This window comes from Indicator indicator, unplaced genomic scaffold (genome assembly GCF_027791375.1).
Source record: "Indicator indicator isolate 239-I01 unplaced genomic scaffold, UM_Iind_1.1 iindUn_scaffold_63, whole genome shotgun sequence".
Lineage (NCBI taxonomy): Eukaryota > Metazoa > Chordata > Aves > Piciformes > Indicatoridae > Indicator > Indicator indicator.
The window spans coordinates 79575-223010 of NW_026539194.1; the positions used below are offsets into that span (position 1 = coordinate 79575).

The following is a 143436-nucleotide window of genomic DNA, read 5'->3' on the forward strand; positions in this document are numbered from 1 at the left end:
CTGCGGAACAGCAACAGTGGGTGGCTCCTTTTCTCCCGCAAATGGTGGGGGTCACACAAGACACGTTGCTGCTTGTGGCTGGTTATGGCTGCAGCAGTTGTGGACTGTCAGGCTTGGGCTAGTCCCTCCCCTTCTGGGCTAAAGCTTACCCTCAGGGTGTCCAGTCCTCTTGAAGATGCGACTGGGCTTACAACACTGGGTTCAGTGAAACGATCTCCTATTTGCTGGTTCCTTGAGCAGCTCGGGGAGCTGGCTTCTTTCTGTATTGCAGAGGTGTGGCAGTTTAGGCTGGGTGCCCCCTGCCACTGCTGCATGAGATACACCTCTGGTGTCCTGGGTGCCCACCCACAGGGGTGGACACAGGAAACGACGCATTTCTACCCATAAATCCTGCACCCTATAAGGCCATCTGCAAAGTCATTCTCTTCCTCTTTCTTCCCTCTCTGCTCCCACGGGAGACGTCCTCTCTTATCGGGTAATGCCGGGGGAGTATCCTCAAGGCCTCTTAGGCCTGTCTAGGCCTAATGCCAGGAGGAGAATGGAGGGGGGGGCAGTCTCAGACCTGGCCAGCCTGAGACTTGCCTAGCAGCGGGAGGGGGAAGAAAGAGCCCTGGGGGGTTTGGGTTTACCCTCAGGTGGGAAGAAGGGAAGGATTGGGAAGCTTTGGGAATACTGTGAGGGGTTCTGTACGCTTTGGGATACTCTTTGTCACTATGCTTTGTAGCTTGTAGTTCTCTGTAGCTTCACCAATTGCTTTTTCCATTTAAACTTTCCATCACTCTCCAATCCATTTGTGTGAGTCTCATTCTTTTGTCCCTTTCGGGGCAAGAGAGGATCTGTGTCTGGCCCCAAACCAGCACAGATTTTTTGGTAGCAGAGGATGGTTCCTGTGCTGAACTCTGCAAATTGGATTGGAGAAGAGCAGGGGTGGAAAGGTTAAAATGGTATCTGGGCGTTGTTGGTTTTTTTGGTGGCTGGGCTCAAGGTTTTGTGCTGGGGCGACCGTGTGGGCGTTTTATGGGTTCCGAGGGGACACCCTGGTGCGTAGCCGTGGCGTGGAATCCCTCCTGCTGTTCCGAAGCGGCAGCGGCGATTCTATAGCTGCAGGCACTGGGGAAAAAAGCTTAAGAATGCGGTGCCTGTCCCTTTCCCTTTTGTTCCCCGCGGCGCCAGCGGCGAGCAGAGCGGCGCGGAGCCGAGGAAGGGGGAGGGACAGTCGGAAGCAGACCAGGGTCGGCTTGTCCCGCGGCGGTGGGGGCTAGCCGCAGCGGGGCGGTGAGCGGTGGCTCCCGCAACTCAAGAAGGCGGGCGGTGGCTCCAGTTCAAAAGCTGTTTCCGAGGACCCAGGGAGCGAGTATAGCTTTGGCTGGAAAAGCCGCTCTTGTGGCCCGAGGGGTGGCGGCGGTTTTGATCTGTACCGCGGCTGCAGAGGTGACGGCGGCTCTCGCTGTTATCTCTCCCCTGATTTTCGGACGCGCTCCGAAAATGGCGCCTAGCACCTGGCTCCGCCTCTCTTCTCGGTGGGTTGCAGTGCAGCCACTCCCTCTTCGGGGGAGGGCTGTGTAGCCGGATGCCTCCACGCCTCAGCATGCTTACGCTCAGGGGGAGCGGTGTGCCTGTGCGTGGTGTGCATCCGTATTAGCCTCGGGCCGCGGCTGGAAGCGGTCAGCACTGGGCTTGGGAAAGGTCCGTGCAGCTTTGGAAAGTCTCAGCGTGCTGTTGCCTGCAAGGGGTGGAAGGAGTCGAGTTGAGGAGCCTGATTGCTCAGACTCGATTGCCCCGGGGGGTGGAAACATGCCGCTTGAGTGGATGGAGAAATGTTTGATTGAGAAGTTATGAGGTTGTTTCCAGGTGGCCAGGATGCTCCATCGGATCCATGAAGAGTTCACCCTGCAGAAGAATGAACTCTGCGTCGCTGGGAGGTTCCATAGGATGAGGGAGAAGAGCTGGACTGAACTGTTACCTGAGCCCGAGGGAGAGACTCTTTGGAAGGACGCCCAGATGGAGACTTGGACTTTGCCAGACATGTCATCTGAAAGTTGTTTCTAGTTTGATGATATGTTTTGGGTGCAGGAATTATGGGTATGAAATAAGGGGTGGAATGTGGCAGTTTAGGCTGGGTGCCCCCTGCCACTGCTGCATGAGATACACCTCTGGTGTCCTGGGTGCCCACCCACAGGGGTGGACACAGGAAACGACGTATTTCTACCCATAAATCCTGCACCCTATAAGGCCATCTGCAAAGTCATTCTCTTCCTCTTTCTTCCCTCTCTGCTCCCACGGGAGACGTCCTCTCTTATCGGGTAATGCCGGGGGAGTATCCTCAAGGCCTCTTAGGCCTGTCTAGGCGTAATGCCAGGAGGAGAATGGAGGGGGGGGCAGTCTCAGACCTGGCCAGCCTGAGACTTGCCTAGCAGCGGGAGGGGGAAGAAAGAGCCCTGGGGGGTTTGGGTTTACCCTCAGGTGGGAAGAAGGGAAGGATTGGGAAGCTTTGGGAATACTGTGAGGGGTTCTGTACGCTTTGGGATACTCTTTGTCACTATGCTTTGTAGCTTGTAGTTCTCTGTAGCTTCACCAATTGCTTTTTCCATTTAAACTTTCCATCACTCTCCAATCCATTTGTGTGAGTCTCATTCTTTTGTCCCTTTCGGGGCAAGAGAGGATCTGTGTCTGGCCCCAAACCAGCACAAGAGGCCTCTAGTATGCATGCATGTCGGAGTGAGAAGACTTAGGGGTTGCGAGCTTGCGTAGATCAACCAAAGAAAAAGCAAAAGGAGAGAGCAAGTTGGTAAACAAGTGGGGAATACTTAGAGATTTCTCAAGGCTGGATCTGGCCAGTGGACACACTTGTCAACAACCTGCTTCAACCTATGGAAAGGGTGAAGCTAGAATTATGCCATTAGGTGGAAAGAGCATGAGCATGCCATGTGATGGGTACATGCAGTTGTTTACCCCTTAGGAGACAGATTGGTGCCTGGGCCTAGGTCCCCCTCTCCTGAAAGGAGGGTGGAAGGGGGGACTTACCAAAACATGTTGGGACAAGTTTGCTGATGTTTGGGGACATAATTCTGGGCATATGGTGCCTTCACCAGAAGTGTTTAAAATAAGATTGGATGAGGCACTTAGTGCGATGGTTTAGTTGATTTAGATGGTGTTGATTGATAGGTTGGACTTGATGATCTTGAAGGTCTTTTCCAACCTGGTTAATTCTGTGATTCTGTTAGAAGAGTTTCCAGTTTGTTCCTCTGTATTCCAAGTTTCTGATTTTTCTGGACTGTTATTCCATTGTTTATTAGCATTCTATTGTGTGTAATCAACTTATCATTGACCGGACAAATGAACCTGAATCAAATTAACTCAGAAAAATAATTTTTTATATCTAATAAGTCATATTCATATTTTATCAAATTTCCAGCCTATTAAATTTGATCATAAACTATATCAACATCTCTCAGGCACAACCTACACCAAGGGCCAGGACCAAGTCAGACTTCTCCATGCTCAGTTCTGGTCTCCTAAGTATGCTAAAGCTTTGTGAGTGTTTGCTCTGAGCTCCAGCAGAAGGAAACTGAACTCTAGGCAGCCTCTCTGCCAGCTACCTCACCACCTCTGTGTTTGCTGTCAGAGGATGGGGGTTTCTCTCTTGCACTGGTATGGTGGAAGGGTGCATATGCCCAAAATAAGCCCCAAACATGTCTCTACATGTTTTGCTCAATCCCCTTCTTTTCCTCCTTTCTGGAGTGGGTACTTCAGCCCACAGCTGAAAACAAAAGCCAGGCTCATCTAGCCTGTGTAAACACCAACATGCCTAGACTTGTTCACCTCTCTTCCTGGCTGGGAAAAGCAACAATCACGCATCCAGCTCTTGAGATGCTTATGTTTGTGCTTACACTTTCATGTATAGAAGAATTCTGGCCAAATGCTTTGCTACAGGTTAATGGTTGTGTTTACCAAGTTTTGTCATTGGTCAAATTCATGCCTTAAGCAATTGATAAATACTAGCAAAGTTGTAAACAACTTGCTCATGCTCTTGCTCTTTCCTGCTGTCCAGAAAGAAGCCTCATCAAGCTTGTTTTCTACCCAGGAAAAGCCTCGTGCCTGCCAGTAACCTGGAACCAAGCCATGCCTCAGTTTACCTGTGTAAGGAAAAATTAATCCCTTTTAGAAGTTCCTGTTCACAACAGAGACAGAGGAGTCTTGTAAAACTTTATTCCTTGTTGGGTCTCTCAAATTGCTGGAAGACGCAGCACCCCTTTCATCCTAAATTCCCAGATGTAAATTTCCCTCTCCCTTTCCCCACTGGCTAAGCTACTCAGGATTTACAGTCTTTCCTGAAATGCCTGCTAAATGTCCCCCTTCACATGCAACCTCCCTGCATCACACATCCTATGTTCATTTCAATTAGGTTCTTCACTTCTCTGGGTGGAGAAGTTAATATTCAGTAGTCTATTATGCCTGTGCTCTGTCCCAAAAGTTCAGAAGTTCAGGCTGTGTTCAGTGTCTGCTATCTTCAGACAGACCCCTACTGGTTTACAGCAAAGTTCCAGGTAAGCTACTCAGCAGAGGCCCTTTTGTGATTTACATACACATAGCTAAGGTAAACTGTATGGTTCTTCCCTTTCTATTCCATCTTAGACGATTCTTCCTTTGTAAAGGAACTGCCCTCTTTTAATCCCATCAAGCTTTTCACAGCAACGAGTTGTACCAGTCCCATGCAGAAAGGGACAGAGACCCAGGAGGCCAAGTCTCAGGGAAAACCAGGACTTTACCTGAGTTGCAAGAGACTTTACACCTGCCAGCCAGCGGAGAACCTGCCTGAACCCTTTTTGGCAGTTCTAAGTGTGACCACTGCAAACTGCAGTACGCCTGATCTAAGGGGACTGATCCTGCAACACTGAGTTCAGGAACTGTTTGAGAGCCACTCGCAGCTTCTGGACATGTGCAGTGCACATGATTCCTTAGCTGAAGAATTGCATGCTGCAGAAAGCAAAACAATAACATTCCACGCATGCCAAGATCATCCTTACATGGGCACCATTTGATTGGAACATGCTGCAGAAGCCACCTCCTTGACACACTGGCACCTCTAATTGGGAAAAGATTTTAGCTTATATATGTGGTTGGCTTTATTGGTTAAGTGAGAACAAAGAGTATATAAACAGCCACTCTGAGCAATAAAGCAGATTGGGGGGTTAGGGCTTCTCTAGGGAGTTTGGTTAAGGATTTGGTTAGGGTTTTGGCGTAGGGATGCTGCTAGGGGTATACTCAGGACTTCTACTTTAGTTAGCTGCTACTTCTGTTAAAGGCTTCCTGGACTTCCCCTATTGAGGACACGCTAAGACTCTCTAATGCTAGGGATTCTACCATGCAGCAATAACAGACTTCTGGGAGGATTTCTGAGATTCTCTGCTCTCTGCATTTCTGTAATCTTGTTGCTTTATGGCAATGGGGTTCGTGCCTTCATTTGTTACCCAACGGCCCCTGAATCATGAGAACAACAGCAGAGAGTCATCGCTGTCAGTGGCCAGCCCAGTCCAAGGAACTGCTAGAGATCTGAGCCGGGAAAAGGTCCCACTCATCTGGAACAGTGCTGGCTGCTGAGCTGGGAAAAACATCCTTTTGAACTGAGAGCTGACTACAGTCTGAGCTGGGGAATAGCTGCTTCACACCTCCCCCTACACTCTGCTAACCACTCTGGGAGGAATTTCTCCCTGCCACCACGTACCACTCTGCAAACTCCACAGTGATACCAGCCTGAGTGCCTGTTCCAAGTGAACCTGCCTCCAGCAGCCTTAACAGCCTAGCAGTGAACCATAGCTGCACCCCGCAAACTGTGGGAGAGAGCTGCCTCCACATGTGCTCTGGCAGGGACCGCCCCAGAGATGAGCCCTTGGCACTGTGGTGAATGATGCCTATGCCAAAGACTACATCCCAAATAGTGCCAGGACATGTCCCTACATGTTCAGCTTGAACCCCCTCTTCCCTCTCCCTTCTGGAGAGAGGGGGGGAAGTCTTGGTGCCACTGAGTCTAACAACCTCCCTGGGCCTGTTGTGGTAAACAAAGCTCAGGTATGCTCATACTACATTTTGTAAAGCATCATTTCATTGGTTGATTACTCTATTTACAAAGGATGCTCACTGGACCAGTGTTCATGTGGCAAATGTTAAATAGGGGTTATTTAACTTGTGTAAACAAGTGCTCTGTGCTTGTACCTCTGCCTGTTCCCGTGTGTGTACCCGTGATTGCCTCGTGCCCGCATTGCTGAAGGGTCTGCTTTCACCTGAGACTCAAACTGACGTGTCCGAGTGCATCGCTGCAGATCGCCACCATTGCCTGACCGATCACCGAGTGAGGGAACCGATCACCAAGCGAGGGATCTGTGGTAACCCATGTGCACCGCCCGTCCAGGGCCACTACAGCCCCTGGACATTGCTTCAGCAGGACCAGCAGCTCCCCAGCCAATCCCCGCAGATCATGGAAAAGGATGCCCCAAGCCTCGCAAAGAAGCTGCTTTTGCTGTGCCCTGCAACCTCAGTGACAAGGCTTTTCCCCTTGGGCGGAAAGCTCGTCTTACACAGTGCACTCCACGAACTGAGTTGCAAAAGCCTCCGAGGCTCACTGGAAAACTCCCAGGACCTCTTCGTTCTGGGAGAAGCAGCAACCACGCAGCACAGAGCCACACAGTTGGCATCATTTTTTAAAATTTCCTTATTATGGCATATCCGTGCTACAATTCTGGGAATACAAATGCAGTATCAAGGAAAGATCTCACAACGTTCTTTAGTTCATGAGTTTCTGTGGAGGTTTGTGCCAAACTGCCAGTTTGTGGGCTTGCTGGTCTCCAAAAAGCACCCCCCACCTCTTTCTGAATTAGTTTCGCTTTCTAAACTTCTAGATCCCCTCAAGCTGTTCAAAGCACCTCTATATATACATTCTGCGGAACCGATTCTTTCCAATACTAGGACCTGTATATATCGACTGCAAATGACTTGTAACATACATGTACATAAATATTTTAAAAATCTTTATAAATATCACTGCTGTTCATTTTCAGCAAGAATTTACATTTCACATCAGTTATGGTGCAGCGAGCAGGGTTATTCGATAGGTGAACATTTCTGCAGAATGGGATATGTACTGAAAAAATCCGATATAGAATGGGCCACAGAAAATTTGACAAATTCGGACCAAATAATTGAAAAACTGACTGAGTTCACGATCGACCTATGCATTGAACCAGCAGCAATAGCTGAGGAGAGGGTTGCTGCAATCGGGTCTTGCATAACATGAGCACAAGATGAATTTATAGCATTAGAGGAAAAGATTAAAAAACTTGAGGAAGAAAAACCAATCTGTTGGAAAGAGAGTTATAGAAGCCAGAGGCACAAACCCAGAATTTTCATGATTTATTAATGCTGCAAATTAAAGAAAGCAGCGCTGCTATTAAAGCATTGGCAGAATCAGATATAGACTCTGTTTCATATCTTCCTGGCACTTCCCGACCACGTAGTTCCGATGAGGTTCACAGAGATGGCACAGCATCCAGAGCCAGATCCCCTTTACCATCTTTTTACGAGCTACCCCCACCTCAACCATGTTGTGCTGGTTTGAGGCCATCCAGATTCTCTCTTGCCCCGAAAGGGACAAAAGAATGAGACTCACACAAACGGATTGGAGAGTGATGGAAAGTTTAAATGGAAAAGCAATTGGTGAAGCTACAGAAAACTACAAACTACACAGCATAGTGACAGAGAATATCCCAAAGCATACAGAGTCCCTTACACAATTCCCAGAGGCTTCCAATCCTTCCTTTCTCCCACCTGAGGGTATACCCAAACCCTCAGGGCTCTTTCTTCCCCCCTCCCACTGCTAGGCAAGTCTCAGGCTGGCCAGGTCTGAGACTGCCCCCCCCTCCATTCTCCTCCTGGCATTAGGCCTAGACAGGCCTAAGAGGCCTGAGATACTCCCCCACTGTTACCCGATAAGAGAGAGCATCTCCCACAGGGGCAGAGAGGGAAAAAAGAGGAAGAGAATGGCTTTGCAGATGGATTTATAGGGCGCAGGATTTATGGGTAGAAATACGCCGTTTCCTGTGTCCACCCCTATTGGGTGGGCACCCAGGACCCCAGAGGTGTATCTCATGTAGCAGTGGCAGGGGGCACCCAGCCAAAACTGCCACACATGTGAACAGGACTTAAAAGTAGCGAACTCTACTGCAGCATGAAACCTTGGACCGACAGTCTTCCTGGAGCAGCCGAGCCTCCAAATGCCACAAATGGCGAATTTGAATGCACCCGATCAGCCCAGCACATCAGCAGCACCACGTGAATTGAATCTGCCTGTCAGCAGTGCTCCAAAAGGCAAAGCCCGGAAAAAATCTGAAAGCTCCCAAGTGGAGAGAGATCCAATTGACCAGGAGTATACAGATTACAGCTCCAAGGAAGACCCAGTACAGGGCAAGCCTGTTTGGTTGCATCCCGTCCTTAAAGAACAATGCACGTATAGCCAACACGGCCAAGGGAGGACAACAACCACCTATACTCACCTGTACAGCGGAACAAAGCTTCATGAACTGCAGGAGACGTTTGCACATGCACCGGATGAGACGGTAACAGACTTTTTGTATCGTGTTATGGAACTGGGCTGAGATACAATTATTTTGAATTGCAGTGAAGCAAAATTCTGCTCATGGGGCCATGAAGTATTTTTGGGCATGGGTCCGGAAGGAAACCACTTGTCAACTTCATGAATTGTTGACTGGGCTGGAAGTTTAGACCCCACAGATAGAGGTGAACCAACAGAGACAATTGTGGTTATGGGTTCGGCTGAACTCACTGTTGCGATTAAAAGGTTAGCATGCGTTCAAGCAATGTGCGATTGCGGAGCTCATCTTTCCCCATTGGACACCTCGGTAGACCCCGTATGACTCAAACTTCTGATCCGTGGGCTACCAGCAGGTCTCAAAAATATATGTGATGCCAAAAAAGAGGAAATTGAACGAGCTATCAAGATTAACCGTACCCCTACCAGTCCCCAAGTACACCATCCAACTTGGGAGGAGCTTTTAACGACACTATATCTGAAAGGCTGAGATATGGGCTACTCCGATCATATGCTAACACCAAGGCCTTCCAGTGAGAAACGCCACACTGGATCCAAAGGCAACCATGCAGTGGCACCATGGAGGAAGAAGCAGGAAGTGCGCCATACCAAGGTCTCTCCTGCCATGGCTCCTGCGAGCCCACACAGCAGCCCAGAGTCAAATTGCACTCACTCTGGGAATCCCAGAGGGAGAAATTCATACTGACAGAGAGATAAACCGTGTATTTTTAAACACTCCATCTCACCAAGAGAGAAATGGTACCAAATGGCACTGTCTTTGAATATACCTGAACATGTCCTAGAGCCAATGCCAATGTGGCTAGTGAAGGAAATGGTGTTGCATGTACAGAATAAATCCAGCAGCTGGAAATGGGACAAGTACCGCAACAGCAGCCATGGCAAATGGGAAGATAAAGCTGCAGCAACAGTCCTAAAACAACTTCTCCCAGCAAGGAAGTTAACCCCTTCACACCTTGCCTTCAAAGTCCAAATAATTCAAAAAACTAGACACAGTGGTGGTTGTTCCAGGCCTCACTCATTGCTTCATTAACGCCTGCCAATGGTCTGATGATCCAGAACCTTCATTTTGATTCCCACTGGACCTACTCGAACTGCCGTAAGATTCCTTATTGACACAGGGGCACAAATCAGTGTTTTGAATGTGCAACTAGCCAAACACTTGAGGATCCTACCATCCCAGAAAAGGATAAGAATACAGGTTGTTACAGGAACACCTCACATTTGCCATCTAGCTAAAACATGACTGTGGCTTCCTGGCGATAAGCGGACTACCTTGGTAGAAATTGCCCTGAGTCCTTACCCAGAAAACATCCTAGGATTTGATGTTTGGGCTGGTAAGCGATAGTATTTCCCTAATGGTATATTGTGGTGTTTTGGCTCTTATGGAATGGGAGCAGGAGGAACCAAAACTGCTCGGATAGGCACCTTACAAGCTGCTCCACCCTTGCCCACATCGAGCATCACATGCGTTGCACAATACCCACTACCAGCAGCAGCCAGACAAGGCATCACCAAAGTGATCGCAGACCTGGAAAAAAGAGAAATCATCACCAGAACACACTCACCTTTCAACTCTCCTGTTTGGCCAGTGCGTAAACCTGACAGGTGCTGGAGACTCACCTTCGACTATAGGAAGCTCAACAGCAATACACTCCATCTCATAGCCGCAGTCCCGAGCCTGACAGCAACCATGACAGCGATCCAAGCTGCATCACACACCTGGATGGCCTCATTGGACATCAAGGACATGTATTTCATGATTCCTTTGCATGAGGAAGAAAAACCTCAATTCACTTTCACATGGCAAGGTTCCCAATTCACTTTTAATCATCTCCCACAGGGGTACAAACACTCAGGTACTATCACACACAATTCCTTAGCAGCATTGCTAAACATTATTGAGATCCCAAAGGATGTAAGTGTCTACCAGTACATAGATGACATCTTTGTGGGGGGAAATGACAAAGATAAGGTGGGCTCGGTAGCTGCAGCCATCTGGGAACTGTTAATCAGCAATGGGTTACAAGTTCCACAAGCCAAATGTCAAGGCCCAAGTCAAGAGATTAAATTTCTTGGTTCCTGGTGGGTAGCAGGGCCAATATCGGTACCAGATGATGCTCTGGAAAATATTGAGAAGGGCCAAATCCCTAACAACAAAAGGGAGCTTCAACGACTCTTGGGTACCTTGGGTTACTGGAGAAAGCACATTCCAGGTTTCTCAGTAATTGTTTGTCCCCTTTATGACTTGCTTAGAAAGCAGAGAGTCTGGGACTGGACCCCAAGGCACACTGAAAGCCTGAAAGTCTTGAGAGTTGAATTAAAGGTGTATCAGAAACTGGGCCCTCTACCTCCGTGAGATCCCTTAAGGGCAGAATGGGACTTTTCTGAACATGCCTCCTATTGCGGGATTTTCCAACAGGGACCCAAAGGCCCTGGCAGAGCCCATATATTCTCTTCAACAGCATTTAAAGATGCTGAAAGGAGATACTCTGAATGGGAAAAGGGACTCCTGTCCCTGACCTGAGCTGTCAAAGAGGCAGAGAAGCTTCGCACTATACACGGTATCGTAGTACAAGACCCCTTCTCTCTGCTCAAAGCAATCCTCAGAGGAACTCCTCCACCTGAGGGAATCGCCCAGAAGGTTACCATGAGAAAGTGGTGTGCCTATCTGGAAGGGATTGCACAGCTTATGGCTCTAAGAGAAGGACCCACAAAGGTATCCAAACTGCAGCAAACCATCAATCCAAATACTGTTCTGCTATGCCAACCTTACATGCCTTCTCCAATTCAGGTAACTCCTGAATTAACTTCCGACTCCAATACAGAAGGAGTATGGTTTATAGATGCATCGTCCCATAGGGTAGGATCGCAGTGGCACTATAAGGCTGTAGCTCTGGAGATCGGCACAGACAGAACTGTTATTGAAGAGGGCGAGGGCAGTGCTCAAGTTGGAGAAATGTGTGCTCTTATGCTGGCTGCAGAAAACAGCACAGAGATCATATACACTGATTCATACACTATGTTTAAAGGTGCCACTGAATGGATTTGTCAGTGGGAAGCAGATCAGTGGATAGTTGGTAACACCAAAGTTTGGAGGGCAACTGACTGGCTGTGTCGGTGTGAGCTGAAATTCCCCCCCCACCAACAATAACCAGGCTAGCTCAGTCTGGAAGCAAATGAAGGCTGTATTTACAAGCAGAGTCTAAAATCTACAGTGAAATGCAATGAATATGTACAAATATACAAAATTCACAACATTCACAAATATATACAATCAACAGAAAAAGCACAATCGATCTCCCTTTGCTTCCCCCCAAGGGGACCCTCCCAAAGGGGCCTCCCTCTCCCAGGAGCTTCCCCCCCAGACCCCCCTGGACAGAGAAGCAGAGTTTAGTTAAGCCGAAAGTTGTTAACTTAGCTGCCAAGGTCAGTGTGTTATCTTCAGCCAGAAGAGAAGAAGAAACAGCAGCCAGACAGCCCAGCAACTGCCCCCACTGCCGAACACAGAATGTGCAGAATGCCTACTTTGTTTTGGGTAATAGTTCTTAAACATTTCTATCTATCCAATGGAAGTGTTTAGAACAATCGTTATTTTGCTTTCTTACACCCAATAGTGACTTATTTACATTCTTTCACTTTCTCTGTTCTGAACTTTGCAAGGAAAAATTAAAAAGACAGTTTCAAACCATCACAGTCCACCCCTTCTAAACAATTCCATTGGCTACTGCTATCATTTATCTAATCTAAAATAATATCTACAACAATAGGTGAATAAAGACCATAGTCCATTCTGGCTATTTCAGATGTAGATGATTCAAAACAGTCAAATCACAGGAAAAACAGCAAACAGCTTGTTTCCTCGCAGATGGAGCGAAGGAAGGAACAGGGACTCTCAGGTGACTCAGGGCTCTCAGGGTTCGTGCACCGTAGATCTCATGGACTCTCCTCTTGGGCGCGATGCTGTATCTGCACAACACTCTGAATTTAACCTCTCTCAGCCAAAGTTAGATTTCTTTGTGGAATACACTGAATTTCACCATTTTCTTGCATCACCCAATAGGTGTGACCAGGACCTTCAGCAGAAACCACCCCTCGGACAGGTTTGGCCTCTCCTGAAGGAGAAAATACCCAAACAGTTTTGCCTAACAGATTCTTTTCTCTGATAACAGGAACTCTATCACCTTCTTCCTTTCGCAACAAATCTGATTGGGCAGGTCCAGCTCGATTCACTGAACCTCTACTATTCACCAACCAGGTTGCTTGTGCTAAATGTTTCTCCCAGTTTTTCAAGGATCCACCCCCCATGGCTTTGAGAGTGGTTTTCAGCAAACCGTTGTAGCGTTCGATCTTCCCTGCAGCTGGTGCATAGTAGGGAATGTGGAATATCCACTCGATGCCGTGCTCTTTGGCCCAGTTTTTTACAAGATTGTTCTTGAAATGAGTTCCGTTGTCCGACTCAATCCTCTCTGGAGTTCCGTGTCTCCACAGGATTTGTCTCTCCAGGCCAAGAATGGTGTTACGTGCAGTTGCATGAGGAAATGGGTAAGTTTCCAGCCATCCAATGCTTGCCTCTACCATAGTCAGCACATACTGCTTACCAGATCGAGAACGAGGTAGAGTGATGTAGTCAATCTGCCAGGCTTCACCATACTTGTACTTGGACCATCGGTCACCGTACCACAAGGGCTTGATCCGCTTTGCCTGCTTAATAGCAGCACAAATGTCACAGTCATGGATGTCTTGTGTGATAGCATCCATGGAAATGTCAATGGATCTGTCACGAGCCCATCGGTAGGTTGCATCTCTGCCTTGATTGCCTCTGCTGTCTGTTTTGGTTTGACCTATTCTGGAATGGCCTTCTTGGAGCACGTCTGTTTCTGACAGCTGAAACTTGTATCCATCTGGAGGAAGAGGAATTAGAATCATCCCCCTTCATCAAGTTGGATATGGAGGTTTTAAGTTCCTCCTTCAGCTCTTTCATGCAATTCTCCATCTTTCCAGACAGAGTTTCAATGGCTGAAACCAAAGAAGTACGTGCAAGACTATCCTCCAACTGCCTCATTTGGTCAGTGAAATGGCCAACAGTAGGAGGTGCTCCACCATAATTTCTTGCCACAATCCTGCTTGCCAGAATAGTAGCATAATTAGGAGGAGCAAGCTTAATGAGCTTTTTGGCAAGGCCTGTTCCAACAGGAATTTCATCAGGATTCAGAGTCTTATGATCTCCATACATTACTTCTCTCACAGCAAACTCTCTCAGAGGCTTGATTCCCTCAGCTATTGTGGTCCAAGGCTTAGGGTTCCATGGTAAATCATCTCTGCTGGGGTACCTCAGCGAGACTGCCAGTAGGAGGCGTGCCCACAGAGAAACTTTACCAATGCATACTGGTAGGGGTGGAAGTGGTCTCAGGCCTAGTTATGGCTACAGCCACTAATGCTGCCTCAGGAGCCCAAACCATTGAAACTCTAAAAGGTTGGTTCAGCATCCTGCCTATGCCTGAATGTATACAAAGTGACAACAGTTCACATTTGACCTCAGCCTTAGTGCAAGACTGGGCTAGAGGAGGAGTCAAATGGATATTCCATACTCCATACTACCCTCAGGCTAATGGCATGGTTGAAAGTGTAAACCGCCTCATTAAAAAGCACACAAATGTCTCAAAGGGTAATTGTCTTCTGCAGTCTTTACTGTGAACAACCGTTGGGGGAATTATGATAGCCCCAAAGTGAAGGCATTTTGCCCTGCTGAACCAGTGAGGGATGTTAACTGCATGCCAGGGTGTCCAAAGGACAACTCCCCACACTCACTAACACAGTTGCAGGTGGGTCAACCTGTATTAGTGAAGTTACCCTCAGTTGGGACTGTGCTCATGACACTGGCTAAACCCAGAGGTTTATATGCCTGGGAAGCAACAGACAGCAATGGGAAAACACATCGAATAAGTGCTCGATGGATTATTCCAAATTACTAGTTGCCAAGCCTGGCTTCTATATGCCATGGCCAGTTTTGTTTCCCCACAGAATGAAGCTGTTCCAGCAGACATCCTACACTGAAGATGAAAACCTCCCCTATAAGGACCAGAAGTCAATCACCGGTCAGGGGGTGGAAACTGAAATATTGAGAGTACCAATGCCAGGCTCAGAATAGGTATACTGCTTTTGCAGTATACTCTGGTTAGAGTATAATTATACAGTTTGCAGGGTTATATGTATAATGTTCTTGCAATGTCCATGAAAGTTAGGATAACCTATTTGAAACAGATTCACTCATGGAGCAACATTTGCCCACATACACTTGCCCATAAGCAGGGAGTGGAATGCGGTGAATGATGCCTATGCCCAAGACTACATCCCAAATAGTGCTAGAACACGTCCCTACATGTTCAGCTTGAACCCCCTCTTTCCTCTCCCTTCTGGAGACTGTGTTCATCCCTTCTGGAGAGGGAGGGGGAAGTCTTGGCGCCACTGAGTCTAACAACCTCCCTGGGCCCATTGTGGTAAACAAAGCTCAGGTATGCTCATACTACATTTGGTAAAGCATCATTTCATTGGTTGATTAATCTGTTTACACAGGATGCTCACTGGACCAGTGTTCTTGTGGCAAATGTTAAATAGGGGTTGTTTTGGTAAACAAGTGCTCTGTGCTTGTACCTGTGCCTGTTCCCATGTGCATGCCTGTGGTTGCCTCGCACCCACATTGCTGAAGGGTCCGCTTATACCTGGGACTCGAACAGGCGTGTCCGATTGCATCGCCATGGATCGCCACCGTTGCCCAACCAATTGCCGAGTGAGGGAACCGATCGCCGAGCAAGGGGACTGTGGTAACCCATGTGCATCGCCCATCCCGGGCTGCTACAGCCACTGGAGTGGGGACATTGCTTCAGCAGGACCAGCAGCTCCCCAGCTGATCCCCATGGATTGCGGAAAAGGTCACCCAAAGCCTCGCAGAGAAGCTGCTTTTGCTGTGCCTGGCGAACTCAGTGACAAGCCTTTTCCCCCTGGGCAGGAAGCTCATCTTACATAGCGCACTCTACAAACTGAGTTGCAAAAGCCTCCAACGCTCACTGGAAAACTCCCAGGACCTCTTCGTTCCAGGAGAAGCAGCAACCACATATCACAGCGCCATGCGATCGGCGTCATTTTTTCAATTTCTTTATTACGGCATATCTGTGCTACAATTCCGGGAATACAAATGCATATCAAGGAAAGATCTCGCAAAGTTCTTTAGTTCATGAGTAAGCCAAATATTTCTTCATAGAGTTTCTGTGGAGGTTTGTGCCAAACCGCCAGTTTGTGGGCTTGCTGGTCTCTAACAAGCACCCCCCCACACCTCTTCCCGAATTAGTTTCGCTTTTAAAATTTTAGATCCCCTCAAGCTGTTTGAAGCACCCGTATATACACGTTCTGCAGAACTGATTCTTTCCAACTGAATTCTAGGACCTGTAAATATTGACTGTAAATGACTTGTAATATAGCGTGTAAATAAATATTTACAAAGTCTCTATAAATATCACTGCTGTTCATTTTTGGCAAGAATTTACATTTCACATCAGGCACTGCTGAGCTCCCCAAGCCTCAGTAGCAACCACTTTCCAGCAACTACAAAGCTACGAAGCCTTCAGAAAGTGAAACTGTACTCTTTTAGCATTCATGTGTCTAATGCCATTTTGGTTTTGTTTCAAGCCCCACACTTGCTCACGTGGTACCTTATATTATGGTGGATTATAAATGCAGCAGCCCCAGTAAGATTCTGGAGTCATAACTCATATATTTTTGTAAAGTCTCTTTGTACAAGGTTCTTTAGCCTGACTCATTGCTGCTGTTTCAGCAGCAAGGTCTGTTGAGTCTGTCCCTAGTGGGCATGTGGCATATTGCACTGCAGGTTCTCTTTCTAATTGAATAATTGTTTTGCATTTTCTAATTTTGCTTAATTGTTTAAACAGTTGCCTGTACCCTTTTGTGGAGATTACCAACCACAACCATGCACTTGTACCTTTAAATATACTGTAAATAAGTTTTTTTGGCAATTTTTAATACTCATAAATAATAATTCATATTTTCATTAACATTTATGCCTTATTAATATTTCATATTCATATCAACTGGACCCAGCTCTGTCTGTCCCTGTGTTTGTGTGCTTTGTGATTGTATCCAGGCACAGTCATGGAAATAGATTTTAATTCAGGATCCTTTGCAGTCAGTCAGTGTCAGCCTTGTCATTATCAATCCTGTAATTAAATGGAAGCTTGATTAGAAGACATTCTACTGAATCACCTTGGTAATGGCAAATTGGTTAATGATGAAGAGCTGCTATGATCCAAACTTTTCATCTGCTTCTCACTATCAAGAAATCCTGACTGGCTGATAAATCATAACCAGGTCATAATTTGGTTTTTCCACATACTTGTAGAGAGGCAACCTGCTGAGAGACAGCTTGTGCTAAGCAGATGGTTGGATTGCTGAGGGAACTTTCTTAGCCTTTGCTTTGCTTCCAAACAGGAACAATTGTGCTGTGCCTGTGTGCAGCCAGTTCCTTAAGGAGAATAGAAGGGTGATGATGCCATGGAGCAGTGACCTCCAGCTGCAGAGAGCAGTGGAGAACTCTGACAGAAGAGTGATGTTAAGTCCCAGGTGAGTAATGACAAGCAAGGTGAGCTTAGGGAGGGTGAGGAACAAAGTTGTCCACAGAGTGTCAGACCTGAAGGGACAGATTTTCCTGCAAGTCCAGATGTCCTGGTGAGACAGCCTGGATCAGTATCCCTTGGTGAATTATCACCTCTCCTCTAAACTGAAAAGCAATATAATATTTTCTTTGGCATAACAAAATGAGTTTTATTAGGTGCACTTTGAAATCTTGAAGAGAATTACAGAGACACAAATAGCTCCTCAGGGCACTTGGGGCTCATTATCTGAATCTCAGGTCCTGAGAGGAGGCTGAAGAAACCTCTCAAGAAGTTAAAAAGAAACAAAACCCAAAGTACCCTGAAGGATTGATTTGCCCCACTGAGGGTCACTATGGAAAAAGCCTCTGATATAGTTTATGATCAAATTCATAAGCCAGAAATCTGATAAAATATGAATATGATTTATTAGATATCAAAAATTATTTTTCCGAGCTAATTTGATCCAGGTTCGTTTGCCCGGTCGATGATAGGTTGTTTACACACCATAGGACGGTAATGAATAATGGAATAACAGTCTAGAAAAATCAGAAACTTGGAATACAGAGGAAGAAACTGGAAACTCTTATAATGTGAAAACAAACAGCAATACTGCCTCAGGAGGTAGAACAGACCCCCTCGGCCTTGCTGCGGAGTTAAGCCACAGAGAAACAGTCTGTGAACTTTAGAAATAACCAAGTAAATTAGCTTCAGTTACGAAGTGCTGAGCTTCTAGTCATCAAAACTTTGCCAACTGGAAAGATACATGGAGCTGCAATTTGTAATCCAAAGGGCAGGGATAATCCAAAGGGCAGGGATAATCCAAAAACAAATCCCAAACTGGAAGAAGTGAGTGAGAGAAAGAGAGCATGCTGTTGCGGTGTGGCCTGGGACCCAACACACTGCTACTAGGACAATAGCAGGTAATCGCCCTGAAGACAGGCACGAAGTGGGTGCTTGTCGCTGCCTTGAATTCCGCTAGTGAACAGGGTGTGGGCTTTCAAATCATCCCCTATAAATTCCTCTTTTGAAAACTGAATGGCCCAGTGGCAGATTACCTTTTCAAATGCAGCCAATCAGTTCAAAATGCTGTATGGTGGGCAAACTGCACACGACTTCTTGACTAGCTTCTGACACATGCAGTTGTCTGTGTGAAACGTGAGGCACAGGGTCCAGCTTCCACCCCTCCCAGGCAGCCTCAACAGCATCTGCCTATTGGCTCCTCAACCTCAAACTTGGACCTTGCAACAGGAAGAGAGGAGAAAAGGGCAGTGGCCAAACAGCTTTAGCTGGTTCATTAATGCCTCTTCCAGGACAGCCTCCCAGGGACTCATTAGACCAGCTCATTAGCACCTTAGAACTTCTTCAACAAGGAAGAAAAGGAGGTTAATTGTAGTAAGTAACTCTTCTGAGGGGAACAGAGGGGCCCATTTGCAAGTCCAGACCTATCCCATGGGGAAGTCTGCTGCCTCCCTGGGTCTTGGGTTAGAGACTGCTCTGGTACAGTCCTCTGATTATTACTCTTGTTAGTTATCCAGATTGGTAACAATGAGATTGCAGAGAGAAGTCCAAAGGCAATTAAGAAGGACTTCAAGGCATTGGGGTGACTAGTTGAAGGCTTGGGTGCACAGGTGGTGTTTTCATCAATGCCTCAAGTAGTAAGGAAAAACACTGAAAGAGGGTGGAAAACACACCTGATTAATGTGTGGCTCAGAGGCTGGTGCTACTGTTGGAATTTGGGTTCTTTGACCATGGGAAAGTTTATAGGCACCTGGTCTGCTGGCAACAGATGGAGTATACCTTTCTCAACAGGGGAAAAGGATCCTTGCACAGGAGTTGGCTTTAAACTGGTGTGGTAGTTTTAAGGTTGTGCCTTTAATTTTTTTCTCACAGAGTTTGAGCAGAAAGGTAAAAGAATGTAAAAACAATCACAATTGGGTGTAAGAAAGCAAAATAATGATTATTCTAAACACTCCCATTGGAGAAATAGAAATGTTTAGGAGTCAGTACTCAAAACAAAGTACAGGCAGTCTCTCAGTCTGGTGTTTCTCTGCTGGGCAGTTCTGTGTTTCTTTTCTGCAGATAATATACTGGCATACTGACTCTGAAGAGCTGAGTTTCTAACAATCTCTCTGCTTCTTTTCTTTCTTCCTTCTGCCAGGTGGGTCTGGGGAAGGTGGGGGGGAAAGAAGCAAGGGCCCCTCTGGGGCCAGGGGGCTTTGTTGTGTTTTTCTGTTGATTGTACATATTTGTAAATCTTGTGAATAGTGTATATTTGTACATATTCATTGCATTTCATTATAGATTGTAGTTTTGCCTGTAAATAAAGCTTCATTTGCTTGTAAACTGAGCTAGTCTGGAGTTGTTAATGTGGGAGGGGAATTTCTGCTGACCACACCACAACAACTAGGTTGGAAGGGGGAAGGGTATAAAACCAGGCTCACTACAGAAGAGCCTAAAGAAGGCCTTCAATCTGCTGTCCCACTTGAGGTGGATATAATGGTAGTATATGCGACAATAAAAACAAAGGGCTCACTGATGGGCTAGTTACCACAGAAGTGACAGGGAATGGACAGATAGCAAGAGTGAAAACTTATGGCATGAATCTCTCTCTGAAATGCTTATATACCAATGCACAGAGTATGAGGAATAACCAAGAGGAGTGGGAGATCTGCGTTAGGTTGCATGGCTATGATATATTTGTAATCACTGAAAAATGGTGGGACAGGTCCCATGACTGGAACATTGTCATGGATGGCTATGTACTATTTACCATTGGTATATAAGAGTTAGGGATCCATTACAAAAATTGAATATTCGCAAGTCCATGGGCTCTGAGGAGATGCACCCAAGAGTGTTGAGAGTGCTGCCTGATGTTGTTGCTCTACCACTGTCCATCATTTTTGCAAAATCATGGCAGAAAAGGGAGGCACCTGAGGACTGGAGGAAAGCCAATGTCACTCCAGGCTTCAAAAAAGGAAAGAAAGAGGAAACAATAGAACAGTCAGCCTCACCTCCATCCCTAGGAAAATGATGGAGCAGCTCATTCTGGAGGTCATCTCTAGGTACATGGAAGAGCAGAAGATGATCAGGAGCAGTCAGCATGGATTTTACCAAAGGGAAATCCTGCTTGACTAATCTGATAGCCTTCTGTGATGTCATAAGTGAATGGGTAGATGCAGGCAGACCAGTAGGTATAATCTACCTTGACCTTAGTAAGGCTTTTGACACCGTCTCCTATAACATCCTTGTGAGTAAGCTCAGGAGGTGTGGATAGAAGAACAGACAGTAAGATGGATTAGGAACTGGTTACACAATAGAGTCCAAAGAGTGGTGATCAATGGTGCCAAGTCCAGCTGGAGACCTGTAACTAGTGGAGTCCCCCAGGAATCAGTGCTGGGTTTGGTCCTATTTAACATCTTAATCAATGACATTGGTGAGGGGACAGAGAGACAGAGTCTGCTCAGCAAGTTTGCTGATGATACCTGTCCTAATTTAGAGCAGGACAGATGCTCTATTGCCCCAGAAGGGGCAAAATGATGACACACAAATGGATTGGGTAGTCATGGAAAGTTTAAATGGAAAAGCAATTAACATATTACAAAATTACAAAACATAGTTGATAAGCATATCCAAAGCATACAGAGTTCCTTTATACCACACCAAAAAAAGCCCAGTTCTTCCCTTCCCTTCACCTGGGGTGCATCCAAAACCCCCAGGTCTCTTTCTTCCACCCCATTGCTAGGCTGGTCTCAGGCTGGCCTCAGGCTGGCCAGGTCTGAAACTTCTTCCCACTTCTTATCCTGGCATTAGGCCTAAACAGGCCAAAGAGGCCTGAGATACTCCCCCACCGTTACCTGATAAGAAAGCATCTCTCACAGGAGCAGAGAGGGAAGAAAGAGAAAGATTTTGCAACCAGATTTATAAAGGTGGAGGATTAATGGGTAGAAATACACTATTGCCTGTGTCCACCCACTAGGCTGGACACTCTGAACACTGGAGGTGTAATTCTGAGGCTTCAGTTTAGAAGGCACCCAGCCTAAACTGCCACAATACTATAATTGTATCTGTACTGTTCTTCTGATAGGCTGCATGTTATGGTGTTTCCAGGTGATGCCAAGACGAGAAGACTCTTACCGTGAAAGGCAAAAGCATTTATTGCCTATGTAACTAACCAAAGCATTAAGCACAAGCAAAAGCAAAGCAAGAGCTTAAACATAAGCCAAAGCCTGCTGCTCTGTTACATAGTCAACTTATATACTTTTCTAATACAGAGCTGTCACATCCCAGTTGGCTACCCTTTCACTGACATGGGTTCAAGCAAAGCATACAATAGGTTAATACTGACAAACAGGCTTCTCAATATATCCAGTCAACTTTTGCCTAGTTTTTCTCTTCAGTTACAAGGTGTTTACATTCTTTCCAACTCAAAGACAAAACATAGCCTTCTCAAAAGTTGGTCAAAGGTTTGCTATCGTCCTATACAATACCAAACTTGGAGGCTTGGCTGAGACACGTGAAGGCTCTGTGGCCATTCAGAGACTTGGAAAGACTGAGAGAGGGGCAGAGAGGAACCTAATGAGGTTCAACAAGGATAAGTGCAGAGTCATGCATCTGGGCAGGAAGAATAAACCACACCACTACAAGTTAGGAGGTGATCTTCTAGAGAGCAGCCCTGTGGTGAAGGACCTGAGAGTCCCGGTGGACAACAAGTTCTCCATGAGACAGCACTATGCCCTGGTTTTCATAGGTAACTTCAATCACTCTGATATTAGTTGGAAAGTTCACACAGCCAAGCAGTTCAGAAAGTTCCTGCAGTGCACTGATGACAACTTTCTGCTGCAGGTAGTTGAAGAACCAACAAGGAGAAGTGAGGTGTTTGACCTGGTATTAACAAACAACGAAAGACTGGTTGTAGTTTTCACCAGCAGCATGAGGTCTCTGTAGAGACCTGGCATGACCTGGCAACCACAGAACTATTTAGTCCTCACCTTGGAGCTGCATTCCCTCAGCTGTTTTAACTCCTCTCTTCTGTTGAAGGGCATAAACCACAGATTTCTTCACTATGTGAACAAGGAAGGGTGAGAGAGAGCAGCCAAGGAGTGACTCTGCAAGCACTGCTTCTGACATTGGGTTCATCTCATCCCAAGGCAGATATGGAATGCATCAGGTCAGTAAAACTCTACCTTTGGGTTAGATGGAGCAGTCTGGATACCTCATTTAGCTGCTGACATCTGATATGCCAGAAATATGAGGAGAGTTAGATCCCACTGCTGAGACTGCTTTAAAAATTAATGTTGATCTGGTTTGCTACTGGAGGGCATGAGCTTAGAGCACATCTCCATGGGATAATGTCCTTGTCCCACCATCAGCATGCTTGATGATGTGGCAGACCAAGAATGAGGTTTGAGATGATAAGGGAACAATATTTACACAGATGAAGGTTGGAAAAGGTTGTGAATGAGGGTGAGAAATAGTTTTGATTCAGTTACTCCAAGTGTCTGGAGATGACCTTCAGTTTTCATGATGCTTCTGCAGCTTCTGAATGCTCTGCAGGTCTCCTGCTGCATCCACGAATCCCAGATGCACCTCTCAAAGACCTTAATGCATTTAAACTGGTACCATCTGCCAGTCTTTAGGCAAATGACCCCTCTCTTCAGCTGTCAGTTGATGTCCTTTCTGTTTCTTTCCTTCAGCTTCTCTGATCAGCTGGAGACAGCGAAGATTCCTCACCTCATCTGGTGACTGGGCAACATCCTTTGTCTGAACCAGCTGACTATGGCCTCTTATGGCAAAGCAGACAAATGGTGTCCTGGGCTGCATTAGGAACAATGAATCCAGGCTGGGTGCAGAGTGGGCTGAGAGCAGCCCTGAAGAAAGAGACTTGGGGGTGTTGGTTGCTGAGAAGCTCCCCATGAGCCAGCAGTGCCCTCATGCAGTCCAGAAGGCAGCTGTATGATGGGCTGCAGCCAGAGGAGTGTGGACAGCAGGGCACATAAGGCACTTTCTGTCCCTTGACTGTGCTCTGTTGAGACCCCCCCCACCCCCCTCCAATCCTGCCTCCAGTTCTGGTGTCCCCAGCAGAAGAAGGACACAGAGCTGTTGGAGTGAGTCCAGAGGAGGGCCACATAGCAGCCTGGCCTCACAGCAGAGGGCTTCCAGCCCTTGGACATCACAGGTATTTACTTGTGTCTTGCAGTGTGTCACATAACAGGTGGAATTGTGTTGGTTGGAAAAGACCTTTAAGATTATTGAGCCCAACCATTCCCTTACTCTACCAAGGCTGGGGCTAACCCATGGCCCTAAGCACCACATCTCTGCATCTTTGAAACACCTCCAGTGATGGAGATTCAACCACCTCCCTGGGCAGCCTGTGCTACTGTTTGAAAATCCTTTCAGTAGAGACTTTTCTTCTGATATCCAACCCAAACCTCCCCAGATGAATCTTGAGGCCATTTCCTCTCTTCTTCTTGTTACTAGGGAGAAGAGACCAACCCCCGCCTCACTCCAATCTCCTTTCAGGGAGTTGTAGGGAGCCAGAAGGTCTCCCCTCAGCCTCCTATTCTCCAAATGAAACATCCCCAGCTCCTTCAGCTACTCCTCACCAGCCCTATTCTCCAGACCCTTCCCCAGCTTTGTTACCCTTCTCTGGACCTGCTCCAGCACCTGCGAGACTGATAAAGACTAAGAAAAAGCATTTAACTGGAACCTCTCTCCCAGCACACTTACAACAAGATTTGTGATGGTTTTAAGACTTTTTAATTTTTCTTCACAAAGTTTGAGCAGAGAAAGTGAAAGAATGTAAATAAATCACTATTGGGTGTAAGAAAGCAAAATAATTATTATTCTAAACACTTCCATTGGAGAGATACAAACATTTAAGAATCTCTACTCAAAACAAGGTTGGGGAGTTGTGGCAGTTTAGGCTGGGTGCCCCCTCCTACAGCCACATAAATTACACCTCCGGTGTCCCGGGTGCCCACCCAATAGGGGTGGACACAGGAAACGGCGTATTTCTACCCATAAATCCTGCGCCCTATAAATCCATCTGCAAAGTCATTATCTTTCTCTTTCTTCCCTCTCTGCTCCCACGGGAGATGTCCTCTCTTATTGGATAATGCCAGGGGAGTATCCTCTTGACCTCTTAGGCCTGTCTAGGCCTAATGCCAGGAGGAGAATGGAGGGGGGGGCAGTCTCAGAGCTGGCCAGCCTGAGACTTGCCTAGCAGTGGGAGAAGGGGAGGGAAGAAAGAGCCCTGGGGGTTTGGGTATACCCTCAGGTGTGGGGAGAAGGGAAGGACTGGGAAGCCTCTGGGTGTTATGTAAGGGGCTCTGTATGGTTTTGGGATATTCTTGCCACTATGTTTTGTAGTGTTTTGCAGTTTCACCAATTGCTTTTCCATTTAACCTTTCCATCACCCTCCAATCCGTTTGTGTGAGTGTCATTCTTTTGTCCCTTTCGGGGCAACAGACGATCTGTCTGGCCCCAAACCAGCACAGATTTTTGGTAGCAGAGGATGGTTCCTGTGCTGAACTCTGCAAATTGGATTGGAGAAGTGCAGAGGTGGAAAAGTTAAAATGGATATCTGGGCGTTACTGGTTTTGTGTGGCTGGGCTCAAGACTTTGTGCTGGGGCGACCGTGTGGGCGTTTTATGGGTTCCGAGGGGACACTCTGGTGCATAGCCATGGCGTAGAATCCCGTCTGCTGTTCTGAGGTGGCAGCGGCGACTCCGCAGATGCAGGCACTGGGGAAAAGCTTAAGAATGCGGTGCCTGTCCCTTTCCCTTTGTTCCTCGCGGCGCCAGCGGCGAGCAGAGCAGTGTGGAGCCGAGAAAGGGGGAGGGACAGTCAGAAGCAAACCAGGGTCGGCTTGTCCCGTGGCGGTGGGGGCTAGCTGCAGCGGGGCGGTGAGCGGTGGCTCCCGTAATCCAGAAGGCGGGCGGTGGCTCCAGCTCAAAAGCTGCTTCTGAGGGCCCAGGGAGCGAGTGTAGCTTTGGCTGGAAAAGCCGCTCTTGTGGCCCGAGGGGTGGCGGCGGTTTCGATCTGTACCGCAGCTGCAGAGGCGACAGCGGCTCTGTCATTCCGTATATCGGGCAATGGCCGCTGTTATTTCTCCCCTGATTTTCGGACGCATTCCGAAAATGGCGCCTAGCACCTGGCTCTGCCTCCCTTCTCGGCAGGTTGCAGTGCAGCCACTCCCTCTCCCGGGGGAGGGCTGTGTAGCCAGATGCCTCCATGCCTCGGCATGGGTACGCTCAGCGGGAGCGGTGTGCCTATGCGCGGTGTGCATTCATGTAGCCTTGGGCCACGACAGGAAGCGGTCAGCACTGGGCTTGGGAAAGGTCCGTGCAGCTTTGGAAAAAAAATCTCAGCATGCTGTTGCCTGCAAGGGGTGGAAGGAGTCGAGTTGAGGAGCCTGATTGTTCTGACTCGATTGCCCCGAGGGGTGGAAACATGCCACTTGAGTGGATGGAGATAGATGTTTGATTGAGAAGTTATGAGGTTGTTTCCAGGTGGCCAGGATGCCCATTGGATCCATGACGAGTTCACCATGCAGAAGAATGAACTCTGCGTCACCGGGAGGTTCCACAGGATGAGGGAGAAGAACTGGAATGAACTGTTACCTGAGCCCGAGGAAGAAGACTCTTTGGAAGGATGCCCAGATGGAGACTTGGACTTTGCCAGACATGTCATCTAAGGACTGTTTCTAATTTGATGATATGTTTTGGGTGCAGGAATTATGGGTATGAAATAAGGGGTGGAATGTGGCAGTTTAGGCTGGGTGCCCCCTCCTACTGCCACATAAATTACACCTCCGGAGTCCCGGGTGCCCACCCAATAGGGGTGGACACAGGAAACGGCGTATTTCTACCCATAAATCCTGCGCCCTATAAATCCATCTGCTCAGAGAGATTCAGAATTAGGTTCTGATTCTGATTACAGTGTCCAGGAAATTACAATTAAGTGCAGGGAAGAGAAGGCTTGTGAGAAAGCTGCCAATAGCCTTGGCTCAGAACCAGTAGCAGCAGCTGCAGGAACTCTGCCAGTAGCTCTGGGAACTTTCCCAGGATCTCTGATAACAGCCATGGCTACACAGGCAGGCACCACTAACGAGGCACAGTCTCTTTCTCCCTCTGCTGCCAATATGGAAGCAGCAGCGGTTGCAGTGTCCCAAAGAGTACCTGCTGACTCTGCACAGAATCTCTGTATTTCTGCTGACTCTGCTGTGAATGTGAAAGCTAAACCAGTGAATTTATTTGCCACTCTCACCAGAAAGTGCAAGGGATCCACAGGAGGAGGTGCAGATGCTGCAGGAGAGGGTGTAGAAGATGCAGAAGGAGGTCAGGATCCTTGGTTCAAGGTTCCTCTGTTAAGAAAGATCCTTCTGATGAGGAAGAGAAGGTTAGCCTTAAAAGTCTGCCACACTTCTTGAGACCACACATGGATGATGGAGCTGTAGCACAGGATATGGGCCCTAGTAAATTAGCAATTGCTTGAAGTGCCTCTGAACTCCAGGAAATTGCACAGAGGATTGCAGTAGGAGTATGGGGACAGTGAGCTCAAGAGGAAGATCATGATGATGAGGATGACATACAGTCAGCTAACGCACCCAGACAGGAAATTAGGCATGTGAGGAAGAATTACATCAGAAGAGACACTGAGCCAATCCTGTCTTGGCTAGGCAGGTGTTATGATATGGGAGCCCCAGCCTTGGTGGTAGACGACAAGTCGGCCTCCCAGTTGGGTACGCCCTCGAAAGATACAGGCATAGACAGGCATCTAGGCAAGTGCCTTGGTAAATAATTTTAAGACACTCTTAAAACCATTACATCTTTCCATGATATGAACACTCCATAAAACCCCTCAATAAAGAGACAGTTTGGAGGGGGAGGGTTAGCATGTAAACACCAATTTTAATTTTACAGAGCTTCAGTTCCAATGTTGGAGAATTCATGTCCCAGTTGAAGGTCCTACAAAACACTCCTGAGGATCTTTGGGATTTCCACAGTACTTCATAGATCAGCAGCCATCCAAGCATCTTCTCATTTTCAATCCAGGTGGTTGCCCTTCAGTATGTTTCCATCTTTTCACAGAAAGCAATAAAGAGGACATCAACCAGAACTTCCTCCTGTGCAAATCACCCAATTCCACATCCATGGTTTTCATTTTGAAAGTCCAAGTCATGTTGGGTTGAAAACAACCCCAAAATTGGTTAATTTTGGAAGTGTTTGAGGATGAGGTCTCTGACCAGCCTGGTCTAATGGAAGATGTCCCCCTCCATGGCAGGGTGGGGGGTGGAACTGGCTAATTCCAACCCAACACTTTCTGTGATTCTCTGATTTAATGATTGATGAGGTGTGGGTAGGCTGTGATCAACACCAAACCACAGCTCCTTCCTGCTAAGAATAACTTCTCACAAACTTTGTGATGGTGCAGAGTGTTTTAAGAAGTCCAAGAGGCAGAAGGAGAAGGACAAAAAAACAGTTTGTGAAGGTTTCAGCTCCTGTTCTCTGGCTAGCAATCTCAGAAGGCATTTTTAACTCCACTCTAACTTGTAGTCTTGGCCCAGCTGAAGTTCCAGGTGGGTGATTTCCAGGACCTTTAAGAAACAAACAAAATAACAAACAACAAAAAAATCAAAAGCCATGAGTGACCCTGCTCTGAAGGTCTCAAGGGTTTACTGGAGCTCAGAGAAGACAGCAGCTTCTTAGTCCAGGTTCATTCTCTTTGCCAACCCCAGCCAGAGCATGATCACCCAGGGCAGACCACACAGGAGCACATCCAGGTGGGTCTCTAGAGAAGGAGACTCCACAATCTCTCTGGCAGCCTGCTCCAGGGCTCCAGCACCCTCACCATAAAGAAATTTCTCCTTATGCTGAGGTGGAACATCCTAGCTTCTAACTTGTAGCCCTTGTTCTTGTCCTGTGTGATGGTTCTAAGGCTACACTTTTAATTTCTTCTCACGGAGTTCAAGCAGAAAGTTAAAAGAATGTAAAAAAAAAATCACAACTGGGTGTAAGAAAGCGAAATAATGATTATTCTAAACACTTCATTGGAGAGAGAAAATGTTTAAGAGTCAGTACTCAAAACAAGGGACAGGCAGTCTCTCAGTCCTTTCTGTCTGGTCTTTGCTGGGCAGTTCTGTGTTTCTCTTCTGGCTTTTGGAGATAACACACTCCCTGCATACTGACCTTGAAAGCTAAGTTTCTAACAACCTCTCTGCTTCTTGGCTTTCTTCCCCTTTGCCTGCTAGCTCTGGGAAGGGGGGGGAGGGGAGAGGGGAAAGAAGCAGGGCCCCTCTTGGGCCAGGGGCTTTGTTGTGTTTTTCTGTTAATAGTACATATTTGTAAATGTTGTGAAGAGTGTCTGTACATATTCGTTGCGTTGCATTATAGATTGTAGTTTTGCCTGTAAAATACAAGCTTCATTTGCTTCTGAACTGAGCTAGTCTGGAGTGGTTAATGTGGGAGGGGAATTTCATCCCACCACACTGTAGCATTCTGTCACTGGGCAGCACCAAAAAGAGCCTGGCACCTTCCTCTTGACACCTACCCCTCAGGTATTTGCAGACATTGAGAAGGTCCCTTCTTGGCATTCTCCTCTCCAGAGTATACAGCCCCAGGGCTCTCAGTCTTTCTTCATAGCAGAGAAATTACAGCCCCTTCATCATCCTAGTAGCCTCCATTGGCCTCTCTCCAGCAGTTCCCTGTCTCTCTTGAACTGGGTAGCCCAAAACTGGACACGGTATCCGAGGTGGGGTCTCACCAGGGCAGAGTAGAGGGGCAGGAGAACCTCCCTAGATCTGCAGGACACTTTTTTTGATGCACCCCAGGATGCTATTTGCCCTCTTGGCTACAAGGGCACATTGCTGTCCCATGGAGAACTTGCTATCCATTAGGACTCCAGGGTCCTTCTCCATGGAGCTGCTTTCCAGCAGCAACCCCTAGTTTGTCCTGGAGCCTGGTGTTGTTCCTCCCCAGATGAAGGACTCTGCTCTTGTCCTTCTTGAACCTCATGAGATTCCCCACCAAGCTCTCCAACCTGTGCCCAGTGATAGGACAAGGAACAACAGGAGCAAGTCAGACCACAGGAGGTTCCACCTCAACATGAGAAAAAACTTGTTTGGTGTGAGGGTGCTGGAGCAGGCTGCCCAGAGAGGTTGTGGAGTCTCCCCTGGAGGCTTTCAAAACCAACTTGGTTGTGTTCCTGTGTGACCTGCCCTGGGTGATCCTGCTCTGGCAGTGGGGTTGGACTGGATTATCTCTGGAGATCCTTTCCAACCCCTACCATCCTGTGATGCTGTGATCTGATCTAATCTTATCTGATCTATTTTATCTTGTTATATTTCATTATATTAAATGATCTTAAATTCTATTATTCCAGCCCTAAACATGCTCTGCTGCTCTAGAATTGCTCCACCAGTTCCATTCTGGGCCTTCCTCTTCCATAATAATGATGTATTTTTAGTCAGTTAATGTGTTTTTAATCAATTTGTGCATCAATACAGTATGACCATGACCTGTGATGAGATTTCATTCATTCTGGAGGGAAAAAAAAGGGTCATCAAAGTGCCCTGAGTTTTTCTTAGATCTTGGTGGGCTTACTGCAGTGAGCAAAGAGATCTTGGAGATCATGACAAACAAGAGGTCAGTCCCCAGGTGTTTCATGGAATCCCAGACTGGTTTGGGTGGGACAGGAACTTTCAAGTCCAACCCCCTGCAGCCAGAAGGGACATCCCTAACTAGAGCAGGTTGCCCAAAGCCCCAAACAAACCAAGGATGAGGCATCTTCCAGCTCTCTGGGCAACCTGGGCCAGGGTCTCAGGACCCTCAGTGTCAAACATTTCTCCCTTCTTACCACTCTGAATCTCCCTCTTGGAGTTCAAACCATCATCCCTTGTCCTGTACCAAGAGGCCATGCACAAAAGTCTGTCCCCAGCTTTCTTTGAGGACCCTTGAAGCACTGAAAGGCTACTAGAAGGTCTTCCTGGAGCCTTCTCTTCTCCAGGATGAACAACATCAGATCTCTCAGTCTGAGAGAGATCTCTCAGCCCTCAGCAGAGGGCTTCCAATTAGACTCTGGCCCCACTCCAACAGGCCCCTGTCTTTGCTGTGTTCAGGACTCCAGAGCTGGCCTCACCACTGCAGGTGGGGTCTCAGAAGGGTGAAGAAAAGGGGCAAGAATCTCCTTCCTCCCCTCTTTCAAAGCCAGGATGTCCCCCAAGCCCCTCTGATTTACCTGTTTTTGGCTGTTGTAGGTCACAGCATGAGGAGATGGAATCTGTTGGCCATTCTGTGACACTGTCACCTTGTGAGCAGCTGAGGTTACCCCCAAAACCTTCACCTGAGTGAACTTCAAGTTGTTTGGATCAACATAGCCACAGTGCAGAACCTTGATCTCTAAAATGTTCTGAAGGGAAAGGACAAATTAAAATCAGTGCTTTCTTCTTGTAAAAAAAAAAAAGCTTTTTTTTCATCCCACTTAAGGCTTAAAAAGTTTTTCTTTCTTTGTTCTTCCCTTTTTGTTCCATTAAAAAATAAATAAAATGTTATTTCTTTGATTTTCCCATTTTTTCCTCCACCTTTCCAGATCTCTTTCCAACTCCTCTGCCAGCTGAATATTAAATAAATTTGTCCTGATATGAATTTGACAGAATACAATTATAAAGAACTAAACCAACACATTTTCTTAATTCCAGCCTTTTTCTAAAAATAATTTTCCTTTAATTCTGTGAAGTTTCCCAAAGTCCTGAATTTAGTGGAAAGATTTCTGTACCTCCACAGGTTATTGCTCAAAGCCTGCAGGAATTTTGCTAAATTTGCTGAAATATTTGCTTAATTGAAGTCAAAGTGCAAGGTCACAGGATCACAGGTTGTTAGGGTTTGGAAGGGAACTCTGGAGATCTTTGAGTCCAACCCCCCTGCCAGAGCAGGACCGTAGAATCCAGTGCAGGTCACACTGGAACAAACCCAGATCAGTCTTGAAAGTCTGCAGAGAAGGAGACTTTCAAACCTTTTTGGGGAGCCTGTTCCAGTGTTCTGTGACCCTTACAGTAAAGTTCTTCCTCATGTTGAGGTGAAACTTCCGGTGCTGTTGTTCCCATCCATTGCCCCTTGTTCTATCACAGGACACATGTGAGCAGAGCCTGTCCCTTCTCTCTTGACACTTAGCCCTCAGATATTTATAAATATTTACTAGATCCCTTCTCAATCTTCTCTTCTCCAGACTAAACCGCCCCAGGCTTCTCAGCCTTTCTTCATCAGGCAGTGCTGCAGTCCTTTCATCATCCTTGTAGCCCTCTGGGACTCTCTCAAGTAGATACCTGCCCCCTGGACTGGGAAGCCCAGAAATGGATGCAATATTCTAGGTGGGGCCTCACTAGGGCAGAGTAGATGGGAAGGAGAACCTCCCTTGATCTGCTGGACACATTCTTCTTAATGTACCCAGGTCCTGCAGCTGGGTCAGGCCAAATCCAGGTTGGGTGCAGAGAGGGTTGAGAGAAGCCCTGAAGAAAGAGACTTGGGGCTGTTGGGTGATGAGGAGCTCCCCATGAGCCAGCAGCGCCCTCATGCAGCCCAGAAGGTAAAATTATAATGTAATACATAGTTTCATTTCATATCATATCATACCATACCATACTAAAATAATAGAAAAATAGAAAAATCTAGTAGAACAATCTAATAAAATAATAACAATGCTATAAGTGGATATAAAATAATACAAATTTATCAATAGTTTTAGATGTGTGTGTCATGGTAGGGCCAAACAGGTCCAGAACAAATCCAAACAGACCCTGATATGTCTAGACATGATATGTCTCCTCCTTCCTGCAGAAATCAGGGTAATGCAGGACGAGGAACAAAAAAGAGAACCCAACATGTCTGGGTGAACAAGTCTACTTCTGGGATAAGAACAGATGTACTGGCCACCGATCCTCCCATATCAGGCCTATGTTTCTGCCTTTTATGGCCACAGCCTCGCAGAACTCCATTTCATGGGGTAACTATGTGCTGGCTTCAGTTGCCCTATTGGCTCAATTGAATCTCAGGCAAGATGTATATATATGCCGATTCTTAGCTGCCTTTGCCTTGCTTTGCTTGAACCTGCTTGGACCTGCCTTGCTTGAAATTGCCTCAAGTTGCCTCGCCTTGAGTTGTCCGGTTCAGAGCCTGGGATAAAAGCTACGAGCCTACCCACTGCAAGCTAGAGAAGCCGTAAGCTTCAGAGCCGGAGCCAAGCCTTGCTTCCCCTTGCAACTAGAATTTTGCTGTGCCTCAGTTTACCCAGGACAAAGCAAATGCCTGTTGCAAGAAGTGTCATAAACCACCTGCTGGCCGCTGAAGCCAGACCAACCCCAAGATCGTGTGGCAACCAGCCGTTCGTGGCGCACGAGAGCGCCCCAAAAAGCCTCAACAGCTAATACACAGCAGCAGCACTCCCCACTTGGGTAGAATCAGCTGTGAGTAATTAATTCATTGCCTCTTTGACTTAAGAGTTCTTGTTGAGACTTCCCCATGGTCAAGTGCCATTTTGCTCCCAGGAATCCTCTCTTTCCCTGTTTCTCCCAGTTTGCATAAAATTGTTATATTTGCCTAAATATTGTACATTCCTGTTGTAAATATATATTCTAACCATACACCGAAACTATTTAATAAGTTTTTGGCAATTTTTCATATTAATACAAAGTTATTAATATTTTATTAATATCCATATTTGTAATATTGTTTATAAATTCAGTAAATTTGTTAACAGTGTGGATTGGCCTCACTCCAGCCCACTCCCTTGCCTACTCATCTTGCCCCCAGACAATTCCAAACATCCCTTTTTTTGTTGTTTTTTTCCCTCTGTAATCCTCAATTCCATCTTTCCCATCACACTAGAGAAGAGTTCAGCCAGCACAGAGGATGTGAAGTGGTATCAAAATCTTGAAGAAAAGGGCAAATTAAAGCAGTTTGATTAAAAACAGCCCCTGCCAGGCACCCAAACCCCTGTGGCAACATGACGTACCTGGGTGGCTGTGAACAAGGCCAGCAGGTAGACGCCGTCCTCATAGGCAGCTGTAAGACAAAATAAAGTCAGATTTTGAGGATTTCACTTTCATTTTAGTTGATTTTATCCTAGTTTTAATTGATTTCACACTGATTTTTTATTTCCCTTAATTTTAATTGATTTTACCCTAATTTTAATAGATTTTACCCAAACTTTAGTTGATTTTATCTGAATTTTCATTGTTTTACCCTAATTTATTTGATTTTACACAAATTTTCTTAATTTTATATAGAGTAAGAGAGTGCTCGCTGTGTCATATCCAAAAAGGATTTCAAGTGTTTGGTATGAAGGAACCATGAGGTTCAACAGGACAAAGCCTTCTTCCTGTCGATATTGTTTTTTAAATAGTTTTATGCAATTCTGTTTAATCCCCTTAGGGGAATCATGGTTTACTTAAATTTACTTCTTTTAAGGTAATTTTATTTTAATTAATTGTAATACATTTCCTCTAATTTCATTGAATTATGTTTACCAATGTTACTGGAATTTTCAATTTATTAAATTACAGAAATTTAATAAATGTTATAAATTTAATTTAATAAATAAAGTTAAAATAAAAATAATAGTAATTAAATATTGTTAATTAAATTTTAATTGATAATTTTAATTAAACAAATAAAATCTATTAGTTTAATTTATTAAATTTAATAAATTCACTGTCATTTTGACTACATAAATTTAATAATTTTATTGCCTCTTTAATTCAATTTAATCCTTTTGCTGTAGTCTCACTTTAATAATTTTGGTGTAATTTTCATTCACCTTAGTAAATTTTATCAATGTGATTGACAAATGTGATTAATTTGCCAAAACTTCATGAATGAATTCTGCTCAACAATTTTGCTCTCATTTTAGTTTAATTAATTCAGTGTAACAAATTTGCTGCAATTCTAATTCCTTACATTTAAACATTTTCCTACATTCTTAACTTTGATTAATTACATTTTATCATTTTGCAGCCATTTTTCCTGGCTTCTGCTCAGGCTCCCATCCCATGCTGCACAGGCAGACAACAAAATGAAGACTTCATGGGATGGTGACACAGGAACCCTTGACTGACAGGAGCTCACTGCTGGTGCTCACCATTGCGAACTCCATCGTCCCAGTACAGCTGCCCTACAGCCAGCTGGGCATCACTCAGTGCCACGGTCAGGGACAGGGGGTTCTGCCGGCTATGGAGAGAAAGAGGGGATCACTTTTTATGTTCCTCAAGCACCATCAATTATTTGAAACAGTCATAGAATGTCTCAGGTTGGCAGGGGCCTCAGAGATAATCAACTCCAACTGCTTCACCATGGTCAAGGATAACTCTCAGCTAGATTCAGCTGCTCAAGGCCTTTTCCAACATGGCCTTGAATAACCCCCCAGGCAGGAGGCATCCACAATCTCCCTGGGCTACCTATTCCAGGGCCCCACCACCCTCCTACTGAAGAACTTGTTCCTAAGATCCAGTCTAACCCTGCTCTCCTTCAGCTTCAAACCATTCCCCTTTGTCCTGTCTCTAGACACCCTCATGGAAAGCCATTCTGCAGCCTTCCTGTAGGATCCCTTCAGGTATTGGAAAGCAGCTCTAAGGTCCCACCAGAGCCTTCTCTTCTCCAGGCTGAACAACCCCAGCTCTCTCGGCCTATTCTCATAGCAGAGGTGCTCCAGCCCTTGAATCATCTTTGTGGCCTCCTCTGGACTCATTCCAACAGCTCTGTGTCCTTCTTCTGCTGGGGACATCAGAATTGGAGGCAGAATTGGAGGTGGAGTCTCAGCAGAGCAGCGCCAAAGGGCAGAATCCCCTCTCTTGCTCTGCTGGCCGCATTCCTCCGGATGCAGCCCAGCACATGGCTGCCTGCTGGGCAGCATGAGGGTACGGCTGGCTCATGGGGAGCTTCTCATCAAAGATGACGTTTATTGGTCCTGTTCAACCCATTCTATGATTTAAGGGAGGTTTTGGGGAGAATCACAGAACTGTTTAGGTTGGAAAAGCGCTTGAAGATCATTGAGTCCAGCATTTACTACTCTATACTGAACCTGGTGCTAAGCTATGACTACGTTGCTGCATCTTTGAAACACCTTCAGGGATGGGCATTCAAGCAATCCCTGTTGCAGTCTTTATGAACCCTTTCAGACAGGAATTTTCTTCGACTATCCTAGCTAAACCTCCCCTGGTACAATTTGAGGCCATTTCTTCTTGTCCTGTTGCTTCATACTAGGGAGAAGAGACCAGAGACAAACACCTTGCTCCAACCTCCTTTCAGGCACTTGCAGACAGCAGTGAGGACTGCCCTCAGCCTGCTCTTCTTCAGACTAAACAACTCCAGCTCCCTCAGTTGCTCCTCACCAGCCCTGTTCTCCAGACCCTTCACCAACTTTGTTGCCCTTCTCTTGACCTGCTCCAGCCCCTCAATGTCCTTCTTGAAGTGATGGGCCCAAACCAGAACCCAATGCTCAAGGTATGGCCTCACCAGTGTCCAGTCCAGGGCAGCAATCCCTGCCCTGCTTCTGCTGACCACACCATTGCTAATCCAAGCCAGGCTGCTGGTGGCCTTCTTGGCCACCTGGGCACACCCTGGCTCATCTTCAGCTGACTGTTGTCCAACGACCCGACGTCTTTCTTTGTTGGACAGTTTCCAGGCACTCTCCCGCAAGCCTGGAGCCTTCATGGGGTTGTTGTGACCTAAGTGCAGGACCCAGCACTTGGCCTTGCAGGACCTCATCCCATTGGGCTCAGCCCATAGATCCACCCTGGCCAGGTCTCTCTGCAGAGCCTTCAACCCTCCAGCACATTAACACTGCCACCCAGTTTAGTGTCATCTGCAAACTTACTGAGGGTGCCCTTGATGCCCTCATCCAGATAATTTATAAAGATATTTTTAAAAAGTAAAGAAAACCAAAATGAGAAAAAATGTGTTAAATTTAAGGTCCTCCCACAGAGGGATCTTTCCAGGACTGCAGGAGATACTCCAAAGCTCCATGAACATTAAGCTCCCAAATTCTTCTTTCCAGAGGAGCCCAGAAAAATTTAAGACAGATGAGGTCTGCCAGGCTGTCCTGGAAGAGGCATTAATGAACGAGCTAAAACTGTTTGGCCACTGCCTTTTCTCCCTCCTTGTTGAAGGGTCCAGGTTTGAGGTGGAGGTGCCAATAGGCAGGTGATGTTGAGGCTGTCTGGTGGAGGTGGAGGCTGGACCCCGTGCCACACGTTCTGCATAGATAACTCCACGTGTCAGAGGCTAGTTGAGAAGGCATGTACAGTTTGCCCGACATACAGCATTTTGAACTGATTGGCTATATTTCAAAAGGTGATCTGCCACTGGGCCATTCAGTTTTCCAGTGGGGAATTTATAGGGGATAATTCGAAAGCCCACACCCACCTCGTGCCTGTCTTCAGGGTGATTACCTGCTTTTGTCCTAGTAGCAGCATTTTGGGTCCGGGGCCACACCACACCACTTTCTCTCCCTCACTTCCTCCAGTTTTGAAATTTGTCTTTGGATTATCCCTGCCCTTTGGATTACAAGTTGCAGCTCCATGTATCTCTTCATTTGGTAAAGGTTTTGGTGACTAGAAGCTCAGCAGTTTGTGAGTAACTAAAGCTAATTTACTTGGTTATTTCTAAAGTTCACAGACTGTTTCTCTGTGGCTTAACTCCACAGTGAGGCCGGGAGGGTCTGTTCTACCTCCCAAGGCAGCATAGATGTTTGTTCTCACATTATAAGAGTTTCCAGTTTCTTCCACTGTATTCCAAGTTTCTGATTTTTCTAGACTGTTATTCCATTATTCATTACTGTCCTATGGTGTGTAATCAACCTATCATCAACCAGGCAAATGAATGTGGATCAAATTAGCTCAGAAGGATAATTTTTGATATCTAATAAATCATATTCATATTTTATCAGATTTCTGGCTTGTAAATTTGATCATAAACTATATCACAGGCCACTGACTGAACATATGCCATAAAAAAATGGGGGAAAAAAAAGAAAATTTATTAAAGACATTTTAATTCTTGATTTCTTCTGCTCTTACCTGTAAAATGTGGTGTTGGCAGGGCTCTGCTGGGCAAGGATGTAACCACCACGGATGTGCAGGTTGATATGTTCCAGAGGAGCGGGTAAAGTCCTGAATTGTCCTCTAAAGCCAACATACTCATCCTATAAATGATTAAAAAACACAAAATAAGTTTAAAAATAAATAAATAGTTGTTCAATCACCCTTAAAAAAATGTCTTTGGAATGAAATTTTATAATAATTAAAAATATACACAGAGCCCACTGCTTAAGGTTCAGCAAGTCCCAGTTCAGGGTTCAGCTAGACTGGGGAAGCCTTAGACACAAATCCAGGCTGGGTGAACAGTGGGTTGAAAGCAGCCCTGAAGAAAGAGACTTGGGGGTGTTGGTTGCTGAGAAGCTCCCCATGAGCCAGCAGTGCCCTCAGGCAACCCAGCGGTCAGCTGTATGCTGGGCTGCAGCCAGAGGAGCATGGGCAGCAGGGCACAAAAGACACTTTCTGTCCCTTGACTGTGCTCTGCTGAGACCCCCCCTCCAATCCTGCCTCCAGTTCTGGTGTCCCCATCAGAAGAAGGACACAGAGCTCTTGGAGTGAGTCCAGAGGAGGGCCACAAAGATGACCAAGGCTGAAGCACCTCTGCTATGAGAATAGGCTGAGGGAGCTGGGGTTGTTCAGCCTGGAGAGGAGACTCCAGGGAGACCAAGAGCTGCCCTCCAACACCTAAAGGGATCCCACAGAAAGGCTGCATAGGGAGTTTTCATGAAGGTGTATAGAGACAGGCCAAGGGGCAATGGTTTGAAGCTGAAGGAAAGCAGGGTTGGACTGGATCCTAGGAACAAGTCCTTCAGTAGAAGGGTGGTGAAACTCTGGAATAGGTTGCCCAGGGAGGTTGTGGATGCCTCCTGCCTGGGGATTATTCAAGGCCATGTTGGATGAGGCCTTGAGCAGCTGAGTCTAGTTGAGAGGCAACTCTGCCCATGGTGGGGAGGTTGGAGGAGATAATCTCTGAGGTCCCTTCCAACCTGAGCCATTCTTGGACTCTATGACTCTACGAAAATCTCCCAGCAAGCAGTCCCATCTGCAGGTCCTTACCGTGTGGAAGTCATACCAGCGGGCATTTGGTAGATAGACGTTCACCTCCTTGACTCCCTGAAATCAAACAGTTCTAGGTTAGTCCCCAATTAAAGCCAAAATGTGGAGCTGAGCTTGAGTCCCTTCCAATATTTTCATCAGGTTTTACTATTTTCTCCATTTTTCCCTAATTTCTTGTGGCTATTTCTGTTCCCAGTGCTTCACCTGTTCCAGCACAGGGCTGATGAGCAATGCTGGGCCCCACAGAAACTGGCGGTAGATGTCCCACGTTGCTTTGTCTTCCACAAACCTGCCAAGGAACAGAAGCATGGTCAGACCCTCAAGGATGGACTTTCATCAATCAAATTGTTTCAGTTGAAAAAGACTTTTGAGATCATATAATCATAGAATGAGTTTGAGTTTGGAGGGACCTTAAAGACCATCTGCTTGCAACACCACCCGTGCTATGGGCTGCAACATCTCCTAATTAGACCAAGTTTCTCAAGATCATACAGTCCAACCATTCTCTAACTCTATGAAGGCTGGGGAATTATACAGGGTAATGAGGTCTCCCCTCATCCTCCTCTTCTCCAGGTTAAACAACCCTAGTTCCCTCAGCTGTTCCTCACCAGCCCTGTTCTCCAGGCCTGATGTTTTTTGAAGTTTTAACAGAAAGATCACTGAAATGGAGGACAAAAACCCAACTTTTTATGAGGAACACAGAAATCCCATGGTCTTCAGTGGAAATTCTGGAATCTTATCAGTGGGGATCTGATCAATGCTCAGCAAGAGCTAAAGGGTGGGGTCAAGAGGATGGGGCCAGACTCTTATCAGTGATGCTCAGTGACAGAACAAGGGGCAACAGGCATGAACTGAAACCCAGGAGGTTCCATTAGGAGCAACTTGTCGACTTTGAAGGTGGTGGAGGCCTGGAGCAGGCTGCCCAGAGTGGTTGTGGAATCTCCTTCTCTGAAGAGCTTCCAAACCAACCTGGTCATTGTGATCCTGGGCAACCTGCTATGGGTGCCCTTGATGGAGCAGTGGGGTTAGAATGGATGATCTCCAGAGGTCCCTTCCAACCCCACCATGCTGGGATTCTGTGAAGACCGGAAAAGGAAGGACCACACTTACTCATGGAGGAGAGGGCGGACCACAGTGCTGCCGTGAGCATGGGCTTCAAACATCAAAGTGTACAAATAGGGCAAGAGGCTGTATCGGATGTTGAGCACTCTCCTGGAGAGGTCTTCAAAGGTTGAATTCCAAGCAACAGGATCTTGCCTCTGGAAAAAAAAGTGATTTTTTGAACAGAGATGAGGTGAGGTGAGATGACATGAGACGAGACAGGATGGGATGGGATGGGATGAGATAAATGAGATGGGATGGGATATAAACCCCTTCTTGCCTAGTGTTTTCTTTTCATCTTACACATCACCTGTAAGTTCACAGCAGTGACCACCTTAGCAAGCAAGAGAAAGGCTGTGGCTCTGTCTACCTGGGCTTCAGTAAAGCCTTTGACAGCGTGTCCCACAGCATCCTCCTGGAGAACCTGGTTACTCATGGCTTGGGTGTGTAGATTCTTCACTGGGGCAAAAAATAGCTGGTGGCCAGCCCCAAATAGTGGTGGGCAATGGAGTTAACTCCAGCTGGTGGCCAGTCACCAATGGTGTTCCTCAGGGCTCAGTGATGCAGCCAGTTGTCTTCAATACCTTCATCAGTGATCTAGATGAGGGGAACAAGGCACCCTCAATGAATCTGCAGATGACACTAAGCTGGGTGGCAGTATTGGTCTGCTGAAGGGTAGGAAGGTTCTACAGAGCGATCTAGCCAGGTTGGATCCATGGACTGAGGCCACCACTGGCTCATGGGGAGCTTCTCATCACCTAATGCTTCCAATTCTGTCTTCAGAGCTGCTCTCAACCCACTCTGCACTCAGCCTGGGTTTGTGCCTGAGGTTGGCCTAAGACAGCTGCAGGACCTTGTGCTTGGACTTGTTGGCACTCATGCAGTTGTCCCTGAAGCTTAGTCATGTAGAGGTGGTTGGTTTAAGTAGAATTGGAAGGTGTTAAAAATGAACATTTTTTCTTCTAGAGCTAGCATTTTTACCTAAAAACAGTGAGAGACAAAATATGGGAAATGGGGGGGGGAAAGGGAAATTAAAAGAAACAACAACCCTCACTCTGCCTGTGTTCCCATTGTGGTTCCTTGAGTAGGGGTAGAAAGCACCAAGCTCCATCCAGCGAGCACACAACTCATACTCAGAGTCTCCAAAGAAGCCACAGATGTCTGCTCCAGTCTGAAAGAGTGAAGCCAAGACCAGCCACTGACAAAAATGTACATTTTTGCTAACCAAATAAATAAACAAAAGGCAGGAAATCAGGATCTTACGTAAGATATTCCAAAGAGGCTGAAGTCCAGCATTCCTGCAAGGAAAAAAAATAAAAAGACATTAATTTGATAATTAAAATGGTTTTAGTTTGGGGAGGGATAAGAAGATTGAGAATGAGACAGATCACCAGAGAGGGAGAAGGATCACCAGAATTCCTTCAGAAGTGCTGGTTCTGAAGGGGTGAAGCAGCAGATCTGAGGCAGGGAGGTGAAAAGGACTGAATTTGAGTGGCTCAAAACCATCAAGTCCAATTCCTGAAGGCACCATGAAGGCTTTCTTAACAGGTGTTAAGAATTCATAGAATCATAGAATCCTAGCATGGTTGGGTTGGAAGGGACCTCTGGAGATCATCCAGTCCTTCTAAAGTAGGGACACCCACAGCAGGTTGCCCAGGATCACAATGGCCAGGTGGGCTTGGAAGCTCTTCAGAGAAGGAGATTCCACAACCTCTCTGGGCAGCCTGCTCCAGGCTTCCACCACCCTCAAAGTCAACAAGTTACTCCTGATGGAACCTCCTGGGTTCCAGTTTTTGCCTGTTGCCCCTTGTCCTGTCACTGGGCACCACTGATAAGAGTATGGTCCCATCCTCTTGCCCCCCATCCTTTGGCTCCTGCTGAGCAATGATCAGATCCCCTCTGAGGCTGCTCTTCTCCAGGCTCAACAGTCCCAGGATTCCTCACAGAGATATTCCAGGCCCTTCAGCATCTTTGCAGCTTTTACTGGACTCTCTCCAGCAGTTCCCAGTTTCTCTTGAACTGGGAAGTCCAGAATGGGACCCAGGACACCAGGTGTGGTCTCACTAGGGAATAGTAGAGAGAGAGGAGGATCTCCCAGAACCTGCTGGCCACATTCTTCCTCACGTACTCCAGGACACCATTGGCCCTCTTGGCCGTGAAGGCACGTTGCTGGCTTATGGACGACTTGTCCACCAGCCCTCTCAGGTCCTTCTCTGTGGAGGTGCCTCCCAGCAGATGACTCCTCACCTGCACTGGTTCAGGGGGTTGTTCCTCTCCAGGGGCAGGACCCTGCCCTTGCCCTGGTTGAACTTCATGAAGTTAAAAGATGTTTAAGAAGAATCAAAACTCTTCCAGAAGAAACCGTCTGGAAGTTCTGCATGCTCAACTGAGTGGTTTTTCTTTTTTTGGCCCCAAAAATGTGATTACTAAGGCGGAAAGCAAGGAGAACCGTGGAGACGAGTTGTGCCAGCCTACCAATGATGGATTTATCGAGCTGGTTCCAAGCTGCAGTGTTGTCCCCAAGCCAGTGTCCTGACCACCTTCCGCTGGAGGGGTAGGTGGAGCGGGTGACAACGATTCCTCGCTCCTTTGTAATCATCTGCAGAGTGCTGGGAGAAGAAACCAACAGGATGAGATTCAAGATGATTGTAAAAGGTCATCTGCATGATTCCAAAACTAAAGATGGTGGATTCTTTGTCCTCAGGAGTGTAAGCAGTCACAAACCCAGCCTTGGAATTCGCAGTGCTCCACAGGTCTGCAGACACTAAGAACTGAGTGTCAACCAATCCATGGTTAGAAAATGGATTGGCCAAGGGTGGAGGCACCAAAAGAGGGATTTCCAGTGAAGGCTGAAAAACCAGCAGCCCTGTGGAGGACTTAGGATCACAGAATGGTTTGGGTTGGAAGGGACCTTCAAGATCATTCAGTTCCAACCCCCTGCCATGGGCAGGGCCACCTCCCACCAGACCAGGTTGCTCAAGGCCTCATCCAGCCTGGCTTTGAACAGCTCCAGGCTTGGAGCTTACGCAACTTCTCTGGGAAACTTCTTCCAGGTCAAGAGGAGGTCAAGATAGTTAAGAAAATAGAAATTGTGAATAAATTGCAAATTATAAATTAGGAATTATGGAATTATAAATTATCAATGACACACTGTAAGTTAGTAATAAGTCATAAATTATGAATTGCATGGAAATTATTAGAAATTTGAAAATAGAAATAGAAATGGAAATGAAAATAGAAATTATAGAGATGATAGAAATAGAAAATAGAAACAGAAATAGAAATAGAAATAGAAATAGAATGAAACAGATAAAAGAGTGCCACTTTCTGCTAGAACACTCCAGCCCCCACCCTTGACTTTCCAGGCTGTTAGGGCCAGAAGAAGTGAACAGAATCAAAATGCCAACATACTCCAGAGTGGGCTTGGTCTGGGACCAGCCATAGAGGTTGTGGACGTCATAATGCCGCAGCAGGGACCCATCCGGGAGCTGCTGCTGGGCTTCCATGCAGATAGTCTTGAAGCTCAACCCCAGTGAGCGTGAGCCTAGCTCTGTGGGACAGGGAGAAGAGACACTTGGGATGGGAAGGTCACAGACCACCAGGCTGGGATTGCAAGGAGACAGAGAATGACGGAACACTTTTGGTTGGAAAAGAACCTTGGGGATCACCCAGTCTACTTGGAGACCATTGACTATTAAGTCCACTGTGGCCCTCAGCACCACATCTCTGTGGTGTTTAAACACCTCCAGGTGTTTAGACTCCAACCATCAACCCAACACCACCATGGCCATTTAAACCATGTCCCCAAGTGCCACGTCCACACATTTCTTGAACACCTCCAGGGATGGTGACTCCACCACTGCCCTGGGCAGCCTGTTCCAGTCATTGAGAAACCTTTCAGTCAAGAAGCTTTTCTCAAGTCCAACCTGAACCATCCTTGGTACAACTTGAGGCCATTTCCTCTCATCACTTGTTACTAGAGAGAAGAAACCAACACCACTTGGCTCCAGCCTCCTTTCAGAGATCTGTAGAGAGCAATGAGGTCTCTCCTCAGCCTCCTCTGCTCCAGGCTGAACACCCCAGGTCCTTCAGCTGCTCCTCACCAACCCTGTTCTGCAGACCCCTCCCCAACTTTGTTGCCCTTCTCTGGATGTGTTCCAGCCCCTCAGTGTCCCTCTTGGAGCAAGGGGCTCAAAACTAAACCCAGTACCAAAGCTGTGGCCTCACCAAGTGTCCAGTCCAGGGGAGCAATCCCTGCCCTGCTCCTGCTGGCCACACCATTGCTAATTCAGGCCAGGCTGCTGGTGACCTTCTTGGCCATCTGGGCACACACTGGCTCATCCATCCTCAGCTGCTATTAACCAACACCTCCAGGTCCTTTTCTGCCAGGCAACTTTCCAGGCACTCTGCCGCAAGCCTGGAGCCTTCATGGGGTTGTTGTGACCCGAGTGCAGGACTCAGCACTTGGTCTTGTTGAACCTCATCCCATTGGGCTCAGCCCATGGATCCACCCTGGCCAGGTCCCTCTGCAGAGCCTTCAACCCTCCTGCACATAAACACTGCCACCCAGTTTAGTGTCATCTGCAAACTTACTGAGGTGCCCTTGATGCCCTCATCCAGCCCATGGATGCAGCCTGGCCAGGTCCCTCTGCAGAGCTTTCTGAGCCTCCAACAGATCAACCAGGCCACCCAATTTGCATCACCTTGATCAGCTGTCTCCTCCTTTTACATATTTATGTGTTTGTTTTTTTTTTTTAATTCTTAAAGAAGTCTTCTTAGATTTTCTGAAACTGGATCTTAAATATTTGGGAAATGCTGACATTCAGTTTCAGAAATCTGGGAAATGCTGAAATTAAGTTACAGAAATTTAGGAACTTGGAAAATTTTACTTAAGAAATGGAAGAAATTCTGATAGTTTGCTTCAGAAATTTAGGAAATGTTAAAAAATTAATCCCAGAAACAGAGGAAATCACTCATACTGGATTTCAGAAATGTAGGAAATGCCAAAATTCTCTTTTAGAAGTTCTGGGAATTCTCCAATTTTGTTGCATATTTTTATGAAATGCTGAAATTGGATTTAGAAATTTGAGTCTAAAAATTTTGGAAATGCTTAAGCTGGAGTTCTGAAATGTAGGAAATTCCAAAATTCTATTTCAGAAAATTAGGAAATGCTGAAATTTATCTTCAGAAATTAAGGAAATTCTGTAATTTATATTCAGAAATTTAGGAAAATCTGACATATAAGTTCAGAAATTAAGGAAATTCTTGAATTTACATTCAGAAGTTTATTAAATTTTGTAATTCATGTTCATAAATCTAGGAAAATTTGAAATATAATTCCAGAAATTTAGGAAATCCTGAAACTGATGTTCAGAAATTTATGACATTCTGAAATTTACACTCAGAAATGTAGGAAGTTCTGAAATATGTCTGGAAATTTTGAATTTGATGTTCAGAAACTTAGGAAATGCTGAAATTTAAGTTCAGAAATTGAGGTGGATTTTCTATTAGCAGTTCAGTTTCAGATTTGGATGCCTAACTTTGACCATTTCTGCCACATCTAGGCTGTAAAAATCCTAGAATTTTTTGGACTGGAAAAGGCTTTTAAGGTCATCAATTTTAATCCCAACCCAGAGTGACCCAAAGTATCAGACCCACGTGGCAAGTAGGGTGGAAAGTTCAGCTCCTGGTTCCGACAGCCTTCAACTGCGCCGTTAATGAAGCTTGAGGGTTCATTCATGTCCTGTAAGCAGAAAGGGAAACACCAGTGGAACAATTTTCTCTAAAACTCAGGCAATTTGCACCTTTGGGCTGATTTCATTTTTTTCTCCTGCTTAGTCCTTTGGTCAGCATGGTGTGGGAGGCAGAAGCTGTATCTCTTCATTTTCTGTTTCTGGATGAGGGCAGATTTGTGTCTATGAAAGAAGTGAAATCAATGTAACCTAGCTCCAGATATGGAAACTGACACCAAATTGGGTGGCCTGGTTGATCTGTTGGAGGCTCAGAAAGCTCTGCAGAGGGATCTGGCCAGGCTGCATCCATGGGCTGGATGAGGGCATCAAGGGCACCTCAGTAAGTTTGCAGATGACACTAAACTGGGTGGCAGTGTTTATGTGCAGGAGGGTTGAAGGCTCTGCAGAGGGACCTGGCCAGGGTGGATCCATGGGCTGAGCCCAATGGGATGAGGTTCAACAAGACCAAGTGCTGAGTCCTGCACTCGGGTCACAACAACCCCATGAAGGCTCCAGGCTTGCGGCAGAGTGCCTGGAAAGTTGCCTGGCAGAAAAGGACCTGGAGGTGTTGGTTAATAGCAGCTGAGGATGGATGAGCCAGTGTGTGCCCAGATGGCCAAGAAGGTCACCAGCAGCCTGGCCTGAATTAGCAATGGTGTGGCCAGCAGGAGCAGGGCAGGGATTGCTCCCCTGGACTGGACACTTGGTGAGGCCACAGCTTTGGTACTGGGTTTAGTTTTGAGCCCCTTGCTCCAAGAGGGACACTGAGGGGCTGGAACACATCCAGAGAAGGGCAACAAAGTTGGGGAGGGGTCTGCAGAACAGGGTTGGTGAGGAGCAGCTGAAGGACCTGGGGTGTTCAGCCTGGAGCAGAGGAGGCTGAGGAGAGACCTCATTGCTCTCTACAGATCTCTGAAAGGAGGCTGGAGCCAAGTGGTGTTGGTTTCTTCTCTCTAGTAACAAGTGATGAGAGGAAATGGCCTCAAGTTGTACCAAGGATGGTTCAGGTTGGACTTGAGAAAAGCTTCTTGACTGAAGGGTTTCTCAATGACTGGAACAGGCTGCCCAGGGCAGTGGTGGAGTCACCATCCCTGGAGGTGTTCAAGAAATGTGTGGACGTGGCACTTGGGGACATGGTTTAAATGGCCATGGTGGTGTTGGGTTGATGGTTGGAGTCTATGAGCTCAGAGGGCTCTTTCAATCCAGATGATTCTCTGATTCTATTAAATTCCTGAAACTTGCTAATAAAGATTCTTGTCCTTTGGGCTGGACCTAAGGTAAGGGAAAGGTAAGGGAAAGGGAAATCCAAGAATCCCAGCATGATGATGTTGGATGGGACCCCTGAAGATCATCTAGTGCAACCCCCCTGCTAAAGCAGAGTCACCCACAGCAGGTTCGCCAGCATCTCATTGTCCAGGTGTGTTTGGAATCTCCCCAGAGAAGGAGACTCCATAACCTGTTCTCGTAGGAGGTTGTCCCTGCCCATGACAGGGGCTTGGTACTAGATGATCTTAAAGGTCCTTTCCAACCCAACCCATGAAGAACATCACTGCAGAAAAGCCATGAGGCAGGTCAGAAGGAAATAACAATTTGAGAAAGCCTGAGAAGTCCAAATTTTACAACAAGGTAAGGACATCCATATCCTTCTTTCCTTGGAGGAAGGATGTCCAAAGAAAGGTGTCCAAAGGATATCATCTTGGATATCAGAAGAAACTTCTTCACTTGAAGGATTCTCAAAGACTGGCAGAAACTTCCCAGGGAGGTGGTTAAATCCCCATCTCTGGAGGTGGTTCAAAGGCTCAGAGATGTGGTGCTGAGGGCCATGGTTGAGCACCAGCCTTGGTTGAGTTAGAGAATGGTAGGTCTGTATGGTCTTAAAGATCTTTTCCAAACAAAACAATTCTGAAGGCCTCAGGGTATTGGTGAGGTTTTGAGGTGTTGCCAAACAATCTTAGGGTTAAAAGACAGGAGAAATCTCAGGAACTGAATAAGTTTCCCACACTTACAATCCAGATGCCATCAAACTTCAAGCTCAGGGATGCATTTTGTGGGTTGGAGTAGACCTCAGTGATTTCCCTCTCCCACCATTCCAAGGTGGAATTGCGGAAGAAATCTGGAAAGGCTGCATGGGCTCGGTAGAGCTGTGGAAAGAGAAGAGAAATAAAGCATCGAGACAGGACTGAATGGATAGGATTTCGTTTAATCTCTTAAAACACAAAGAAGTCTCATTTTTTTCTTTCAAAGTTCACCATTTTCATACATTTTTTAGACATTCTGGCAAAAAGTCTGGAAAGTTTCTGCCACTCACTCCAATGTTATTTAGGATTTTCTGATGTTAGAATCCCGCAATGGAACAGGTTGGAAGGGACCTCAGAGATTATCTCCTCCAACCTCCCCACCATGGGCAGAGTTGCCTCTCAACTAGACTCAGCTGCTTAAGGCCTCATCCAACATGGCCTTGAATAATCCCCAGGCAGGAGGCATCCACAACCTCCCTGGGCAACCTATTCCAGAGTTTCACCACCCTCCTACTGAAGGACTTGTTCCTAAGATCCAGTCTAACCCTGCTCTCTCTCAGCTTCAAACCATTCCTCCTTGTCCTGTCTCTACACACTCTCACGGAAGGTCCCTCTGCAGCCTTCCTGTAGGATCCCTTTAGGTGTTGGAAAGCAGCTCTACGGTTTCCCTGGAATCTTTTCCTCTCCAGGCTGAACAACCCCAGCTCCCTCAGCCTATTCTCATAGCAGAGGTGCTCTGGCCCTTGGATCATCCTTGTGGCCTCCTCTGGACTCACTCCAAGAGCTCTGTGTCCTTCTTCTGATGGGGACACCAGAACTGGAGGCAGGATTGGAGGGGGGGTCTCAGCAGAGCACAGTCAAGGGACAGAAAGTGTCTTTTGTGCCCTGCTGCCCATGCTCCTCTGGCTGCAGCCCAGCATACAGCTGCCTGCTGGGTTGCATGAGGGCACTGCTGGCTCATGGGGAGCTTCTCAGCAACCAACACCCCCAAGTCTCTTTCTTCAGGGCTGCTCTCAACCCACTGTGCACCCAGCCTGGATTTGTGCATGGTGTTGGCCTGAGCCAGCTGCAGAACCTTGTACTGGCCCATTTCTGACAACTGCATGAGGTTCAACAAGTTCTAGTGGAAAACTGGTACCTTTTTGTATCCAACTTCTGATTTTTGATCTAAGATCAAATTTTGTCAGTCAGTTCCAATCACGTAAAATGTCTCTTCAGGACTTTGCTACTCCCTCCTTGTCAGTAACCTAAAGATTTTAATCTTTACTTACCTCCACCTGAGTATCCCAATCCAGGCTGTTATTGACTTCTACGTTGGGAAGATCTGGCCAGACCTAGGAGGAGGAAGAAGATGTTAAAACAACCAGAAAAAAAAATTAAAAATAAATATCAACAGAAAGAAAGCTTCACCAAATCACTATCCAGTGGCAACCCAAGCTGGTGCCATCACCAACACTCAATGTGTCAACTAAATCTGGGGATAAGAAGGGGTGCTAGAAGTCCTCTCCCTAACATCTAACCTGATGTGTTGGTTATCAGCATTTGGATTATTGTACCCTCAAATCCTGAGTTCAGTTTTGGGTCCCTAGCTCCAAGAAGGACATTGAGTAGTTGGAGCATGTCCAGAGAAGGGCAATGGGACTGGTGAAGGGTCTGGAGAACAGAGCTGGTGAGGAGCAGCTGAGGGACCTGGGGTTTTTTACTCTGGAGAATAGGCAGTTGAGGGGAGACCTCATTGCTCTCTACAGCTCCCTGAAAGGAGCCAGGTGGGGGTTGGTCTCTTCTCACAAGGAAAAAGAAAGAAGATGAGAGGAGATGGCCTTAAGTTGCCCCAGGGGAGATTTAGGTTGTATATGAAGGACAATTTCTTCTCCTTCAGAGTTGTCTAAGCCTAGACCAGGCTGCCCAGTGCAGTGGTAGAGTTCCAGTCCCTGGAGTTCTTTCAAAACCGTGGAGATGTGGTGCTGAGTGACATGGTTTAGTGGTGCCCTGGTAATGCTGGGTTCATGGTTGGAGTCAATGATCAATCTCAAAAGCCTCTTCCAACCAAACCCAAGTGACAGGATGGGGAAACAGCTTCAAGTTGCACCAGGGGATAGTTTAGGTTGGAGATGAGGAAAAATTTCTTTGCTGCAAGAGTGGTCAGGCCTTGGAACAGGCTGCCCAGGGAGGTGGTGGAGTCTCTATCACTGGAGGTGTTCAGGAAATGTGTGCACATGGAACTTGGGGACATGGTTTGGTGGTCATGGTGGTGCTGGGTTGATGGCTGGACTTGATCTTCAAGGTCTTTTGCAACGTCAATGACTCTGTGGTAAAAGAGGCAGTATTCCAAAGTAGCACCTTTCCATAGACAATGTCATTGCTGTTGGGCCATTTGATGAAGATATCCTTCTCCAGGCCTCGGGTGAAGGCCAAGTAATTGCTTTCATTAGCAGCTATGGCTGGGTCCTGGAAAGGGGATAGAATTTTATGGGATTTCTTTCCTTCTTACACCATGATACCACTTCAAAACAGGCCTGGACACTCACCAGGATGAGAATAAACCTCATTCCTTCTCGATGGATCTTCTCAATCAGAGCTGGCAAGCTGCTGAAATGTGGGCTGAGGGTGAAGTCCATTTGCCTCACCATGTAATCGATATCTGAGTACTGCACATCCTGCAGTTCACACACACAAGACACTGTAAAAGGGCTTTGTTCTTATCATCTGCATGTCATCTATCAGCAAGTTCAACCATTTGCAAAATTAGAGAAAACTAATTTTTAATTTGTATTGTAGTTTATTTTTGTTTTTTTTCAATTGTAAAATTGGAATCTGTTTAACTTGAAGCTGAGGCAAACACAGAAACCCTGAATCCCAGCATGGTGAGGTTTGGAAGGAACCATCAGCCTTCTTGGCCATAAGGGGACATTGCTGGCTCGTTGACAACGTGTTGTCCACTAGCACTCCCAGGTCCTTCTGCATGGAGCTGCTCTCCAGCAGGTGACCCCTCACTTGTCCTGGTTCAGGGGGTTGCTCCTCCCCAGAGTTAATTTATTTTGCTTCCTTTGGGTTTCTCTTTAAAAGGCAGAAGAAGCTGAACTATGGCATCAATCATAGAACTAATTTTGTTGTTTTCAGTTAGAAAATTCCCCCAAACCAGTAAAATAGCAGTGAAATCCCAGCTTTGATGACTCTCAACATACATGAGGTATCTTGGCTGCTTTCATATCCTCCACCAGCTGGGCGATTTCACTGTCGTTTGAGTATCCATAGCGGCACAATTGGAATCCCAGTGACCAGTAAGGGGGCAAGAAAGGTCTCCCAACGAGCTGAAAGTATGGAAGAATGAAATCTTATTGCAAACAGATAAGAACAGAATAAAATAAAAATCAAACAAAAAAGCAAAATTCTGAAGCAATCTCTTCTCCCATAAAAACAAAAAAAAAGCACTCAAAACTGCAAACCAAAGCAAACAAAAATAAACAACCCCCAAAGCCCTAAGCCTACAAATCAAACCTAAAAAATCCAACATCCCTAAAACCACAAAAAAACTCTAGAAACAAACAAACAAACCCAAACCCCCTAAAACCACAAATAAACCCTGAAAGAAAACCAGACCAGATCTTTAAAAATAGATAAAAACAAAAACAAACCACAAAAATATCACATGAACCACAAAAACCACAAATGAAAAAAGTCAACCTCCCCAAAAAAATTCAAACTAAAACCAAGCCCCCAAAATCCTCAACAAAATCAGTCCTAATAAAATACCAAAACAATCCCCAAAACACAAACCAAACCAAAAAGAATTTAAAAGCAAAATTCCAACAAACAAAAAATTTAATCCCCCCTAAAATAATCAAACAAGAAAGCACACAAAAAACGTGAAAAAAACACAAATCAAACCCAAACACTCCGAAACACAAATCAATCAAAGCTAAGAAATCCCCAAAACCCTTGAACACAAAACAAATGAAAACAGAACAAAGTCAAAAAATGCACATGGAAAGAAATAAAATAATAAAAATGAAAAAGGAAAGGAGAAGAGGAAGGGGAAGGGAAGGGTAAGGTGATGGGGAAGGGAAGGTTTGGGAAGGTTTGGAAAGAGAAGCGAAGGGAAGGTTTGGGAAGGGAAGGTTTGGGAAGGGAAGGTTTGGGAAAGGAAGGTTTGGGAAGGAAAGGAAAGGAAAGGAAAGGAAAGGAAAGGAAAGGAAAGGAAAGGAAAGGAAAGGAAAGGAAAGGAAAGGAAAGGAAAGGAAAGGAAAGGAAAGGAAAGGAAAGGAAAGGAAAGGAAAGGAAAGGAAAGGAAAGGAAAGGAAAGGAAAGGAAAGGAAAGGAAAGGAAAGGAAAGGAAAGGAAAGGAAAGGAAAGGAAAGGAAAGGAAAGGAAAGGAAAGGGAAAGGAAAAGAAAGGAAAGGAAAGGAGAAAGGAAATCACACACAAAGACAAATCTAAAACCTGAAACTAAATTAAAAATTCCAAATCTACCACAATCAAACCAAAGCAAACAACAAAAAACCCAAACAATCTCTTCCCACACCACAAACCAACCAAAAATCTCAAAATTCCTCAGAAATGCAACCTCCCTAATAAATAATAAAATAATTAAATAATAAATTAGAAATAATTAATAATAAATAATAATAAAAATTAACACCCCAAAAATATGCAAGCTCAAAACAAGAAATAAAGCCCAACCCCAAAAACAAATCAACCAAAACAAACCCCAAAAAACAAAACCAAAGGAGCAAATAAGAATAAATTTTAAAAACAACAAAGCAAGTAAACAAAACCCCAAACCCAAACTCAAGCCAAGAAAACTACCCAAAAAAAATCAAACAGAACAAAACACAACAAATAAACCAAAACCAAACCCAAACTCAAATGTAACAAACCCCAAAACAACCCCAAAACCAAGCCAGCAAACCCAAAAAACAAAAACTCCCAACCCCAAAACCTAGCCAACAAAAAGCTACCAAAAAAAGTTGCAAACCAAATCCAAACGCAAAATCAATACAACAGAACAACAAAAAAAACCTCCAGAAAACCCCAACCTAACCCTAAATCCAAGCCAACAAACCCAAAAAAACCCAACAAAAAAACCCTCAGGCCAACCCAATAAAAAACCCAAAATAACGGAACAAAAACCACAACAAAATAACAAAACAAAAGTAAAATCAAGAAAGCAGACAAAAATCCCCAAAGCCCCAAACCCAAACTCAAAGCCAAGCCAATAAAATAATGAAAAACAACCAAAAACCCCAAAACCAAACCCAAATCAACAAAACAGAAAAACAAAACAAAAAATCCCAACCCCAAAAACAAACCAACAAAACAAAAACCAAAAAGCTACAAAAAATCCCAACCTGAAGCCAAAATCATACCACCAAAGCAATAACAAAAAAAACAAAAACCCAGAACCGAGTCAACCAGACAAAAATAAAACAAAAAACCCCAACCCCAAAACCAACAAAAAACCTCAACCCAACCCCCAAACCAAACCAACAAACCCAAATGCCAACCCAAAGTAGCCCAAAGCCCCAACCCCTACTCAAAAAGCCCCAGACCCCTCTGCCTCAGCAGCAGCACCTCAGTGTACTCCTGCACCACCAGCTCCGGCGTTGGCCCCAGCACCATGTAGAAGTCCAGGACACCCCCAACGGTACGATAGGTCAGAGCAGGGCTGGGCTGGAATGTGACATCTGGAGGACAAGATGGTGGCCAAGAGCTCAGTGGAGATGAAGAACCACAGATTGAGAAGCTCCCCATGAGCTGTGACCTTATGGAGCCCAAAAGATAGCCAGGTGCTGGGCTGCATCCAGAGGAGTGTGGGCAGCAGGGCAAGAGAGGGGATTCTGTCCCTCGACTCTGCTCTGCTGAGAACCCACCTCAAATACTGCCTCCAGTTCTCATGTACCCAGCATGAGAAGGACACAGAGCTGATGGAGTGAGGCCAGAGGAAGCCACCATGATGATCAGAGGGCTACATAACCTCCCCTATGAAGACAGGCTGGGAGAGTTGAGGCTGTTGATCCCTAAGAGAAGGTTCCAGGGAGACATTAGAGCATCCTTCCAGTCCCTGAAGGGACTACAGGAGAGCTGAGGAGGGATTTTTGATAAGGGCTTGGGGGTGACAGGATGAGAGGAGATGGTTTGAAACTGGATCAGGGTAGATTTAGGTTGGACATGAGGAGAGGTTCTTTACCGTGAAGGTGGGGAGACATTGGAACACGCTGCCCAGGGAGGTTGTGGATGTCTCCTCCCTGGAGGTATTCAAGGCCGGGTTGGATGAGTTCTTGAGCAGCAAAGTCTAGTTGGGAGGTATCCCTGCCCATGGTGGGGAAGTTGGAGGAGGTGACCCCTGAGATCCCTTCCAAGCTGACCCATTCTATGAACTACAGTGGATTTTGGGGTGGGCCGGATGGTGACATCTAGAAAAGGGCTGAAGGACAAGATGGTGACCAAGGGTTGAGTGAGATGAAAAGTGAGGTGAAGAATCACGGAGAGTGGAAATAAAGTGACTTTTAGTGGTTTTTTTTTTCTTACCCATTGCATTGCTGTTGAGCAGGAGAACCCCATGAGCGTTGCCATCTTCCTCAAGACACATGTAGAAGGGCTGGAAACCATAAGAATTCAGCTTATACTGGAAAATAAAAACCACAATATTTTTGTCCCAACACATCCACCAAGAATTTCACCACCACCACCAATGAGGAGGTAGACACCTGTGAAGCTCACACCATGTTGAACATCCAATTGGAAATGGTGACCAGGAGCCATTATTTTCACCTTCCTACTTTGAGGTTCCTAACTGCTCAAGGTAGGGATTGGAAGGAAATGGAATTTCAGTTCTTAAAAGTTGCTCAAATCAAGTCACTTCCCCTCCAAATATTTCCAGGTGGTCTCTAACAAATACAAGCTCATGGCTTCCTCTTTATTTTTCTTGACCCAAAATGTTCCAGATCCTCAGATTACAGCTCCAAGGTGGCACCACAAATTTCCAAGATTTTTTTGTTAGGAATGCTGATATATTTGATTTCTTATTTCATTGACTCTTGAAGTCTTGATTCAAACCCCCAAAGTTGGAGGACTTTGTGCAGGTGTGACCCAAGAGGACAGATCAAGGAATCACAAACTGGTTTGGGTTGGAAGAGACCTTTCAAGGTCATCCAGTCCAACTCCCCTGCAGTCAGCAAGGACATCCCCAACTAGAGCAGGTTGCTCAAAGCCCCAAATAACCTGACCTGGAATGGTTCCAGGGATGAGGCAGCTCCCACCTCTCTGGGCAACCTGATCCAGGGTCTCAGGAGCCTCAGGATCAAACAGTTCTCCCTTTCTCCAGCCTGAATCTCCCTCTTGGAGGTCAAACCCTTTGTCCTGTCCCAACAGGTCATGCTCCAAAGTCTGTCCCCAGCTTTCTGATCAGCCCTTTGAAGCAATGAAAGGCCACCAGGTGTCCTTTCTCTTCTCCAGGCTGAACAACCCCAAGTCTCTCAGCCTGGCCTCACAACATTGCTGTGGCACAGATCCAACAGGTCCCTTTCTGTGCTGTGCTGAGGACTTCAGAGCTTGCCCCAGCACTGCAGGTAGGGGCCCAGCAGAGCAGAGGGGCAGCAGCTCCTTCCTTCCCCTGCTGCCCATGCTCCTGGGGACCAGCTGAGGAGATGGTTTGATCTGTGTCTGGGAGATCACAGAGGTGGGTCATGGAATCACAGAATGGTTTTGGTTGGAGGCAACCTTTCAGATCATCCAAACCAACCATTAACCCAACATTGCCAAGCCCACGTCCAAGCCATGTACCTCAGCGCCACCTCTACTCATCATGGTCAGCTTGTCATCAACCAAAACCTTCAAGTCCCTCTCTCCAGAGACCAAAAACTGCCAAGCCCACATCTAACACATGTCCCTCAACACCACCTCTACACATAATCTTGCTCTTCTAACCCTAACCCTAGCCCAACACCCCCAAGTCCCTCTTCTCCTCAGGGCACCTCTCCAGCCCTTCACCCTTCACTCTTTGTTGACATTGGGGTTCTTCTGCCCCAGGGCCAGGTTTGGCTGCCTCCACAACCAATCAACACACAACCAAAAAAAACCAGAAACTCCTGAAAAAAGAATGGAAAAAAGAAGATTTTGGGGGTTTACTTTCCACTTACTCCAGGAGGCTGGTCCCTGGTGAACATGCCCCAGGTGTGCCAGCCCATGTCCCGACGGAAGGCTTTGTGCTCATGCTCCCCAAAGCCGAATAGATACTGAGAGGCCAGGCGGGTGGAGATCTGGATGAACTGGTCGCTGAAGGTGAAGGTGGGCAGCTGCGAGTCCCATCTGGGCCAGAAGAAAACAATGAAGTGGCAGCAGGGGCTGCACCTGCAGGGCTGGTGTCACCCATACAGCCAAGTCCTGCTCCCTAAGAAACTCAGCAGTCAGCAGCTGGGACAGAACTGGTGGAATGCTCAGGAGAATTTTGTCAGTGTTGGGAGTGGTTTGGAGGTTAATTCAATTCTTTTAGAGCTTAATTCAATTTTTTAGAGTACAGTTTTTATTAGAGTTAAATTCTTTAATGTTTTTTCTTTTTACAGCTTATTGAATTTTTAGCCTAATATATTTTTAAATTTCAGTTTTAGAGTCTAATTGAACTTTTTTAGTCTAATTTTTTTAATTTAATTTTTAGAGATTAATCCCATCTTCAAAGAGCTGAATTTAGGTTTTTTAGAGTTGAATTCAATTTTTAAAGTTATTTTTTTAGTTTAGTGTAATTTTTTAGAGTTGAATTCAATTTCTTATAGTCTAATTCAATTTTTTGTTTGTTTCATTAAATTCTTTAGAATACAGTTTGATTTTTTTGTTTAATTGATTTTTTTAGTTTAATTCATTTTTTAGGGTTTAATTTCATTTTTTAGGGTTTAATCCAATTTTCTTAGAGTTTAATTTATATTTTTTAGAGTTGAATTCAATTTTTTAAGAGTTTAAGTTAGTTTTTAGTTTAATGTAATTTTTAGAGTCCAATTAAATTAAATGACTAAAGCAAGAAATTTAAATTATGAAAGTGAGAAAATTGAATTAGAACATTTCATTAAAGAATTAAGTGAGGAAATTAAATGAGGAAATTGAGAAAATTAAATTACAAAATAAGTGGAAATTAAATGAAAAAAATTAAGTGAGAAAACTAAATGAGGAAATTAAATTGTGAGGTAATTAAGTGAGGAAATTGAGAAAATTAAATGACAAAACTAAACTGATAAATTGAGACATTTAAGTGAGGGAATTAAATGAGTATAGTGAGAAAACTGAATTATGAAATTAAATGAAAAAATTAAGAGAGGAAATTAAATAGGGAAATCAAAGAAAAAATTAAGTGAGATAAAGGAGTTAATTGAGAAAATTAAATCAGAAAACTAAATGAACAAACAGAAATTTAAATAAGGAAATTAAATGGCTAAAGTGAGGAAATTACATGAGGAAATTAAACAAAAATTATGTAATTAAATGAGGGAATTGAGAAAATAAAATGAGAAAACTTAATGAATAAAATAATTAATTTAAATGAGGGAATTAAATTAGTAAAGTGATGAAATTAAATAACAGTAAGAAAGTAGAATTAGAAAATTTAATTAAAAAATTCAGTGAGGAAATGAAATGAGGAAATTTTTTAAAACATTAAGTGAGATAATTAAATGAGGGAATTGAGTTAATTAAATGAGAACAAGAAATGAATAAATTGAGAAATTTAAGTGAGGAAATTAAATTACTAAGGTGAGGAAATTAAGAGAGGAAATGAAATGATACCAGTGAGAAAACTGAATTAGAGAATTTAATGAAAAAATTGAGGAAATTAAATGAGAGAATATTTAAATGTGCAAATTAAATGAAGAAGTTAAGCAAAAAAAATTCAGTGAGGAAATTAAATGAGGCAATGAGAAGGGAAAAGTGGAATCAGCAAAATGAAACAAAGCCAGGAGATGCCTTACATCATTGTTCCTGTGCTCCTGCGCCGCACCTGGATGCCAAAGGGTTTGCTCCTCAGCAGCAGGTCATAGAGGCGCTGCTGGCCTGAGCTCTCCGGGGCTGTGGGGAGGTTGAGGGGCACTGGCACCTCATAGCGAGGGTTGGCCTGGTCATAAATCTGGGCAAGGAGACCTTCAGGTTAGTAGAACATCCACAGGTGAACAAGTTACACTTTCACCCAATCCCAGCATGGTGAGTGTTGGAGGGACCTCTGGAGATCACCAGTCCAACCCCCAGCACTCCAGGAGAGGCACTCACAGTAGCCTGCCCAGGATCACAATGGCCAGGTGGGGTTGGAAGCTCTCTAGAGAAAGAGACTCCAAAACCTAAACATATTTTTAAACAGCCTTTCTTCAAACACTGTCAAAACATTTGAGTCAGAAAATGGTACACCTGAAGGTTTTATTCTCAGCCAGGATGGACTTTTTTCTTGACTTCCAGTATTTTTTGGTATCATTAAAATGAACTTCACCTTTTTTGTACCATCAATTGGAGTTCCGTTTCATTTTTAGAGTTTAATTTTTTTTTTTAGAGTTCAATTGAATTTTTTATAGTTTAATTTAATTTTTTTAGAATTTAATTTCTCAGTGTTTAATTGATTATTTTAAATAAAAGAATTTCAACTTTTTTTGGTACCTGTTGCAGTTTTTAGCTATGCTTAAATTGTAAATAAGAATTAGATTCTTCCACAGAATTCAGTCAAGGGGCTGGATGATTTTTTTTTTCCCTAAGAGGCTGAGCAAGTAACCAAGTAACAGAGGTAAGTTTATTTCTTTTCATTGGTTCTGCAAAATTCTATGCAGTTTAGGAACACAGAATTTTGGGCTGCCTCTTCTGTTTTGCTTTTGGCTGCCTTATCTCTTAAGCTTGCGTGCAAGCTTAACTGCCTTCTGTTTTGACTGTGTAAGGTGCAGGGGGGAGAGGGAGAGACAGTGGACTGGCTGTTATTATATCATTCTGGGCTGCCCAGGGGGGTGTGAGTGTGTATAAGGAGGTATTTCTGATGTTGCTGAACTGTGAATATCTGTAAATATACCTTGCGTATGCTCATTGCCTTTTGTACTTTTATCCTTTGTAAATATAACTTCATTTTGCCTCCAAAATTCAGAGTTGGTGTGGTAAATTTATTTGGGGATAAATTTCCAATTTGTTGGGGTGAAAATCCAACCCACAACAGTACCATTCATGAATTTCCTTATTTTTTAGTACCATTAATGGGTTTAACCTTTTTGGTACTATAAATGAATGCCACCTTTTTTGGTACCATAAATGAATTTCAAATTTTGGTACCATAAATTAACCTCACCTTTTTTTGGTATCAATGAATTTCACCTTTTCTGGTTGATTTTTTAGCCAGATTTAAAAGACTTTTTTTCTTCATGTTTTCTCACATTTTTCTTCAGCTTTTCTTCTCATAGAAGTTGGAATGAAATAAGAGCAATAAAAGGAATTTGGTTCCAAGGAGGAACTCATTGGTCTAAGAAAGTGATTTTTAGACCACAGAAAACCAACTCAAACCCTGTTTTCCCCAAAATCCACAATTTTGACCAGTAGAACAATCCAAACTAGGAGAAATTCCACCTAACCTTGAACTGCAGCATGTGGTTGTTGTGGTATTTCACCTCCAGGCCCAGGGTGCCTATGGGTGGTGTTGCATTCTCAAAAACTTTTCTGCTGCTCCTGTTGAAGGTGAGGTTGGCCCTCATGCCTGATGCTGTGTACCTCACGTGGGTGATGGAATAACCATTGTCAGCATTGAGGTAGTGACAGTAGGGAGCACCTGAGTTGGAGGTGTCCTCCTGAGGATGGAAAGGTGACAAGGGAGTTCTTTGACCACTTTTTGATCTAGCAACAAGAATCACACAATCACAGAATGTTAGGGGTTGGAAGGGACCTCCAGAGATCGTTGGGCCCAACCACCCTGCCAAAGCAGGATCACCCAGGGCAGGTCACACAGGAACATGTCCAGGTTGGCTTCAAAAGCTCTCTGGACAGCCTGTTCCAGTGCTCTGTCATGCTCACAATGAAGAAGTTTCTCCTCATGTTGAGGTGGAACCTCCTGTGTTCTGGCTTGTACATGTTGTTCTTTGTCCTATCACTGGGCACCACCAAAAAGAGCCTGGCACCTTCCTCCTGACACCCACCCCTCAGATATTTATAGATATTGATAAAATCCTCTCTCAGCCTTCCCTTCTCCAAACTAAACAGCTCCAGGTCTCTCAGTCTTTCTTCATAGCAGAGATGTTCAAGTCCCTTCATCATCCTCACAGATGACCATTGGACTCTCTCCAGCAGATTCTTGTCTTTCTTGAATTTGGAAGCCCAAAACTGGACACAATATTCCAGATGTGGTCTCATCAGGGCAGACTAGAGGGACAGGAGAACCTCCTTAGACCTGCTGGACACACTTTTTTTGATGTACCCCAGGATGCCATTGGCTCTCTTGGCCACAAGGGCATGTTGTTGTCCCATAGACAACTTGCTGTCCGCTAGGACTCCAAGGTTCTTCTCTTCGACCTGCTTTACAGCAGGACAGCCCCTAATCTGTACTGGTGCCTGATGTTATTTCTCCCCAGGTCCAGGACTCTACACTCATCCTTGCTGTCATGAGGGTCACCTTCACCCAGGTCTCCAGGCTGTCTAGATCTTGCTGGATAGCCTTCAGGTGTATCAGCCACCCCTTCCAGTTTCATATCATCAGCAAACTTGCTGAGGGTACACTTGGTCCCCTCATCTAAGTCATTAATGAAGACACTGAACAGAACTGGACAAAACTCGACTCAGTACTGATCCATGAGGAACATCACTGGCCACAGGTTTCCAACTTGATTCTGTCTTTTCATGGAGAATGGAACTAATGGAGAATGGAACTAATGGAGAATGGAATTAACAGAGAACTTTGGCCAAAAGTTCACACTGTGAACCAATGTGAATCAATGGTCATGGCTTGGATGGGTGGACATCTCACTGGGTTAACAACTGGCTGATGGCCAGAGGTCATTTGCTACAACCTCTCCAACATGGGCAGGCACATCTCTCAACTAGACTTGGCTGCTCAAGGCCTCATCCAACCTGACCTTGAATACCCCCAGGAAGGAGGCATCCACAACTTCCCTGGGCAGCCTATTCCAAAGTCTCACCACTCTCCTACTGAAGAACTTCTTCCTCATCTCCAGTCTAACTCTGCTTTCCCTCAGCTTCAAACCATTCCCCCTTGTCCTATCACTAGACACCCTCATGAAAAGTTCCTCTGTAGCCTTACTGTAGGATCCCTTCAGGTATTGGAAGGTATCTATGAGGTCCCCCAGAGAGTCTTCTCTTCTCTAGGGTGATTTGTTTCCATCCTTCCAAACCCACCATCTTTCTTTCAATATGAAAACCCATTTCTGTTTCTGCCTCTTCCCAACTGGGTTGTTAGAAGTTTTTTTGCTTACAGTCCAGACACAGCCCAGTTCTTCACACTTCTCCTTGGAAGCATCCATTCCAGGGTAGCAGTCGAGTTTTTCACTGATATTGCTTCTCAGGGTCCAGCTCAAGGTGTAGGATTTTCCCAGTTCCAGCTGGAGTCCTCGGATGACAGCAACCTGGGAGTTGGATATTTTAAAGCCATCAATTGACCTTTTCAGACTAAAATGCTGTGAAATTTTCAACTTTTTGTTCAAATGCTGAAAAAATAAAGAAATTATCCTGCCCAGAACCAGCCTCTCCTCAGAGTCTAGAATTCTTGCTTGGAAGATCTGAAGATCTGATCCCAACCACGCCAAGGAGTCCCACCAGGGTGAGGGGCAGTGTGAGACTCTTTGGTCTCTTTATAAAGTCAAATAAAATTGGTTTAAAAACATTGAGTTTCTTTAGGGCTTTTTTAAAAGTAAAATTAAATTGGTTTCAGAACTTTGGGGAACTTTGGAATCTTTTATGTAAAATTAAATTGATTTTAAAATTTTGTGGCTCTTTTTGGTCTGAGTCAAATAAAATTGGTTAAAAACCTCTGGGATTCTTTGGGTTCTTTTTTAAGTAAAATGAGACTGTTTTGCAAAATCTGGAACTCTGATCTATTTTAATTAAAATTAGATTGGTTTAAAAACTTTGGGATTCATTGAGTTCTTTTTTTAAGTCAAATTGAAATTGGCTTCAAAACTTTGGGACTCTTTGGACTTTTTAAAGTAAAATTAAATTGATCTAAAAACTTTGGGACTCTTTGGTCTTTTTTTTTTTTTTTAAACCAGATGAAATTGGTTTAAAATAAACTGTGATTTTTATTTATATTCTTGAAATATTATTGTTATTGTTAATATAATGTTTTATTATTTATTCATTAATAATTGATTAATTATTATCTCACTGGAATTATTCAGATTATTCTTTGCACAAATGAATTTATTTGTAGTATTATTTAGATGACTGAATTTATTTAGAATATTTATATGATCAGATTTATTTAGGTTATTAGATTAATTTACATTATTCTTTGTATTATTGATTTGATGTAGATAGGATCACAGAATGGTTTGGGATGGAAGGAACTTCCAGAGCTCATCCAGTCCAATCTCCCTGCAGTCAGCAGGGACATCCTCCACTAGATCAGGCTGACCTTGAATATATCCATGGATGGGTTCTCAACCACCTCTGCGGGCAACCTGTTCCAGTGTTCCCCTACTCTCATGGTGCAGAATTTGTTCCTAACATCCAATTTAAATTTCCTCTCATTTCAAAACTTTGCCTCTTGTCCTAGCACTGCAGGCCTTTGGAAATCTGCTGCAGCCTTCCTGTAGGATCCCTTCAGATACTGGCAAACAGCTCTAAGCCTTCTCTTCTCCAAGCAGAACAACCCCAGCTCCCTCAGCCTATCCTCATAGCAGAGGTGCTCCAGCCCTTGGATCATCCTTGTGGCCTCCTCTGGACTCACTCCAACAGCTCTGTGTCCTTCTTCTGCTGGGGACATCAGAACTGGAGGAAGGATTGGAGGGGGGGGTCTCAGCAGAGCACAGTCAAGAGACAGAAAGTGTCTTTTGTGCCTGCTGCCCACAATCCTCCGGCTGCAGCCCAGCATACAGCAGCCTGCTGGGCTACTGTGGCAGTTTAGGCCGGGTGCCACCTCGTACTGCCACATAAATTACACCTCTGGTGTACTGGGTGCCCACCCAATAGGGGTGGACACAGGAAACGGCATAGTTCTACCCATAAATCCTGCGTCCTATAAATCCATCGGCAAAGTCATTATCTTTCTCTTTCTTCCCTCTCTGCTCCCATGGGAGATGTCCTCTCTTATCGGGGGGAAGAAAGAGCCCTGGGGATTTTGGGTATACCCTAAGGTGGGAGGAAGGGAGGATTGGGAAGCCTTTGGGAATTCTGTGAGGGGTTCTGTATGCTTTAGGATGTTCTTTTCCACTATGCTTTGTAGTTTGTAGTTCTCTGTAGCTTCACCAATTGCTTTTCCATTTAACCTTTCCATCACCCTCCAATCCGTTTGTGTGAGTGTCATTCTTTTGTCCCTTTCGGGGCAACAGAAGATCTGTCTGGCCCCAAACCAGCACAGATTTTTGGTAGCAGAGGATGGTTCTCTGCAAATTGGATTGGAGAAGTGCAGAGGTGGAAAAGTTAAAATGGATATCTGGGCGTTGTTAGTATTGTGTGGCTGGGCTCAAGACTTTGTGCTGGGGTGACCGTGTGGGCATTTTATGGGTTCCAAGGGGACACCCTGGTGCGTAGCCATGGCGTGGAATCCCTCCTGCTGTTCCGAAGCGGCAGTGACGATTCTATAGCTGCAGGCACTGGGGAAAAGCTTAAGAATGCGGTGCCTGTCCCTTTCCCTTTGTTCCCCACGGCGCCAGTGGCAAGCAGAGCGGCGTGGAGCCGAGGAAGGGGGAGGGACAGTCGGAAGCAGACCAGGGTCGGCTTGTCCCGCGGCGGTGGGGGCTAGCCGCAGCGGGAGGTGAGCGGTGGCTCCCGTAATCCAGAAGGTGGGCGGTGGCTCCAGCTCAAAAGCTGCTTCTGAGGGCCCAGGGAGCGAGTGTAGCTTTGGCTGGAAAAGCTGCTCTTGTGGCCCGAGGGGTGGTGGCGGTTTTGATCTGTACCACGGCTGCAGAGGCGACAGCGGCTCTGTCGTTCCGTATATCGGGCCATCTGTTATCTCTCCCCTGATTTTCGGACGCGTTCCGAAAATGGCACCTAAGCACCTGGCTCCGCCTCTCTTCTCAGTGGGTTGCAGTGCAGCCACTCCCTCTCCCGGGGGAGGGCTGTGTAGCCAGATGCCTCCATGCCTCGGCATGCGTACGCTCAGCGGGAGCGGTGTGCCTGTGCACGGTGTGCATTCGTGTAGCCTTGGGCCGCGGCTGGAAGCGGTCAGCACTGGGCTTGGGAAAGGTCCGTGCAGCTTTGGAAAAAAAATCTCAGCGTGCTGTTGCCTGCAAGGGGTGGAAGGAGTCGAGTCCAGGAGCCTGATTGTTCTGACTCAATTGCCCCGAGGGGTGGAAACATGCCACTTGAGTGGATGGAGATAGATGTTTATTGAGAAGTTATGAGGTTGTTTCCAGGTGGCCAGGATGCCCATTGGATCCATGACGAGTTCACCATGCAGAAGAATGAACTCTGCGTCGCTGGGAGGTTCCACAGGATGAGGGAGAAGAGCTGGACTGCACTGTTACCTGAGCCCGAGGGAGAGACTCTTCGGAAGGACGCCTAGATGGAGACTTGGACTTTGCCAGACATGTCATCTAAGGACTGTTTCTAATTTGATGATATGTTTTGGGTGCAGGAATTATGGGTATGAAATAAGGGGTGAATGTGGCAGTTTAGGCTGGGTGTCCGCTCCTACTGCCACAGCGTATTTCTACCCATAAATCCTGCGCCCTATAAATCCACCTGCAAAGTCATTATCTTTCTCTTTCTTCCCTCTCTGCTCCCGTGGGAGATGCTTTCTTATCGGGTAACGGTGGGGGAGTACCTCTCTAGGCCACTTAGGCCTATCTAGGCCTAATGCCAGGAGGAGAATAGAGGGGATCTGGCCAGCCTGAGACTTGCCTAGCAGTGGGAGGGGGGGGAAAGAAAGAGCCCTAAGGGTTTGGGTTTACCCTCAGGTTTGAAGAAGGGAAGGATTGGGAAGCTTTGGGAATTCTGTGACGGGTTCTGTACGCTTTGGGATACTCTTTGCTGCCATGCTTTTCTGTAGTTTTCTGTAGCTTCACCAATCGCTTCTCCATTTAAACTTTCCATCACTCTCCAATCCGTTTTTGTGAGTGTCATTATTTTGTCCCTTTCGGGGCAAGAGAGGATCTGTCTGGCCCCAAACCAGCACAGCTACATGAGGGCACTGCTGGCTCATCGGGAGCTTCTCAGCAACCAATACCCCCAAGTCTCTTTCTTCAGGACTGCTCTCAATCCACTTGCACCCAGCCTGGATTTGTGCCTGGAGTTGGCTCAAGCCAGGTTTTCCTATTTTTATTTTTATTGCTAGTAGTAGTGGTAGTCATTGTGTTATTATTAGTGTTATTAATGCTAGTGTTATTATTAGTGTTATTATTGTTAGTGCTAGTATTGATTTAGAAGTAGTAATAGTATTGGTTTATTAGTAGTAGTATTGATTCATTAGTATTAGTTTTAGTATTAGTATTGCCTAGTAGTAGTAGTAGTAGTAGTGATTTATTATTGTTATTTTTATTGTTATTACTAACACTACTAATATTATTATAATTATTTTTGTTGTTAATATTAATAATATTATTAATATTACTATTATTAGTATTGTTATTATTGATATTATCCTTCTTATTATTATTGTCATTATTATTACATCATAGAATAACAGAATCACAGAATTAACCAGGTTGGAAAAGACTTTCAATATCATCGAATTCAACTTATCACCCAACACCATCTAATCAAGTAAACTAACCAAGTGCCTCATCCAGTCTTTTTTTAAACACTTCCAAGGACGGTGACTCCACCACCTCCCTGGGCAGCCCATTCTAATGGCCAACCACTCTGTGAAGAGTTTCTTCCTAACATCCAGCCTAAACATCCCCTGCTGCAGCTTGAGACTGTGTCCCCTCGTTCTGTCACTGGTTGCCTGGGAGAAGAGACCAACCCCCACCTGGCTACAACCTCCCTTCAGGTAGTTGTAGAGAGCAATAAGGTCTCCCCTGAGCCTCCTCTTCTCCAGGCTAAACAACCCCAGCTCCCTCAGCCTCTTCTCATAGGTTTTGTACCCCAGACCCCTCACCAGCTTTGTTGCCCTTCTCTGGACACATTCGAGAATCTCAACATCTTTCTTGAATTGAAGAGCCCAGAACTGGACACGGGACTCAACATGTGGCCTAACCAGAGCTGAGTACAGGGCAGAATGACTTCCCTGCTCCTGCTGGCTACACTGTTCCTGATACAGGCCAGGATGCCATTGCCTTCTTGGCCATCTGGGCACACTGCTGGCTATTATTAGCATTATTGTTGTTGTTGCTGTTATTTACCTTATTTTCAGGGTCATAGCTGATGTTATGAGCAGAATTTTGCACCACATTGTCCTGCAGCACTCTAAGGGACAGCAGTTCTTGGAGCAACCCCAGGATTTTGATCTCTTGGAAGGTCAGGTTGTTTGGATCCCAGTAGTTGTTGTTTGTGACCTTCATCTCCAGAATGTTCTGAGGAACAACAATCACAAGAATTGTCAAAAGTTCTCCTCATGCAGATGGAACAGTTGTCAAAGTGCCCTAAGTTCTTATTTCTTAGATCTTAGTGGGGTCACTGCGGTGAGAAAGAGATCTTGGGGATCATGACAAGCAAGAGGTCAATCCTCAGGTGTTTCATGGAATCCCACACTGATTTGGGTGGGAAGGGACCTTTCAAGTCCATCTAGTCCAAACCCCCTGCAGTCAGCAGGACATCCTCAACTAGATCAGGTTGCTCAGAGCCCCAAACGACTTGACCTAGAATGGTTCTAGGGATGGGGCAACCCCCACCTTGCTGGCCCGCCTGGGCCAGTTTGAGATGTTTCAGAAATTCTGTCAGGTGACTCTGGATGAAATGAGGCCAAAAATCTTCTCTGCTGACTTCTATACTCTTCCCACCCTCAGTGTCAAACATTTCTTCCTTCTCTCCAACCTGAATCTCCCTCTTTTAGTCCCAACAGGTCCTGCTCAAAAGTCTGTCCCCATGTCTCTTATCAGCCCCTTTAATGCCACCAGAAGGTCTCCCTGGAGCCTTCTCTTCTCCAGGCTGAACAGCCCCAACTCTCTCAGCCTGACCTCACAGCACAGGGTTTCCAGCCCTTCCATCATGGTTGTGGACTCTTCTGGCCCAGCTCCAACCACTCTCTGCTGTACTGAGGACTACAGAGCTGGCCCCAGCAATGCAGGTGGGGTCTTAGCAGAGCAGAGCAGAGTGTCAGATTCCCCTCCCTCCCACTGCTGCCCATGGTGCTGGGGATCAGCCCCGGAGATGGCTGAGCATTATTATTAATGAAAATCAAGTTCTATTGAAAAAATAAAGACTTACATTGGACACACTGAAGTTGTAGGAGATGTAGGATTTGCTGCTGATGGTATCTAAAATGTGGAAGAAGGAAATAGAGCTGCAGCAAGGAATGTGAAACTGGGCGTGGGGGGAGGGGGGGTGTGGAGGGATGGAAAGGGAAGCCAGGAAAGCCTCTTCCATTTAATTTGGTCAATAAATCAAATTTCTAATTATCAACAATTTGGTTGTCACCAGAACTTCACAAAATCCCAGAATCCTTTAGTTTGGATAAGATCTTTCAGATCATTGAGTCTAACCCAGCACTGCAAAGGCAATACTAAACCATGGACCTCAGCACCACATCTCGAAGACTTTGAAACTTCTCCAGGGATAGGGACTCCACTACTGTCCTGGGAAGCTGAGGCCAGGCCTTGACAATCCTCAAGGGGAAGAAATTGTTGCTCATGCCCAACCTAAACCTCCCCTGGGGCAACCTGAGGCCATTTCTTCTTGTTCTAATAGAGAGGAGACCAACCACCACCTGGTTGCAACATCCTTTCAGGGAGCTGCAGAGAGCCAGAAGGGCTCCCCTCAACCTCCTCTTCGCCAAACTAAACAATCTCAGATCTCTCAGCTGCTCCTCCCCAGCCCTGTTCTCCAGACCCTTCACCAGCTTCGCTACCCTTCTCTTGACCTGCTCCGGCCCCTCAATGTGGAGTGAGAGGCCCATAACAGAACCCAGGACTCAAGCTGTGGGTTCACCACTACCCAGTCCAGGGGGCAATCCCTGCCCTGCTCCTGCTGGCCACACCATTGTTGATCCAAGATAGGCTACTGGTGGACCACCTGGACACACCTTGGCTCATCTATGCCTGCTCTCAACCAGCACCCCCAAGTCTGTTTCTGCTGGGCAGTTCCAAATCACTCTGCCCCAAGCCTGGAGCATTCATGGAGTTGCGTCCCAAGAGCAGGACCCAGCACTTGACCTCGCGGAACCTCATCCCATTGGCCTTAGTCAATGAAGACTCACCTGTTGATTCTCCATCATCCCAGAATAACTCCCCAGCTGCTTCATCCTTGTCATCCAGTGCAATGATGAGGCCCATGGGGTTCTTCCGGCTGAGGAATAAAACCAAAAAACCACAATTTTAGGTGTTTCTTGGCAGTCTGGAATGTCCACCAAGGTCTCAAAACCTTCAGGATTTGTCTTACATTAGTCCCTGGTTGAAGATTTTTTTGCCTTCAAGGATTTTCATGCAACAAAAGAAAACTATGTACAAGTTAGAACATGTTGCATGGAGAATAAAAAACACTTTCTGGTCATCATTAATTAAATGAGTAGTGAGGGGACTAGTAGTGAGGGGACTGAATCCCAAATTTCAGAGTGCAAATGATAAATACTAAGAAATTATAGAATGGCTTAGGTTGGAAGGGACCTCAGAGATGATCTTCTCCAACCTTCCCACCACGGGCAGGAATATCTCTCAGACTAGACTCGGCTGGTCAAGAGCTCATCCAACCTGACCTTGAACACCCCCAGGGAGAAGGCATCCACATCCTCCCTGGGCAGCCTATTCTGGAGTCCCACCACCCTCATGTAACAACCACAACAACAATAATAAGAACAAGAAGAAGAGAAAGAAGCGGAAGAAAAAGAAGCAGCAGCAGCAGAACAGAATAAGCAGAAGAAGCAGCACAAGAAGCAGCAGAGGCAACAGCAGAAGAAGCAGTAGAAGATGAAGAAGAAGCAGAAGCAGAAGCAGAAGAAGAGAGATCTGTGATCCCTGCACATCAAGCAAGGTTAACCAACAAGCAAGGTGAGTCATCTGGGCTTGTCTCGGCAGCCTGTGACGTCAGTGGTAGAGATCCAGACACGGTTACAACCAGGCTGAGGTCTGTTGTCAGTAGAACTGTGGGAGGTTCTGCACAGACATGTAGGCGTCCAGGCCGCTGGCAGCGGAGAGTGCCAGAGCCTGGCACGTGCAGTGGAGGGGGATGGAAACAATACATTTATTAGATGTGAACTGGTGGCTGAGCTGAAGGAAGAAGTTGAGAGGCTAAGGACTATAAGGGAATATGAAGAGGAGATTTGTGGAGCTGGTCTCTGCCACCCCTGAGGGAGGGGCAGCAGGTGTGGGTGGCACAAGAAGCAGGGGATCCCATGTCCTCTTGTCAACCAAGAAAGAAAGAGACCTAAGAGATAGGGGGGAATGGAGGGAGATCCCTCTCTGGAAAGGCAGGAGAGGCAGGCAAGTCCCCTCCCAATCCCCCCAGTCTTCTCAAATGCCCACACACAACAGGTATGGGGCTCTTGCAAGAGAGGGTCAGACAAATGAGGATGGAGATGATTGTCCATGCATGTGGCTACCCAGGACTTGTCAGCCAGTCCCATGACGTAGAACTAGTGCAAACAAGAAAAAAAGAAAGGTGGTAGTAGTAGGGAATTCCCTTCTCAGGGGAACTGAAGGCCCGATTTGCAGGCCTGACCCATCCCAAAGGGAGGACAGCTGCCTGCTTGGGGCATGGTTAGGGACATTTCTAAGAGACTCCCTAGTCTGGTGCAGCCATTAGACTATTACCCACTGCTGGTTATGCAGATTGGGAGTGATGAGGCAATGCATAGGAGTACAAAAAAAACTAAAAAATACTTCAGGACTTTGGGGAGATTACTTGCGGGCTCAGGAGCACAAGTGGTGTTCTCCTCAATTGCCCTAGTGACAAGAAGAGATATTCAAGGAAAGAAAAAAATCCATATGATTAACACATGGCTTAGAGGTTGGAGCCACCAACAGAACTTAGTGGGCTTTGACCACAGAGAAGTTTTCTTGGCACTGGATCTACTGGCAACAGATGGAATTCATCTGTCCTGTAAGGAGGCAAGAATCCTTGCACATGAGTTGGCTGGGCTCTTTAACAAGGCTTTAAACTAGTTTTTAAGGGGGGCAGGGACATAGCTGGCCTTGGCACCAAGAAGCATGGATTAGTAGCTCTCATTCTGGAGCTGTATGTTGGCATCTTAGATAACTGGAAGGTCTACTCCCCTCAAGGTTGAAAACTATGTACTCAACTCTGTCCCTGAAATGTTTATACACCAACGCATGCAGCATGGGCAATAAACAGGAGGAGCTAGAGGCCATTGTGCTACAAGGAAAGTATAATATAGTAGCCATCAGGGAAACCTGGTGGGATGACTCCCACAACTGGAGTGCTGCAATTGATGGGTACCAACTTTTCAGAAGGGATAGGCAAGGAAGAAGAGGTGGTGGAGTGGCCTCTATATTAGGGACACAGATGAAACCATGCAAATTAATGAAGATAATGATAGGGTTGAGTCTTTATGGGTAAGAATCAGGAGTAAGGCCAGCAAGAGTGTTATCGCGGTGGGAATCTGTTATAGACCACCCAACCAGGATGAAGAGGGAGATGATATTTTTTATAAGCAGTTGAGAGAGGTTTAACAATCGCTGCCCCTTGTTCTCCTGGGCGACTTCAACTTCCTGGATGTCTGCTGGAAATACAATACAGTAGGGAGAGAACAGTCCTGGAGGTTCCTGGAGTGTGTGGAGGATAACTTCCTGACACAACTGGTGAGGGAGCCAACCAGGGAAGGTGCTGCCCTCCTAGACCTCCTTCTTGTGAACAGGGAAGAACTTGTGTGGGAAGTAAAGGTTGGAGAGCATCCAGGGCTCAGTGGTCATGAGATAATTGAGTTCTCTGTCCTTGGGGAAACAAGGAGAGGGGACAGTAAAACTGCCACCTTGAACTTCCGTAGGGCAAACTTTGGTCTGTTCAGGAGACTGATTGACAAAGTCCCTTGGGAGGCCACTTGGAAGGATATAGGTGTCCAGGAAGGCTGCACACACTTCAAGAGGGACGTCTTAAAGGCTCAGGAGCAGCTGTCCCTGTGTGCCAAAAAATGAGTCAGTGGGAAAGGTGTCTGGCCTGGCTGAATAGGGACCCTTGGCTGGACCTCAACAACAAAAGGAGAGTCTATGGCCTTTGGAAGAGGGGACGGGTCTCTCATCAGGACTATAAAGATGATGAAGCTATGCATGGAGAAAATTAGGAGAGCCAAAGCACAGGTAGAGCTCAACCTAGCTACAGCTGTTAAGGATAATAAAAAATGTTTCTATAGATTCATTAACAGCAAAACAAGGACTGGGGAAAATCTCCATCCTTTGTTGGATGTAGAGGGAAATAAAGTGACTAAGGATGAGAAGTGCTCAACGCCTACTTTGCCTTGGTCTTTAGCAGTGGATCCAGCAGTTCCCTGGACACCCAGCCTCATGAACTAGGAGCCAGGGAATCAGAATGAGGTCATCACATTAAATGAGACAGTGGTCAGTGACTGCTACACCGCTTAGACGCACACAAGTCCATAAGGCTGGATGGGCTACACCCAAGGGTGCTGAGGGAGTTGGCAGATGTGCTTACCAATCCACTTTCCATTATTTACTGGAAATCCTGGCTACCTGGGGAGGTACCAATGGACTGGAGGGTATCAAATGTAACACGCATCTACAGGAAAGGAAGAAAGGAGGATCTGGGAATCTATAGACCTGGCAGTGTGACCTCGGTACGGGGGAAGGTTGTGGAGCAGATAATCTCAAGCACCATTACACAGCATACAGAGAACAACCAAGGGATCAGGCCCAGTCAGCATGTGGTTATGAAGGGCAGGTCCTGCCTGACCAACCTAATCCCCTTCTATGACAGGATGACCAACTGTTGGATGAAGGAAAGGCTGTGCATATTGTCTACCTAGAGTTCTGAAAAACCATTGACATTATTCCCCACAGAATATTTGTGGACAAACTGCCTGCTTGTGGCTTGGTTGAGCAATGCTCTGCTGGATAAAGCACTGGCTGGGTGAACAGGCCCAAAGAGTGGTGCTCAATGGAGTAAAATCCAGCTGGCACCAGTAACAAGTGGTGTTCCTCAGGGCTCGGTGTTGGGACCATTTCTGTTTAACATCTTTATTAATGACCTTGTTGAAGACACAGATTGTGTCAGCAGTAAGTTCACAGATGAAGGATCTTTCTTAACAGAGGAACCCTGAACAGAAGGATCTTGACCTCCTTCTGCACCTTCTACACCCTCTCCTGCAGCACCTGCATCTCCTCCTGCAGCTCCTTTGCGCTTTCTGGTGAGAGTGGCAAACAAATCCACTGGTTTAGCTTTCACATTCACAGCAGAGTCAGCAGAAATAGAGAGATTCTGTGCAGAGTCAGCAGGTACTCTTTGGGACACTGCAACCGCTGCTGCTTCCATATTGGCAGCAGAGGGAGGAAGAGACTGTGCCTTGTTAGTGGTGCCTGCCTGTGTAGCCATGGCTGTTATCTGAGATCCTGGGAAAGTTCCCAGAGCTACTGGCAGAGTTCCTGCAGCTGCTGCTACTGACTCTGAGCCAAGGCTATCTCACAAGCCTTCTCTTCCCTGCACTTAATTGTGATTTCCTGGACACTGTAATCAGAATCAGAACCTAATTCTGAATCTCTCTGAGCTTTTCTATGCTTCCTTCTATGTCCATGCTTGCTACTAGAGCAAATAGCTCCATGTCTTTCTTGATATAGTGCTACCAGTAGCCATATGTTTATCACAACAAACACCAGATTCAAGCTTAGCATAAAAATCCATTTAGGGTTCCATTGGTTCACACAACCCTCTGCAAGAGGAATAGCAAACTCAAATGCTTCTGCTGGCAGATTTGTAGTTGAGTTACCATAACCTCCTAGTCTGAGAAAACCAGAACAGAACTCAACAACTTTCAGTAACTTGTTCTTACCCTAAAGAAACACCTTATATGCCACATATCTCACAATCTTATCTATCATGGCAGAAATGGCCCATTTATAGATCACCACAGTCAGACAAGAGTAAATAAGATGCCAAAGAATCCAAAACAGCTTCATTTTGCTTCCTAATCTGAGCAGAAATAAATCATACAAGCAATTGCCTTGCGTTGGGCACCAAAATAATGAATTGTAACAATGTGAGAGCTGAAATCCCCATCCCACACTGACATTAACCAGGCTAGCTCAATCTGGAAGCAAATGAAAGCTGTATTTACAAGCAAAACTACAATCTATGATGAAATGCAATGAATCTGTATAAATAGACACTATTCACAACATTTACAAATATGTACCAAGCCCCCTTTGCTTCCCCCAAGGGGCCTTCCCCAAGGGGCCTCCCTCCCCAGCCAGAAGGAATCCCCCAGACTCCTCTGGCAGAAAGCAGAGAGTCAAGAAGCAAAGAGGCTGTTAGACTTAGCTTGCCAAGGTCAGTGTGGTATCTTCAGCTGGAAAAGAAGAAACAGACAGAAGCCCAGCAAGCAAGCTGAGACTGCCCAACTCCCCGACCTTGTTTTGAGTATCAATTCTTAAACATTTGTATCTCTCCAATGGAAGTGTTTAGAATAATCATTATTTTGCTTTCTTACACCCAATAGTGATTTATTTACATTCTTTCACCTTCTCTGCTCAAACTTTGTGAAGAAAAATTAAAAAGACAGTCTTAAAACCATCACAGGCAGTTTAGTTTGAAAAAAGAGGAGGCTGAGGGGAAACCTCATGGCTCTCTACAACTACCTGAAAGAAGGTTGTGGAGAGGCTGATGCTGGGCTCTTCTCACATGTAATAAGTAATAGAACAAGAGGGAATGGCCTCAAGATGCAACTGGGTAGGTTTAGACTGGACATTAGGAAACATTTTTTCATGGCAAGAGTGGTCAGGCATTGGAATGTTCTGCCCAGGGAGGTGGTTGAGTCGCCAACCCTGGGTGTGTTTAAAGGTGGTTTGGATGTGGTGCTTGGGGATATGATTTAGGGGTGAACCTCGTAGGGTTCTTGGTTGCTCTTGGTGATCCTAGGTTCTTTTCCAACATGAATGTTTCTGTGATTCTCTGATTACTAACATTGTTGTTGTTATTATTATAATTATTATAATCATCATCATTATCATTATTATCATGATGATGGTTTTGTTATGTGGTTTTTATCCCTGGAGCCAAGTGGCCTAAAGCCCATCCCTGACCACCCCCCACCTTCACCCCAATCTGCTGCAGGACAGGCTGAGCCTGCAGGCTTTACCTTGCCACAGTTGTGGTGGCCGGCTGCTGGACAGGGAAGATGTGGCCACCTCTCAGGTGAAGTCCCATCTTGTCTGCAGGAAGGTGCAGGTCCACCCACTGCTTCCTCCACCAGATGTTTGCACCCTAATTAAGAGGTGTGAAAAAGAAGGAAAAGGAGGAGTAAGAGGAGGCTGCATTACTAGTTCCTGCCTCAGTTCTTCCTTTTCCCTTTGTTTCACCGAACCCCAGATTCCCTGCATGGTAGAGTTGGCAAGGAACCTCTGGAGATCATCCAGTCCAACCTCCTTGCTCAAACAAGGGCACCCACAGGAGCTTGTGCAGGATCACATTGCACAGGTGGGGTTGGAAGCTCTCCAGAGAAGACTCCAAACCCTCTTGGGCAGCCTGCTCCAGGCCTCCAGCACCATCACAACAAAGTTTCTCCTGATCTTCAGATGGAACCTCCTGGGCACCAGTTTGTGCCCCTTGTCCTTGTCACTGGACACTACTGAGAAGAGTCCGGCCCCATCCTCTTACCCTCCACAGGTCCTTTATCTCTTGCTGAGCATTGAGAAGACCCCCTCTGGAGCTGCTCTTCCCCAGGCTCAACAACCCCAGGGCTCCTCACAGAGATGCTCCAAGCCCCTCAGCACCTTCCCAGCCTCCACTGGACTCTCTGCAGTGGTTCCCTGTCTCTCTTGAACTAGGAAGCCTAAAACTGGTCACAGTTCTGCAGATGTGGCCTCAATGGGGAGTAGAGGGCCAGGATAATCTCCCCTACCATCTCAGCTCTGTGAATGTCCATGTTGCTGGTGGTGGTCATGAAAGTCAAATCACCACAGAGCAGAATGCTCTAGAACACTACCTATGAAGATCATCAGATTGTTCACTTAAAAACCAGATTATTCCTTTAATAATCATATTATTCATTTCAGAAGCAACCCAACAAGAGCAAGTCCTGCTGGGATGTTTGACCTGAGTCTTGTCCCTTTTTCTCCAACCAGCAATCACAGGGGTGGGATATTGGCAAGAGGCCTTTGTGTGTTCTCAGCAAGATTTGATTTTGATTCTCGATGTTTCTATAAAGGTGCCTTCTGCTCTGGTTTCATCCAGCCTGGCCCTCCTCAACTCAACCCACAGCTACCTGACCTTCTCATTTGGACATCAGTCATAGAATCATAGATTGCACTGGGTTGAAGGGACCTCTAGAGGTTGTCTAGTCCAATCCCCCTACAGTAAGCAGGGACAGCCCAAGCTAGAGCAGGTTTCTTAGAGTGCCATCAAGCCTGACCTTGAATGTCTCCAGTGATGGGGCCTCCATCACCTCTCTGGGCAATCTGTTCCAGTGTTCCACCACCCTCACAGTGCAGAACTTTTTCCTAACGTCCAGTTTAAATCTAGCCTGCTCCAGTTTCAAACCATTGCCCCTTGTCTTATCACAATAAACTCTTCTAAATAGTCCCTCCCCAGATTTCTTGTAGGTCCTCTTCAGGTTTCCGGATCATTTTCATGACCCTCCTCTGGACCTGCTCCATCAGGACCATGTCCCTCCTGTACAGAGGGTTCCAGAGCTGGACACAGCACTCCAGGTGAGGTCTCACCAGAGCAAAGTGGCAGAATCACCTCCCTCCATCTGCTGCTCTCTCAATCAAGAAGTCCCCCCCCCCATTTGATTTTCTTACCGAGTCATAGTCGTACCAGACAGCATCAGGGATATAGGCTTGGATGACCTCCACCCCCTGCAAGTGAAACACAGAAACTTCCTTTCACGCTCAAGCCTCCATCAAGCCCAGCTGCTCTCTCACTTTCCACTCCTCAACTGCAGAGAAACCAACAAAAAACAGCCCAAAGTTGCCCAAATATGACGAGAAGAAATCAATCACCATTTCTTCTCAGTTTTTTTTCAGTTTCTTTCCTGGTTTTCACAGAATCACAAAATGGTCTGGGTTGGAAGGAACCTCAAAAGGTCATCCAGTCCAACCCCCTCTTCAGTCAGCAGGGGCATCCTCCACTAGATCAGGTTGCCCAGAGCCTTACTGAGCCTCACCTTGAGTATATTCAGAGATGGGGTCCAAACCACCTCCCTGGGCAATCTGTTCCAGTGTTCCGCTACCCTCATGGTGCAGAATGTGCTCCTAATATCCAAACTAAATCTGCTCTTCTCTAGCTTGAAGCCATTGCCCCTTGTCCTACAGCTGCAGGCCTTTATCATAGAATCAGTCAGGGTTGGAAGGGACCACAAGGATCATCTAGTTCCAACCCCCCTGCCATGGGAAGGGACCCATCACACTAGATCAGGCTGGCCAGAGCCTCATTCAGCCTGGCCTTAAACACCTCCAGGGATGGGGCCTCAACCACCTCCCTGGACAACCCATTCCAGGCTCTCACCACTCTCATGGGGAAGAACTTCTTCCTCGCCTCCAGCCTGAATCTCCCCACTCCCAGCTTTATTCCATTCCCCCTAATCCTATTACTACCTGATAGCCTAAAAAGTCCTTCCCCAGCTTTCTTGTAGGCCACCCTCAGATACTGGAAGGCCACAAGAAGGTCACCTCGGAGCCTTCTTTTCTCCAGACTGAACAGCCCCAACTCTTTCAGTCTGTCCTCATAGGAGAGGTGCTCCAGCCCTCTGCTCATCCTGGTGGCCCTCCTCTGGACACCTTCCAGCATGTCCATATCCGTCTTTTAATAGGGGCTCCAGAACTGGATGCAGTACTCCAGGTGGGGTCTCACCAGAGCTGAGTAGAGGGCAAGAATCACCTCCATTGATCTGCTGGCCACAATTCTCTTGATGAAGCCCAGGATCTGGTTGGCTTTCTGGGCTGCAAGTGCACATTGACAACTCATGTTGAGCTTCTTGTCCGCTAGCATCCCCAAGTCTCTCTCCTCAGAGCTGCTTTCCAGCCAGTCCCTGCCCAGCCTGGATTTGTGCTTGGGATTGCCTCGACCCAGATGCAGGACCCTGCACCTGGTCTTGTTGAACCTCATGAGGTTGGCTTGTGCCCACCTCTCCAGCCTGTCAAGGCCCCTCTGGATGGATCCCTTCCCTCCAGCCTGTCTGCTGCACCACACAGCTTGGTGTCAGCAGCAAACTTGCTGAGGGTGCACTCAATGCCTCTGTCCATGGCACCGACACAGATGTTGAACAAGCCTGGTCCCAGGACTGAGCCCTGAGGGACTCCACTTGTCACTGGCCTCCACTGGGACATGGAGCCATTGACAGCCACTCTTTGGGTGTGGCCATCAAGCCAGTTCTTTATCCATCTTGTGGTCCACCCATCAAACCCATGTGTCACCAGTTTGGAGACCAGGATGTGGTGTGGGACAGTGTCGAAGGCTTTGCCCAGGTCCAGGTAAATGACATCAGTAGCTCACCCCTCATCTATTAATGTTGTGACCTGTTCATAGAAGGCCACCAGGTTTGTCAGGCAGGATTTGCCCTTGGTAAACCCATGCTGACTGTACCCAATCACCTCTTCACTATTCTTCTGTCCCAGAAGTGCCTCCAGGAGAATCTGCTCCATGATCTTACCAGACACAGAGGTGAGACTGCCTGGCCTGCAGTTCCCTGGTTCTTCCTTCTTCCCCTTTTTGAAAATGGGAGTAATGTTTCCCCTTTTCCAGTCAGTGGGGACTTCCCCAGACTGCCAGGATTTTTGGAATATAATAGAGAGGGGTTTAGCAACCTCCTCTGCCAGTTCTCTCAGTACCCGTGGGTGTATCCCATCGGGTCCCAGGGACTTGAACACTTTCAGGTTCTTCAGGTGATCATGAATGACCTTCACTTATGATGGGCAGTTCTTCCTCCCAGTCCCTGCCATTAGCTTCCATGACTATTCCAGGAGTGTGGCTGGAGGCCCTTGCAGTGAAGACTGAGGTAAAGAAGTCATTGAGAACCTCAGCCTTTTCCAGGTCCCTTGTGACCATTTCACCTGTTTCCTTTCTGAGGGGGCCCACACCTTCCCTAGGCTTCTTTTGACCATTGATATACCTGTAGAAATTCTTAGTGTTCCCTTTGACCTCCCTGGCTAGATTCAATTCAAGCTGTGCTTTGGCTTTCCTAAGCAGGTCTCTTGCTGCTTGGGCAGCTTCCTTACCTGCCCCCATTCTAGCTGTCATTTCTTCCACTCCTTGGAGAGTTTGCTTTTAAGTGATAGTGTGTCCAGCAGCTCCTTGCTCATCCAGGCAGGCCTCCTGGCATTCTTCCCTGCTTTTCTCTTTGTTGGTATACATTGCTCCTGGACACAGAGGAGGTGGTCCTTGAATACTGACCAGCTGTCCTGGGTCCCCCTTCCCTCTAGGGCTTTGTCCCATGACCCTTTGGCCAGGAGATCCCTGAAGTGATCAAAGTCTGCACGCCTAAAGTCCAGGGTCATAAGCTTAGAATACTTCCTTCTGGTTTCCCTGAGGATCTTAAAATGCTTCATGGTCACTGCAGCCAAGGCTGTCTCTGAGCCTCACATTGGTTACCAGCTCTTCCCTGTTGGTGGGAACAAGGTCCAGCATAGCACCTTTTCATGGTGTTTCCTCTACCATTTGGAGGAGGAAGTTATCATCTATGCAATCCAGGAACACCCTGGATTGCTGGTGCCTTGCTGTGTGGTCCCTCCAGCAGATGTCAGGGTGGTTGAAATCCCCTATGAGGGCCAGGGCTTGTGACCTGGAAGCTGCTTCTATTTGCCTGTGGAGGGCCTCATCTGCTTGGTTCTGCTGGTCAGGTGGCCTGTAGCAGACCTCTACAGTAACATCTCCTTCCCCTGTCTTGCCTTTCATTTTAACCCATACACTCTCAACCAGCTCATCATCCTTCCCCAGGTGGAGCTCCACTGATTCCAGCTGGTCATTGACATAGAGGGCAACACCTCCTCCTCTCCTTCCCTGCCTATCCTTCCTAAAGAGCTTGTACCCATCTATCCCTACATTCCAGTCATGGGAGTCATCCCACCAAGTTTCAGTAATAGCCACTATGTCATGGCATCCCAGCAGCACAGTGGCCCTTAATTCATCCTGTTTGTTGCCCAAGCTGCATGCATATGCATAGAGGCACTTCAGCTGGGCTGGCCCTTGTTGTCCTCTTGTGCCAATTCCCCTTGATTTCCTCAGAGTGTCCTGGTGCGTCATTCGTGGCTTGCCTAAGGGCAGCAAGTTGAGAGCCCTCACTAGCTCTCCATCCCTTTGCCTCTGGTGATCTGCCCCTCAGTTTGTCACTGGCCAGCAGGAGACTATTAACCCCTTCCCCCTTCAAATCTAGTCTTTGTAAACAGTCTTTCTCCATCCTTCTTGTAGGCCCCAGGGAGACCTTAAAACAGCCTTCCAGTACCTGAAGGAATCTCCAGGAGAGCTGGGAAGGGACTTTTGACAGAGGTGGTAGATTGGTAGATTGTGGTGGTGGTGGACAGGGTGACTTTTGTGGTGGCAGAATGAGTGGTGGTGGATTGAGGCTTGAGGAGGTGAGATTTGGACTGGAGAGTAGGAAGAAATTCTTGGCAGTGAGGGTGGTGGGACACTGGAGAAGGTCGCCCAGGGAAGTTGTGGCGCTCCCTCCGTGGAGGTGTTCAGGGCCCGGTTGGATGAGGCCTTGAGTGGCCTGGTCTGGTGGGGTGGTGTCCCTGCCCACAGCAGAGGGATTGTATCCCTCTGCTGAGGATTCCCTTGAGGGTCCCTTCCAACACAACCCTACCCATTCTGTGAATCTGTAGGGAGGGAAGTAAGGGGAATTCCTCAGCGTTACCTGCAGGGTTTTAGAACAGGGAAAGGGATGGTCCACGGGATTTTGTCCCAATGGATCAGAGGTGAAGAGGAATCAGGGAAGAAATTAGAAGCTGCCTCTGAGTGGAATGCTTGGATGAGGTGAAGGAAGAAAATCAAAGAATTGTTTTGTTTGGAAAAGCCTTTTGAGGTTATCCAATCCAGCCATTTAACTCTACCAATTCTGAGGCTAAACCATGGCCTTCAGCACCACATCCCCCTTAAGGGGAAGAAATTGTTCCTCATGCCCAACCTAAACCTCCACTGGGGCAATTTAAGGACATTTCCTCTTGTCTTATCACTTGTTCCTTAGAAGACAGCAACCACCTCTTTACTCCAACCTCCTTTCAGGGAGTTGTAAAGAGCCTCCTCTTCTCCAGACTGAACAACCCCAGTTCTCTCAGCTGCTCCTCACCAGCCCTGTGAGCTTTCCCTGGCTTTGTTGCCCTTCTCTGGACCTGCTCCAGCCCCTCAGTGTCCTTCTTGGAGTGAGGGTCCCAAAACTGAGCTCAAGATTCAAGATGTGGCCTCACCCATGATGAGCACAGTGGGACGATCCCTGCCCTGCTCCTGCTGGCCACACCATTGCTGATCCAGGACAGGATGCTGGTGGCTTTCTTGGCCACCTAGTCATATGCTGGATCATGTCCAGCTGCTGCTGACCAACACTCCCAGTCTTTTAGTGTAGAAAATTAACCTGGCTCCCAGCCAAGCCTGCCTGTTGGCCTCTTTCTCTCAGAGATTTCCCTTCAACCACCTTCCAGGGCAGCCTGTTTTAGCAAAGAAGTTTCTTCTCTTCCTGATGCCACCTCAGGCCATTTCCTCTTGTTCCATCATTTGTTTCTTAGAAGAGATCAACCTCCACCTCTCCAGCCTTCTTTCAGGGAGTTGTAGCGAGGGAGAAGCTCTCCCTTCATCCTTCTTTTCAGGAATAAGACTCCGAAAGGATGGTAAAACAGAAGGAATATAAAACTAATGTAATAAAATCAAATCCAGAGTTTTTGGTTTAGGCAGTGACAGATTCAAATTGTGGGCTTTTCTCACCAAAAAAGATAAATAAATAAATAAACCCCTTCATGGTTTATGAGGAGTGAAAGGCAGCCATGTCAATGACATGCTAAAAGTGGACTTTTAAAGAGAAAATGAAGTTTAAGGAGCAAATTAAACTGAGAATAACTCTGAATTTAAGGAGAAAAATTAGAGAAAATGATGGCTAGTTAGACATGAAAGAAGGAAATCGTCAAAATTTATATTAAGAAAGGAGTTTCCTGGAGCTAGAGAATGAAAAGGGGGCTCTTTGGGTATTTTCTTTCCAGTTCTCACCAAAATTGGATCAGAGTCAATTCCAAAGGTTCAACAAGGAAGTGGAAGATCCTATTTTTCCCTTTTTTGGTTGCTTTTTAGCTTAAAAAGGTGGACAAAGAGCAGAATTTCAGGGGAAATACAACCACATTCATCACACATTGCATTGGGTTGGAAGGGACCCTCAAAGCTCATCTTGTCCAACCCCCCTGCAGTCAACAGGGACACCTCCAACTAGAGCAGGCTGCCCAGTGACACATCAAGTCTGATGTTGAATGTCTCCAGGGATGGGGCCTCAACCTCATCCCTGGGCAACTTGTTCCAGTATTTCACCACCCTCATTGTGCAGAACTTCCTCCTGATGTCTAACCTAAATCGCCCCTGCTCCAGTTTTAGATCATTGCCCTTCGTCCTATCACCACTGGTCCTCCTGAACAGTCCCTCCTCAGCCTTCCTGTAAGTCCTGGTACTGGAAGGCTGCTCTAAGGTCTCCCTGGAGTCTTCTCCTCTCCAGGCTGAAGACCCCAATTCTTCCCACCTTGTCCCAATAGGAGAAGTTCTCCAGCCCTCTGATGGACTTGGTGGCCTCCACTGGACCCACTCCATCAGGTCCACATCTCCCTTGTGTTGAAGGCACCAGAAGGCAGTTGGAAATCAAGGGAATAAAAGAAGGAGGTGACTTCAGGGTAAAAACATTCAGCTTCTTGGGGTTTTCCCTGCAATCCCCTGTAGCAAAAGTGAGGCTGGGGTCTCAAGGTGGCCTCATTAGAAGGCATCAAGAAAGTGAGACCTACTGGATCGAGCACAGGGCTAATGAGGAGCCCAGGACCCCACAGGAACTGCTTGTCCATGTTCCAGGTGGCATTTTCAGAGTAGAATCTAAAGAAGGAGGAAATCAGAGTCATTAATTGCGCTGGCTAATTAATAATCTATTAATTAATATCATGGTAAGCAATCCTAATGACCCAAGGTCTTGGTTGTCTAGAATTACTATTGAAAAGGATCACATAGTGATCGCCAAGTGCCAGCATGGTGGCGATGGCAGGGACCTCTGGAAATCACCCTGTCTTGATAATTAATAATCTATTAATTAATATCATCATCTTGATAATTAATAATCTATTAATTAATATCATCATAATCAATCCTAATGGCCCAAGGTCTTGCTTGTCTAGAATCACTATTGAAAAGCATTACATGGTGATCACCATGGTGGGCACTGGGAGGGACCTCTGGAGATCATCCAGTCCAACTTCCCTGCAAAGACACCCACAGCAGCTTGTCCAGCATCACAATGAACAGGTGGGGTTGGAAGCTCTTCAGAGAAGGAAACTTCACAACTTCTCTGGGCAGCCTGCTTCAGGCCTCCAGCACCATCACACCATAGGGGTTTCTCCTGATGGAACCTCCTGGGTACCAGTTTGTGCCCCTTTCCTCTTGTCCTGGGCACCACTGACAAGAGTCTGGCCCCAGCCTCTTGCCCCCCACAAGTCCTTTAGCTCTTGCTGAGCATTGAGAAGATCCCCTCAGGGGTTGCTCTTCTCCAGGCTCAACAGCCCCAGGGCTCCTAACAGAGATGCTCCAGGCCCCTCAGCATATTCAAAGCCTCCACTGTACTCTCTCCAGCAGTTTCCTGTCTCTCTTGAACTGGACCCAGTACTCCAGATGTAGCCTCACTAGGAGAGAGTAAAAGGACAGGAGAACCTTCCTTGACCTGCTGTCCAAACTATTCTTCACACTCTCCAGGGGACCCCCCCACACACATAAGTGTCAGCCATTGAATTAAAATAAAATAAAATAAAAGTAATAAAATTAAAAAGCAAAACTAAATTAAATAAAATTAAATTAAATAAGATAAAATACAGTGAAATAAAATAAAATAATGAAATAAAATAATAAAATAAAATAAAATTACTTGAAATAAAATAAAATACAATGAAATAATATTAAAGCATAAAATTAAAGGAAATGAAAAAAATAATAAAATTAAATAATACAATTAGATTAAGCTAAATAAAAAAAATCCAATGCAACAACTAAACCAAAATGAAATAAGGTACAATAAATTAAAACAAAACTATGCAAACCACTTCTGGCAGTGTTTGCAGCATGAAGCCATTGTGAAGGAGAACTCACTCATGAAGAAGAGGCCTCACCACTGTGTCCCCTTGGGTGTGAGCTCTGTAGAAGAGTGTGTAGAGGTAGGGCAACAGGGTGTAGCGGATGTTCAGGTAGTGCTTTGAGGTGTTCACCAAGACTGAGTCAGCTCCAAAGAAGGCTGGATCCTGAGGCTGAAAAGAAATAATAATAATAATAATAATAATAATAATAATAATAATAATAATAATAATAATAATAATAATAATAATGTCATAATCGTAATTAATCCAATTATTTTTTAATTACTTCCTTTTTTTTCCAGAGGAAGGGGCAACCAAAAATCATGGTGGTGGGTCAGAGACCATCAAGGGCTTGTTCCTTGTTGTAGATGCCACCAGCAGAGATCATATTTTGTAGAATAATGGAATGGTTTGGGTTGGAAGGGACCTTAATGATCATCTGCTTCCCCTGCAATGGGCAAGGGGAATTCAGATATTTATCACAATTTAATTATCAGAATTTATTGTATTTATCAGAATTTAATCAAATGATCAAACCTTATTTTTGTTATCAGAATTTAATTATCAAAACTTATTGCATTTATGAAAAACGTAATTAATCAGAAATTAATACTATGATAAGAATTTAATTATCAGAACTTAATATGTTTATCAGAATGGAATTATTATAATTTACTGCATTTATCAGAATTCAGTCAAATGAACAGAACTTAATTTAATTATCAGAATGTAATTAAATTCTGAGAATTTCATTTAGTTATCAGAATTTAATTGAATTTTCCAATTACCATAATCAATAGAATTATCAGAATTTAATTGTCAGAATTTATTGTCTTTATCATAATTTAATTACATTAGTAGAATTTAATTAAATTCTCAAAACTTCATGACATTATCCACATTTAATTATAAAAACAATATATTTTTCAAAATTTAATTAAATTATCAGATCTTCATGTAATTATCAGAATTCAATTATCAGAACTTACTGTCTTTATCATGATTTAATTACATTATCAGAACTTAATTATCAGAATTTAATTTAATATCAGAACTTCATGTAATTATCAGAATTTCATGTAATTATCAGAATTTAATTAGTTTATCTGAATTTAAATTATGAGAGGCTAATGTATCAGAAGTTAATTAAATTATCATAACTTCATGTATTCATCAGAAGTTAATTGAATTAGCAGGACTTACCATAATTATCAGAATTTAATGATCAGAACTTAAAGTATTGATCAGAAGTTAATTATCAGAACTTAATTCGATTCTCAGAACTTAATGTAATTTTCAGAATTAAATAAAATAAATTAAATTGAATCAAATTAAATTAAACTAAATTAAATTAAGTTAAGTTAAATTAAATTATCATAGAATCCCAAAGTGGCTCAGGTTGGAAAAGACCTCAGACATCATCTCCTCCAACCTCTCCATCATGGGCAGGAACATCTCTCGACTACACTCAGCTGCCCAAGGCCTCATCCAACCTAGCCTTCAACATCTCCAGGGAGGAGGCAGCCACAACCTCCCTGGGCAGCCTATTCCAGAGTGTCACTACCCTCATACACTGAAGAACTTTTTCCTAAGATCCAGTCCAAACCTGCTCTCCCTCAGCTTCAAACCATTCCCCCTTGTCCTGTCTCTGGACACCATCATAGAAAGTCCCTCTGCAGCCTTCCTGTAGGATCCCTTCAGGTACTGAAAGGCAGCTCTAAGGTCCCCCTGGAGTTTTCTCTTCTTCAGGATGAACAACTCCAGCTCCCTCAGCCTGTGTTCATAGTAGGGATTCTCCTGCTCTTGCATCATCCTTGTGGCCTTCCTCAGAAGTTAATTAGTGGACATCTGAGCCACCACTTACAGCACATTTCTCTGTGTTATGGTTTCTGGAGAAGGGGTAAAAGGCTCCAACTTGCATCCAGCGCCGGCAAAGCTCTTCTGTGGTGTTGTAAGAAAAGCCACAAATGTCTGCTCCGATCTTCAAACAAAATCAGGAGCTAGTATTAGTTATGCAGAGCTGCACCTCTGTTCTCCACCAAAAAAAAAATCCAAAAAAGGAAACTGAATCAATTTGTCTCTCAGCTCAGCCCTCACTGCTAACCAGGGCTAAGAGTTGGCCATTTCTACAGAGCATCATAGAAACTAAGGCTGGAAAAGACCTCCAAGATCATCAAGTCTAACCATAACCCAGCTCCCATGACCACTAAACCATGTCCTGAAGCACATCTACAGCTTCTTGAACACCTCCAGGGATGGTGACTCCTCCACCTCCTTGGCCAGCCTGTTCCAATGCCTGCCCATTTTTCCAGTCAAGAAGACTTTCTTCATGTCCAACCTAAACCTTCCTTGGGGCAACTTGAGGTCATTTCTTCTCAACCTAGCACTTGTTACTAGGGAGTAGAAACCAATCCCCCACCTGTCTCCAACCCCTTCTCAGGGAGTTGTAGAGAGCAATGAGTTTTCCCCTCAGCCTTTTCTTCTCCAGGCTGAACAACCCCAGCTCCCTCACCTGTTCATTACCAGCCCTGTTTTCCAGACCCTTCCCCAGCTTTGTTGCCCTTCTCTGGATCTGCTCCAGCCTTTCAATGTCCTTTTTGGAGTGAGTGTCCCAAAACTAAATCCAGAACTCATGCTGTGCTCACCAGTGCCCAGTACAGGGGTACCATCACTTTCCTGTGCCTGCTGGACTGGTTTTGGTCCAGACCAGGATGCTCATGGCCTTCTTGGCCACCTGGGCACACCCTGGCTCATCTCCAGCTGCTACCAACCAAGACTCCCAGGTCCTTCTCTGCTGGGCAGTTTCCAGCCACTCTGCCCTCAGCCTGGAGCGTTGTTTGGGATTGTCGTGACCGAAGTGCAAGGGCCAGCACTTAGCCGTGTTGAACCTCATCCCATTGGTCTCAGCCCATGGATCCAGACTGGCCAGGTCCCTCTGAAGAGCCTCCAACTAGCACCCTCCAGATCCTTTTTCCACCAGACTGCTTTCCCACCACTCTGTCCCAAGCCTGGAACATTCATTGGGATGGTGTGACCCAACTGCAGGATCTAGCAGTTGGCTTTGTTGAACCTCATCCTGTTGACCTCAATCTATGGATTCAACCTGTCCAGATCTCTCTGCAGAGCCTCCCCAACCCTCCTGTCATTATGGATCCACGTCTTCTGAGAATGTATCAAACCAGCTGTTTTCATACATAGGGGATTCCAAAGAGGCCAAATTCCAGCATTCCAGGTATGGCCCACTTCAGGTCATTCCACGTTGCCGCATTGTCACCCAACCAGTGTCCTGTATACTTCCCTGAACCTGCAAAAGTGGACCTTGAAAGAAGGAAGCTGCGCTTTCCAGGGAACAAAGCTTCAATGGCTCTGAAAGTGGGGGAAAAAAACAAAAACAACAAAAAAGTTGGAATTGGGTAAAAAAAAAATTTAAAATCTCCAGTTGTGGAGATGAGAAGAACAAGGAAGGAAAGGTAGGGAGGAAAGTAAGGTCCTCATGATGCTCATCACAACCATCAACCAGCTTGATCATTGTGATGAACAAATGATCAACCATGAATCATGATCAACCATAAATCATAACCAACCATGATCATGCAGACAGGGACATCCTGAAGTCCAACCAAATGTCTATGAACTAAATTAATAATCATGAAATCCCAGACTGGCTTGGGTTGGAAGGGACCTTTCAAGGTCATCCAGTCCAACCCCCCTGCAGTCAGCAGGGACATCCCCAACTAGAGCAGATTTCTCAGAGCCCCAAATAACCTGACCTGGAATGGTTCCAGGGATGGGGCAGCTCCCACCTCTCTGGGCAACCCGAGCCAGGGTCTCAGGAGCCTCAGGGTCAAACAGTTCTCCCTTTCTCCAGCCTGAACATCCCTCTTGGAGTTCAAACCATCACCCCTTGTCCTGTCCCAACAGGTCCTGCTCAAAAGTCTGTCCCCAGTTTTCTTTGAGCCCTTTGAAGCACTGAAAGGCCACCAGGTGTCCCAGGAGCCTTCTCTTTTCCAGACTTCACCAACTTTCTCAGCCTGGCCTCACAGTCAGGCCTCCAGCCCTTCCAGCATTGCCATGGCCTCCTCTGGCCCAGCTCCAACAGTTCCCTTTCTGTGCTGTGCTGAGGACTCCAGACCTGGCCCCAGGACTGCAAGTGGGGTCCCAACAGGGTGATGTAAAGGGGCAGAACCTGCTGCCCATGTTGCTAGGGACCAGCCCAGGAGATGGTTTGATCTGGACTGGGATTGCTCAGTGCTGGGTCATGGAATCACTGAATGGTTTTGTTTGGAAGAGAACTTTAAGGTCATCAAGTCCAACCATTGACCTTCTCTTCTCAAGACCAAAGGGGCCCAGGTCACTCAGTTTTTCTCCATAGTAGAGATGTTTCAGTCCCTTCATCATCTTTGTAGCCTCCTCTGGACCTTCTGCAGCAGCTCTCCTGTCTCTTGAACTGGGGACCCCAAAACTGGACACAATATTCCAGGTGCAGTCCCACCAGGACAGAGTAGAGTGGCAGGAGAACCTCTCTAGACCTGTTGGCCACACTCTTCTTGATGCATCCCAGGATGCTGTTCCTCTTGGCCACAAGGGCACATTGCTGTCCCATGAAGAGCTTGCTGTCTGCTAGGACTCCAAGGTCCTTCTCCATGGAGCTGCTTTCCAGCAGGACAACCCCTAGGCTGTCCTGGTGCCTGGTGCCTGCCAGATGCAGAACTCTGCTCTTGTCCTTGTTGAATCTCATGACTTTTCTCACCGAGATCTCCAACCTGTCCAGATCTCATGGGGTGCCAACCACCACCTCAGTTTGGTACCATCAGTAAACCTGCTGAGGATCTACTCAATCCTCTCACATCCAGGTATTGACCAAAACTGGCCCCAGTCCTGATTCTCACCGATGTGTGGAGATGGCCATGGAGTATCCATAGAGGTTGTGGACATCATATTGACGTCCCCACTTTTGCCTGGCATCCATGCACATGGTCTTTGAATACAAGAGCCTGTCCACAATATCTGGAAGGAAGAAGGTTGAGAAGAACATTGAAAATCATTGAACTCAACTCGATTTTACTTAAAAAATGAACTGAACTTAAATTCAGCATATCTTTTCAATTATTGCCATTAAATTTGGGGAGAATACCAATAAATTTAATCAGTTTAATGAAGAGAAAATGCATCAGGACCCAGCACTTGGTGAACTTCATCCAATGAGCCTTGGCCATGGGTCTGGCCTGTCCAGGTCCTGCTGGAAAGCTTCCCTACCCTTGAGCATATCAATGAAGCCACCGGGCTTGGATAAAAAGTTTGAGGAGACTCAGTTCAGTTTTATTGCATTTCTGATTTAATAATTTTAAATATTTATTTAAATTTAATTTTTAATTAATTTTGGTATATATTTTATGGGGGGTTTAATTTTTTAATTTATTTTTTTATTTTTAATTTAATTTTTAATTTCATTATTTATTTTTATTTAATTTTGATTTAAATTATTTATTTTTAAATATTTTGTATTTAATTTTTTATTTTTTAATTTAACTTTGGTGATATTTAGTTTATTTTTTATTTTTTAAATATTTAATTCCCATTTTTGTTTAATTTTTTAATTTTAATTTTATTTATTTAAATTTTGTTTTTATTTATTTAAATTTTTCATTAATTACTTTTTAAATTTAATTTTTTAAAATTTTAAATTTTTATTATTTAATTTTTGATCTAATTTTTTATTTAGGTTTTACTATTTTATTTGTGTATTTTAAAAAGTTGGTCTAATTTGTAGTTTATTTGTAGTTTATTTTTATTTTTTTAATTTTTAATTTACGATTTGCCCTACATCTAAAAGCAAAATCTTTACGTGGTATGAAGGGTGGATAGTTGAAGTCATTCTCCTCACAGCCTTTAGTTGAGCCTTGGACAAAGTTGGAGACTTCATTCATATCCTGGAAAAAAATTAAATCACAAATTCCAGTTTCACAAATTGTTTTTTTCTTTCTTCATACCAAGCATTCTTCCTAGCTTTCAGTCAAACATATCCTTGCAAATCTTCTTAACAGGAAGATTATCCTAGAACCCCAGAAGAGCTCAGGTTCAAAGGGACCTCAGAGATCATCTCCTCCAAAAAAATTAGGAATAATGTTCATAAGATACTGAAGCCCTCATCCAGCAACAAGGACATGTATTTACACACCCAAAAAAGATTTAAAAATGGGAAAAAATATTACATAAATCTCTCTGAGTGTCAAAAAAGGATGCTTTTTAAGTGGTAATGCGGGAATTAATTGGGGGAATGAGTCACTCTAATTCTTCCCAAATCCGGGTTTAAACATGAATCCCAGCGTGGTGGGGTTGGAAGGGACCTCTGGAGATTATCCAGTCTTGATAATTAATAGTCTATTAATATCATCATAGAATCATAGAATTGTTAGGGTTGGAAGGGACTTCAAGGATCACCCAGTTCCAACCCCCCTGCCATAGGCAGGGACACCTCACACTAGATCAGGTTGCTCAGAGTCACCTCCAGCCTTGCCTTAAAAACCTCCAGGAATGAGGCTTCTACCACCTCCCTGAGCAACCTGTTCCAGTGTCTCATCACCTTCATGGTGAAAAACTTCTTCCTAACATCCAATCTGAATCTACCCATTTCTATCGTTTTTCCATTCCCCCCAGTCCTATCACTACCTGACACCCTAAAAAGTCCCTCCCCAGCTTTTTTGTAGGCCCCCTTCAGATACTGGAAGGCCACAATAAGGTCTTCTCGGAGCCTTCTCTTCTCCAGACTGAATAGCTCTTTCAGTCTGTCCTCATAGGAGAGCTGCTCCAGCCCTCTGATCATCCTTGTGGCCCTTCTCTGGATATGTTCCAGCAAGTCCAGATCTTTCCTGTGATATGGGTTCCAGAACTGGATGCAGTACTCCAGGTGGGGTCTCATCAGAGTGGAGTAGAGGGGGAGAATCACCTCCCTCAACCTGCTGGCTATGCTTCTCTTGGTGCAGCCCAGGATGTGACTGGCTTTCCAGCTGCAAGTGCACACTGCTGGCTCATGTTGAGCTTACCAGGTACAGAGGTGAGACTGCTTGGTCTATAGTTCTCTGGGTCATCCTTCTTTCCCTTTTTGAAAATAGGAGTTATGTTTACCCTTTTCCAGTCAGTGAGGACCTCCCTGGACTGCCAGGACTTTTGGAATATAAAAGAGAGGGGTTTAGCAACCTCCTTCCCGGTTCCCTCAGCACACATTGGTGAATCTCGTCGGGTCCCATGGACTTGAACACTTTCAGGTTCTTCAGATGGTCATGAACCTGATCTTCACTCACCATGGGCAGTTCCTTCTTCCAGTCCCTGCCATTATCTTCCGTTACTCTGGGAGTGCAGCTGGAGCCCTTGCCAGTGAAGACTGAGGTAAATCAATCCCAATGGCCCAAGGTTGTCTAGAATCACTACTGAAAAGCATCACATGGTGATCACCATGGTGGGCACTGGAGGGATCACTGGAAGGATGTCTGGAGGTCATGCAGTCCAACCCCCCTGCTCCATCAGAGGCACCCACAGCAGCTTGCCCATCATCACAATGACCAGGTGGTTCTGGAATCTCTCTAGAGAAGGAGACTCCATCACCTCTCTGGGCAGCCTGCTTCAGGCATCCAACACCGTCACACCAAAGAAGTTTCTCCTTCTGTTCAGATGGAACCTCCTGGGTTCCAGTTTGTGCCTCTTGCCCCTTGTGCTGTCACTGGGGAGTACTGACAAGAGTCTGGCTCCATCCTCTTGCTTCCTGTACTGGTTTTAGGGCTATGCTGTGATGGTTTGAAACTGTCTTTTTAATTTTTCCTTGCAAAGTTCAGAACAGAGAAAGTGAAAGAATGTAAATAAGTCACTATTGGGTGTAAGAAAGCAAAATAACGATTGTTCTAAACACTTCCATTGGATAGATAGAAATGTTTAAGAACTATTACCCAAAACAAACTAGGCATTCGGCACATTCTGCATTCGGCAGTGGGGGGCAGTTGCTGGGCTGTCTGGCTGCTGTTTCTTCTTCTCTTCTGGCTGAAGATAACACACTGACCTTGGCAGCTAAGTTAACAACTTTCTGCTTAACTAACTCTGCTTCTCTGTCCAGGGGAGTCTGGGGGGGAAGCTCCTGGGAGAGAGAGGCCCCTTTGGGAGGGTCCCCTTGGGGGGAAGCAAAGGGAGATCGGTTGTGCTTTTCTGTTGATTGTATATATTTGTGAATGTTGTGAATTTTGTATATTTGTACATATTCATTGCATTTCATTGTAGATTTTAGACTCTGCTTGTAAATACAGCTTTTCATTTGCTTCCAGACTGAGCTAGCCTGGTTATTGTTGGGGGGGGGGGAATTTCAGCTCACACCGACACACTTTTTATTTTTGGCGCTCCATCTCAGGGCTCGATTGCTTGTTTGATTTATTTCTGCTCAGATTAGGAAGCAAAATGAAGCTGTTTTGGATTTTGAGTAATTTTATTTCATCTATTATCGGTGCAATTGTCTACAGATGGGCTGTTACCTGCATGATAGACAAGATTGTGAGATATGTGGCATATAAGTCGTTTCTTTGGGTTAAGAATAAGTTACTGAATGTTGGTGAATTCTGTTGTGGTCTTATTGGGCTAAGAAGCTATGGTAACTCAACTATGGATGTGCTAGCAGACACATATGAGTTTGTTACTCCTCTTACAACTACAGAGGGTCTTTGGAACCAGTGGTACCCTAGATATCTTGTGCTTGCCTTAATTTTGTTGCTTCTTGGAATAATCATATGGCTACTGATAGCACTGTGTCAAGAAAGACATAAGGCTACTTGCTCTTCCAACTCTGCTGTGAATGTGAAAACCAAGCCAGTAAATTTGGTTGCCACTATCACCAGAAAGCGCAAAGGAGCTGCAGGAGGAGATGCAGATGCTGCAGGAGAATGTGCAGATGGAGATGAGGGTCCTTCTACTCAGGGTCCCTCTCTTAAGAAAGATCCTTCTGATGAGGAAGAGAGGGTTAGCCTTAAAACTCTGGTAGACCTCTTGAGACCCCACATGGATGATGGAGATGTAGGTCAGGATGTAGACCCTGGTAGATTAGCAACTGCTGGCAGAGCCTCTGAACTCAAGGAAATTCAACGGAGGATTACAACAGGATTATGGGGACAGCAACCTCAGGATGATGATGATGATGATGATGATGATGAGGATGACATACAGTCAGCTAATGCACCCAGACAGGAAATTAGACATGTGAGGAAGGATTACATCAGAGGAGATAATGAGCCAGTCCTGTCTTGGCTAGCCAGGTGTTTTGATATGGGAGCCCCAGCATTGGTGGTAGGTGACAAGTCGGCCTCTCAGTTGGGGATGCTCTCAAAGGATACAGGCATAGACAGGCATCTAGGCAAGTGCATTGGTAAAGTTTCTCTGTGGGCACGCCTCCTACTGGCAGTCTCGCTGAGGTACCCCAGCAGAGATGATTTACCATGGAACCCTAAGCCTTGGACCACAATAGCTGAGGGAATCAAGCGTCTGAGAGAGTTTGCTGTGAGAGAAGTAATGTATGGAGATCATAAGACTCTGAATCCTGATGAAATTCCTGTTGGAACAGGCCTTGCCAAAAAGCTCATTAAGCTTGCTCCTCCTAATTATGCCACTATTCTGGCAAGCAGGATTGTGGCAAGAAATTATGGTGGAGTGCCTCCCACTGTTGGCCATTTCACTGACCAAATGAGGCAATTGGAGGATAGTCTTGCACGTACTTCTTTGGTTTCAGCCATTGAAACTCTGTCTGGAAAGATGGAGAATTGCATGAAAGAGCTGAAGGAGGAACTTAAAACCTCCATATCCAACTTGATGAAGGGGGATGATTCTGATTCCTCTTCCTCCAGATGGATACAAGTTTCAGCTGTTAGGAACAGACGTGCTCCAAGAAGGCCATTCCAGAATAGGTCAAACCAAAACAGACAGCAGAGGCAATCACGTGGCAGTATCTGGATAACTCTGCGTGATCAGTTTGGTGAGAACATGAACAGATGGGATGGTCAACCAACTTCTGATCTTTTCAAGAGGTTACGGGAGCTGCAGAGGGGCAGATCCCGAGGTAGCAATACCAGGAGGGTAGCTGTCGCTTCCTCAGTTTCCCAGAACAACTCTGATAGCTCCAACAGTGATCCTAATTCTGGTGCTGGACGTTGTGCCAGCTGTACATGTGGAGGTAATCCCCACAACTAGGGGTGCCCTGCCTTCCGCCAGGGGGAGGTAAGGGATAATGGAGATAACAGAATCTATTGGGATGTGTACATCCAGTGGCCTGGCACTTCAAAATTTCAGAAGTACAGGGCCCTGGTTGACACAGGAGCTCAGTGCACCATAATACCATCAAATTATCAAGGGGGAGAATCTATAACTATTCAGGGAGTCACAGGTGGATCTCAAGAGTTGTTTAAGATAGAGGTTGATATAAGTTTAACTGGGAAGCAGTGGAAGAAACATACTATTGTAACAGGTCCTAATGCACCTTGTATTTTGGGAATTGACTTTCTGAGAGAAGGGCGTTTTAAAGACCCTAAGGGTTACAAATGGGCTTTTGGAATAGCAACTGTAGAAATCGATGGAGGAAAATTGAAGTTGTCCATTAGACCTGAGCTTTCAGATGAATCTGCAGTTGTGGGACAACATGAGATAGAGGATGTAAAGCTGCCGGTTGCTTCTCAAACTGTGCATCACAGACAATACAGAACCAACCGTGACTCTTTGGTGCCCATTCAAAACTTGATTCGTCAGCTGGAGAGTCAGAAGGTCATCAGCAAAACTCATTCACCTTTCAACAGTCCAATCTGGCCTGTGAGAAAGCAGAATGGAGAGTGGCGTCTGACAGTTGATTTCCGTGCCTTGAATGAAGTAACTCCACCCATGAGTGCAGCAGTACCAGACATGATGGAACTCCAATATGAGCTGGAATCCAAGCAGGCCAAATGGTATGCTACCATAGACATTGCTAATGCTTTCTTCTCTATTCCCATAGCAGAGGAATGCAGGCCTCAGTTTGCTTTCACCTGGAGAGGCATTCAGTACACATTCAATCGTTTGCCCCAGGGGTGGATTCACAGTTCAACCATCTGCCATGCGGTGATCCATGATGCTTTGGAGAAAGGTGGAGCTCCAGAACACATTCAGTTCATCGATGACATCATCGTCTGGGGTGAGACTGCTGAAGAAGTCTTCGAGAAAGGTAATAAAATCCTTGACATTCTCTTGCAAGCTGGTTTCACTATCAAGCGAGACAAGGTGAAAGGACCTGCCAGAGAAATCCAGTTTCTGGGAGTGCGGTGGCAAGATGGTCGCCGTCACATCCCAATGGATGTGATAAACAGAGTCTCCACCATGGCAAATCCCATCAACAAGAAAGAAACTCTGCGTTTCTTAGGCATAGTGGGATTTTGGAGACTGCACATTCCTGGATACAGTCAGATTGTGAAATCTCTATATGATGTGACTCGAAAGAGAAACAGTTTTGTGCTGGTTTGGGGCCAGACAGATCGTCTCTTGCCCCGAAAGGGACAAAAGAATGAGACTCACACAAACGGACTGGAGAGTGATGGAAAGTTTAAATGGAAAAGCAATTGGTGAAGCTACAGAGAACTGCAAGCTACAAAGCATAGTGACAAAGAGTATCCCAAAGCGTACAGAACCCCTCACAGAATTCCCAAAAGCTTCCCAATCCTTCCCTTCTTCCCACCTGAGGGTAAACCCAAACCCCCCAGGGCTCTTTCTTCCCCCTCCCGCTGCTAGGCAAGTCTCAGGCTGGCCAGGTCTGAGACTGCCCCCCCCTCCATTCTCCTCCTGGCATTAGGCCTAGACAGGCCTAAGAGGCCTTGAGGATACTCCCCCGGCATTACCCGATAAGAGAGGACATCTCCCGTGGGAGCAGAGAGGGAAGAAAGAGGAAGAGAATGACTTTGCAGATGGCCTTATAGGGTGCAGGACTTATGGGTAGAAATACGTCGTTTCCTGTGTCCACCCCTGTGGGTGGGCACCCAGGACACCAGAGGTGTATCTCATGCGGCAGTGGCAGGGGGCACCCAGCCTAAACTGCCACAAGTTTCCAATGGGGTCCTGAGCAACAAGCAGCCTTTGACCAGATCAAGCGAGAGGTAGTCCAAGCAATGGGTCTGGGACCTGTCCGAACTGGTCCAGACATTAAGAACATTCTGTACACAGCTGCGAGTGACAATGGTCCAACCTGGTGCTTATGGCAAAGAGCTCCAGGGGAGACACGAGGACGTCCTCTTGGTTTCTGGGGTTGTGGCTACAGAGGCTCAGAGGCAAACTACACTCCAACAGAGAAAGAGATTTTAGCTGCTTATGAAGGAGTGAAAGCTGCTTCTGAAGTCATCGGAACTGAGTCACAACTTCTTCTAGCTCCTAGATTGCCAGTTCTGAATTGGATGTTCAAAGGCAAAGGTTCTTCACCACATCATGCAACAGATGCTACCTGGTCTAAGTGGATGGCTCTAATAACACAGAGAGCTCGAATGGGAAATCTCGAAAGGCCTGGTTTGGTGGAGGTGATCACACACTGGCCAGAAGGCACAAGCTGTGCTAAACCTCCAGAGGAGAGAGTAACTCGTGCTGAGGAAGCTCCTCCTTACAGTGATCTGTCTGATGATGAAAAGAGATATGCTTTGTTCACAGACGGTTCCTGTTGTCTTGTTGGGAACAAGCGGAGATGGAAATCTGCAGTGTGGAGTCCAACGCGCAGAGTTGCAGAAGCGAGAGATGGAGAAGGAGAATCCAGTCAATTCGCAGAGGTAAAAGCTGTCCACCTAGCTCTTCACATAGCTGAACGTGAGAGATGGCCAAAGCTTTATCTCTACACTGACTCGTGGATGGTAGCCAATGCCTTGTGGGGTTGGCTGAAAGACTGGAAGAAGAATGGCTGGCAGAGGAAAGGAAAGCCAATCTGGGCTGCAGATCTGTGGCAAGACATTGCTGCTCGCATTGAGAGAATCCCAGTGAAAGTGAGACACATCGATGCTCACATTCCTAAGAGCAAAGCTACTGAAGAACAACAACACAACCATCAGGCAGATCTAGCTGCAAGAGTGTGTCGGTGTGAGCTGAAATTCCCCCCCCCCCCCAACAATAACCAGGCTAGCTCAGTCTGGAAGCAAATGAAAAGCTGTATTTACAAGCAGAGTCTAAAATCTACAATGAAATGCAATGAATATGTACAAATATACAAAATTCACAACATTCACAAATATATACAATCAACAGAAAACAGATCTCCCTTTGCTTCCCCCCAAGGAGACCCTCCCAAAGGGGCCTCTCTCTCCCAGGAGCTTCCCCCCCAGACTCCCCTGGACAGAGAAGCAGAGTTAGTTAAGCAGAAAGTTGTTAACTTAGCTGCCAAGGTCAGTGTGTTATCTTCAGCCAGAAGAGAAGAAGAAACAGCAGCCAGACAGCCCAGCAACTGCCCCCACTGCCAAATGCAGAATGTGCCGAATGCCTAGTTTGTTTTGGGTAATAGTTCTTAAACATTTCTATCTATCCAATGGAAGTGTTTAGAACAATCATTATTTTGCTTTCTTACACCCAATAGTGACTTATTTACATTCTTTCACTTTCTCTGTTCTGAACTTTGCAAGGAAAAATTAAAAAGACAGTTTCAAACCATCACACTATGCCTTTAAATTTTTTCTCAGATTTTGACCAGAAAGTAGTAAGAATGTAAATAAATCACTATTGGGTGTAAAAAGGAAAAATAATGATTATTCTAAATTATTCCATTGGAGGGAGGGATAGCTCCCTTAAGATTTAGTTCTCAAAACAATGTTCAGTTCTGTTCTGTTGTGGCAGCCTAGCAGTGTGTTTCAGCATTTCGCTTCTTGCTTCCTTTGCTGGGGGAGATAACAGCTGCATACTGACTTGGCAAGTTCTAACTTCCCAGGTCCTTCTCCCTGTAGCTGCTTCCCAGCAGGTCCCCCCTCACTTGTCCTGGTGCAGGAGGTTGTTCCTCCCCAGCAGCAGGACCCTCCCCTTGCCCTGGTTGAACCTCATGAGGTTCCTCTCTGACCATCTCCCAAGCCTGCCCAGTCTGAAAAACGGCTTTACTGTGTTGAAATCACAAATCCTATGAAGGGTTTTCATCTTTTCTCAGGTGGGAAAAGAATTTCTCCCCAAAGGAGAGGGAAAAAAATCTAAATACTGAAATTAAATTCTGAAATTACATTCAGAAATGCAAGTGTGAAATTAAATGTTGTAAGTTCTGAAATTAAATTTCATAAACTCTAAAATGAAATTCTGAAATTTAAATTTTACAAATTTTAAAACTAATTTATATAAATTATTTAAATTCCAAAATTAAGTATTAGAAATTCTAAAATTACATTTTGAAATCAAATTTTATAAATTCTGCAATTCAATTTTACAACTTCTGAAATTTCTGAAACTCCATTTTTCTTAAATTTATTTTGTAAGTGTGGTAATAATGGTCCTGGTGAGTTCATAGATAAATTAAATTAAATTGGATCATTAATTAAATAACTTTTTATGGACAGAAGCAGGCACCCACCACATCACCTGAATGCAATTTCTATCAAAATTCCTCTGACACAGGAAAAAGAAAAACACAAATTTCACCCAAATGCATCAAACTCTGCTAAAAAAGCCCCAAACCAGGATTTACTCACGATCCAGAGCCCATCATAGGGCACTTCGTTGTAGAAGATTTTGCATTCCTCCACCCACCAGCTGGTGCACTCAGGGTTGGTGAAGTCTGGGAATACCGTTTGTCCTGGCCACACCTGCCACCAATGAGGGAAATCATTAAATTAAATTAAAATAAATCAAGTTTGTTAAGTTAATTAAGTTAAATTAAGTTAAATCAATTTAAGTTAAATTAAATTACATTAAATTGAAATAAAACATACTAACTAAAACTAAATTATGTTAAATCAAATTACATTAAACAAAATTAATTTAAATAAAGTTTAATTAAATTATCATAGAATCACAGAATGGATCAGGTTGAAAGGGGCCTCAGAGACCCTCTCCTCCAAACTCCCCACCATGGGCAGGGACACCTCTCAATTAGACTCAGATGCTCAAGGCCTCATCCAGCCTGGCCTTGAAGACCCCCAGGGAGAAGGCATCCACAGCCTCCCTTGGCAGCAGAGTCTCACCACCCTCATACTGAAGAACTTCTTAAGATCCAGTCCCACCCTGCTCTCCCACTGCTTCAAACCATTCCCCCTTGTCCTGTCTCTAGACACCATCATGGAAAGCCCTTCTGCAGCCTTCCTGTAGGATCCCTTCGGCTATTGGAAGGCAGCTCTAAGGAGTCTTCTCCTCTCCAGGCTGAACACCCCCAGCTCCCTCAGTCTATCCTCACAGCAGAGGTGCTCCAGCCCTTGGATCATCTTTGTGGCCTCCTCTGGACTCGCTCCAACAGCTCCAAGTCCTTATGTTGGAGACACCAGAACTGGACTCAGTATTCAAGGTGGGCTCTCTCTGTCTCTTATTACCAACACCCTCAGAAGGCAAAAATCATCTCTGTTAAATGCTGAGCTCTAAACTCCAAAGTCCTTTTATGTCCAAATCAGTTTTATTTGTGGCCATTTCTCAGTATCTGCCACATTCCTTGTCCAATTACAAAACCAGTTTGGGAGCTGTGGAGGGGGAATGGCTCCCTGAGAACTGGTGCCAACAAATAGACATGGCCACCCTTGCCCCCAGCCCTTAAGAACTGCTCCATTTCCTTTGTGAAAGGCAACATATAAAAATAAAATTATAAAACCCCCAGGAAATAGCCTGAAAAGAGAAAAATGTTACACAAAGAAACTGGGAAATAGCATTAAAAGAGGGAAATGTTACAAAACAGAACCCCAGGAAATAGCCTGAAAAGAGGAAAGTTTACCAAAAGCACCAGGAAATGGCCATGTGAATTGTTCCAGCCCCAAGCAAAGGGGGTCTGGAGTCTCTGCCCTGGGGTCATTACCTGGCCAATCAATGGTGTGTCACTGTTGGACTCGTTCACCCAGATGCCCCTGCTCTGCCCCCTCTCATAGGTCAGGTATGGGGAGCCATCAGACAGGGGCTCTAAGGAGATGGCTGGGTCCTGATGTGGAGAGACCAAGGCAGGAAAAGGTTAACTGGGGCACCAGGGCTGTATGAAGGGGAGAAGAAGGAGGAGAAAGGGAGAAAGAGAAGAAAAGAAGGAGGAGAAACAGAGAAGGAGGAGGAGGAGAAAGGGAAAAGAAGAAGAGAGGGAGAAGGAGTAGGAGAAAGGGAGAAGAAGAATGAGAAGGAAAATGAGAGAAGGAGGAGAAAGGGAGAAGGAGGAGGAAGAGGAGACAGAAGGAGGAGAAAAGGAGGAAGAGGAGAAAGGGAGAAGGAGGAGGAAGAGAAAGGAAAAAGAAGGAGACAGGGAGAAGGAGGAGGAGGAGATAGGAGGAGAAAGGGAGAAGGAGAATAAGAAAGAAAATGAGAGGAGAAGGAGGAAGAGGAGACAGAAGGAGGAGAAAATGAGAAAGAGGAGAAAGGGAGGAGGAGAAGGAGAAGGAGAAGGAGAAGGAGAAGGAGAAGGAGAAGGAGAAGGAGAAGGAGAAGGAGAAGGAGAAGGAGAAGGAGAAGGAGAAGGAGAAGGAGAAGGAGAAGGAGAAGGAGAAGGAGAAGGAGAAGGAGAAGGAGAAGGAGGAGGAGAAGGAGGAGGAGGAGGAGGAGAAGGAGGAGGAGAAGGAGAAAGGGAGAAGGAGAATAAGAAAGAAAATGAGAGGAGAAGGAGAAAGGGAGAAGGAGGAGGAGAAGACAGAAGGAGGAGGAAATGAGAAAGAAGAGAAAGGGAGAAGGAGAAGGAGAAGGAGAAGGAGAAGGAGAAGGAGAAGGAGAAGGAGAAGGAGAAGGAGAAGGAGAAGGAGAAGGAGAAGGAGAAGGAGAAGGAGAAGGAGAAGGAGAAGGAGAAGGAGAAGGAGAAGGAGAAGGAGAAGGAGAAGAAGAAGAAGAAGAAAGGGAGGAGGAGAAAGGGAAAAGAAGGAGACAGGGAGAAGGAGAAGGAGGAGACAAGGAGAAGGAGGAGAAAGGCAGAAGGAAAAGGAAGGGGAGAATAAGGAAGAGAAAGGCAGAATAAGGAAATGAAAGGGAGAAGAAGGAGGAGGAAGAGAGAAGAAAGGGAGGAGAAGGAAGGGAGAAGGAGGAGCAGCAGGGAGTGCTCACCAGGATGATGATGTACTTCTGCCCATGATCGTGCAGGTAGGCTCGGAAGCTGGGCAGGTCTTTGAACTTCTCTTTGTCATAGGTGAAATCCTTCCTTTCCTCCATGTAGTCAATGTCTGTGTACTGGACATCCTGGAAGAGCGACATCAAACAGGACTTCAGATGGGACAAGAGAGGGTCCAGCCACATCAGGTCCTCTCAACACACTGCCCAGAAAAGCAGTATCCACCATCCCCTCTGGCCTTAGCTGGATGTGGGCACCTGAAGTAATTTTTAAACCTTTCTAAATGGGTCCTTCTTGTGGCCACAAGAGGACGCTGCTGGCCCATAGACGGCGTCTTGTCCACCACACCTTCCAGATCCTCTACCGACCTGCTTTGCTGAGATGGAAATTTTAACCCAAAACCTTATTGAGATGGAAATTTTAAGCCAAGAAAACTTCTTGAGGTGAAAATTTTAAGCCATAAAGTTACTGAGATGGAAATTTTAAGACAAAAAAAACTTCATGAGATGAAAATTTGGATCCAAAAAAGTTCTTCAGAAGGTAACTTTAAGCCAGAAATCTTCTTGAGAGGAAAATTTGAAGTAAAAAACCTTCCTGAGATGGAATTTTCAAGCCAAAACCTGCCTGAGATGGAAATTTCAAGAAAAAAACCTTATTGGGATGAAAATTTTAAGCCAAAAAAAACTTCTTCAGATACAACTTCTAAGCCAAAAACTTCTTGAGACAAAAAATTTAAGCCAAAATTTTCTTGGGATGGAAATTTTAACCAAAAACAACTTCTTGAGATGCAAATTTTAAGCTAAAAACTTCTGAGGTGGGAATTTTAAACCAAAAAGTTACTGAAATGGGTATTTTAAGCCAAAATCTTATTGAGGTGGAATCTTATTGAGCCAAAAAATTTCATGAGATGAAAATTTTAATCCCCAAAAAGATCTTGAGATCTAAATTTTAATCCAAATGCCTCTTGAGAGGGAAATTTCAAAGTAAAACTTCTTGAGAAGCAAACTTGCAGCCAATCAAAACAGCCCTAGATGAGGAGGACCAAACCCTGAGATTTTTACTCACATAAGGGAGGCCAATGGCTCTGTTCCGCTCCACCACAGCCTTCAGATCATCCAGGGACTTGTAATCATAGCGGCTCAGCTGGAACCCCAGAGTCCAGTAGGAAGGCAACACTGGCAGCCCAATGAACTGGGGGGATCAGAGTGGTGTCAGCATCCTCCTTTGGGTCTGATTCCCTACATTCCCCAATTCTCTCTCAAATCAGAGACTCAACCTGAGAACCATAAAGTCCAATTTGCGCAATTACCCATGGGGAGATGTTTTTCTGTCCTCTTTTTGCTGCCCAAAACCCAAATGCAAATAATGTCAAGGCTCAGGGATCCACTGTTATCAATAAAGATCCTGTCATCTCCTGTCTTGCCTTGACTTGTCTTGATGTGTGTTGACTTGTTTTGTCTTGTCCTGTCTTCTCTTGTGGTGAAGGGTGCATATGCCCAGAATTCACAGAATCACAGAATGTTAGGGGTTGGAAGGGACCTCAAGAGACCATCCAGTCCAATCCCCCTGCCAAAGCAGGATCACCTATATTAGGTCACACAGGAACTCATCCAGACAACTCTTGAATATCTCCAGAGAAGGAGACTCCACAACATCCCTGATCATCCTCTTCCAGTGTTCTGTCACCCTCACAGTGAAATAATTCTTCCTCCTGTTTGCATGGAACTTCCTATGCCTCAACTTCCACCCATTGCCCTTTGTCCTGTCACTGGGCATCACCAAGAAGAGCCTGGCTCCATCCTCTTGGCACTCACCCTTTATGTATTTATAAACAGGAATGAGGTCACCTCTCAGTCTCCTCTTCTCCAAGCTGAAGAGCCCTCAGCTCCCTCAGGCTCTCCTCATAAAGAAGATGTTCCACTCCACCATTTTTGTGGCTCTGTGATGGACTCTTTCAAGCAGTTCCCTGAGGTTCTTCTTGAACTGAGGACCCAGAACTGGACACCACAATATTCCAGATGGGGCCTCACGAGGGCAGAGTAGAGAGGGAAGAGAACCTCTCTCGACTTACTGACCACACCCCTTCTAATACAACCTAGGCTACCACTGGCCTTCTTGGCCACAAGAGCACATTGTTGGCTCATGGTCAACCTTCCATCCACTGGCACCCCCAGGTCCTTTTCCCCTTCACTGCTCTCCAGCAGCTCATTCCCCAACCTATACTGGTCCATGGCATTGCTCTTTCCCAGATGCACAACTCTACACTTGCCCTTGTTGAACTTAATTTCATTTCTCCCTGTCCAGCTCTCCAGCCTGTCCAGGTCTGGCTGAATGGCAGCACAACCCTCTGGTGTGTCAGCCACTCCACCCAGTTTGGTGTGCTCAGCAAACCTGCTGACAGTGCACTCGGTGCCCTCATCCAGGTCCTTGATGAATATATTGAACAGCACTGGTCCCAGTACCGACCCTGAATTATGCCCCAAATATTGCCAAAACTTGTCTCTACATATTTTGCTCAACCCCCCTCCCCCCCACTCTCCCTCTCCTTTCTGGAGTGGGTACTCAGCCTAGATTTGACTAAACAAATGGTCAGGCATCTCCAAGCCTGGGTAAACAACCCAACCTGCCAGATCATGCACCCACCTTGTGGGATGCTTGTGATTATTCTAAGTTTGGGCATAATTCTAACCACATGCTTTGCTATTGGCTAATGCTGTTTATCAAGTGTGACTATTGGCTAAATCCAAGCCCAAGCAAATTATAAATATTACCCCAATTTGTAAACAACTCACTCTTTGCTCTTCTGCTCTTTTGCTCTTGCTCTATTGCTTTTGTTATTGCTCTCTTGCTCCGTGCACATGCTCTGCCTTTATCTGCAGTCCGGAGAGAAGCCTGCTAACCAGCGAGAGCCAGCGTGCCTCAGTTTACCCGGAAACCAGCAAAGAGTCTTTCGCTTCACTACAGCTTAACATTATACCCCAGTCCTGCTGATAGAAAGAAGCTACCACTGCACCCTGAGGGACTGAGACCCCACTGGTAAGCTTAGCCAGTTGGGAGGACTTGTGTGAAACCCTGTTGGCAGTTTAAGTGTCTGCTGAAGCCATGAAGCTGCAGACCTGCGAGCCAAAGTCTTAGCGTGGCACTTAGGACCGTGCCTAGCAGCCCCTTTGTGATGGCTGCTCAGCTGCAGGAGAGGGAGCTGCTGCCTACTGCTCCACAGTTTTGTGAGTTAAGCTCCACACAATTCAGAGTACCAGTGGTCTATGCTCTGCCAGGACTGTCTGTGAGTGTCCTGGATGCTTGGCCATTTCCGAGCTGAACCAGGGGAAAGCTGTGCTGCTCCATGCGGCCCCCACACTCTCCAGCCGCTCCAGGAGGGGAACTGCCTCCCCCCACAGTGTCCAGCAGACTCCGCAGGTCTGCCAGGCTAGCAATCGCCCGAGAGCCATTCCAGGTGAACCAGGCTCCAGCACAGCCTGGCAGAGCCTCTACAGCACACCCTCGTAGCTGTGGGAGATGGCAGCCCCCAGCAGGTCCCTGAGCCTCAGCAGCAACCAGCTATGGCCCCGCCAGGTCCCCATGAATCTCAGCAGTGACCAGCATAGCAACCAGCATAGCAATAAGCTTTCATCAGGAAACTGTATCTTTTCCAGTGTCCACATGTTTAACACCAGTTTTGGTTCTGTTTAAAATCCCCAGGCTTTAGCCTGCATGATATTGTGATCTACAGTTTATAAATGCAGCACCCCAGTTATGCTTGGAGCTATAATTCGTGATCATAAATTGATTTAAGTTTCTGTAAAAGGTTCTTTAATTGCATGCCCTGACACTTTGTCTCTCTTAGCTGTTTAGCAGCCTCCAAGTGTCTTGTCAAGTCGCCATCTGGTGGACAAGAGCCAGAATTGCACTCTCGGGTCTTAATTGAATAACTGTTTAGTATTTTTCCAATTTGATTCAAAATTGTTAAATTGTACCAGTTTATGGGATATATCCACAACTGTGCACTAGAATCTGCACATATAGAGATAAAAGGTTATTAATATTTTATATTAATAAATAATAAAAATATTACTAATAATTTTACATAAATGATAATAACCATAGCCATCACATTTATCCTGTCTTGTCTTGCCTTGCCCTGTCTTGTTTTGTCCTGTCCTGTCTTGTCCTGTCTTTTCTTGTCTTGACAACTTTTTTTGTCCTGTCCTGGCTTGGCTTGGAGTGCCTTGCCTTGTCTTGTTCTGTCCTGTTCTGCTCTGATTTGTCTTCTCCTGTCTTGTCTTGACTTGCATTGTCTGTCTTGTTTTGACTTGACTTGACTTGTCTTACCTCATCTCATCTCATCTCATCTCATCTCATCTCATCTCATCTCATCTCATCTCATTATCTCATCTCATCTCATCTCATCTCATCTCATCTCATCTCATCTCATCTCATCATCTGTCTTAGTTTTAAGAGTGGACAGAAATTATATTTTACCCCCCAAAGGAGTAAAATCAAAATGCTCTCACACAGCATTGGAAAGAGTTGGAAGTTTAAATGAAAGTACTATTCTCACTAAAGAAATTACAAAATACCCATATTCACATTCAGTCCCAGCCCAGTCCTTCCACCTGGGCTTACAACAACCTCTTTAAGCCAAAAAAACTTTTTAAAACCTCCTGCAATCAGGCCAACCCCTCCCTACACACCTCTCTACCCCCCATGCCTCTGGACCTGAACAGCACAGAAGTGAGCTTTTCCCTGGCAGCCCTGGCCACTTAAGGCTGAAACCCTACCCTGAAATACCAAACAAGAGATAAGGTCCAGCCTGGAGAAGAGAGAGAGAGAAAAAGGCCTGAAAAGAGTACAAAGGAGTAGATACAGGCATGATGGGATGAAATAATAAAAGATTACAATTTCCTCTATCCCCTCTGAAGCTCCTGGAGGACCTCTCTGTGGTAGGACTTCTAGGCTAGTCCTTAACCCACAACAACATCTCGTCTTGTCTCATTGTATCACCCCTCATCTCATAATGTTATGCAAGAATCCCAACATGGTGAGGTTGGAAAGGACCTCTGGAGGTCATGCAGTCCACCCCCCCCTACTCAAAAAGGGACATCCACAGCAGCTTGTCCAGCATCACAATGACCAAGTAGATCTGGAACCTCTCCAGAGAAGGAGATCCATCACCTCTCTGGGCAGCCAGTTTCAGGCCTCCAGCACCATCATACCAAAGAATTTTCTCCTCCTGTTCAGATGGAACCTCCTGAGCTCCAGTTTGTGCCCCTTGCCCCTTGTGCTGTCACTGGGCACTGCTGACAAGAGTCTGGCCTCCATCTTCTTGCACTCCACCTTTTAGCTCTTGCTGAGCATTGAGAAGATCCCCTCAGGGGCTGCTCTTGTTCAGGTTCAACAGCCTCACAGAGCTCCTAACAGAGATGTTCCAAGCCCTTTGACATCTTCAGAGCCTCTGCTGGACTCTCCCCAGTAGTTACCTGTCTCTCTTGAACTGGGGAGCCCATCCAAAATAGAGATGGGACTTAGCTGCCATAGAGTCCTCAATAGCTGGGTAGAGTTTTGGGTACTTTGCTGCCATAAAATCCCACTGGTGAGGGACAAATCTTGAGTTCCAGTTTTGTACCCATAAAATAGTGAAGAGTGGTGGAAATAAAACAGAAGAAAACACAAAAATGGGGGGAAATACAGAATTTCTCTAGGTAAAGCTTAGGATGGAGACCATTAACTCAATGATCAGCCTTGGCTAGTGCACCACAAGCAAGAGCTGTTTGCCCAGAATCACAGAATGTTGGGGGTTGGAAGGGACCTCCAGAGACATCAGGTCCGACCCCGCTACCAAAGCACAATCACCCAGGGCAGGTCACACAGGAACACGTCCAGGTTGGCTTTGAAAAGACTCCACAACCTCTCTGGGAAGCCTGTTTCAGTGCTCCATCACCCAAGATTGTCCTTCAGTGTCTCTAAGGCCAGAGGATGCCTTGGGCTGGTGTTCACCATCCTACCTTCACATACTCCTGCACCACCTGCTCAGGGGTGTCCTGAAGGAAGACATAAAAGTCCAGAACTCCCCCGATGGTTCTGTAGGTGACGGCTGGCACTGGCTGCATGGCAACCTCTGAGAGGAGAAACAAAATCAGCTGAGGACAGCCTCAGAGGTCTCTGATGGCAACCCCAGAGAGAAAAAGAAAAAATCAAGCAAAAATATTCAAGGAAAACCAAACCCCTTTCTGGAGCTTGCAGCAGTGGTTTTCAGCACTTCTTTTGCCTAAAAAATGTCCAATTACTCCTTAAAACATCTATGTTTCCCCATGATTTAAAAAAAAATCCTTTTTTTCCTTACCCATGGGATTGCTGTTCATTAAGAAGACACCGAGAGAGGCTCCACTTTCATCTTCTAAGCACAAGAAGAAGGTCTGAGCACCATATAAATTTTCCATGTTCTTCAAGGGGAAAAAGAAAAAGAGAGAATTTGGTTAAAAAATTCACACGCACACACACACAAAAAAAAGGCAGGAAAAAATCACCAAGTGTTGACACAGCTTCTCAGTAGCACCCATGACAACCTCAGGGAGTTCATTCTATCACTGATGGGAATGACTTCAAGTTGCTTAAATTCTGATGAAGGCCTAAATTTGGGGGAATTGAGCCTAAATTTGTGAAATCTACCTGAAAATTTGGGGATATTTACTTCAAATCTGAGGAAATCTACCTGAAAATGTGATGAAATTTACCTCAAATTTGAGGAAATCCACCTGAAAATTTTGGGAAATTTGCCCCAAATTTGAGGGAATTGACCTAAATATTTGGGGAAATTTCAGAGAACCCCAGAATGACTGAGTTTGGAAGGCCCCTCAGAAATCATCTCCTCCAACCTCCCCACCATGGACAGGGACACCTCTTAACTAGACTCAGCTGCTCAAGGTCTCATCTGCCATGGCCTTGAACACCCCCAGGGAGGAGGCATCCACAACCTCCCTGGGAAACCTGCTCCAGGGTCTCACTACCCTCATTCTGAAGAACTTCTTCCTCAAATCCAGTCTAACCCTACTCTCCCTGAGCTGCAAACCATTCCCCTTATTCCTATCTCCAAACATCCTCATCGAAAGTCCCTCTGCAGCCTTCCTGATGATCCCTTCAGGTATTGGAAAGCAGCTCTAAGGTCCCCCTGGAGTATTCTCCTCTCCAGGCCTCAGCAGATCTCTTTAAACCTCCAAACATAGCTGGAGTCCAGAATTTCCCTGAATAAAAAAAAAAGGAAAATGTGCTAAAAGGAAGCAAATACCCCAAAAGGAGCTGTGTCCCTGTTGAATATGGGCCAGGTCTTCCAGTTGAGGTCATGCTGGTACTGCTTGTGGATGTGTTCGCCCACTCCATAGATATTGCCACTGGGGAGTTTGATGGAGAGCTGCAGGAACTGGTCAGCATAGACCAGAGGACCAATGGTGGTGTCAAAGCTGCAGAAACACCAAAAGGTGACGAAAACGTTGATCATGAAGGTTGGGTCCATTGGTAGCACCAACACCATCACTTCCCCCAAGACCCCCAACCCTTTAAATTAGAGAGATTGGTCACCACTTGATGCTGTCTATTTTGTCACTTGGTCAAAACAGGTCAGTAGAGGTTGGGGGCTTGTTGGAGAGCAGCTCTGGCAAAAAGGACCTTGATGTCCTGGTGGACAACATGATGACCATGAGTCAGCAATGTACCCTTGTGGCCAAGAAGGCCACGACATCCTGGGATGGACTAGAAGGGGTGTGGAGAGTAGGTCAAGAGAGGTTCTCCTCCCCCTCTACTCTATCTGGTGAAGCCAGATCTGGAATATTGTGTCCAGTTCTGGGTTCCTCAGCTCAAGAAGGACCTCAGGGAACTGCCTGAGAGAGTCCAGCACAGAACTACAAAAATGCTGAAGGCAGGTGAAACATCCCCAGGCCTTCTGAGGACAGGTTGAGGGAGCTGGGACTCTTTAGCTTGGAGCAGAGGAGCCTGAGGGGTGAACTCATTCATGTTTATAAAGATGCGAAGGATGGAGCCAGGCTTTGCTTGTTCAGTGATGTCCAATGATAGGACAAGGGGCAACAGGTGCAAGCTGGAGCAGAGGAGGTTCCACATGGACATGAGGAGAAGTTTCTTTATGGTGAGGTTGCTGGAGTATGCTGCCCAGAGAGGTTGTGGAGTCTTCTTCTCTGGAGGCATTCCAAACCCATCTGGATGTGTTCCTGTGTGACCCTAGGTGATCCTGCTCGGCAGCAGGGATAAACTGGATGATTTTTGGAAGTCACTTCCAACCCCTAACATGATTCTGTGATGTTTCCTGTCATAGCTAATTCGGTTCCATTGACTTTGATTTAATTCCATTTAATTCAATGTAATTCCATTTAATTCAATGTAATTCCATTTAAGTCAATGTAATTCCATTACAACTAATTCAATTAGATATAATTGAATCTAAATCGATTTAATGCAATTCCATTTAATTAAATTTTATTTCATTTAATTCCATTTAATTCAATCTAATTGAATTGAATTCAGTTCAATCCAATCTAATCTAATCCAATCCAATCCAATCTAATCCAATCCAATCCAATTCAACTCAACTCAATTCAATTTAACTCAGTTCTATTCTATTCTATTCTATTCTATTCTATTCTATTCTATTCTATTCTATTCTATTCTATTCTATTCTATTCTATTCTATTCCATTCCATTCCATTCCATTCCATTTAATTTAATCCAATTCAATAGAATTAACTCTAAATCACCTCCATTTTATTTAATTCATAGGCTGAGGAGGTGTCAGCTACTCCTCCCAGTTTGGTGCCATCACCAAACTGGCTGGCAGCCCTCAGTCAGGTTCTTGATGAAAATACTGGAGTCCTGGTCCCAGTACTGATCCCTGAGGGTCTCTGTTGAATACAGGCCTCCAACTAGACCCTGTCCCAACTAGACCCCCACCACTCTGTGACTGCTTTCCTTCAACCAGCTGGCCTCCATCTCACTCCCCAATCATCCAGACCACACTTCCTGTGCCCAGGAAGGCATCTTCTGAGATAGCAATCACCATCATGATAAAGTCCACCACTCTGAGAAAAAAAAACCCAAAATTTACTCACACAACTTTTCCAGTGCTCACTCTGGTCACCTTGATGCCAAAGGGGTTGTGTTGGACCTCAACTTTATAGCTGAGGTTGGAGGCTGCTGTACCAGTGAAAGATCCTACATGCTCATGGGGGACTTCAAACCTCCGGCTGTTGGGGTCGGTGATCTAGGTGTGTAGGTCAAAGGACAAAGGACAAAGTGAGGACAAAGAGATTGTAAGGACAAAAGAAGACATTCAGTAATTAATAACTTGTTCCAGCAGGACCATCCAGATTTTATGTGGTGACAAAAAAAATTCTGCCCCCTCCCCGCCCCCCCCCCTCTCCCCCCCCCCATTGTCCAAACAGCAGAGACCCAAGAAATGGTCAATATCAATCAAGGGCAAAATGAAGCCTGCTCAGCCTCTTTGCCTGGGTGGATAAAAAGAGCATTTTCCACTTTTGCCACATCTGAGGGTGATTTTCCCATGGAAAATAGGCAGGAGGTGGAAAAGGAGAGGGGAGGGGAGGGGAGGGGAGGGGAGAGGAGAGGAGAGGAGAGGAGAGGAGAGGAGAGGAGAGGAGAGGAGAGGAGAGGAGAGGAGAGGAGAGGAGAGGAGAGGAGAGGAGAGGAGAGGAGAGGAGAGGGGAGGGGAGGGGAGGGGAGGGGAGGGGAGGGGAGGGGAGGGGAGGGGAGGGGAGGGGAGGGAGGGGAGGGGAGGGAGAGGGAGGGGAGGAGGAGAGGAGAGGAGAGGAGAGGAGAGGAGAGGAGAGGAGAGGAGAGGAGAGGAGAGGAGAGGAGAGGAGAGGAGAGGAGAGGAGAGGAGAGGAGAGGGGAGGGGAGGGGAGGGGAGGGGAGGGGAGGGGAGGGGAGGGGAGGGGAGGGGAGAGGAGAGGAGAGGAGAGGAGAGGAGAGGAGAGGAGAGGAGAGGAGAGGAGAGGAGAGGAGAGGAGAGGAGAGGAGAGGAGAGGAGAGGAGAGGAGAGGAGAGGAGAGGAGAGGAGAGGAGAGGAGAGGAGAGGAGAGGAGAGGAGAGGAGAGGAGAGGAGAGGAGAGGAGAGGAGAGGAGAGGAGAGGAGAGGAGAGGAGAGGAGAGGAGAGGAGAGGAGAGGAGAGGAGAGGAGAGGAGAGGTTTGGGAAGGGAAGGGAAGGGAAGGGAAGGGAAGGGAAGGGAAGGGAAGGGAAGGGAAGGGAAGGGAAGGGAAGGGAAGGGAAGGGAAGGGAAGGGAAGGGAAGGGAAGGGAAGGGAAGGGAAGGGAAGGGAAGGGAAGGGAAGGGAAGGGAAGGGAAGGGAAGGCTAGGGAAGGGAAGGGAAGGGAAGGGAAGGGAAGGGAAGGGAAGGGAAGGGAAGGGAAGGGAAGGGAAGGGAAGGGAAGGGAAGGGAAGGTTTGGGAAGGGAAGGGAAAGTTTGGGAAGGTTTGGGAAGGTTTGGGAAGGGAAGGTTAGGGAAGGGAAGGTTTGGGAAGGTTTGGGAAGGGAAGGTTTGGGAAGGGAAGGGAAGGGAAGGTTTGGGAAGGGAAGGGAAGGTTTGGGAAGGGAAGGGAAGGGAAGGTTTGGGAAGGGAAGGGAAGGTTTGGGAAGGGAAGGTTTGGGAAGGGAAGGTTTGGGAAGGTTTGGGAAGGGAAGGTTTGGGAAGGGAAGGGAAGGTTTGGGAAGGGAAGGGAAGGGAAGGTTTGGGAAGGGGGAAGGGAAGGTTTGGGAAGGGAAGTGAAGGGAAGGGAAGGTTTGGGAAGGGAAGGGAAGGTGGGAAGGGAAGGGAAGGGAAGGTGGGAAGGGAAGGGAAGGGAAGGGAAGGGAAGGGAAGGGAAGGGAAGGGAAGGGAAGGGAAGGGAAGGGAAGGGAAGGGAAGGGAAGGGAAGGGAAGGGAAGGGAAGGGAAGGGAAGGGAAGGGAAGGGAAGGGAAGGGAAGGGAAGGGAAGGGAAGGGAAGGGAAGGTGGAGGTGACAACTTCACCTTGAAGTGGAGGCGGTTTGGGGTCTGGTGCTCCATGGTGAGGAGAACATTGTCAATGTCATGGCCAAAGAGTGACGGTGAGGGGAGCCGGGTCAGGGTAGCTTGCAGCCCTGGTGGGAAAGGAGACCAAACAGGATTTGAGTGGGAAGGGACTGTACAAAGCCAACCAGCTTGATCATTGTTATGAAAAAATGATCAACCATGAATCATGGTCATAGAACCAACCATGAATGGTGGTCAACCACAAATTATGATCAACCATGCATCATGATTAGCCATGAATTATGGTCAACCATGGCCACACAGACATGGACATCATGGAGGTCAACCAAGTGTCTATGAACTAAATTAGTAATCATGGAATCCCAGACCTGTTTGGTGGGAAGTGACCTTTCCAGGTCATCCAGTCCAACCCCCTGCAGTCAGCAGGGACATCCCTGACTAGAGCAGTTGCTCAAAGCCCCAAACAACCTGACCTGGAATGGCTCCAGGGATGGGGCAGCTCCCACCTGTCTGGGCAACCTGGGCCAGAGTATCAGCACCCTCATGAGCAGACATTTCTCCCTTTTCTTCACTCTGAATCTCCCTCTTGGAGTCTGAAACTGTGACCCCCACCCTCTTCCTGTCACTTTGTGAATTTAATTTAATTTAATTTAATTTAATTTAGTTTAATTTAATTTAATTTAATTTTTAATTTAATTTACAGCAGAGGTTTTGGAACTAGATGATCCTTGAGGTCCCTTGCAACTCTGACCATTCTGTGATTAATTTAATTTAAAATGTAATTTAATTAATTTAATTTTGGGAAAGGGAAAAGAATGAAAGGGGGAAGGGGAAGGGGAAGGGGAAGGGGAAGGGGAAGGGGAAGGGGAAGGGGAAGGGGAAGGGGAAGGGGAAGGGGAAGGGGAAGGGGAAGGGGAAGGGGAAGGGGAAGGGGAAAGGGGAAGGGGAAAGGGGAGAAGAACCCAACTCACCCTGCTGTGTGGTCACCAGGTCCCCGTCCACTCTGTAGCCATGGTCTGAGGAGAAGAAGCACCACGGCACATTGGTGTCACTCAGGGGGCTCCAGCAGCAGCCACGGCGGGAGCAGAGGCTCTGGCCCAAGAGAGGAGATTTTAGGACAGGTGAACCCCACCCTGGAACGTAACTGCCAGAAGCCTGCTGTGGTGTCTACAACCAGGCCAACCCTGACTTTGAACAGCCCTCAGGTCCATTTGGTGGCCCTCATGTTCATTTGATGGCCTCAGGTTATTTGGTAGCCCTTGGGTCTATCTGGTGGCCCTCAAGTCTATTTGGTGGCCCCCAAGTCTATTTGGTGGCCCCCAGACACATCTGGCAGCCCCCAGGTTCACTTGGTGGCCCTCCGGTCTGTTTGGTGGGCCACAGATCCATCTGGTGGCCTTCAGGTCTATTTGGTGGTCCTCAAGTTATTTGGTGGCTTACAGGTTAATTAGTGACCTTCAGTTTGTGTCATGGATCACTGGTCTTTTTGGCATCTCTCCTGTCTATTTAGTGGCCCACAGGTCTTTTTGACAGACTCCAGGTCCATTTAGTGGGTCACGGGTCCATTTGATGGCCCTCAGGTCTATTGGGTAGCCCCCAGGTTATTTAGTGGCCTTCAGGTCCATTCGGTGGCCTGCAGGTCCATAGCCCTCAGGCCAAGTGCTGGGTTCTTCACTTGGGTCACAACAGCCCCATGAAGACGCCAGGTTTGGGGCAGAGTGTCTGGAGAGCTGCCTGGCAAAAGAGGACCTGAGGCTGTTAGTTGACAGTAGCTGAAATTGAGCCAAACTGTGACTAGGTGGCCAAGAAGGCCACCAGCATCCTGGCCTGGATCAGCAGTGGCATGGCCAGCAGAAGCAGGGCAGGGATTGTCCACCTGGATCAAACAGTGGCGAGGCCACATCTTGAGTGCTGGGTTTAGTTTTTGGGCCCTCTCACCCAGAGGGACATGGAAGGGCTGGAGAAGATCCAGAGAAGGGCAACAAAGGTGGGGAAGGGTCTGGAGAGCAGGGCTGGTAAGGAGCAGCTGAGGGGCCTGGGATTGTTTAGTCTGGAGAAGAGAAGGCTGAGAAGAGACCTTCTGACTGTCCACAACTCCCTGGAAGGAATCTGGAGCGAGGTGGAGTTGCTCTCTTCTCCTGAGGAACAAGCAACAGGAAAAGAGGAAATCGCCTCAGTTGCCCCAGGGGAGGTTCAGGTTGGCCATGAGGAACAATTTCTTCTTCAAAAGGGTTGTCCAGGCCTGGCCCTGGATACCCATGGCAGTGATGGAGTTCCCAGTGGTGGAGTCCCCATCCCTGGAGAGGCTTCAAAGCCGTGGTGATGTGGTGCTAAGGGCCATGGTTGGGTGGTGACCTGGCAGTGCTGTGTTCATGGTTGGACCCCATGATCTGAACATTCCAACATGACTCCATGGAGTTCTCTGCTCAGCACTGGTGAGGGGCAGATGAGGGACCTGGGGCTGTTAAGCATGGAGAAGAGGAGGCTGAGGGGACACCTCATTGCTCTCTACAGAGGATGATGGAGTGAGGCTGGTGTTGAATGATCATTTAATTTCCTACCATTATGAACTAATATTAACTAATTTCACCCCACTATTAACAGCTAATTGTTAATTTTCAGGGTTTGCCTCTTTTTTTTTTCCCCTTTTTACAAACCTTGGTGGCGATCTGGTCTGGGATGCAGTCGACCCTCTGGGCTGTGTCCAGGGATGGGCAGGTGGGGGAAAATTCTGGGGAGATGGGAAGAGAAATGAAGGGGTGGATCCAACTAATTAAATAATTAGATGATAATAGATAATGATCTAATTGTATAGGATATTGTAGGTTATGATAGGATATACATGATTATAATGTGGTTATTATATTCATGATTATCATATGATTATTAAATTCATTGTATTCTTAGCATTAAATTATTAAATGGTAATAAATTGAATACATTTATTAATACTAATAACAAAAAGATGAAAAATATGAAGGAAAAGAAGATGAAGATGAAGAAGAGGAGGAAGAAGAGAAAAGAGGAAGAAGAAAAAGATGAAGGTGAAGAAGAATAAGAAGAATATTGCCCTTATTGGTTTTGTTAAATATCATTATTATCTAAATACCAAATATTATCATTATTAAATTATTATAATGAAAATAATGAAATAATATAGAGTCATATAATGGTTTGTGTGGGAATGGACCTCCAAAGCTCATCCAGTCCAAACCCCCTACAGTCAGCAGGGACATCCTCCACTAGATCAGGATGCTCAGAGCCTTGTTGAGCCTGATTAAACCCATTATTACTATTATTAGTTAGAGATGTTCTTCATTTAATAGTCATTAAATATGAGGGTCATCTCCTTCACCCTCTCCATGGGCAGGGACACCTCTCAACTAGATGCAGCTGCTCAAGACCTCATCCAACCTGGCCTTGAAGATCTCCAGGGTGGAGGCAGCCACAACCTCCCTCATATTTAATGACTATTAAATGAAGAACATCTCTAACTAATAATAGTAATAATGGGTTTAATCAGGCTCAACAAGGCTCTGAGCATCCTGATCTAGTGGAGGATGTCCCTGCTGACTGTAGGGGGTTTGGACTGGATGAGCAACCTAGGCTATTCTAGGTTTTGGTTTGGTTTAGTATTAAATTACCTTTAAACTTATTGTTGTTGTTGTTATTATTATTATTATTAAATGCCCCCTCCATACTTTCCCCAAGCCGTCTCTCACCAACAATAATTAATATTAATAATAAATTATTACATTAATAATTACTATTATCGTTATTTATAGTTATATTAGTATTTCTATTACTTACATGATTTTCTTCTATATAATTTTACTATTATTATTAACAGTTGTTATTACTAATAACAGTTATTTTCTTTCCAGACTGAAAACTCTTGAAATTCTCCCTTTTTTTGGTCAAAAATAGGAAATTGAGGGTTGGGGACTTAGGGGCTGGGAGGGACTAAACTTGGCCTCAAGTTGAAGACCAGGTGATTGAATCCCACTACTGAGCATTGGCCACTGCAGCAGGGCTTGGCTCAGCACCTGACTCAGTACCTGACTCAGCACCTAGCTCGGTGCCCAGCTCAGCACCCAGCTCAGCACCTGACTCAGCAGCCAGCTTGCCTTCACCTTTGGCTGCTGATAGGAAGGGAGCAAAGTCAGGAGATGCCATAAAGCCATAAAAGGGCCAAGGGCAGAGGAAATCATGAATTGGTTAATTATTAATTAGGAGGGGAGGGGAGGGAAGGGAGACAGGTGGGGATTATCTGTTTTTCAAAGGTTGGAAAGATCCTGACTCCAACAGGACAGAAAAGAATGTGGGCTGGGGGCTGAAGCTGAGATTAGGAAGTGGTTTTATTGATATCTGGGATCATGGAAACCTCTGGAATCACAAAATCCTCTGGGATCATGGAATCCTAGAATGCTCTGGGATCATGGAATCATAGAAGTCTCTGGGATCATAGAATCACAGACTCCAAGAATGGCCTAGGTTGGAAGGGACCTCAGAGCTCATCTCCTCCAACCTCCCCACCATGGGCAGGGACACCTCTCAATTAGACTCAGCTGCTTAAGGCCTCATCCAGCCCAGCCTTGAACACCCCCAGAGAGGAGGCAGCCACAGCGTCCCTGGGTAATCTATTCCTGAGTCTCACCACCCTCCTACTGAAGAAATTCTGGGGTCTTCTCTCTGGGCTGTACAACCCCAGCTCCCTCATCCTGTCCTCAAAACAGAAGTGCTCCAGCTCTTGGATCATCCTTGTGGCCTCCTCTGGCCTCAGTCCAACAGCTCTGTGTCTTTCTTATGCTGGGGACACCAGAACTGGAGGCAGGATTGGAGCTGGGGTCTCAGCAGTACAAAGGGGCAGAATCCTTTCTCTTGCCCTGCTGGCCACACTCCTCATGGATTCATAGAATCCATGGGGTTGGAAGCGACCTCAAAGATCATCCAGTTCCAACCCCCCTCCATGGGCAGTAACACCTCCCACCAGCCCAGGTTGCTCAAGACCTCATCTAACCAGGCCTTGAACATGTCCAGGGAGGAGACATCCACAATCTCCCTGGGCAACCTGTTCCAGTGTCTCACCACCCTCATAGTGAAGAATTTCTCCTAATGTGCAACCTAGATCTACCCTGCTCCTGTTTCAAACCATTGCCTCTCATCCTATCTCTCAAAGCCCTTGTCAAAAGTCCCTCCCCAGCTCTCCTGTAGCCCCTTCAGGTACTGGAAGGCAGCTCCAACGTCCTTCCAGAATCTTCTGCAGGTTGAACAACTCCAGGTCCCTCAGCCTATCCTCATAGCAGAGGTGATCCAGCCCTTGGATCGTCTTTGTGTCTCCATCATCTTCTGTGTCCTGCTGGGGACATCACAACTGTCCCTGCCCATGGACCTAGACAGTCTTGAAGGTTCCTTCCAACCCAACCCACATGTCCCAAATATTGGAATTTTCTACAAATGTTGGCTTTTTCTCTCCTCAAACATCTCCAGGTGGGAACCGGCCACTCACCGGTGTCCTCTGACGGCAGCTCCTTAGTTGCCAAGAGCACAATGAGGACACAAGCCACAGCCACCACCAGGCAGAAGAGGACCATCAAGGTGATCTCCAACCTGCTGAATTTCTTCTGCCCCATCTGTGGAAGGAAACCCAAAAAAATCCCAAAACATCATTTTTGGTGAGCAAAAAATGCTGGAAATTGGGAAATTATTTCAGGCACTCAGTTGCCTCCTGACAGAGCTCTGAGGGCAAAGTCTCATTCTCAGATCCAGAAGGATTCCAGTGATGACATCATCAGACATTACCCAGGGATTTCTTCTCCTCCTCTGCAACCTGAAATAGCCAAAACTCCAGGACTTTCAACCTAAATTTTGGGCTGTAATTATGGAATTTTTCTTTTCATTTTGATTTCATTAATTTATTTTTTATTTGTATTTTATTTGTTTTTTATGCTGTGATTCTATGATTTAATTTCAGTTATTTTCTGTTGTTCTATGATATTCTATACTATTTTATATTATTTTATGTTGTTTTCTGCTATTTTATGTTATCTTATGCTATTTTATGCTATTTCAAGTTCTTTTATGCTATTGTATATAATTTTCTTCTATTTTCTGGTATTTTTTACCATTTTATGCCATTTTATGCTATTTTATAATAATTTATAGCATTTGATAACACTTCCTGTTATTTTCTTCTATTTTCTGCTATTTTCTGTTTTTTTCCTCTATTTTATACCATTTTTGCTATTTTCTGTTTTTTCCTGTTATTTTCTGCTGGTTTGTGCCAATTTACACCATTTTCTACCACTTTGTGTTATTTTATGCTGCTTTATGTTATTTTCTTCTATTTTCTGCGGTTTATGCTAATTTCTTATACAATTTACTGTTGTTTTATGCTATTTTATATTATTTTATGATATTATATGCTATTTTATGTTATTTTATGTCATTTTTCTGCTACTTTATGCTATTTATTTTCTGCTATTCTTTCCAATTTTATGTTCTTTTCTGCTATTTTCTGCTAAATTCTATTCAATTAGTCACAGCCATTTGGGTGGAACACTGAAATAATAACAGGACTAATTGTCACTAAATTATTAAGAATAATTGTCTCAATTTTTATTTTATTATTTCATTTAATTTTATTCCATTTCATTTATGATATTTATTGTATTAAATTTGATTTTATTTGATTATATTTTATTATCATAGACTCCTAGAATGGTTTGGCTTGGAAGAGAACCCTGAACCTCATCCAGACCAGCTCTCCTGCAGTCAGCAAGGACACCCTCCACTACATCAGGTTCCTCAGAGCCTTGTTGAGCCTCACTTTGAATATCTCCAGGGATGGGGCCTCAAACACCTCCCTCGGAAACCTGTTCCATTGTTTCACCACCATCAGAACCTCTTCCATTGTTCCACACCCTCACAACCTGTTCCAGTGTTCCACCACCCTCATGGTGCAGAATCACCTTCCTGGGCAACCTCTTCCATTGTTCCACAACCCTCAGAACCTCTTCCATTGCTCCACCATATTGGTGCAGTACTTCCTCCTAACATCCAGCCTCAACTTCCTCTCTGATTTCAAACCATTCACTCCCAATTTTTCCCACTCCAAATTTCAGGATTTTACCTCGACCCCCACCCAGGGGGGGAAAAAAAAGAGTCCAAAATGATCCAGAATCCCAGGATCTGCTGATCCCCACCTACCTTAGAGGGCCCTCTCCTTCTCCAGCTGTGCACTGGCCGGGAGATCCCAGTTATTATCAACTCCCCTTATCATTCACAGAATCACAGAATTAACCAGGTTGAAAAAGACCTTCGAGATCATTAAGTTCAACGTATCACCCAACACCATCCGATCAATTAAATTCAGGTGTGGCAGGCAAATCCCAGCCACCACACAGAGCTGGTGTCAGGATTTGTTTTCTTCCCTTTTATTATTTCTCTTTCTTTTTTTTTTTTTTAAGGGATTTACAGCTTTGTTTTGCTGATTGTGCAGAGGAAGAATTTCCATGGATTCCGGTTTCTGCCCTGTTGGATCCCTCAGGTTGCACCAGGGGCTGCAAAATGGAAAAAAGATCTAAAATCAGGAGAGGTTTTCCTGATTTCAGGAACTTCATCACCTGAAAAAAATCACCCAGATGATGAAGACAAAGGAATTGTGGAAAATGGTCTCCTGCAGGGCATGAAGAAGAGTGTGGCCAGCACGTCAAGGCAGGTTCTCCTCACACCTCTCTACTCTGCCCTAAGGAGATCTCACCTGGAGTAGTGGGACTGGTTCTGTTCTCTCCAGTGCAAGAGGGACAGGGAACCACTGGAGCAAGTCCACTGGAGGCTGGGAAGATGCTGAGAGGCCTGGACCGTCTCTGGGAGGAGACCTGGGGCCGTGGATCATGGAGAAGTTTCCCTCATGATGAAGATCTCCTGATGTCCAACCTAAATCTACCCTGCTCCAGTTTCAAACCATCCTGCCACCCCAAGCCCCTGTCAAAAATCCCTCCCCAGCTCTTCTGGAGCCCCCTTCAGATACTGGAAGGCTGCTCTAAGTTCTCTCCAGAGCCTTGTCTTCTCCAGGCTGAACAGCCCAAGCTCTCCCAGTATGTCCCCACAGGGGAGGTTCTCCAGCCTTCTGATCATCTTGGTGACCTCCTCTGGCCCTCTCCCACATTCTGGGCCTTTCTTATGCTGGAGGCTCCAGAACTGGATGCAGGATCCTTGTGGGGTCTCAGCAGAGCAGAGCAAAGGAGCAGAATCCAATCCCTGTACTGCTGCTCTCACTTCTTTGGATGCAATCCAGGACTCTGCTACCTGCTGGGCTGCCAGCGACCATGGCTGGCTCACTGTCAGGAGCTTGCTTGTCAGGAACTTGTCAGGAAGAACCCACGGCGAGGGCGGCGAGGGAAGACCCGCACAATCAATATGATTGATAAGCAAGTCTCAATTTTATTGTTCAAAAGCACAGCTTATATAGCATCTTTGGCTAAATATGCACAAGTGGCATAATTCTATTGGTACATTTTAACTAAATATGCACAAGTGTCATCATTTAATTGGTTTAAGGTAAAAGCTTGATTATAATGTTACGCCTACTTGCAATTAATTCTACGTGCAGTTCCACAAACTTCTCTCTCATTAGCTCCTTGTTTTCATCCTGTTAAACACAGCTGCAAGGACAACCACAAGGCCATAGTAACCTTGGCATGTCCTGTAGGTCGATAACACAGCTGGAAACACAGCCACAAGAACATGGTGACCTTGGTACATCAGCCTAAAGACTATCTGTGAGCAGTAAACAACAAGATGGAGTACGGCCTACACATTTTGCTCAAATAGTTGTTCCATAGAACCATGTCCCCTAGATTCAAGCCATTCCCCAACAGCTCACGTTAGGTTTGTCATCACTTTACACCTCCAGGTCCTTCTCCTCAAGGCTGCTTTTCAGCCACTGCTCACCCAGCCTGGATTTGTGCTTGGGATTGTCCTGACCCAGCTGTACAACCTTGCACTTGGCCCTGTTGAACCTCATGAGGTTGGCTTAGGCACAGCTCTCCAGCCTGTCCAAGTCCCTCTGGATGGATCCCTTTCGCTTCAGCATGCCCACAGCTTGGTGCCACCCCCAAACTTGCTGAGGGTGCCTCAGTACCACTGTGCATGTCGCCCACAGAGATGTCAAACAGCACTGGTCTCAATACAGACCCCTGAGGGACACCACTCATCTCTGGTCTCCATTTGGATGCTGAGCCATTGACCACTACTCTCTGGATGTCACCATCCAGCCAATTCCTTAGGCCACCACTCAAGTCCGTGGTTACCAGGATGTCATGTGGGACAGGGTCAAACACTTCACACAAGACCAGGTAGATGCCATCTGGGATTGGGTTGGGTTGAGCTGGTTTGGGTTTGTTTGGACCGGTTTGGGCTTGTCTCACAGAATCATTATAGTTGGAAAAGTCCTCTAAGCTCATCAAGTCCAACCACCAAAAAGATTTTGTTACATAGTTATTTCAAAAAGATTTTGTTATGTATTTGCTTTCTTTCATCAACCCTTCCAGCAAATCTGCTTTTGGCCCCTCAAACAATTTAAGAACCATTTGGTGAGATTGCTGTGAATGTTGAATAAATACTGAATAATGCTAAGCCACTGTTCCTCTAATCTTCCTATAGACATATGTGATCCAGCTGCCAGGTCATCCTGGCTCGCAGGCCAAAACAAAGACTTCGCTTAGACAATTTCCTGGCCCATTTACTATATCCAGAGAAGCAGAATCCCTTCTTGTTGCTTTTCATATCCCTTGTTATCCTTTGCATCACCTTTATTTTGATGATTGCACCTCTGCACACCTAAGCTGTGTTTCTGTGCCTTCTTTCCTATCCTCACTCCCACCTTGTTTTGCATTGCTCTGCCAGGATTTGCCTGCAGAGCTGTGTCTGTCTCCTGAGAGATCAGTTGCATTCTTCTCTTTAACATCAGCACTGACTTTTGTTTGTAGATTGTCTTAAAGGCCTGCTAGCCCTTTTCAGCAACTTTGCCCTTCAGAGTTGTCTCTCAACTGAATAAACCACAGTCTTCCCACACAAGGCCCAGGGCTATTCACTCTTAGTAAGCCCAGAATCACCTCCCTGATGGGCTGAGTGAGGGGGGCAAGGATGGCCTCTCGTGGCACACCTGAGCAATGGATGGGGACATCCCCTAGTGATTGGTTTGTGTTGGTTTGGGCTGGGTTTGGGCTGGCTTGAGCTGGTTTTAGGTTGGGTTGGGCTGGGTTTGGCTTGGTTTGCGCTGTTTTGGATTGGTTTGAACTGTTTTGGGCTGGTTTTGGGGTCAATTTTCTTTACCACAGCTTGTTTGGTGCCATATTTTGGATTTGTGGTGGAAACCATATTGTCATCACAGGGATGCCACTGAGGAACTCATCAAGGACTTTTCTGCTCCTCACCAGTGATCAGGTTGGAGGTTCACAAAAAGCTGGGGGAGGACACAGTTGGGACATCTCACCCCAACTGGACAAGTAAGGTGGAAACATCTCAGCACGGCACAGACAAAGACCTGTTGGAGCAGGGCCAGAGAAGGCCACAGCAATGCTGGAAGCCAGGCTGAGAGAGCTGGGGTTGTTCAGCCAGGAAATGGCTCCAGGGAGACTTTCTGGTGGCCTTTTAATGCTTTGAGGGGTTGAGAAAAAAGCTGAGGACAGATTTTTGAGCAGGGCCTGTTGTGCCAGGCCAAGGGGTGATGGTTTGAACTAAAAGAGAAAGATTCAGAGTAGAGAGAACGGACACTGAGGGTGGTGAGACCCTGGCCCAGGTTGACCAGAGAGGTGGGCATTCCAGGTCAGGTTGGTTTGGAGCTCTGAGCAACCTGCTTTAATTGGGGATGTCCCTGCTGACTGCAGAGGGGTTGGACTGTCTGACCTTGAAACATCCCTTCTCACCCAAAGCATTCCATGACTCTTTGATGTTCCTAGTGAAGGTGACTTCCCAAGCCTGGCTCTCCTGGAGATGGCTGAAGATCAACCTGGCCGTGGGAAGTTCTGGTGGAACTCCTTGGTTTTCTTCTCTTGGTTCACATGGCTTTTGTGTCCCTTATCCATGTGTCTTTATCTCCACACAAGGGTTTCCTTCTCACTTTGACCCTTCCAAGCCCTTCCTTGATCCCACCAGGGTGGAGCAAGCAAGCAGCTGGGTAGGGATGAGCTAGCAGCTCTGGTTCCTTTCTAGTGCCCAACATGAGGCTCAAAGGGTTGGAGATAAGGAGAAGCTGCAGTTTATGGCCCTTGTTTGGATATCAAGGGGCAGGAGGCTCCTGTGTTGGCCATGGGGCTTCTTCACCCTGCTGCTGAAGGACCCAGCTCTGCTCCCTCTCTTCTTTGTTTGACCATTATCTCCTGCATTGAGGGACCTCCTGATGGACCCAACTCCTGCTCCCCCTCTTCTTTGTTGGACCTTTACCTCCTACAGTGGACCAGAGCCTTGAGGGACCTCCTGGATGGACCCAACTCCTGCTTCCCCTTCTCTAGACCTACAACTCCTCGAAAGGAGGTTCGAGTGAGGTGGGCATTGGTCTCTTCTCACAAGGAAGAATCAACAGCAGAGGAAATGACCTCAAGTTGCCCCAGGAGAGGTTCAGGTTGGCCATGAGGAACAATTTCTTCTCCAAAAAGGATTTCCAGGCCTGGCCCAGCCTGCCCATGGCAGTGGTGGAGCCCCCATCCCTGGAGGCCTTTCAGAGCCCTCTATATAGAGTCATAGAATTGTTAGGGTTGGAAGGGACCTCAAGGATCACCCAGTTCCGACCCCCCTGCAGTCAACAGTGACACCTCACACTAGATCAGGTTGCTCAGAGCCACCTCCAGCCTGGCCTTAAAAACCACCAGGGATGAGGCTTCTACCACCTCCCTGGGCAACCTGTTCCAGTGTCTCACCACCCTCATGGTGTAAAACTTCTTCCAACATCCAATCTGAATCTACCCACTTCCAGTTTTGCTCCATTCCCCCTAGTTGTGTGGGACAGTGTCAAAAGCTTTGCTCAGGTCCAGGTAAATGACATCAGTTGCTCAGCCTTCATCTATTAATGTTGTGACCTTGTCATAGAAGGCCACCAGGTTTGTCAGGCAGGATCTGCCCTTGGTGCAGCCCTGCTGATTGTACACAATCATTTCTTCGTTATTCTTCTGCCTAGCAGTGCCTCCAAGAGGATCTGCTCCATGATATTACCAGGCACAGAGGTGAGACTACCTGGTCTATATTTCCCTGGGTCATCCTTCTTTCCCTTTTTGAAAATGGGAGTTATGTTTCCCCTTTTCCAGTCAGTGGAGACCTCCCCAGACTGCCAGGACTTTTGGAATATAACCGAGAAGGCTTTAGCAACCTCCTCCCCAGTTCCCTCAGCACCCGTGGGTGTATCTCATCAGATCCCGTGGACTTGAACACTTTCAGGTTCTTCTGATGGTCATGAACCTGATCTTCACTCACCACGAGCAGTTCCTTCTTCCACTCCCTGCCATTATCTTCTGTCATTCCAGGAGTGCGGCTGGAGCCCTTGCAGTGAAGACTGAGGTAAAGAAGTCATTGAGAACCTCAGCCTGCTCCATGTGACTTGTTACCAGCTCCCCTGGTTCCTTTCTGAGGGGGCCCACACCTTCCCTAGGCTTCTTTTGACCATTAATATACCTATAGAAATGTTTACTGTTCCCCTTGCTCTCCCTGGCTAGACTGAATTCTAACTGAGCTTCAGCTTTTCAAAGCAGGTTTCTTGCTGCTCAGGCAGCTTCCTTATATGTCCCCATTCCAGCTGTCATTTCCTCCACTCCTTGGAGAGTTTCTTTTTGTGTGACAGTGTGTCCAGGAGCTCCTTGCTCATCCAGGCAGGTCTCCTAGCATTCTTTCCTGCTTTCCTCTTTCTGGGGATACTTTGCTCTTGGGCACAGAGAAGGTGATGCTTGAACACTGAGCAGCTGTCCTGGACCCCTCTTCCTTCTAGGGCTTTGTCCATTGATACTTTCGCCAGCAGATCCCTGAAGCCATCAAAGTCTGCATGCCTAAAATCCAGGGTTATAAGCTTGGGATATGTCCTCCTAGTTGCTCTGAGGATCTTAAATTCTATTGCCTGATGATCACTGCAGCCAAGGTTATCCCTGAGCCTCACATTGGTCACCAGCCCTTCCCCATTGATAAAAACAAGGTCTAGCACAGCACTTTTCTGGTTGGTTCTTCTACCATTTGGAGGAGGAAGTTGTCATCTATGCATTCCAGGAACACCCGGGATTGCTGGTGCCTTGCTGTGTTGCCCCTCCAGCACAAATACAGGCTGGGCAGTGACTGGCTGGAAAGCAGCTCTGAGGAGAGAGACTTGGGGGTGCTGGTGGACGAGAAGCTCAACATGAGTTGTCAATGTGCACTTGCAGCCCAGAAAGCCAACCAGAGCCTGGGCTGCATCAAGAGAAGTGTGGCCAGCAAGTCAAGGGAGGTGATTCTCCCCCTCTGCTCAGCTCTGGTGAGACCCCACCTGGAGTATGCATCCAGTTCTGGAGTGACTATTACAAGAGGGATATGGACATGCTGGAACGTGTCCAGAGGAGGGCCACCAGGATGATCAGAGGGCTGGAGCACCTCTCCTATAAGGACAGACTGAAAGAGTTGGGGCTGTTCAGCCTGGAGAAGAGAAGGCTCTGAGGTGACCTTATTGTGGATTTTCAACATCTGAAGGGGGCTACAAGAAAGCTGGCGAGGAACTTTTTAGGATATCAAGTAGTGATAGGACTAGGGGGAATGGAATAAAGCTGGAAGTGGGGAGATTCAGGCTGGACGTGAGGAAGAAGTTCTTCCCCATGAGAGTGGTGAGAGCCTGGAATGGGTTGTCCAGGGAGGTGGTTGGGGCCCCATCCCTGGAGGTGTTTAAGGCCAGACTGGATGAGGCTCTGGCCAGCCTGATCTACTGTGAGGTGTCCCTGCCCATGGCAGGGGAGTTGGAAGTAGATGATCCTTGTGGTCCCTTCCAACCCTGACTGATTCTATGATTCTATGATTCTATGTCAGGGTGGTTGAAATCCCCCATGAGGACCAGGACTTGTGCATGTGAAGCCACTTCCATTGCCTGTGGAGGGCCTCATCTGCTTGGTTCTGCTGGTCAGGTGGCCTGTAGCAGACCCCTACAGTAACATCTCCTTCCCCTCTCTTCCCTTTAATCCTTACCCATATGCTCTCAACCAGCTCATCAGCCTTCCCCAGGGGGAGCTCCACTTATTTCAGCTGGTCACTGCTACAGAGAGCAACACCTCCTCCCCTCCTACCCTGTCTGTCCTTCCTAAACAGCTTGTACCCATCTATCCCTACATTCCAGTCATGGGAATCATCCCATCAAGTGTTAGTAACAGCCACTGTGTCATAGCATCCTAGCAGCACAGTGCCCTTAACTCGTCCTGTTTGTTGTCCAAGCTGTGTGCATTAGCACAGAGGCACTTCAGCTGGGCTGGCTGTGGCACCCTCTTAGGTGAATCCCCCTTGATTCCCTAGGGGTGTCCCAGTGCTTCGTCCTTGGCTTGCCTCAGGGCAACAAGTTGAGAGCCCTTGCTAGCATCCATGCCTCTGCCTCTGGTGAGCTGTCCCAATGTTTGTTACAGGCAACCATGAGATGAACAACCCCTTCCCCCTTCAAATCTAGTTTAAAGCCCTGTCAGTGAGCCCTGCCAACTCCTGCCCTAGAATCATTTTGCCCCTCTGGGACAGGTTCATCCCATTTGATGCTGCAGTTCTGGTGTCCTGTAACCTGTGCTGTGATCATAAAATCCAAACCCCTGTCAATGACACCAGTCCCGGAGCCATGAATTGACCTCTTGGCTCTTCCTAAACGTTTCATCGTCCATGGCTGATGTAGAGGAATGGAGGAGAACACAACTTGAGCTCCTGATCCCTTCAGCAGTTGCCCCAAGGTCCTGAAGTCTCTTTTAATTGATTGTGAGCCTCTCGCTGCAACATCATCACTACCAACCTTAAAAACCAGAAGTGGGTAATAGCCTGAAGGACTCACAAGGGTGGGAAGTTTACCTATGATACCCTTTACCAGGGCACCAGTGAGACAGCAACCTCTATGAAGTGGTCTTGGTCTGCATATTGGGCCCTCTGCTCCCCTCAGCAGGGAGTCATCTACAACAACGAGCTTTCCATTTTTCTTTTCAGGGTCACTTTTTATGGCTGGCCTGAGGTGAGTCAGCCTTGGTGACACTTCTTCCCCCATGCAGCACCTTTGGCTTTTGTGAGCCCTCATCCTTGCTCACAACCAGTTCCTCCTGCAGACCTTTGTACCAGTTCTGCAAGGGCACTGTGGGTGGTGCACTTCTTAAAGGAGCAAGTTTGATCCATTTGTGTCATTTGTTTTGTCGGGTAGTGACCTGTTCCCATTGACCCTGCATGTGTGAGTTACTGCAGTTACTGCAGGAGGGCTGGGGGCTTGCTGATGAGAGGATATTGAATCCTCTGCCCCACTAAGAGTTGACTCCTGTTCTGTATTCATAAGAATCAGTATGTGAAAGTTATCCATTTCCCTCTCATTCTCCCTGATGCTTCTTAACCTACTCACCTCTTCCCTGAGCTCCATCACTTCATTCTGGAGATGTGCCAAGTGGATAAGCAGGTCAAAAACCTGCACACACCACACATACCCATACTCAATGTTGCCCCCTGTTGCCTGTGAAAGGCTGTGGCATTTCTCCCAATCTATGGCCTGGATGCCAATATCCATTTTGGTGGGGTGCAGAGAGCACAGTCTTCCTCCTCTGAGTAGCCACCATCATGCCTTCAGTAAATCTGCAGCACCTTGTGTCCTGCCCATACACCTTTCTCGTGCCAACTACTGAGCTAATTCAAAAGGAGCCCCATGCAGAGCTACGGGCTGGGGTCAGAGTGGCTGGAGAGCAGCCAGGTGGAAAGGGACCTGGGGGTACTGGTTGACAGCCGCCTGAACATGAGCCAGCAGCGTGCCCAGGTGGCCAAGAGAGCCAATGGCATCCTGGCCTGCATCAGGCATAATTTGGCCAGCAGGAGCAGGGAGGTCATTGTACCCCTGTACACAGCACTGGTTAGGCCACACCTTGAGTACTGTGTCCAGTTCTGGGCCCCTCAGTTTAGGAAAGATGTTGAATTGCTGGAGCATGTCCAGAGAAGGGCAACGAGGCTGGGGAGAGGCCTTGAGCACAAGCCCTATGAGGAGAGGCTGAGGGAGCTGGGACTGTTTAGCCTGGAGAAGAGAAGGCTCAGGGGAGACCTCATTGCTGTCTACAACTACCTGAAGGGAGGTTGTAGCCAGGAGGGGTTTGGTCTCTTCTCCCAGGCAACCAGCACCAGAACAAGAGGACACAGTCTCAAGCTGCGCCAGGGGAGGTTTAGGCTGGAGGTGAGGAGAAAGTTCTTCACAGAGAGAGTGGTTGGCCATTGGAATGTGCTGCCCAGGGAGGTGGTGGAGTCACCATCCCTGGAGGTGTTCAAGAGGGGATTGGACGTGGCACTTGGTGCCATGGTTTAGGTAGGCATGAGGTGTAGGGTGACAGGTTGGACTTGATGATCCTTGAGGTCTCTTCCAACCTTCTTGATTCTTGATTCTTGAGGCACACTTAAGATCCGTTTGCTCTCTCTGTGCCTGTTAGTCTGCCTGTACCAATGGCCAGGTGTTCCCAGCTGTCTGACCATGCCCCTCCCTCTCGTGCCCCACTCACTGGGTTCCAATGAGCAGAAAGACTGCTGGCTGCAGCTCGCAGTCTGAGAGCCTCTTCCAGTTTCACCAAGTTTAAACCTCCGCAGCTTCTCCAGGAATGTCCCCAGCCATGCCTCCCTCTCAAGAACTCTCGGAGAGACGCCAAGCCAGGACAGGTCACCCCTCCCCCCCACCCCTCTCTCCCAGTCTCCCTGTCTCTGGAAGCCCTCTTTTTTCTTCTAAAGATCGCAGCATAGCACAGGGATAGCCAGTGCTGATGCAGGTACATGTGCTGCTGGGGGCCATGGTTTGATGTGCCCTGGCAGTGCTAGGTTGATGGTTGGACTCAATGGTCTTGAAGGTCTCTACCACCCAAAGTCCTAGAGGACAACGCCCTCCACCTCTCCTTCCTCTCCTGTCCCTTCTGAAAGGTCTGCAGCCATCAACAACCACATTCCAGTCATGGGATTCATCCCACCAGGTCTCAGTTGTGGCCTTCAGGTCATAACCTTCTAACCTCCCAATGGCTTCCAGCTTCTCTTCTTTGTTGCCCATGCTGCTTGGAGAGGCTTCAGCTGGGCAGTGGCTGCAGCACTTAGCACAGCATGTCACCAAGTGTCCCCAAGGTGTTAAGAAATGTATATTCCTGCCAAGAAATGGATGGCAGAGGTATTTGTAGAACCTTTTGTAATTTATTTATGTACAAACTATGCTACAAATTATTTACAGCCAATATTTACAGGTACTAGTATTCAGTTGGAAGAACCATCTCTACAGAATGTTAACATAGTTTATGATCAAATTTATAAGCTGGAAATCTGATAAAATATGAATATGATTTATTAGATATCAAAAATTATTTTTCTGAGCTAATTTGATCCAGGTTCATTTGATGATAGTTTGATCACACACAACAGGACATTAATGAACAATGGAATAACAGTCTAGAAAAATCAGAAACTTGGAATACAGAGGAACAAACTGGAAACTCTTATAATGCAAAAACAAACAGCAATACTGCCTCAGGAGGCAGGACAGACCCCCTCGGCCTCACTGTGGAGTTGAGCCACAGAGGAAGAGTCTGTGAACTTTAGAAATAACCAAGTAAATTAGCTTTAGTTACTCACGAACCGCTGAGCTTCTAGCCACCAAAACCTTTACCAAATGAAGAGATACATGGAGCTGCAATTTGTAATCCAAAGGGCAGGGATAATCCGAAGACAAATCTCAAAATTGGAAGTGAGGGAGAGAAAGAGAGCAAGCTGTTGTGGTGTGACCTGGGACCCAACACACTGCTACTAGGACAATAGCAGGTAATCGCCCTGAAGACAGGCATGAAGAGGGTGCTTGTTGCCACCTTGAATCCCACTAGCCAACAGGATGTGGGCTTTCAAATCATCCCCTATAAATTCCTCGCTGGGAAACTGTACGGCCCAATGGCAGATCACCTATTCAAATACAGCAAATCAGTTCAAAATGCTCTGTGGCAGGCAAACTGCCATATATATGTAGGCACTTTGAACAGCTTGAGAGGGTTTGGAAATTCAGAAATGAAACCAATTTGGAAAGAGGAAGAGGGGGGCAGGGGGTGGGGTGTGTGCTTGTCAGCACCTGGCAAGCCCACAAACAGATGGTTTGGTACAAACCTCAACAGAAACTTTATGAAGAAATATTTGGCTTATTCATGAACTAAGAACTTTTCTCCTTGACACTGTGTTTATACTCCAGAAATTGTGGCACAATGTCACAATGTCCAGTAATAAGGAAATCAAAAAATGGCACTGACTGCATGGCACTGTGCCCCATGTGGTTGCTTCTTCTCCTGGAGTGAAAAGTCCTAGAGCTTTCCAGGAAGCCTCGGAGGCTTTTGCAGCTCAGTCTGTGGAGTGCATTGCGTGAGAAGTGCTTCCCGCTCCGGGGGAAAAGCTTTGTCGCTGAGGTTTGCAGGGCACGGCAACGTGGCTTCTCTGCAAGGCAGAGGTGACTCCTTCCACAGCCTGTGGTGATCAGCAGGGCAGCTGCCAGTCCAAGCGAAGCAATGTCCCCATTCCAGGGGGGCTGTAGCAGTCTGGGACGGGCGGTGCACAGAGGTTACCATGGTTCCCTTGCTTGGTGATCGGTCAGGCAACAGTGGTGGTCCGCAGCAAAGCACTCAGAAATGCCAGTTCGAGTCCCGGCTAAAGTGGACCCTTTGGCAATGCAGTGCATGAGGTAAATATGAGCGAGCATGCACACAGGAACAGGCACGAGCACAAGCACGGAGCACTTGTTTACCAAAACAACCCCTATTTAACACTTGCCACATGAATACTGGCCCAATGAGCATCCTTTGTAAACAGAATAATTAATCAATAAAGTGATATTTTGCCAAATAAAGTATAAGCATAATTCTTGAACAAGGCAAGCACAAGCATATTGCCTGAGCTTTGTTTACCACAGGAGTAAACAATGTGCCCAGGCAGGTTGTTTACCTGGACTCGCTCATGCCAAGAATCCCCTCTCCCCCATTTCAGAAGGGAGAGGGAAGAGGGGGTTTGAGCTGAACATGTAATATTTGGGACATAATTTTGGACATAAGCATCATTCACCACACAAGGTCACCAAATGTCACCAAATATCCTCTCAATATTTCCAATGTCCCAAATGTCCCCCATTGTCCCAAGGTCCTCCCAATGTCACCAAATGTCCCCAGTGTCCCCAATGCTCCCCAATGTCACCCAATAATGTTGTCCAGTGTCACCAAATGTCCTCAATTTCCCCCAATGTCCCTAATGTTCCCAATGTCCCTGATGTCACCTAGGTCCTCCCAATGTCACCAAATGTCCCCAGTGACCCCAATGCTCCTCAATGATTTCCTTGAGTTTTTTCATGGGCACTTTCTCCCAGCATCTCCTTGGATCTGGGACACCTCTCAGGACCACCTGCTGGCAAGATCAACACAAGGCCTATATGAGTCAACCTCTAGAAGACTCAAATCCCAACCTGTGTGGGCTTCAAGACATTCCACTGGGATCATCTGAGCCTTTTGGGATCATCTGACCCTGCTGGGATCGTTTGACCCTATTGGGATCATCTTGACCCTACTGGGATCATTTGATCCTACTGAGATCATGTGTTGGGATCATCTGACCTTGATGGGATCATTTGACCCTACTGCAATCATCTTGACCATACTGACATCATCTGAGCCTGTAAGGATCATCTTCACCCTATTGAGATCATCTGAGTCTATTGGGATCATCTGAGTCTGTTGGGATCATCTTGACTCTACTGAGATCATCTTGACCCTCTGTGATTGTTTGAAAATGAGATTGATCTTCCCCACTACCAGAAATCCTGAACTGACAGCATTTTACAGCTTCAGGGTGTCACCATCCTGGACAGGGGATTCTGCGTCGCTCTCTCACTTTCCGAGTTCTGGGTGTGTGGGTGTGTTTCTTGCTTGTTTTGGGGTTCTGGTTGGTATTTTCCCTTTCCCTTTCTTTCTGTTTCATATATACACTGATGTAATCATCAGATTACTGATTACCTTTTAGGGGGGGAGTAAAACATTGTGCATAATTCATCTAGAAAACTCTCCCTGCCTTTTTTTTCCCCTCCCTGTCTTACCTCTTTCTAAGAGGGGAGGGAGGAGGCAGGAGGAGGGGAGTGCCAGGGAGAGACACTAAAACCATAACAGATTGATGGGCTGAGGCCAATGGGATGAGGTTTAACAAGACCAAGTGCCAGGTCCTGCACTTTAATCACAACAACCCCAAGCAACATTACAGGCTTGAGGAAAAGTGGGAAAGCCTGGTGGGAAAGGATCTGGTGGTGCTGGTGAACTGCCAGCTGAATGTGAGCTAGTACTTGGCCCAGGTGGCCAAGAAGGCCAACAGCATCCTGACCTGGATTGAAACCAGTGTGTCCAGCAGGAGTATCACAGTATCACAGTTTATCAGAGGTTGGAAGGGACCTCAAGAGATCATCGAGTCCAACCCCCCTGCCAGAGCAGGATCACTTAGGGTAGTCCACACAGGAATGCATCCAGGTGGGTTTTTAAAGTCTCCAGAGAAGAAGACTCCACAACCCCCCTGGGCAGCCTGTTCCAGTGTTCTCTCACCCTCACCGTAAAGAAGTTTCTCCTCATGTTGAGGTGAAATCTTCTATGTCCTGATTTGAACCCATTGTTCCGTATCACTGTGAACCACTGAAAAGAGCCTGGCCCCCTCCACTTGACACCCACCCCTCAGATATTGATACACATTGATTGGATCCCCTCTCAGTCTTCTCCAGACTAAACAGCCACAGGGTCCTCAGTCTCTCTTCACAAGGGAGATGCTCAGGTCCCCTAATCATCCTCGTGGTTGAACGCTCTCCAGCAGGTCTCTGTCTCTCTTGAACTGGGGAGCCAAAAACAGGACACAATATTGCAGGTGTGGTCTCACCAAGGCAGAGTAGAGAGGTAGAAGAACTTCCCTAGACCTGCTGGACACACCTTTCTTGATACATCCCAGGATCCCATCGTCTCTCTCGGCCACAAGGGCACATTGTTGTTCCATGGAGAACTTGCTGTCCACCAGCACTCCAAGGTCTTTCTCTGTGGAGCTGCTTTTCAGCAGGGCAGCCTCTAACCTGTCCTGGTGCCTGTTGTTATTTCTTCCCAGATGTAGGACCTTGCACTTGTCCTTATTGAACTTCATGAGGTTTGCCTGCACCCAGCTCTCATCCTGTCCAGGTCATGTTGAATGGCAGCACAGCCTGAGGGATGTGAGCCAACCCCCCTGCAGTTTTGTATCATCAGGAACTTGCTGAGGGTACTCTCAATGCCTTCATCCAGGTCACTGATAAAGATATTGAACAAAATTGGACCCAGTACCGATCCCTGGGAGACACCACTTGCCACAGGCCTCTAAGTTGACTCTGTGCCACTGATGATGACCCTCTGAATTCTGTTGTGGAGCCAGTTTGCAATCCCCCTCACTGACAGCAATCTATGCCATATCTCCTGAGCTTTTCTATGAGGATGTTATGGGAGAGAGTATCAAAAGCTTTACTGAAGTCAAGATGTATGACAGCCACTGCTCTGCCCTCATCTACCCACTTGGTCATAACTTCATAGGCAGCCATCAGATTAGGGCTATCAGAGTAGGGAGTACTAGGCCCTGGTGAGGCCACAGATTGATTCCTGCGTTCATTTCTGGGTGTCACAGCATAGGAAACACATTGAGATGCTGGAGTGTGTCCAGGGAAGAGCAACAAGGTTGGTGAGGGGTGTGGTAGTAGGCTATGACACATGGCCCAGTACAAATCTAGACAGGCCTTAAGATGTCTAGACAGGTCCTTTCTCTCCCCTCCTTCCCACCACAGAAACAGGACAATGCGGGAAAAGGAACAAAGGGGACAGGACCTTGCCTGTCTGGTAAACAAAATGCCTACCTGGGATCAGAGCATGTGTAAGCTTCCCCAGCTTCCCTAGATACAAGGTCCTAGCCTCTGCCTTTTATGGTCATAGCCTGGCAGAACGCCTTCCATTGGGCAGCTCCATGTTAGCTTTAGTGCCCCACTGGACCAAGTGACCTCTGGCATTTTGTGTATGCACAAGTGGCTAGGTAGCCTAGGGGCTTGCTCAGATCTGCATCGCTCAAATCTGCCTTGCGGTTGCTTGCTGAAGCCGTGCTCAAGCCTTACTCAAGCCTTGCTCACATCGGCTGAAGCCTCACCTCACTTCAAGCCTTGTCGTCTCCAGTGTCCTGCCTTGCTTCAAGTGCCTGGTCCAGCGTCCTGGGATAAAGCCTGAGACTCGGATTACAAACCAACAGTTTCTGGAGCCTGTCAGCAGAGAAAGCGAGCTAGGGACCATCTCCAAATTCCTACTCTAATCCTCGTGAGTAAACCCTGGCCTGCTCATATCTTCCTAAGAGTTATTGGTTGGCCTTTGGTTTATAAGTGGGTGAAGCTATTTGTGTCATAGCTTTTTCCAGTCTCTGAACTCTCTAAATTGTATTAAAATTACCATTAAGCATCCTGGAAGAATTCATGACCGAATAGAACCTGTAAATAATTTCATCAATTTTGTACATAGTTTTGGGGTGGGTTTTTTGGGAAAATAAAAATAACTACATTTTATAATTCCAGCCTCGTTAATTTAACCCAAACTAATACAAGAGGTTTGAAACACATTGTACAAAGAGTGGCTAAGGGAGCTGGGGTCATTTGGTCTGGAAAAGAGAAGGCTAAGGGGAGATGGAGCAAGACAGGTATTGGTCTCTTCTCCCAAGTAACTGGAGATAGGATGAGAGGAAATGGCTTTAAGTTGTGCCAGGGGAGGTTTTGGTTGAACATTAGGAAAAATTTCTTTACTGAGAGAGTGGTGAGGTGCTGGAACAGGTTGCCCAGGGAGGTGGTGGAGTCACCATCCCTGAAGGCATTCAAGAAACATGTGGACATGGCACTTCAGGATATACATTAGTGGTCATGGTAGTTCGGTTATGGTTGGACTTGATCTTAAAAGTCTTTTACAGCATTAATGACTCTGATTCTACAGCTGCTGTACAGATGACTTCATCTGGGTCTGTAGGCTGAGGGTTGTCATTCTTGTCACTGCACAGTCAGTTCCCTATGGTATTGGATGGCTTTCTCCATGGTGATTCACCTTCCCAGATCACCCATCATATCTTCCTTGAGGGGAAGGTCCTTCACACCTAATAGAAGCCATCTCCAGAGGTTTGTATCAGCTTCCTAATGACCTTGTCAATGCCTTTGTCTCTAGACAGGGATCCCAACTGCTTGGTACCCCCTGCCTTCTAATTCCAAATTATTGGCTCCAATATCCCAGCATTGGAGGAGCCAGATGATAATGAGCTCACGTGGGTGGGGACCAAAGTCCTTTAGCATGTCCTGCAGATTGAGGGACCACCTCTGGCTCTTTCTCTCCTTCCTGTGATAGCCCTGGTTCACCCTCATCCTGTGCAGGACCAGCTGCTTTCCTTGTGTAATTCTTCTTTTGTGCAGAGGTGACTGATTCTGGCACAGGCTGGCTGTGTGGTGCAGCTGCTGTGGCTGTGGGGCTATCGGTAGGTCCAGAGACCTCCTCTTGCCCCTGAGTGTGCTGAGCAGCACTGAGAAGGGTTTGACAGGCATGCGCCAGGCCCCAACACTATCAAAGGGATTTGGGTCGCCTGGACATTTCCAGACTAAGAGACATTTGCCAAAATTTTCATCAGCTTGACAGGATTTTGCACTTACTCGGGGCTGAGATTCCAAACCACCACAGGGAATCACTAGCCTAGGGATTTGCTAGGCCTTCCCACAAACCCTGTTCATTTATCAGGGCTTTAAACTAGATTTGAAGGGGGAAGAGGTTAATAGTCTCCTGCTGGCCAGTGACAAACTGAGGGGCAGATCACCAGAGGCAAAGGGATGGAGAGCTAGTGAGGGCTCTCAACTTGCTGCCCTTAGGCAAGCCACGAATGATGCACCAGGACACTCTGAGGAAATCAAGGGGAATTGGCACAAGAGGACAACAGGGCCAGCCCAGCTGAAGTGCCTCTATGCATATGCATGCAGCTTGGGCAACAAACAGGATGAATTAAGGGCACTGTGCTGCTGGGATGCCATGACATAGTGGCTATTACTGAAACTTGGTGGGATGACTCCCATGACTGGAATGTAGGGATAGATGGGTACAAGCTCTTTAGGAAGGATAGGCAGGGAAGGAGAGGAGGAGGTGTTGCCCTCTATGTCAATGACCAGCTGGAATCAGTGGAGCTCCACCTGGGGAAGGATGATGAGCTGGTTGAGAGTGTATGGGTTAAAATGAAAGGCAAGACAGGGGAAGGAGATGTTACTGTAGAGGTCTGCTACAGGCCACCTGACCAGCAGAACCAAGCAGATGAGGCCCTCCACAGGCAAATAGAAGCAGCTTCCAGGTCACAAGCCCTGGTCCTCATAGGGGATTTCAACCACCCTGACATCTGCTGGAGGGACAACACAGCAAGGCACCAGCAATCCAGGACGTTCCTGCATTGCAGAGATGACAACTTTCTCCTCCAAATGGTAGAGGAACCACCAAGAAAAGGTGCTATGCTGGACCTTGTTCCCACCAACAGGGAAAGGCTGGTGACCAATGTGAGGCTCAGAGACAGCCTTGGCTGCCATGAGGTGACCATGAAGCAGTTGAATTTAATATCCTCAGGGCAACCAGGAGGACATATTCTAAGCTTATGACCCTAGACTTCAGGCGTGCAGACTTTGATGGCTTCAGGGATCTGCTGGCCAAAGTGTCGTGGGACAAAGCCCTAGAGGGAAGAGGGGCCCAGGACAGCTGGTCAGTATTCAAGAATCACCTTCTCTGTGTCCAGGAGCAAAGAATACCAAAAAAGAGAAAAGCAGGGAAGAATGCCAGGAGGCCTGCCTGGATGAGCAAGGAGCTGCTGGACATGCTATTGCTTAAAAGGAAGCTCTACAAGGAGTGGAAGAAATGACAGCTAGAATGGGGGCAGGTAAGGAAGCTGCCCAAGCAGCAAGAGACCTGCTTAGGAAAGCCAAAGCACATCTTGAATTGAATCTAGCCAGGGAGGTCAAAGGGAACACTAAGAATTTCTACAGGTATATTAATGGTCAAAAGAAGCCTAGGGAAGGTGTGGGCCCCCTCAGAAAGGAAACACGTGAAATGGTCACAAGGGACCTGGAAAAGGCTGAGGTTCTCAATGACCTCTTTACCTCAGTCTGAGAACTGGCAGATGAGCTTGCTAACGCCCTCTCTATTATATTCCAAAAGTCCTGGCAGTCTGGGGAAGTCCCCACTGACTGGAAAAGGGGAAATATTACTCCCGTTTTCAAAAAGGGGAAGAAGGAAGAACCAGGGAACTACAGGCCAGGCAGTCTCACCTCTGTGCCTGGTAATATCATGGAGCAGATCCTCCAGGAGGTAATATCATGGAGCAGTGCCTCCAGGAGGCACTACTGAGACAGAAAAATAGTGAAGAGGTGATTTGGTACAGTCAGCATGGGTTTACCAAGGGCAAATCCTGCCTGACAAACCTGGTGGCCTTCTATGAACAGGTCACAACATTAATAGATGAGGGGTGAGCTACTGATGTCATTTACCTGGACCTGGGCAAAGCCTTCGACACTGTCCCACACCACATCCTGGCCTCCAAACTGGTGACACATGGGTTTGATGGGTGGACCACAAGATGGATAAAGAACTGGCTTGATGGCCACACCCAAAGAGTGGCTGTCAATGGCTCCATGTCCCAGTGGAGGCCAGTGACAAGTGGAGTCCCTCAGGGCTCAGTCCTGGGACCAGGCTTGTTCAACATCTGTGTCGGTGCCATGGACAGAGGCATTGAGTGCACCCTCAGCAAGTTTGCTGCTGACACCAAGCTGTGTGGTGCAGCAGACAGGCTGGAGGGAAGGGATCCATCCAGAGGGGCCTTGACAGGCTGAAGAGGTGGGCACAAGCCAACCTCATGAGGTTCAACAAGACCAGGTGCAGGGTCCTGCATCTGGGTCGAGGCAATCCCAAGCACAAATCCAGGCTGGGCAGGGACTGGCTGGAAAGCAGCTCTGAGAAGAGAGACTTGGGGATGCTGGTGGACAAGAAGCTCAACATGAGTTGTCAATGTGCACTTGCAGCCCAGAAAGCCAACCTAAGCCTGGGCTGCATCAAGAGAAGTGTGGCCAGCAGATCAATGGAGGTGATTCTTGCCCTCTACTCAGCTCTGGTGAGACCCCACCTGGAGTACTGCATCCAGTTCTGGAGCCCCTATTAAAAGACGGATATGGACATGCTGGAAGGTGTCCAGAGAAGGGCCAAGGGATGATCAGAGGGCTGGAGCTCCTCTCCTATGAGGACAGACTGAAAGAGTCGGGGCTGTTCAGCCTGGAGAAAAGAAGGCTCCGAGGTGACCTTCTTGTGGCCTTCCAGTATCTGAGGGTGGCCTACAAGAAAGCTGGGGAAGGACTTTTTAGGCTATCAGGTAGTAATAGGATTAGGGGGAATGGAATAAAGCTGGGAGTGGGGAAATTCAGCCTGGACGTGAGGAAGAAGTTCTTCCCCATGAGAGTGATGAGAGCCTGGAATGGGTTGTCCAGGGAGGTGGTTGAGGCCCCATCCCTGGAGGTGTTTAAGGCCAGGCTGAATAAGGCTCTGGCCAGACTGATCTAGTGTGAGGTGTCCCTGCCCATGGCAGGGGGGTTGGATCCTTGTGATCTTTTCCAACCCTGACTGATTCTACAATTCTATGAATTATAGGTGGATGTTAAACAAGGTCATGCTAAAGGAATTCTAATGCAAGAACATGGTGGGAATCTGAGACCAGTGGCTTACTTTTCCAAACTATTGGATCCGATAGCTAGAGGATGGCCTCACTGCCTGCAAAATTGTGCAGCTACAGCTTTAATGGTATCTGAGGCCCGAAGGCTGCCAGCAGGAGGATCTCTCTCATTGTTAAGGTCTCACATCAAATGAAGGCGTTGTTAACTGAAAGGGCTTCTAAATGGATGACCATCGCTAGGCTGTTACAGTATGAAACTTGTTTAATGGAACAGAAAAATTTAGAACTAAGAAGTGGAGAAGGGTTTAACCTGGCCTCCTGTTTAACTGGTCCTGAGGGGAGGGATTTGGGGGAAATCCATGACTGGATTCAAGTAACAGACCTTCAATCTGAGCTAGGGAGGGGCTACTAGATATGCCTTGGCTGGGTGGGGCAAATGTGTTTATCGATGGATCTTCTCGAGTAATAGGAGGAAAAAGAATTACAGGGTATGCTATAATAAAGGGAAGGGAATTGCAAGAGGGAGGAAAGTTACCCTCCACATGGTCAGCACAGACCGCAGAATTGTATGCATTAATTAGAGCCTGTGAATTGCATCAAGCGAAAATAGTAAACATATTTACCAATTCAAAATATGCATGTGGGGTGGTTCATTGCATTTGGGAAACTGTGGGAGGAAAGAGGATTGTTGACCTGTAGGGGAAAAACTTCAGTTCATGAGGATTTAATTGTTTGCCTATTGGAGGTGATAAATTTGCCAGAGGCAGTGGCAATAATACAGGTCCAGGGGCACCAGGCAGGGTATTCGGAGGAGGCAGTAAAGAATCGATTGGCAGGTGAAGCTCGAAGAGCAGCACTTCTGCCAGAAGTATCTAAAATGCTTCCTTTGCTCCCAGTGACTCAACCACTGCCAGAGGAAATGCCTTTTCCATCAGAGGAATTACAGACAGTAAAAACAGTGGAGTAGAAGAAAGAGGGAATAATTGGTTTACAAAGGATGGAAAACAATGGGTGCCAAAGGCTTCAGCACTGCAAATATTGAAGAAACTCCATGAAGGGAGCCACTAGGGCTCTCGGGGACTGGCAGAAGCCTTCCTCAAGATGTATGCTGCTTTGAGTCTTTTTGGGCTAACTAGTTGGGGATATCGAACTCCAATATATATGCTGAACAGAATAATCCGATCACAGGCTGTGGTGGAACTCATAAGCAATGAGACTGCCTCGGGCCTGGTATTATTATCAAACCAACAAACTCAGATGAGAGGGGCAATATACCAAAATTGACTCGCTCCAGACTGTCTACTAGCTGAGGAAGGAGGTATATGTGGAAAATTTAATATATCAGATTGTTGCCTAAAGATTGATGACAATGGAGAGGCAGTTATAAATATAGCCACCAACATCAGGAAAATAGCCCGTGTACCAGTCCAAACCTGGAAAGGATCAGAATGAGACATGCTGTCTTGGTTGCCTGGTGGACCATGGGTCAAACGAGTATTATTCTTCTCTCTTTGTGCAATAGCACTTCTAGTTTTTATACAGTGTATGATCTCCTGTTTCGTATGGCTTATTCATCATGCTGTTAGGCAGATGTAGGTTATAGCCATATCAAGTGACCCAGAAAAGGCTATAAAAAAGAGAACTATTATGTATCTGCAAATAAGACCAAAATCAGAAATAAACTAAGAGGAAAGGATTACGTTAATGGTGAATGAATTTTGTAAAGACAATTATTAAAATAAGAAAAGGAGGGATTGATGGGATTAAGAGTAGGTAGTGTCTTTACAAAGGAAGAATTGTCTAAGAGGGAGTTGGAAGGGAAAGGGATGAACCAGACAGTTTACTCTATCTATGTGTATGTAATCAACAAAGGGGGCTCTGCTAGGTACCTTATCTTGAACCTTGTTGTAAATCAGTAGGAGGTCTGTCAGAAGATGACAGACACTGAACACAGCCTGAACTTCTGAACTTTTAGGACAGAGCGCAGGCTTAATAGACTCCTGAATGTTAACTTCTCCACCCAGAGAAGTGAAGAACCTAATTGAAATGAACATAGGATGTGTGATGCAGGGGGGTTGCATGTGAAGGCAGACATGTAGTAGGCTTTCTGGGAAAGACTGTAAATCCTGAGTACCTTAGCCAATGGGGAAAGGGAAAGGGAAATTTACATCTGGGAATTTAGGATAAAAGGGGAGCTGCGTCTCCCAGCAATTTGAGGGACCCCACAGGGAACTGTCCCATGAATTCTCCCTTTGTTTGAATAAAGTCTTACAAGACTCCTCTGTCTCCATTGTGAACAGGAACTTCTAAATCAGATTAATTTTTCCTTACAAGGCAAACAGCCATCTCAGTGTGGAAGCTGGAAAAAGCAAAAAGCTACAAAATTCAGTGGCAGAGCTGTTTTGCGGTGAAAAAGTGCTCAAATTCGGAATTCTTCTGCACCTACCCCTGCACACAGAGGAAAACAACTGTCAGAGCCATGGGAGAATGGATCTCCATACAAGAACATCAAACTCTAAAGGTATGGTCCACTCTTTTAGAAGAATGAGAGGCAGATTATAATACAGAGGCACTGCAAGCTCTACTAACATGGGCTAAGGGCCATGGATTTGATACAACTAAAGAGGCTGCCCTCAATATCAATACTTGGGTGAGAACTGGGCAATTCATCATTAAAGCAGCCTCTAGAGGTGACCAAAAAGCAATGCAAATTATTAAGCCCTGGAAACTTATTTTAGACTTGATAAGACTGTTAAAAACTGGGGAGTATGGTGAAAACTGGACGCCGAAGGAGGTAGCAGGGGGATTGGGAACCCTGCCGAGCCCGCAGAGGGGATGGCCAGACTAAATGCCTGCTCCGTGCGGCCGTGCCACCCTAAATGCACCCTCCCCGCCGGCATCTTTCCCTGGAGAGGCGTTTTTCACCCCCGCTGTGGCTGGGCCCCTGCGGGCGGGCTAAACCGCGGCGGGGGACAATGAGCAAGATTACGCAATCGACCAACATGGCTGGGCACCATCGTGCGGCAGGACGGGGGAGACGGCGGGACCCCAGTGCGAGGGAGCCACAGCAAGAGGCGAACGTGTGCCTGTGCCCGTATGCTGTGCAGAGCCGGAATACGCCGTGCCTGCCCCACGGGAGTATTGTACGGTGCCGAGAAGCCCCGTTCCTGCCCCGCGGAGGTGTTGTGCAGTGCCAAAAAGCCCAGTGCCCGCGCCGTGGGGCTACCATGCCGGACTGGCTCACTTCCGGGCTGCACCGAGCTGTGAGGAAGCAAGATTGGTGTCAGCAACCTGAAGGGAAGGAGGTGCAGGCATGGGACAGTGTAGGACAGGCTGCAGTAGGGATGGCCAAGGGCTCTGGCAAGGCTGAGAGGCCCAAGAGGACCAAGGTCCTTGGCTCTGGCAGTTGCCTGTGCCACCAAGACCTGTAAGGAAAAACTTTTTTTTGAGGCTTTCAGGCTCTGCTTTCCCAAGGGCAGTGGTCAGAGCTTGGCCTTTCTGCTTCCTAAATCAAACCCAAGGTTTTCTCCCCTGCACTTTGCCTTTGTCTCCCTGCAGTCATGGCCTCCAATGAGCTGCTCTAACGAGTGCCTGGGAAGGCTTTGTCAGTAACGAGTCTCAGTGGGACCCATTAGTGCTTCAAGGTACTTTGGATTTTTCTTCTGACTGGACTTCTTGAGAGGTTTCTTCAGTCTCCTGGCAGTACCTGAGGATCATGGACTCAGCCCCAAATACTCCATGGGGCTCATTAAAATACTGCTGAGCCATAGCTTATCCTCTAATTCTTGCCAAGCTTTCTGCAGCTAATTGGAGAGGTTTTTATTACACAAAGCATCTGATAAAACTTATTTCACAGGATACAGTCCATTACTTTTCAGCAGGAGTTGTCTCTTTGCAAGCAAACCACAGCTTGCAAAACCTGACAAAGGCTGATCAGGAGTACCACACTTTGCAGCCATCTGCTCAGGACAAGATGTGGCTGATGGAGAAATGCTGCCAGGAGAAACTTCTTTTGAGGCTCTGGAGTTAGTTCCATCCTTGCTCCTTCTCTTAGAGGCCACGAAGTGTCCTAGAATTTCCCTCACTGCTCACCCTCCCTCCCTGCTGCACCCAGCAGAGACCAGAGTCACAGGTGAGAGACAGGGTCTGCCTTGCAAGGGACTGGGTGTCAGGGCTTGGCCTTTTGGATCAGTGAAACTCCTCCAGGTTTCCTCAGCATCAGAGCCACCTTTAGCTGCTTGTCCTGACCTGTCAGCACTGCCTCAGTTCTCTGCTCTCACCAGACCCTGGAGACACTTTCCCAGAGTTTGAATCTGACTTTGAATTCTGGAGAGGTTTTGTCAGCTTCCTCTCAGTCCCTGAGGTTTACCTGGCACCAAAGCCGCTAGAGGGGTCTGTAAAATGCCTTGGGCTGGTCCTCTGCTACTGAGAAGGGCCAGGCTCCTGGGCTGGAGGGAGCTGCTGTCAATCAGGCAGATAGACAGCTCTGGCCAGGAGGAGCTCCTCTGCACAGCACAGCAGGGCTGAGGGCACTGCCGAGGCATCTCAGGGAGATGAGGAAGGCAGAGAGAGCTTCAAGGTGGCCAGGACTAGGAGGATGCTGAGAGCTCACTGAAGGAGAAGTCACTGACACAGTGAAGCTGTGGGTGCAGGACACTGCAGCTGGAGCTCCTGGAGGCATCTCCATCTTGGCAGCTGATGTTCAGCTGTGTGCACACAGAAGGATGACCAAAGTCCTTCAGTTCCTTCACATGACCAGAGCTGGGTAAGGAGAAGGCTTCAAACCCAGCTCCTCTGCCTTCCTCTCTTCACTGTCTCTGCAGCACTGCACGCTGCTCCCTGTTTCTCCACCTCTGCATGAGACTCTTGTTCTCTGGGATTGGGATGTTGGTGACTTTCTGTTCTGACACCAGAGGCATCTTCATGGCAATTCTGCACCCAGCTGCATCTGAAGCTGTGATGAACTCTGCCATGGGTTGATAGTGATGGGAATGAGCTGATCCAGCCATTTTGGCTGGTGAGCTGATCAGGATCGACACCGGGTCCGCTGTGCCTGCTTTGGGTCCTCTCTCTTTTCATTTCTTTTCGGGGTTTGCGGGGCGGAAAGACCCCTGGCAGAGAGCGACAACCAGCGGTCGTCCTCTCGCATGCCTGCTCGGGATTGTGACGTCAGCCGCGGGAATTTTTAAAACCCGGTGGAGCTGAGCGCGCGACGCCATTTTGGCTGGTGAGCTATAGGCTTCTTGCCTGCTTGCACGTGCCAGGTCAGCTGACAGGGTACAGGGGAAGAAAAAAAAAAAAAAAAAAAC

General features: G+C 46.4%; 1 protein-coding gene across 2 annotated transcripts; it reads right to left on the reverse strand.

Annotated features, from left to right (window-relative positions):
- Positions 1–27820: 27820 nt before the first annotated feature.
- On the reverse strand, positions 27821–116814 carry LOC128980092 (maltase-glucoamylase-like). 2 transcript variants are annotated; one of them, XM_054398532.1, is made up of 48 exons: positions 116711–116814; positions 115170–115189; positions 113839–113912; positions 112153–112273; positions 111179–111288; positions 109262–109413; positions 107434–107605; positions 106492–106591; positions 106154–106266; positions 101217–101342; positions 100148–100279; positions 98934–99053; positions 97627–97740; positions 88794–88878; positions 87838–87955; positions 86143–86314; positions 84813–84929; positions 82965–83119; positions 81623–81707; positions 75461–75517; positions 73798–73922; positions 67738–67826; positions 66750–66799; positions 65726–65896; positions 60698–60847; positions 58850–59059; positions 57227–57381; positions 55415–55583; positions 53805–53901; positions 52848–52960; positions 50462–50587; positions 49805–49933; positions 49617–49724; positions 48548–48610; positions 47265–47399; positions 45185–45269; positions 42938–43076; positions 42002–42135; positions 40790–40824; positions 40581–40697; positions 39536–39684; positions 38630–38714; positions 38426–38482; positions 37352–37476; positions 34417–34505; positions 33292–33341; positions 30523–30693; positions 27821–27883 (listed from the first exon to the last, which is right to left on the reverse strand). In XM_054398532.1, exons 1-48 carry the CDS (start codon positions 116812–116814, stop codon positions 27821–27823), a joined length of 5436 nt encoding a protein of 1811 aa, XP_054254507.1. The 2 variants fall into 2 exon arrangements, with proteins under 2 accessions (XP_054254507.1, XP_054254506.1); XM_054398531.1 differs by lacking the exon at positions 115170–115189 and having other exon boundaries at positions 58850–59062; positions 116691–116814.
- Positions 116815–143436: the final 26622 nt, after the last annotated feature.

Excerpts from the sequence above, each read along its gene's own strand:
- LOC128980092 (XM_054398531.1), bottom strand. The coding sequence starts at position 116,814 with ATGGGGCAGAAGAAATTCAGCAGGTTGGAGATCACCTTGATGGTCCTC. Across the intron at positions 67,827-73,797 it reads GCCACCACAACTGTGGCAAG|CCGGAAGAACCCCATGGGCC; the intron begins GTAAAGCCTGCA and ends TTTATTCCTCAG. Across the intron at positions 40,698-40,789 it reads GCCTCTTTGGAATATCTTAC|ACTGGAGCAGACATCTGTGG; the intron begins GTAAGATCCTGA and ends TCACTCTTTCAG.